Below are 144,179 nucleotides of genomic sequence, written 5' to 3' on the forward strand. Positions count from 1 at the left end.
AACAATTTGAAATTTAATGTCCAAGTGGCAAAATTAATATGCCTTATTCTTGGCAGATGGAGGTCTGCATGACAGGAGCGATGGCATGGTAGCTAAATTTGCAGATGACACAAAGATAGGTAGGAAAGTATGTTGTGAAGAGGACATAAGGAGGTTGTAGACCGATATAGATAGGTTGAATGAGTGGGGAAAAATCTGGCAGATGGAGTATATGTGGAAAAATGTGAAGTTGTTCATTTTGGCAGGAAGAATAAAAAAGTAGTGTATTTCTTAAATGGGGAACTACTGCAGAATTCTGAGCTGCGGAGGGATCTAGGTGTTTTAGGGCACAAGTCACAAAAAGTTAGCATGCAGGTACAGCAAGTATTAAAGTAAGCTAATGGAATGCTATCCTTTATTACGAGAGGATTTGAAAATGAAAGTAAGGATGTTATGCTTCAGTTATACAGGGCATTGGTGAAACCACATCTCAAATGTGTTGGAGGCGGTTCAGAGGAGGTTTACTAGATTGATACCTGGAATGAGTGGGTTGTCTTATGAGGAAAGGTTGGACAGACTGGGCCTGTTTTCACTGGAGTTTAGAAGAGTGAGGGGAGACTTGATCAAAGTATTTAAGATCCTGAACGGTCTTGACAAGGTGGGTGTGGAAATGATGTTTCCTCTTGTGGGTAAGTCCAGAACAAGGGGGCACTGTTTTAAAGTTAGGGGTCACCCTTTTAGGACAGAGACAAGGAGAATTTTTTTTCTCTGAGGGTTGTGCGACATTGGAATTATCTGCCTCAGAAGGTGGTGGAAGCAATAAATGGGTCATTGAATATTTTTAAGGTGATGGTAGATAGATTCTTGTTAGGCATGGGAATCAAAGATTATTGGAGGTAGATGGGAGTGTGGAATTCGAGACACAAACAGATCAGCCATGATCTTATTGAATGGCAGAGCAGGCTTGATGGGCCAAATGGCCTACTTCTGCTCCTAACTCATATGGCTGTATGGTCGTATAGTATTAACCAATGTTCTTGTGTCATATAGAACAAAGAACAAAGAAAATTACTGCACAGGAACAGGCCCTTCGGCCCTCCAAGCCTGCGCCGATCCAGATCCTCTATCTAAACATGTCGCCTATTTTCTAAGGGTCTGTATCTCTTTGCTTCCTGCCCATTCACGTATCTGTCTAGATACATCTTAAAAGACGCTATCGTGCCCGCGTCTACCACCTCCGCTGGCAACGCGCTCCGGGCACCCACCACCCTCTGTGTAAAGAGCTTTCCACGCATATCCCCCCTAAACCTTTCCCCTCTCACTTTGAACTCGTGACCCCTAGTATTTGAATCCCCCACTCTGGGAAAAAGCTTCTTGCTATCCACCCTGTCTATACCTTTCATGATTTTGTACACCTCAATCAGGTCCCCCCTCAACCTTCGTCTTTCTAATGAAAATAATCCTAATCTACTCAACCTCTCTTCATAGCTAGCGCCCTCCATACCAGGCAACATCCTGGTGAACCTCCTCTGCACCCTCTCCAAAGCATCCACATCCTTTTGGTAATGTGGCGACCAGAACTGCATGCAGTATTCCAAATGTGGCCGAACCAAAGTCTTATACAACTGTAACATGACCTGCCAACTCTTGTACTCAGTACCCCGTCCGATGAAGGAAAGCATGCCGTATGCCTTCTTGACCACTCTATTGACCTGCGTTGCCATCTTCAGGGAACAATGGACCTGAACACCCAAATCTCTCTGTCCATCAATTTTCCCCAGGACTTTTCCATTTACTGTATAGTTCACTCTTGAATTGGATCTTCCAAAATGCATCACCTCGCATTTGCCCTGATTGAACTCCATCTGCCATTTCTTTGCCCAACTCTCCAATCTATCTATATTCTGCTGTATTCTCTGACAGTCCCCTTCACTATCTGCTACTCCACCGATCTTAGTGTCGTCTGCAAACTTGCTAATCAGACCACCTATACTTTCCTCCAAATCATTTATGTATATCACAAACAACAGTGGTCCCAGCACGGATCCCTGTGGAACACCACTGGTCACACGTCTCCATTTTGAGAAACTCCTTTCCACTACTACTCTCTGTCTCCTGTTGCCCAGCCAGTTCTTTATCCATCTTGCTAGTACACCCTGGATCCCATGCGACTTCACTTTCTCCATCAGCCTACCATGGGGAACAATATATATATAACAATAAACAATTGCAGTAGTAAATATTTTACATTTAATTCTCAGCATATGGGTGTTACTAGAAAGGCTGGCATTTATAGTGCATCTCTAGTTGACCTTGAGAAGATGGTAAGCCTTCTTCTTGAACCACTGCAGTTCATGTACTGCAGGTGCTGCTACAAAGCTGGTAAATAGGAAGTTCCAAGATTTTGACCCAGCAATGATGAAGGTACAGCGATTAATGTTGAAGACAGAATGGTGCATGACTTGGAGATGATGGTGTTCCCATGCAAATGCTGGCCTTGTCTTCCCAGGTGATGGAGGTCTCAGGTTTGTGAGGCATTGCTGAAAAATCCTTAGTGAGTTGCTGCAGTATATTCTGTTGATAGTACAGACTGCAGCCACAGTGCACCAATGGTGGAGGGAGTGAATCTTGAGGTGGTAGATGGGGTGCTGATCAAGCGGATGCTTTATACTGGATGGTGTGGAGCTTCTCGAGTGTTGTTGGAGCTGCACCCACCCAGTAAAGTGGAAAGTATTCCATCACACTCTGGACTTGTGCCTTGTAGATGGTGGAAAGGCTTTGGTGAGGTCAGAGGTGAACCATTCACTGCAGAAGACCTAACCTCTGTCCTTTTCTATTAGTAACAGTATTTATGTGGCTAGTCCCATTAGTTTCTGGTCAATCATGAGCCCTAGGATGTTGGTGGGAAAACTGATAATGCTAATGCCATCAAATGTCAAGGGAATATAGTTCGGCTCTATCTTATTGGAAGAGGTCATTGTTTGGCATTTGTTTGTTTTTATTCATTCATGGGATGTGGGCGTCGCTGGCCAGGCCAGCATTTATTGCCCATCTCTAATTGCCCTTGAGAAGGTGGTGGTGAGCTGCCTTCTTGAACCGCTGCAGTCCATGTGGGGTAGGTACACCCACAGTGCTGTTAGGAAGGGAGTTCCAGGATTTTGACCCCGGCGACAGTGAAGGAACGACGATATAGTTCCAAGCCAGGATGGTGTCCCCGTGCATCTGCTGCCCTTGTCCTTCTAGTTGGAAGAGATCACGGTTTTGGAAGGTGCTGTCTAAGGAGCCTTGGTGCGTTGCTGCAGTGCATCTTGTAGATGGTACACACTGCTGCCACTGTGTGTCGGTGGGGGAGAGAGTGAATGTTGGTGGATGGTGTGCCAATCAAGCAGGCTGCTTTGTCCTGGATGGTGTCAAGTTTCTTGAGTGTTGTTGGAGCTGCACCCATCCAGGCAAGTGGAAAGTATTCCATCACAACCTGACTTGTGCCTTGTAGATGGTGGACAGTCTTTGGGGAGTCAGGAGGTGAGTTACCTGCCTCAGGATTCCTAGCCTCTGACCAGCTCTTGTAGCCATGTTAATTATGTGGCTACTCCAGTTCAGTTTCTGGTCAATGGTAGCCCCTAGGATGTTGACAGTGGGGGATTCAGCAATGGTAATGTCATTGAATGTTAAGGGGAGATGGTTAGATTCTCTCTTGTTGGAGATGGTCATTGCTTGGCACTTATGTGGCGCGAATGTTACTTGCCACTTATCAGCCCAAGCCTGGATATTCTCCAGGTCTTGCTGCATTTCAACATGGACTGCTTCAGTATCTGAGGAGCTGTGAATGATGCTGAACATTGTGCAATCATCAGCAAACATCCCCACTTCTAACCTTATGATTGAAGGAAGGTCATTGATGAAGCAGCTGAAGATGGTTGGGCCGAGGACACTACCCTGATGGACTCCTGCAGTGATATCCTGGAGCTGAGATGATTGACCTCCAATAACTACAACCATCTTCCTTTGCGCTAGGTATGACTCCAACCAGCGGAGAGTTATCCTCCGATTCCCACTGACCTCAGTTTTGCTACGGCTCCTTGATGCCATACTCGGTCAAATGCTGCCTTGATGTCAAGGGCAGTCACTCTCACCTCACCTCTTGAGTTCAGATCTTTTGTCTATGTTTGAACCAAGGCTGTAATGAAGTCAGGAGCTGAGTTGCCCTGGTGGAACCCAAATTGAGTGTCACTAAGCAAGTGTCGCTTGATGGCACTGTTGATGACACCTTCCATCACTTTATTGATGATTGAGAGTAGGCTGATGGGGCGGTAATTGGCTGGGTTGGACTTGTCCTGCTTTTGTGTACAGGACATACCTGGGCAATTTTCCACATTGCAGGGTAGATGCCAGTGTTGTAGCTGTACTTCCTCTGCTGGAACAGCTTGGCTAGGGGCACGGCAGATTCTGGAGCACAGGTCTTCAGTACTATTGCCGGAATATTGTCAGGACCCATAGCCTTTGCAGTATCTAGTGCCTTCAGTCGTTTCTTGATATCACGCGGAGTGAATCAAATTGGCTGAAGTCTGGCATCTGTAATGCTGGGGACTTCAAGAGGAGGCTGAGATGGATCATCAACTCGGCACTTCTGGCTGAAGATTGTTGCAAATGTTTCAACCTTATCTTTCGCACTGATGTGCTGGGCTCTCCCATCATTGAGGATGGGGATATTTGTGGAGCCATCTCCTCCAGTTAGTTAATTGTCGACCACCATTCACGGCTGGATGTGGCAGGACTGCAGAGGTTAGATCTGATCCGTTGGTTATGGGATCACTTAGCTCTGTCTATCGCATGCTGCTAACGCAGTTTGGCATGCAGATAGTCCTGTGTTGTAGCTTCACCGGGTTGACACCTCATTTTGAGGTATGCCTGGTGCTGCTCCTGGCATGCCCTCCTGCACTCTTCATTGAACCAGGGTTGGTCTCCTGGCTTGATGGTAATGATAGAGTGTGGGATATGCCAGGCCATGAGGTTACAGATTATGGTTGAGTACAATTCTGCTGCTGATGGCCCACAGCGCCTCATGGATGCCCAGTTTGCATTGCTAGATCTGCTTCAAATCCATCCCATTTAGCACGGTGGTAGTGCCACACAACACGATGGAGGGTATCCACAATGTGAAGGTGGGACTTCATCTCCACAAGGACTGTGCGGTGTTCACTCCTACCAATACTATCATGGACAGATGCATCTGTGGCAGGCAGATGGATGAGGACGAGGTCAAGTATGTTTTTTCTTCTTGTTGGTTCCCTCACCACCTGCCGCAGACCCAGTCTCGCAGCTATGTCCTTTAGGACTCGGCCAGCAGTGGTACTACTGAGCCGCTCCTGGTGATGAACATTGAATTCCCCCACGCAGAGTACATTCTGTGCCCTTGATACCCTCAGTGCTTCCTCCAAGTGCTGTTCAACATGGAGGAGTACCGACTCATCAGCTGAAGGAGGGTGGTCGGTGGTAAACAGCAGGAGGTTTCCTTGTCCATGTTTGACCTGATGCCATGAGACTTCATGGGGTCCGGAGTCGATGTTGAGGACTCCCAGGGCAACTGCCCCCTGACTGTAAACCACTTTGCCGCCACCTCTGTTGGGTCTGTCCTGCTGGTGGGGCAGGACATACCCGGGGATGGTGATGGCAGTATCCGGGACATTGTCTGTCAGGTATGATTCCGTGAGTATGACAATGTCAGGCTGTTGCTTGACTAGTCTGTGGAACAGCTCTCCCAACTTTGACACAAGTCCCCAGATATTAGTATGGAGGTCTTTGCAGGGTGGACAGGGCTGGGTTTGCCATTGTCATTTCCAGTGCCTAGGTCGATGCCGGGTGATCCATCCGGTTTCATTCCTTTTTATTGACTTCGTAGCATTTAGATACAACTTAGTGGCTTGCTAGGCCATTTCAGGGGGCACGTAAGAGTCAACCACATTGCTGTGCTTCTGGAGTCACATGTAGGCCAGACCAGGTAAGGATAGCCAATTTCCTTCCCTAAAGGGCATTAGTGAAACAGATGGGTTTTTACAACAATTGAGACTAGTTTCATGGCCATCATTAGACTAGCTTTTTAAGTCCAGATTTATTACTTGAATTCAAATTGCACCTTCTGCTGTGGTGGGATTTGAACCCATGTCTCCAGAGTAATACCCTGGGTCTCTGGGTTACTAGTCCAGTGACAATATCACTACACCACCGCCACCATGGCAAAAACATTATTTGTCACTTATCAGTCCAATCTTTCATTTTGTCCTTGTCTTTCTGAATGTGGGCATCGACTGCTTCATCATCTGAGGAGTTGTGATTGGAGCTGAAAATTGAGCAATCATCAGTAAACATCCTCACTTCCGATCTTATGATGGACGGAAGATAGTTGAAGATATTTGGGCCTCGGGTGCTGCCCATAGGAATTCCTGCAGCAATGTCCTGGAGCTGAAGTGATTGGCTTTTGACAAGTACAACCATTCTCCTTTGTGCCAGGTATGACTAGATTCACAAGAGTTTTATCCCTGATCTTTATTGACTTGAAAGGGAGGAAGTATTCGCTGTTGTAGCGGGCTTAAAAGTGGATAAATCCCCAGGTCCAGATGAGATGTATCCCAGGCTGTTATGTGAGGCAAGGGAGGAGATTGCAGGTGCTCTGACACAAATTTTCAAATCCTCCTTGGCCACAGGAGAGGTATCAGAGGACTGGAGGACAGCGAATGTGGTACCATTATTCAAGAAGGGTAGCAGGGATAAACCAGGTAATTACAGGCCGGTGAGTCTAACATCAGTGGTAGGGAAAATATTGGAAAAAATTCTGAGGGACAGGATTAATCTCCACTTGGAGCTACAGGGATTAATCAGGGATAGTCAGCATGGCTTTGTCAGGGGGAGATCGTGTCTAACTAACTTGATTGAATTTTTCGACGAGGTGACTAGGTGTGTAGTTTAGCTTTAGTTTAGAGATACAGCACTGAAACAGGCCCTTCGGCCCACCGAGTCTGTGCCGACCATCAACCAGCGATATATACTAATCCTACACTAATCCCATATTCCTACCACATCCCCACCTGTATTTCCCTACCACCTACCTATACTAGGGGCAATTGCTAATGGCCAATTTGCCTACCAACCTGCAAGTCTTTTGGCTTGTGGGAGAAAACCGGAGCACCCGGAGAAAACCCACGCAGACACAGGGAGAACTTGCAAACTCCACATAGGCAGTACCCAGAATTGAACCCGGGTCGCTGGAGCTGTGAGACTGCGGTGCTAACCACTGCGCCACTGTGCCGCCCAATGAGGGTAAAGCAGTTGATGTAGTCTACATGGACTTCAGTAAGGCTTTTGATAAGGTCTCACATGGGAGATTGGTTAAGAAGGTAAGAGCCCATGGGATCCAGGACAATTTGGCAAATTGGATCCAAAATTGGCTTTGTGGCAGGAGGCAGAAACTAATGGTCGAGGGCTGTTTTTACGAGTGGAAGCCTGTGACCAGTGGTGTACCGCAGGGATCAGTGCTGGGACCCTTGCTGTTGTAGTGTACATTAATGATTTAGATGTGAACATTGGAGGTATGATCAGTAAGTTCGCAGATGACACGAAAATTGGTGGTGTCGTAAACAGTGAGGAGGAAAGCCTTAGATTACAGGACGATATAGATGGGCTGGTAAGATGGGCGGAGCAGTGGCAAATGGAATTTAATCCTGAGAAGTGTGAGGTGATGCATTTTGGGAGAACTAACAAGGCAAGGGAATATACAATGGATGATAGGACCCTAGGAAGTACAGAGGGTCAGAGGGACCTTGGTATACTTGTCCATAGATCACTGAAAGCAGCAGCATAGGTAGATAAGGTGGTTAGGCAGGCATATGGGATACTTGCCTTTATGAGCCGAGGCATAGAATATAAGAGCAGGGAGGTTGTGATGCAGCTGTATAAACTGTTAATTAGGCCACAGCTGGAGGACTGTGTACAGTTCTGGGCACCACACAATAGGAAGGATGAGATTGCACTGGAGAGGGTGCAGAGGAGATTCACCAGGATGTTACCAGGGCTGGAGCATTTCAGCTATGAAGAGAGACTGAAAAGGCTAGGGTTGTTTTCCTTAGAGCAGAGAAGGCTGAGGAGAGATATGATTGAGGTATACAAAATTACGAGGGGTATTTATAGGTTAGATAGGAAGAAACTTTTTCCCTTAGCGGAGGGGTCAATAACCAGGCGGCCTAGATTTAAGGTCAGGTGCAGGAGGTTTCGAGGGGATTTGAGGAAAATCTTTTTCACCCAGAAGGTGGTTGGAATCTGGAACACACTGCCTGAAGAGGTCGTAGAGGCAGGAACCCTCACAACATTTAAGAAGTATTTAGATGAGCACTTGAAACGCCATAGCATACAAGGCTACGGGCCAAGTGCTCGAAAATGGTATTAGAATAGTTAGGTGCTTGATGGCCAGCATAGACACGATGAGCTGAAGGGCCTGTTTCTGTGCTGTATAACTCTATGACTTCAGTTTTAATTGGGTTCCTTGGTGCCACATTCGACTGTATGCTGCCTTGACGTTCATCATTCTCATATCACCTCTGAAATTCAGCTTTGAGTCCATGTGTGAAGCAGGGCTGCAATGAAGTCTGGATGACTGGTCCTTGCCAAACCCAAATTGATCATTAGTGAGAAGATTATTGGTCATTTCATAGCACTTTTTACAACTCCTTCCATCACTTTGCAGATGATTGGGACTAGGCTGACAGAGCGGCGCAGTGGTTAGCACCACAGCTCCAGCGATCCGGGTTCAGTTCTGGGTACCGCCTGTCCAGAGTTTTCCAGTTCTCCCTGTGACTGCATGGGTTTCCGTCGGGTGCCCTGGTTTCCTCCCACAGCCAAAGATTTGCATATTGATATGTAAATTAGTCATTGTAAAATTACCCCTAGTGTAGGTAGGTGGTCGGAGAATTGAGGGGAGGTGGGGATGTGGTAGGGAATATGGGATTAATATAGGATTAGTAGGGCCTGTTTCAGTGCAGTATGATTCTATGATGGTATTTGGTCAGGTTGGATTTGTCCTACTTTTTGTGGACAGGACATACCCATACAATGTTCTAAATGGTTAGGTTGATGAAAAGTTTTAGTTGTACTGGAACAGCTTGACTAGAGGTGCAGCTAGTTCTGGAGAACAGGTCTTCAGCACTACAGCTGGGGTGTAATAGTTGGCTTGTAACTGCCATCTTTGAATGCCATTCACTTAATCAAGATTGATTGATTTGGAGGATCAAATCACTAGCTGAGTAGAGATCCACTATTAATTATCTAATCAGAACAAAAAGTAACTTGAACCTGAAATGGATATAGTTGAAGTCAGCAATTCACCATTGACTGTTGATGCCTTTCAGAGTCTGAGATCTTGGCAGTATGAAACTACAAAAAGGCACTTATTGAGCATGAAATGTTTTGAAACAATCACAAGAAGCACGCAGGATAAAACAATTAAATATCATTAACTGCCCCAGCTTTTGTATTATCACAGTCAAATGGGAGGACTAGAGGAGCAGAAAGAAACAGAAGTGACTGTGCTCCATGGTGTAGAAGTAAAGATTGCCAAGGGAAATCTGAGGTCAAAGTTGAAAGGGCTAAAAGCACAAAAAAGCCAAGAGTGAAGTGAAAAGAGAGCACAGTGTTGCAGAACTAGTCCAATCAACAAAGCAAATAAAACAGTGAACAGTATAGTCAAAACAGTCAAATACGAGTCACAGGATGTCATAATGAATCTGTGGAGTCCTATGGTCAGACCATACTGTCATGCAGGCCCCCACCTGCCAAGAATGAGGCACACATTATTTCACCACATGAACATTAAAACTTAAAATTGTTGCTCAGAAGAAAAGAGGGCCTATCACAAGGAATTGCCAAGCCCCTGACTGGAAAGACAGTTGCATGCTAGCAAACAGTGTTGGAACAAAGGACCCAGTCCCTGCTTCTTCAATACACAGAAGACCTGGTCAGGCCAGTTTAATCACATGACTAACTGGCTTTTTTTAAAACTTGCCACAGAGTGTTTCAAGGCAGAAAGCTCTTGGCTCCTGGACCGAAAAGACCTCTCTCCTGTTTGCTCTCATCTTGCTCTCACCAGCTTCAGAAACCATTGAAGATATATGAACTCCAAGAGAAAAAAAGTCTCCTACAGTGAACAAGGTTTCAGAAGAATACTGGGCCCCAATGAAAATCAAGACTACCTACACTCATGGACAACAGCGAGGTCGAAACATAGTAAAAAAAAAACCCTCTTCAGAGAAGACCTCAAACCTCTCTATTTTATTTTTCTTCTGCTCTTTTCTATCCCTATTTGCATGTGTGTATCGCGTATGTATGCTAGCGTGGGGTGCGGTGTGTATCTGTAGGCATTAAACGAATTAGAGTTTAAGTTTAACATTTAATAATTTTCACTTTTCTTCTTTAAACCTGAGAAAACCTGGTTGTGCTCATTTCTTTGCCTGATAATTGGAAAGTGGTGAACAAGGATTCACCAAGGGGGAGCTCAAAACATGGTGTGTTTAAAAATTAAACCCTGTTACAATAAGACCAGGTGAAGACAGTAAAAGAACCCTAGACACCTTTCTCACCTGGTCGTAACAATACCTTGAATCCTGTGTCCAATTCTAGTCACAGAGACGTGCAGGAGACATTCAAAGGAGTGGAGACAGTGTGGCGAAGAGCCATCGGACTGATCCCGATCACTGGTGGACAGAGGTTTGAGGAAAAACTAGAGGGACGGGCTTTTCACATAAGAAAGGACGTAGCTGAGATGTAAGATAGTCAAAAGTGTGGAAATAGTAAATTACTTTAAACTAAAGCATGGGAACAAATCAAGGGTCAATAGCACAAAATGACAACAGACAGATTTAGGGTCGATTTCAGGAAGTTTTTCAAACAAAGAGGAATCGACATCTGGAATGGCCATCTGGGTAGAATAGTGGGGACAGAAGCTTAAAAACATTTAAGAAACAGTTAAATACTGAAGCCTGGGTTTCCAAGGTCTTTCAGACTGGAGGAAATATAATCAGCTACATGACCTTTCTTATCCGTAGCTCATTGAACCTTACGCATAAAAGCATGGCCTGTCCCTGTGCTGTACATTTGTTGCTTTTTGAGTGTATTCCAGCTGACTTTTCTTTATGAGGGATGTTAGTTTATAAACAGTGAGTAATGATGAGATAATGAAAGCATCTTGGAGGAAACATTGAGCTTTGGAGTGTCAGGGAGGACAATTAACATTGATGCGTACACTCATTAACCCAAAGTGCTGCAGCAACCTTGTCAATTCCAATCTGTGCTTACAATATTTTAGATTTTCATACAATTGCTCAGCCCTTCACCAATGAAACAAACAAATTGGTCACAAAAATCAGCAAACATAGCCAGATGTCAAAAAGAAGTTACTTTTGAAATCATTTGTTGTAACTCTTTGAAAGGAAGCTCCCAACGAAGCAAAGGAAGATATAGGGAGAGAGTGGGGTGGTGGGATTAGTTTTTGCCTGCTCTAGCAAAGAGCTGGCATGGATATGACAGGCTAATTGGCCGTCTTTGGTGCTGTGAACCTTTATGGTTTAATGGTGTGGTGGAACTTCCATGCAGTCCATAAGTTTCCAGGTTCAATCTGGATTGTGCTGAGTTAGCTGATATTACATGAGGCAGGAACTGCCTTACTACAGTGAGCTTCTGTTCCCTTGGTGAGGGTGGAGGAAGACAAGTTATCCAAGGTTCCTGCTTCCTGCTCCTTACCGCTGACCAGTGACCCCTGCTAGAAAGTGAGTTTGCCAGGTATCAGATGAGAACATGACCAAACTGAGCATCAGAATTTTTTGACCATTGTTGCAACAGAAAGGATTTGGGGGGAAAATAGGGTTTAAGGCAAAATAGGCAAGTTTAAGAAAAGGGAGTGAGGTGAGAGGTGCTGAAAATTCCAGTGAGCTTGAGTCCCAAAGATCTGTAAATATGAACGATTTGTTAAGACTGTCTCAGTAATCAATAAGTACCTCACTGTGTTCTAGGTCCCTGTTTCCAGACACTCAGTGGGGGCTGTCTGGTGTGGGTCCATCTCCCAGGTTATGAACAGAGAAAGATTAAAAAATAGAGACACAGAGCCAGTCTGTTTTTTTGTAAAACAAAAATTTGCAAGGATAGCCAGGTTAGAATGCAGTTATGGTACCAAACCTCAAGATGGATGTATTGGCTTTGGAAGGGGCACAGCTCAGATTCACCAGAATGATATTGGAGCTAAAAGAGTTATATTTTGAGAACAGGTTGCATAACCATGGCCTGTATTCTTTTGAGTTTAGGACATTGAAGGATTATCGAATGGAGGTGTTTAGATGATTAAGAAATTCAATAACATAGATACAGAAGAGCTATTTCCTCCACAGAGGAATTCAAATCAAGAGGGAAAAATTGTAAGATTCCAGCTAGGAGTGAAATCAGGAAGCACCTTTCACACGAAGTCTAGTGAAAATTTGGAGCACTCTTCCCCCAACAGTCCGTGGATAGTGGGTCAAGTTACAAAACTGAGATAGATTTTTGTTGGATGAGGGTATCAAAGGATATGAAACAAAAGCAGATAAATGGAGTTTACAGAGGTACAGATCAAACATGATCTAATTAAATAATAGAACAGACTCAAGGGACTGAATGGCCTATTTTTCCTATATTCCTATGCACAACAGCAGATAAAAATGTTTTTCTTTAAGTCAAGTAAGACAATCAATCTAGTGGGGAAGTATAGCATGTTCTTTATTTTGTACTATTATGTGAAGCCAAGTTGGATTGAATTAAGTGATGCTGAGCTGTTGCTTGATATGCTCACTTGTTGACTGAGACATGAAGCAATTGAATGATTCATGTCTGGCATCATTTTACTCTGTGTATTTTCTGCTCACCTGTGAAAAGATTGAAGAAGTATAAGTGAGAAATGTGAAAGACACAATGCCAAGTTTGTATGTCATGGGGAAGAATTGTTACTTCCCTTCAGTTACATTACTGTTTTGGACAATGGAAACTGCAATGCTACTGAGCCTGAGAGAGTATCTGTATACAGACCAGAATTGGTAATACTGAAACAAAAACAAAATACTGCGGATGCTGGAAATCTGAAATAAAAACAAGAAATGCTGGAACCACTCAGCAGGTCTGGCAGCATCTGTGGAAAGAGAAGCAGAGTTAACATTTCGGGTCAGTGACCCTTCATCAGAACTCCGATATTATTGGTAATGCTGAACTGGGGTGCCCTTTAGGGCCAAATAGTTTGTCGACACTTTGCTGTTGAGGCTTATAGGTGGAGAATGACTAGTCAGGTTGCACTTCCCTGAAACCTTGGCATAAATCAGCCCCTTCAGAAGAAGAGGGAAAATAAACTGAAAAGGGAAGAAATGTGAAAGGCATTCTGATAGTCACACTCATTACTTTGCATGTGCAGTTTTCTGCTCACTATCAAGGATTTTGCTTTTTGGTGTTTTTAGTCTAACTGGAACATGTACCCAGGGGACTAGAGTTAGTACATCAATTATTACAACAATGCACTTATACAGGGGTCATTTTCTTCAGTTTCAGCTCCAGGACACACAGGGCTAGAAGAAGGGCTTTGTTTAAATACACATTTATTTTAGAAGTTAATACCACTCTAGGAGTTCTTTAAATTTATCCCAGAATGTGCCCCAAGCCTTCTCATGCAAGTAGGGTCTTTATTTATATCTTAGTATAATTGCTTAAATTTTTAAGGGGTGCATATTTGTTAGTGTAACATACCTTGTAGGATGCTTTATCCTATTTCTTAACAGAGAAAGGTGTGACAATACAATATGCAGCAACTTGCTAAGGCTTCTTCAGCAGCACCTCCCAAACTGCAATCTCCACCACCTAGAAGGATAATGGTAGCAGGCGCAGGGGAACACCAGCACCTGCAAGTTCCCCTCCAAGTCAAACACCAGTCTGGCTTGGCTGCTCCTTCATCATCACAAGGCAAAGTCCTGGAACTCCCCACCTAACAGCACTGTGGGTGTGCCTTCGCCAGACAGACTGCAGTGGTTCAAGAAGAAGGTGTACCACCACCTTCTCAAGGACAGCTAAGGATGGACGATAAATGCTGGCCTTGCTAGCTACACCAATTCCTGAGAAGAATAAAAAATATGATGGTATCATTGTGCTTCAGGTCTAACCAGCTATCCCATTTTGCTTCCCCCCTGTCATTGATGGTGTCAGTCCCCATTTCAGGACCTCACCCAAGTCCATTTTCTGATGCCTCGAGTAAGCATCATGTTCATTATTGAACCGTGAAAGTTTCACAGTGAATCCCTTCACCCATATCCACAAAAACATCCAGCAAAGGGGAACTGCATAATCAGCTTTTCAGATGTCAGCATCCAGTCGGATATTTCACATACTCTGAGGTGCCGAGGTCCGATTGTAACAGTCGGCTGTGAAACTGACAGTGATGTTTTTAAAATAACTGACCACCCATCTGCTAAGCATCCCACTGTGCAACTTCGTAAGAGAGAGACAGGGGGTAGAGACAGAAAGGGGGGAAACAGAGAGAGGGAGAAATGGAAACAGAGAGAGGGAGAAATGGGAACAGAGAGGAGAGAGAGTGAGGGAGACAGAGAGAGAGAGGGGGGACAGAGAGAAAGAACGACAGAGAGAGAGCAAAAGGGGGAGAAAGGGGGAAACAGAGACAGAGTGGGGACAGAAAGACAGGGGGTTGGGGGAACGGGGAACAGTGAGCAGGGAACACTGAGCAGGGAGCACTGAATGGAGAGTGGAGAACACGGAGCGGGGAACACAGGAGACACGGGGGTGGAGGGGAGTGGAGAGACAGAGAGAGGGAGAGAAGGAGACGGAGGGAGGGGTGAGAGGGAGACCGAGAGACAGACAGACAGAGAGGGGGAGAGAGAGAGACAGAGACAGAGGGGGAGGGGTGGGGAGAGAATCAAGAGTCATTTACTTACGGCACAGAAGGAAGCCATTCTATCCATCAGAGCTATGCAGTCAGGCTTGATCCCCATAGCCCTACAAGTCTATTTCTGTCAGGTGGCCATCCAACTTCCTCTTGAAGTCATTGATCATCTCCGCTTCCACCACTTTGTGGACAGCGAGCTCCAGATCATTACCACCCGCTCCGTAAAAAAGTGCTTCCTCATATTTCCCTTGCATCTTTTGCACAATACTTTCAATCTGTGTCCCCTAGTCCTAGAGGGGAGGTTGATGGGGGGCAGGGGAAGAGAGAACGAGACACACACACACACACACACACAGAGTGCAGGGAGAGGGGGGAGAGAGATCAAGGTGTCTTCTGACAGATGATCATCTATCCAGAATACTCTGCATTGCTACATCAAGTGTGTGGGCAAAGATTGACTACTTATACAAGCAGAAAAATGCCAGGTATGACACCAAATCAGTTTTCAGTATAGTGACGAGAAAGTAAGTCGATAGGTTAGTCTTCTCATTTAAAGCTTCTTCACAAAAATACATATTTGTTGTTGTTTTTATTAGTAAGATAATTTTTTAGTGCCTTTATCTTTCAAAATTTGCTTACCTTACCAGCTCCCGGGCCAAGTAAAAATCATAATGCAACCGTCCGCCTGACAAGGTTGGACAACCCTGATGTAGAGCCACTTGTAGAGAGGTACATAATACCTCTGACTTATTAAGAAAATAATATACAGAGTGTTTCTAGTTCATATTATACCATTGTTTGTGTAAGACAACTTACATTGAAGGCTTTACTGCCCCCAACTATTCCACACATCTGCATGTTCGTGCCAAGTTCATGGTACCATGGATGGCTCTGCTGCACATCAGGGGGGGAAAAGACTGGGAGAGCCATAGTGATAGGAGATTCAATTGTAAAGGAAACAGACAGGCGTTTCTGTGGCCGCAAACGAGACTCCAGGATGGTATGTTGACTCCCTGGTGCTAGGGTCAAGGATGTTTCAGAGTGGCTGCAGGGCATTCTGAAGGGGGAGGGTGAACAGCCAGTGGTTGTAGTACATGTTGGTACCAATGACATAGGTAGAAAAAGGAATGAGGTCCTGCAAGATGAATTTAAGGAGCTGGGGCTAAATTAAAAAGCAGGATCTCAAAGGTAATAATCTCAGGATTACTTCCTGTGCCAGGTGTTAATGAGTATAGGAAGAGGAGAATAGACCAGATGAATGCATGGCTGGAGAAATGGTGCAGGAAGGAGGGATTTAGATTCCTGGGACATCGGGACCAGTTCTGAGGAAGGTAGGACTTGTACAAGTGGGACAGGTTACACCCAGGCAGGACCAGAACCGATGTCCTCGCGGGGGAATTTTGCTAGTGCTGATAGGAAGGATTTAAACTAGAATGGTAGGGGATGGGAACCTGAGCAGGGAGACTGAGGAGGAGGAAACAAGAATAGAAATGAAAGGCAGGAAACAAAAAGGCAAAAGTGGAAGGCATAGAAATCAAGAGCAAAAACAAATTGGGCCATAGTGCGAAATAATGCTAAGATAACTAAGAATGTTAAAAAGACATTGCTAAAGGCATTGTGTCTCAATGCGCAGAGTATTCACAATAAGGTAGGCAATTAACCATGCAAATAGATGTAAATGGTTACAATATTGTTGCGATTACGGAGACATGGCTGCAGGGTGAGGAAGGATACGAACTGAACATCCAAGGGTATTCAATATTTAGGAAGAACAAGCAAGAAGGGAAAGGAGGTGGAACAGTGTTTTTAGTAAAAGAAGAAATCAATACAATAGTGAGGAAGGATATTAGCTCAGAGAATCCTGATGTGGAATCTGTATGGATGGAGCTAAGAAACAACAAGGGGCAGAAAACATTGGTGGGGGCTGTATATAGACCCCCAAACAGCAGTGGTGATGTAGAGGATGACGTTAAACAGGAAATTGGAGACACATGCAATAAGGATGCAACTGCAGTTATGGGTGACTTTAATCTACATATAGATTGGGCAAACCAAATTAGCAATAATACTTTATTTTATTTAGAGATACAGCACTGAAACAGGCCCTTCGGCCCACCGAGTCTGTGCTGACCATCAACCACCCATTTATACTAATCCTACACTAATCCCATATTCCTACCACATCCCCACCTGTCCCTATATTCCCCTACCACCTACCTATACTAGGGGCAATTTATAATGGAAAATTTACCTATCAACCTGCAAGTCTTTGGCTGCGGGAGGAAACCGAAGTACCCAGCGAAAACCCACGCAGACACAGGGAGAGCTTGCAAACTCCGCACAGGCAGCACCCAGAATTGAACCCGGGTCGCTGGAGCTGTGAGGCTGCGGTGCTAACCACTGCACCACTGTGCCGCCCATTAATACTATAGAGGAGGAATTCCTGGAGTGCGTACGTGATGGTTTTTTGGACCAATACATTGAGAACCAACTAGAGAACAGGCCATCCTAGACTGGGTATTGTGTAATGAGAAAGGATTAGTTAACAATCTTGTTGTACGAGGTCCCTTGGGGAAGCGAGACCATAACATGATAGAATTCTTCATTAAGATGGAGAGTGAGAGAGTTGATTCCGAAACTAAGATCATGAATCGAAATAAAGGAAACTATGAAGGTATGAGGCGCGAGTTGGCTATGATAGATTGGGGATTAAAGGGTTGACAGTGGCAATGGCTAGCATTTAAAGAGCGCATGGATGAATTACAACAATTGTTCATTCCTGTCTGGCGCAAAAATAAAACAGGAAGGGTGGCTCAACCGTGGCTTACAAAAGAAATTAGGGATAGTATTAGATCCAAGGAGGAGAAATATAAAATGGCCAGAACAAGCAGCAAATCTGAGAATTGGGAGCAGTTTAGAATTCATCGAAGGAGGATAAAGAGATTGATTAAGAAGGGGAAAATAGAATGGGAGTAAGCTTGCAGAGAACGTAAAAACTGACTGCAAAAGCTTCCATAGATATGCAAAGAGAAAAAGATTTGTGAAGACAAATGTGAGCCCCTTACAGTCAGAAATAGGGGAATTTATAATGGGGAACAAAGAAATGGCAGACAAATTAAATACATACTTTGGTTCTGTCTTCACAAAGGAGAACACAAATTACCTCCCAGAAATGTTGGGGAGCATAGGGTCTAATGAGAAGGAGGAACTTAGTATGAAATTAGTATTAGTAGGGAAATGGTGTTAGGGAAATTGATGGGATTGAAGGCCAATAAATCCCCAGGGCCTGATAATCTACATCCCAGAGTACTCAAGGAAGTGGCCCTAGAAATAATAGATGCATTGCTGGTCATTTTTCAAAATTCTATAGACTCTGGAACAGTTCCAACAGATTGGAGGGTTGCTAATGTAACCCCACTATTTAAAAAAGGAGGTAGAGAGAAAATCGGGAATTATAGACCGGTTAGCCTGACATCAGTAGTGGGGAAAATGCGAGGTTCCATTATAAAAGATGTAATAGCAGAGCACCTGGAAAACAATGACAGGATCGGACAAAGTCAACATGGATTTACGAAATGAAAATCATGCTTGACAAATCTACTGGAGTCTTTTGAGGATATGACTCGTAGAATAGATAAGGGAGAACCAGTGGATGTGGTGTATTTGGATTTTCAGAAGGCTTTCGATAAGGTATAAGAGATTAGTGTGCAAAATTAAAACATATGGGCTTAGGGGTAAAGTACTGACATGGATTGAGAACTGGTTGGCAGACAGGAAACAAAGAGTAGGGATAAACGGGTCTTTTTCCAAGTGGCAGGCAGTGACGAGTGGGGTACCGCAGGGATCAGTGCTCGGACCCCAGCTATTCACAATATATATTAATGATATAGGTGAGGGAATTAAATGTAATATATCCAAGTTTGCAGATGACACAAAGCTGGGTGGGTGTGTGAGCTGTGAGGAGGATGCAGAGACGCTCCAGTGTGATTTGGGCAGATTGAGTGAGTGGGCAAATACATGGCAGAGGCAGTATAATGTGGGTAAATGTGAGGTTATCTACTCTTCCACAAACAGCAATTGATGCTGAGACACTTGTTAATTTTTAAATCTGAGTTTGATAGATTTTTGTTAACTAAAGGTATTAAGGGACAAAGATAGGTACATGGAGTGAGATCACACATCAGCCATGAGCTCCTTGAATGACAGAACAGGGTTGAGGGGCCAAATGGCCTCCTCCTCTTCCTCTGTCCAACGACAAATATCCTGCGATCACGCTCTGTGTCTTGGTCTCTGTCTCCCTCTTTGTCTCTCTTTCTGTCTGTCTGTCTGTCTCTCTCTCTCTCCTCTCATCTGTGGAAATCCACACCCATCAGTCAGCCATTTTAGGTTCATTTTCAGTGGCCATTTTATGTTCCCACAACACTGGGACATTTATCGCTGTCTATCCCAAACCATCTCTCTTTGTAGTCTATTTGTGTTCTCCTCACAGCTTATTGTCCCACCGAACCTAGTATCTCTCTCCTTTGCTCCGTCTCACTCACGCACTCTCCCCCCTCTCTCTCCCCCCCCATTTCTCTCTCCCCCCATTTCTCTCTCCCCCCATTTCTCTCTCCCCCCACCCCCTGCAATCTCTCTTTAAGTGTCCTGTTATCACATCCTTTATTATAGATTCGAGCATTTTCCTATTGACTGATGTTAGACGAACAGGTCTTTAGTTCCCCATTTTCTCTTTCTTTCCTTTTGTAAATAGTGGAGTTACATTTGCTACCTTCTAATCTGCCTCTCTCACTCTGCCTCTCTCACACTGCCTCTGTCCCTCCCTATCTGTCTTTCCCACCCCCTCTCTCTCTCTATCTCTCCCTCTCTCTCTTTTTCTCTCTCTCGCTCGATCTCTACCTCTCTCTCTCTACCTCTGTCCACGTCTCAATTTGTGCCTCCCTCACACCATCTCTCCCTCTCTCTGTCTCTCTCTAGCTCTCTGTCTGCCTCTCTATGTCTGCCTCTCTGTGTCTCCTTCTCTCTCTATGCCTCTCTCACTCTCTATCTGTCTCTCCCCCAGCACTCTCTCTCTGTCTCTCCCTCTCTCTCTTTCTCAACCTCTGTCCATGTCTCAATTTGTGCCTCCCTCACACCATCGCTCCCTCTCTCTCTGTCTCTCTCTAGCTCTCTGTCTGCCTCTCTCTCCCTCCCTCTGCCTCCCTCTCTCTGCCTCCCTCTCTCTGCCTCCCTCTCTCTGCCTCTCTCTCTCTGCCTCTCTCTCTCCGTCTTTCCCTCTATCTCTTTCGCTGCCTCTGTCCACGTCTCAGTTTGTGTCTCCCCCACACCATCTCTCCCTCCCTCTCTCTCTGTCTCTCTCTGTCTCTCTCTGCCTCTCTCTCTCTGCATCTCTCTCTCTCTCTGCCTCGCTCTCTCTGACTCTCCCTCTCTATCTCTCCCTCTCTCTCTTTCACTGCCTCTGTCCACGTCTGAGTTTGTGTCGACTCCACACCATCTCTCCCTCCCTCTCTCTCTCTCTTTCTCCCTCTCTCCCTCCCTCTCTGTCTCTATCTCAGAGTTACAGCTCAGATGATTAACCTCTTTATCCATGTGTTATGAACACGGGACTTTGTCTCTCTCCCATTTTCTAGGATGTTGCCAGGACTGGAGAATTGTAGCTATGAAGATAGGCAGGGGTTGCTGTCCTTGGAACAGAGAAGGCCCTCTCCAACTATCTCTGTCTCTGCCACTCTCTCTGTCTTTCTCTCTGTCCCTTCATCTGTCTTTCCCTCTCTGTCACTCCTCCTCTCTCCTTCGATCTCTGTCTCGCTCTCTCTGTCCCTCCATCTTTACTTCCCTCCCTGTCACTACATCTCTCTCCTTCTCTCTCTGTCTCTCACTTTGTCCCTCCATCTGGCTTTCCCTTCCTAACACTCCCTCTCTCTCCTTCTCTCTCTGTCTCTGCCACTCTTTCTGTCTCTCTCTCTCTGTCCCTCCATCTGTCTTTCCCTCTCTGTCTCTCCGTCTCACTCCTTCTATCTCTGTCACTCCCGCTCTCTCTCTGTCTCTCTCTCTGTCCCTCCATCTGTCTTTCCTTCTCTGTCTCTCCCTCTCTCTCCTTCTATCTCTGCCTCTCCATCTGCCTTTCCCTCTCTGTCTCTCCCTCTCTCTCCTTCTCTCTCTGTCTCTCTCTCTGTCTCTCTCTCTGTCCCTCCATCTGTCTTTCCCTCCCTGTCACTCTATCTCTCTCCTTCTCTCTCTGTCTCTCACTCTGTCCCTCCATTTGTCTTTTCCTCCCTGTCATTGCCTCTCTCTCCTTCTCTCTCTCTCTGTCCCTCGATCTGTCTTTCCCTCCCTCCCTGACACTCCCTCTCACTCCTTCTCTCTCTGCTATCACTGACACTAGGAGAGCGACAGAGGGAGGGAGGGTTAGATATGACGGCATAGAGAGGGCTGTAGTGAGGGACAAATGTGGAGAGAGAGAGATTGTTGAGGTGGATGAAGAGGATAATGTAAGATATATTAATTTGATGAAATCCTTCACTGCTGTGTACACAAACATATAAGAGATAGGTATGGAGAGAAAACAAACATCGGGAGAGGGAGGAATGCAGATGAAGTTGGGTCCAGGCAGACACTTTTGATGATCCAGAAAGAATAGCCTCCATTTTAAATATTCTGTTAGCTATTCCACTGTGGTAGCCATCACACCCTCGTGACATTGTTTGTGGAAATTTCATGCTGGCTTATTGGTTAATTTTTAAACCTGTGATTGATAGATTCTTGTTAACCAAATGTATTAAGAGATAAGGGGCAAAGGTGGGATATATGGTGTAAGTTTGATCACAGATCAGCCATGATCTCATTGAATGCCAGGACGGAGGTGTGGGGTTAAATTGCATCCTCCTCTTCCAATATCCCCTGTTAAATATCCTTCTTTCTCTGTCAGTCACCCTGTCAGTCTATGTCTCTCTGTTTCTCTTTTTCTGTCTCTCACTCTGTCTGTTTCGGACAGTGTAGAGTGAGATTCACTCTGTGTCCACCCCATGATGTTCCTGTCCTGGGAGTGTTGGACGGGACAGTGTAGAAGGAGCATTACTCTGTATCTAATCCATGCTGTACCTGTCTGGGGAATGTTGATGGGAGAGTGGAAACAGAGAGGTCTGGGACCAGGGTCCTCATGGGGAGGACTTAATGGTGCCTCCTAATTGACCAGTTAGCAATATTGGTGCTCCAGGGATGAAAGGGACATTGGCTGAGTGGATACGACATTGGCTGAGAGAGTGGACAATGGTTGTTTCAGACTGGAGGGAGGTATACAGTGGAGGTTTATATTAGGACCACTGATCTTTTTGATATATACTAATGACTTGGACTTGTGTTTACAGGGCATAACTTCAATGTTTGCCAATGTTTGTGTCATCTGCAATGTAATAAACAGGGAAGGGACTAGTAGCAGACTTCAGGAGGATAGAGGCAGTCTGGTGAAATGGAACACACAAGAACAAATGAATTAGGAGCAGGAGTAGGCCATTCGGCCCCTCGAGCCTGCTCTGCCATTCAATGGCTGATCTAATTGTGAACTCAACTCCACTTTCCTGTCTGTGTCCCATAACCCTTGACTCACTAATTGATAAAAAATCTATCGAACTCAGCCTTGAATATATTCAATGATCCAGCCTCCACTGCTCTCTGGGGAAGAGAATTCCACAGACTGACCCCCCTCTGAGAGAAAAACATTTCTCCTCATCTCAGTCTTAAATGGGAGAGCCCTCATTTTAAACTGTGTCCCCTCGTTCTAGACTCCCCGACAAGGGGAAACATCCTCTCAGCATCCACCCTGTCCAGTCCCCCTCAGGACCTGAGATGTTTCAATAAGATCACCTCTCATTCTTCTAAACTCCAGTCTGTGTAGGGGCCCCAACAACCCCACTGCCTTGTGGGCGTCTCGGGAGAGACCAAGGCTAAGGGAGTAAACCCTAACAGAAAATCCGGAGCGGAACCCCGTAGGCGGTCATGTGTCACCTTTGGCATGTTTCCGGCAGTTCCTGCAGCCATACTGGTGCCAAACGTCGTGTCCTGCACTCCTTTGGACCCCACCAGAATGGCCGAGAGGGGGGTTTTGACGACTGGGCAACTCTCAACCTCCATAAATTTGCCCAGGCATGCGCCATGGAGAGGTCACTCCATAATCACTGACCACCTCCAGGCGCGTATCCATTGTCTCTCGAGATAAGGAGGCCCAAAAGAAGAAGAACAAAAACAGAAAGGCAGATTATTATCTGAATGGTGATAGATTGGGAAAGGGGGAGGTGCAGTGAGACCTGGGTGTCCTTGTGCACCAGTTGCAGAAGGTAAGCATGCAGGTGCAGCAGGCAGTTAAGAAAGCAAATGGTATGTTGGCCTTCATAGCGAGAGGATTTGAGTACATAGAAACATAGAAAATAGGAGCAGGAGTAGGCCATTCGGCCATTCGAGCCTGCTCCGCCATTCATTATGATCATGGCTGATCATCCAACTCAGTAATCTGTTCCCGCTTTCGCCCATACCCTTTGATCCCTTTAGACCCAAGTGCTATATCTAACTCCTTCTCGAAAACATACAATGTTTTGGCCTCAACTGCTTTCTGTGGTAGCGAATTCCACAGGCTCATCACTCTCTGGGTGAAGAAATTTCTCTTCATCTCAGTCCTGAAAGGTTTAGCTCACATCCTTCGACTATGACCCCTGGTTCTGGACCCACCCACCATCGGGTACAGCAGCAAGGATGTCTTGCTGCAATTATACAAGGCCTTGGTGAGACCACATCTGGAGTATTGTGTGCAGTTTTGGTCTCCTTATGAGGAAGGATGTCCTTGCTATGGAGGGAGTGCAGCAAAGGTTCACTAGACTGATTCCTGGGATGGCAGGACTAACGTATGAAGAGAGATTGGGTCGATTAGGCTTGTATTCGCTAGAGTTTAGAAGAATGAGGGGGATCTCACAGTAACCTACAAAATTCTAACAGGACTGGACAGACTAGATGCAGGAAGGATATTCCCGATGGCGGGGGAGTCCAGGACCTGGGGTCACAGTCTAAGGATAAGGGGTAAGCCATTTAGGACTGGGATGAGGAGGGATTTCTTCACCCAGAGAGTGGTGAACCTATGGAATTCACTATCACAGAAAGCAGTTGAGGCCAAATCATTAAATATATTCAAGAAACAGTTAGATATAGTTCTTAGTGCTAATGGGATCAAGGGATACGGGGAGAAAGCAGGAACAGGTTACTGAGTTTGGATGATCAATCATGATCGTATTGAATGGCAGTGCATGCGCGAAGGGCCGAATGGCCTACTCTTGCTCCTATTTTTCTATGTTTCAATATGCATGAACACATGCACACCCACACCCACACAGACAATCACACTCAGTCCCCATATATACATAACCCACACATACACGCCCTCACACACCCACAATCTCACACACACACACACACAACCCCCACATCTGTGCACACCTACCCCCACACACCCACATCCCCACCCACCCTCTCACACCCACACGTAAATACACACATCCCCACTCACACCCTGACTCACACATATACCTGTCCTCACGCACAAACATATTAGTACAAAACACATGCAGGCCTACAAATCAAACACGTTTCCTGGTGGCACCTGACCTTTCTGCTGAATCATACATGGGGTTGAATGGTGGAGTAGGTATGGGGGGGGAGGTGTGCGGGAAAGAAAGAAGTTGTATTTATTTAGTGCCTTTGGCAATCTCAGGATATCCCAAAGTACTTTTCAGCCAATGAAGTACTTTTGAAGTATAGTTACTATAGTAATGTAGGAAATAAATTTGTGCACAGCAAGGTCCCAGAAACAACAATGTGTCACTGACCAGGCCATCTGATTTTTTTTTTCAGTAATGTTGGTTGAGGAATAAATATTGGCCAAGATACCTGGCAGAGCTCCTCTGCTGTTCTGTGAAATAGTGTTGTGGAATCTTTTTTATCCATCTGAGAGGGCAAATGGAGCCTCAGCTCAACATCTCACTTGAAAGACGACTCGTCTAACACCAAAGTTTGAGTTATACGCCATGCAGCACCAAGCTTAAGTGCTGTAAGACCATATTCACTAGAGAGGCTCACACCCCTTCGGTCCCCAATCAGGTTATGAAGTGCCTCATGAATAATAACTTGTTTTTATATGATGCCTGTAACATGAAAAAAGTCTCAATTTTTTTTAAGGTGGCGAGAGGTAAAATAGATAAACGAACAAGGAGATAAGGGGTGGCTGAAGGATTGGTCAAATAGATGGATTTTGAGGTTGCTGAGTGGAGAGGGGAAATAGAGAGAGAGTTCCAAAGTGTGGGGCTGAAGAAACTGAAGGCTTTGCCATCAATTGTAGGGTGAAGAGAAGATGGAAGATACAAAAAGATAGAATCGGAAGACTAGAAGGACTTATAAAGCTTGAAGTGATTGGTGAAATAGGGTGGAACAAGGCCATGGAGAGTTTTGAAGGCAATGCGATGGATTTTAAATTCAACATATTGGGGTCACAGTGTGGGACTGGGGGGAGTGGGATGGGGAGAGTGAGTCGCGGAGAGTGGTCTGGGGAGATTGGGATTGAGGAGTGTGGAACTGGGGAGAGTGGGACTGAGGGTGCAGGTCTGGGGCGAGTGGGACTGGGACAAGTGGCTGGGGCAAGTGGGACAGGAGATAGTGGGACTCGTGGGAATAGGACTGGGGCGAGTGGGACTGGGAGAGTGGTGTTAAATTTCAGAAAGGTTGTTGTGGAAAGATGACGCTGGAGCCTATTTTTTTTTACTCAGTTTCATATTTATTGTACAGAGTGAAAAGGATTTCATACAAGTAGCTCCTCACTCAAAACCTCTACCATTCTCAGTAAGTGTCTCCTGATAAAGTGATCAAGTAATACCCCAATTAACACCCTCCACCTGCATACAGTTAATCAATTGATACACAATTAATTGATTTCCTTCTTTCTTTTATAATAAATTTAGATTAACATGTTCAAACAACATTTCAGAATAAATTCCATATTATGTACAAAGTATTAAAATGCTCAAAAAATTTCAGAATAATTTTTTTAAAATCCATATTGAGTACAAAGTATTACATTGTGAGATGTCCCTCCTCTAGCACCCCTAACAATGTCTTTGTATGAGCATTTCTTTTTGCGAAACAATTGGAAATCTGATGACTTGCATCAATCTATTTAAGTTTGAAGATTTCCTTTCTCTCCAGCATTTGTTTCAATCCAGCAAGGTCAATACGTAGTTTTTTCTCACTTATACTTTCTGTAGAGCGTACATTGACCCACAAAGAATGATTATCAATGAGTATCCTATCTTCAGTCTCTCACCTAAAATATTTGACAAATACAATCCCATATCCACTGTCTCCACGAGACAAAGTGTTTCCACAGCTAAAGTGCTTTTAATGACCCTTTTTATTTTCTTAGTTTCCCAAGATAAAGGACAACATTTCAAATTTTCACCTATCAGAAATATTATGAAACCAGCTGCACTCGAATACCCTCAGCGAGATTAGCATGTGTAGCGTTGCTAAAAATTACTCTCTTCATGTTCTTTGAGTCACCTAAGGATGGGAACTTCAGTCTACATTTCTCCAGATTTAACTTTTTTAATGTTTTATTTACCCTTAAAGCATTTTCAACTTTCGGATGTTTCATCATCGTACTTAACTCCAGCACATCAAAACTAGCATCAGGTCTAGTCTGAGAGCACTACCAGTTTACTTAACCAATCAAGCTTTGCAATTGCTTAGTCTCTTCTTTAGACTTATCATCGTCCTACTGTGAACACCTAGCACGATTAAGATAGGAGCAACACTCCATAAATAGGATTGTTGATTTAAAGTTATTCCAGACTTACTCTGCTTAATATCTAAACCAATGTATTTAAAGGCCCCACAAACCTGACTCCCAATCTTAAATTCTGCCCTAATCTTATTATTAACATATTTCTCAGAATCCATTTGTGTGACAAGGCTGGCTGTCCCTGATCTGGTACCTCAGAATAAACTCCAAACTCTCTCCAACTCTCTAATTCCTTAATTTTTGTTTCACTTATTAATTTATCCTCAGGTTTATTGGTGGCTACGAAAACTTCATGGACATGAGGACTTCTGCTTCTAGTTCTATTCCGAGACTGTTGTCCAGCCTTCGTTTCATTATGTAATGTATTCAAACTCCGGCCTCTATGAGCACTTTGAAGTCTTTGGAACTACTGCTATAAGATCTTCCTTTCACATTATCAGAGCTCCTTTCTCCAATACGTGATCGATTCCTTTGCACAAGAGTCACTTCCAGACCCACTATTAGAATGGCACTGCACTTTCTTACCCTCCACTCTTTCTCCCGTTCTGCCAGTCCACGGACCTTGCTTTTTGGCCATCATCTTGAACATTTAACCAATATTTAAACTTGACAGTAGATTTTCCTGCATGCCCCAAAATTGTTGCATTCCTCCACTTATTAGACCTCTCTGGAATATATGTCACCTGAGTACCTACTCGGGGCAATTGGTCTTTGGATGTGAGAGCTCTTTCCTAAGCATCATGATCCCTCACATTACTATCCAACACTTGATTTACCATATTCTGTTCCTCAGGACTGGGCGAGAAGGACTGGGGGGAGTGGGACTGGGGCGAGTGGGACTGGGGCGAGTGGAACTGGGGGGGGGGGTGTGAGACTGGGTGAGTGGGACTGGGGCGAATGGGACTGGGGCGAGTGGGACAGTGGGGAGTGGGACTGGGGCGAGTGGGACTGGGGCGAGTGGGACTGGGGTGAGTGGGACTGGGGAGAGTGGGGCTGGGGAGAGTGGGACTGGGGGGTATAGGACTGGGGGGGTGTGGGACTGGGATGAGGGCGAGTAGGACTGGGGCGAGTGGAACTGGGCGAGTGGGACTGGGGGGAGTGGGACTGGTGCAAGTGGGACTGGGGGGAGTGGGACATAGAAGCATAGGAAATAAGAGCCGAAGTAGGCCATTCATCCCTTCAATCTTGCTCTGCCATTCATTATGATCATGGCTGATCATCCAACTCAGCAGCTTGTTTCCACTTTCGCCCCATACCCTTTGATCCCTTTAGACCCAAGGGCTATATCTAGGGCGGCACAGTGGCGCAGTGGTTAGCACTGCAGCCTCACAGCTCCAGGGACCCGGGTTCGATTCTGGGTACTGCCTGTGTGGAGTTTGCAAGTTCTCCCTGTGTCTGCGTGGGTTTTCTCCGGGTGCTCCGGTTTCCTCCCACAAGCCAAAAGACTTGCAGGTTGGTAGGTAAATTGACCATTATAAATTGTCACTAGTATAGGTAGGTGGTAGGGAAATATAGGGACAGGTGGGGATGTTTGGTAGGAATATGGGATTAGTGTAGGATTAGTATAAATGGGTGGTTGATGGTCGGCACAGATTCGGTGGGCCGAAGGGCCTGTTTCAGTGCTGTATCTCTAATCTAATCTAACTCCTTCTTGAAAACATACAATGTTTTGGCCTCAACTGTTTTCTGTGGTAACGAATTCCACAGGCTCCCCACTCTCTGGGTGAAGAAATTTCTCCTCATCTCAGTCCTGAAAGGTTTACCCTGTATCCTTAGACTATGACCCCTGGTTCTGGACTCCCCCACCATCGGGAACATCCTTCCTGCATCTACCCTGTCAAGTCCTGTTAGAATTTTATAGGTTTCTGTGAGATTCCCCCTCACTCTTCTGAACTCCAGCGAATATAATCCTAACCGACTCAATCTCTCCTCATACTTCAGTCCCACCATCCCAGGAATCAGTCTGGTAAACCTCCACTGCACCCCCTCGATAGCAAGAACATCCTTCCTCAGATAAGGAGACCAAAACTGCACACAATATTCCAGGTGTGGCCTCACCAAGGCCCTGTATAATTGCAGCAAGACATCCCTGCTCCTGTACTCGAATCCTCTCGCTATGAAGGCCAACATACCATTTGCCCTTTTTACTGCCTGTTGCACCTGCATGCTTACCTTCAGCGACTGGTGTACGAGAACACCCAGGTCTCGCTGTATATTCCCCTCTCTCAGTTTATAGCCGTTCAGATAATAATCTGTCTTCCTGTTTTTGCTACCAAAGTGGATAACCTCACATTTATCCACATTATACTGCATCTGCCATGCATTAGTCCACTCAACTTGTCCAAATCACCCTGAAGCCTCTCCGCATCCTCCTCACAACTCACCCTCCCACCCAGTTTTGTGTCATCTGCAAAATTGGAGATATTACATTTAGTTCCCTCATCTAAATCATTAATGTATATTGTGAATAGCTGGGGTCCTAGCACCGATCCCTGCAGTAACCCACTAGTCACTGCCTGCCATTTGTCCCTACTCTTTGTTTCTTGACCACCAACCAATTTTCTATCCATCGCAATACATTACCCCAAGTCCCATGTGATTTAATTTTACATGCTAATCTCTTATGTGGGACTTTGTCGAAAGCCTTCTGAAAGTCCAAATAAACCACATCCACTGGCTCCCCTTCATCAACTGTACTCATTACATCCTCGAAGAATTCTAGTAGATTTGTCAAGCATGATTTCCCTTTCGTAAATCCATGCTGACTCTGCCCAATTCTACCACTGTTCTCTAAGTGCTCTGCTATAAAATCTTTGATAATGGACCCTTGAATTTTCCCCACTACCGACGTCAGGCTGACTGGTCTATAATTCCCTTCTTTCTCTCTGCCTCCCTTTTGAAATAGTGGGGTTACATTAGCTACCCTCCAGTCTGTAGGAACTGTTCCAGAGTCTATAGAATCTTGGAAGATGATCACCAATGCATCCATTATTTCTAGGGCCACTTCCTTAAGTACTCTGGGATGCAGACCATCAGGCCCTGGGGATTTATCGGCCTTCAATTCCATCAATTTCCCCAACACCATTTCTCTACTAAGTTCCGAAGAAGGGTCACTGACCTGAAACGTTAACTCTGCTTCTCTTTCCACAGATGCTGCCAGACCTGCTGAGTGATTCCAGCATTTCTTGTTTTTGTCTCTACTATTACTGATTTCTTTCAGTTCCTCTCTCTCACTAAGCCCTGTGTTCCCCAACATTTCTGGTATGATATTTGTGTCCTCCTTTGTGAAGACAGAACCAAAGTATGCATTTAGTTGATCAGCCATTTCTTTATTCCCCATAATAAATTCCCATGTTTCTGACTGTAAGGGACCTACATTTGTCTTCACCAATCTTTTTCTCTTCACATACCTATAGAAACTTTTACAGTCAGTTTTTATGTTCCCTGCAAGCTTGCTCTCGTACTCTATTTTCCCCTTCTTAATCAATCCCTTGGTCCTCCTTTGCTGAATTCTAAACTGCTCCCAATCCTCTGTTGTTTTTCCTGGCAAATTTGTATGCCTCTTCCTTGGATCTAATACTATCTCTAATTTCCCTTGTAAGCCATGGTTTGGCTACCTTTCCCGTTTTACTTTTGCACCAGACAAGGGTAAACAATTGTTGCAGTTCATCCATGTGCTCTTTAAATGTTTGCCATTGCCTATCCACCGTCATCCCTTTAAGTAACGTTTCCCAATCCGTCATGGCCAACTCACGCCTCATACCTTCCTAGTTTCCTTTCCGAAGATTCAGGACCCTTGTCTCAGAATCAATTACATTACTCACCATCTTGATGAAGAATTCTATCATATTATGGTCGCTCGTCCCCAAGAGGTCTCTCACCACTAGATTGTCAATTACTCCTCTCTCATTACACAATACCCAGTCTAGGATGGCCTGTTCTCTAGTTGGTTCCTCAAGGTATTGGTCCAGAAAACCATCCCGTATACACTCCAAGAATTCAGCTTCTATGGTATTGTGACTAATTTGATTTGCCCAATCTATATGCAGATGAAAGTCACCCATAATTACAGATGTTCCTTTATCGCATACATCTCTAATTTCCTGTTTAATGCCATTCCCAGCATCACCACTACAGTTTGGGGGTCTATATACAACCCCCACTAACATTTTCTGCCCCTTAGAGTTTCTCAGCTCTACCCATACAGATTCCACATCGTCAGAGCTAATATCTTTCCTCACTATTGCATCAATTGTGTGGGACTGAGGCGAGTGGGACTGGGGCGAGTGGGACTGGGGCGAATGGGACTGGAGAGAGTGGAAGTGAGGTGAGGGGACTAGGGTGAGTGGGAGTGAGAGGCTGAGGGACTGGGCAGAGTGAGACTTGGGGGAGTGGGACTGGCGAGAGTGGGACTGGGGAGAGTGGAATGGGGGGGGAGTGGCACTGGGGAGAGTGAAAGTGAGGGGAGTGTGGGACTGGGGAGTGTGGGACTGGGGGGAGTGGGACTGGGGAGTGTGGGACTGGGGCGAGTGGGTCTGGGGGAATATGGGACTGGGGCCAGTGGGACCGGGAGAGCAGGGCTCGGGAGAGTGGGACTGGGGCGAGTGGGACTGGAGGAATGTGCAACTGGGGAGTTTGGGACTGGGCAGTGTGGGATGGGGAATGTGGGACTAGGGAGTTTGGGACTGGGCAGTGTGGGATGGGGAATGTTGGACTGGGGAGTTTGGGACAGGGTAGGTGTGAAGACAGGATTTGTGAATCTGATCAGTTTCAACTCAGTCATTCAGGCACTTGGAATTCCCACAGTTTGAGCCTGTGCTAACCCAAACCCACTTCTGATTGGTCACCCTTTTCTCATAGAGTCATTTACGACACACTCCCAGCATTTTTGTTATTTCAGATTTGCAAAATCCCAACAGCAGTTTCACTGTCGAATTTGCCTGCCTGGTCTGGATAAGCTGCTTCTCCACCCAATCCCTCTCTCTGCCGCCACCCACGCCCCTACAACTCCCCAATCCCAAGCAAGGTTGCATGATTGAAAGCGTTGTGGAAGTGTTAACTGTTGCATGGGCAGGGGAGCAGAAATATCTAGCATCAGTTGGCTTCGCTAATGGCGTAGAGATGGAGCAGGACAGCAACTCAGAACAAGGTGAATTTAGTTCGATAATGCTCCTGTGAAGTGCCTTGGGATGTTTTACTACATTCAAGTTGCCATATGAATGCAAGATGCTGCTGCTGTTGTTGTGTTGGGAAAGTACAAAAAGTGCAAAGGGAGAAAATGGCGAGAAAACAAAGTCCAAAGGGAAATACTTGAACATCTGATAAAGAGCAATGTGAATAACATAAAACAGAAGAGTGCTCATCAGCAATGAAAAGATTATCTGATTCCCCTATATGTTGGCCCACAGCTTCATACCTTAAATGATCACTGTAGGCAAAGTGCCTATCAGCAGTATAAGCAGATAAACTTGCATTTTCGCACAGCAACACGTCTTGTGACCTTATCTGGCTCCCTCTTCACATCCAATCTCTGGCAGGTAAATAAAAGAATGCTACATTTTGTGTCCTATGACAACCTCCGTTGAAGATAAGCTTCTTTGAATTTGGAAAGCAAAGCAAGAATGTTCAAAATAAATACGCAGATCAGCAGGATCATGCATACAAGGCACTGCTGATAGCCCTGTGTGCACAGTACAGGAACCACTGTCAGTCCCAGCCCTATCATATTGTCCTATTTTGGTATCAGATCAGAAAGGGAAAGAAGAAAACTGGGTAGGCTGGTCCATTAGTGAACCTCCTAAAATGACACTCTCTCCAAACAATTCTGTGTCTCATAAAGAAAAATCTCTTGGTCTTATTGGCTTCAACATTCTTCATTTCTTCTCCTGCTAGTGTCAGCCTTGGCTCAGTGGTAGTACCCTTGTTTAAAGCTTGAAGGTTCTGGGTTCAAGCCCCACTCCAGACACTTGAGCACATAGCCTAGGCCTGCACTTCAGTACAGTCCAGTGAAGAAGTGCTGCATGTCAGAGATACTGTCTCTCGTGTAAGATGTTAAACTGCGGTCTCATCTGTCCTCTCAGGTAAGCATGATGGATTCTGTAGCACTATTTGAAGAACATTTATCTCTTAATCAATCTCACCAAACCAGATTGATCATTTGTCTAGGATCATAGAAGTCGGCCATTCAACCTCTTGTGCCAGTTCCTCTATTCGGTTAGATAATGGCTGATCTGTATCTTAAAGAATGGAGTGAAACAGGGTTGTGTCCTAGCCCCCACCCTGTTTGGCATCTTCTTCTCCGTGCCCCTGACTTTCACCTTCCCTACAGCTATGGAAGGAGTTTACTTACACACTAGGTCAGATGGCAAGGTCTACATCTATCAAGGCTGAAAGTGAAGACAAAAACACATCATGTCCTGATCAGAGAACTCCTCTACACTGATGATGCTGCACTAGTTGCTCACACAGGAACTCAGCTACAACGACTCATGGACTGTCTCTCCCATACCTGTAACTTGTTCTCCTTGACTATAAGCATCAAGAAAACCATGGTCATGTCCCTGATCACACTAAATAACATGGCATTGGAAGGGGTTAGCAAGGGACCATGGTGACAGGCAATCTGCCCCTTGATGCAGAGCTCGATATGCACATAGGGGGAGCAACTACCACCTTCGGCCGATGGAAAAATGCGCATAGGATAACACCAAGTTGACCCTTAGGACCAGGCTGATGGTTTATCAGGTCTGTGCTCGCAGCACCTTACTGTATGGCTGTGAAACATGAGTGACTTACAGCTACCAGGAAAAGAAGCTCAATACTTTCCATCTTCACTATCTGTGATGCATCATGGGTACATCCTGGCAGTCCTCTCAAAGACAGTTGGCACTAATCAAACAGTGGCGGCTTTGGTGGATTGGACACATCTGCAAGATGGAAGACAGTCACATACCCAAGGACATTCTGTGTTGTGAGGTAGCCAGGGTCAGACGATCAGTGGGACACCCAAAGTTCCACTTCAAGGATGCTTGTACGTATGAAACGAAGGCCCTAAATGTCAACTATTGCACCTGGGAGTCACTAACTGGCGAATCATGGATATGGCGACATATCCTGTCGACTGGTGTGCACTACCACGATGACCAGTGGCTACAGCAGTTTGGCAACAGGTGCCAACATCAAAAACAACAACTCACAGCATCACTTGGTAGCTTCATGTGCAGCACTTGTGGCAGAACGTGCCTTTCAAGGATTGGCCTTCACAGCCATCAGCAAAGGTGCACTAAGAGAAGACACTACACTTAAATGGATTGTTTGCTATGTGTTCATCATCTTTCATAGATGGAAGGGTGCCAACGCACACGCAGATCTGTATATTGTCATGGAAGTGTTTTGTTTTGTTGTTTAAAAAACTAAAGGAGGTCTGTGAGCCTTTAAGACTGAGAGTTTATTGACCCTCTGGGAACAGTGTGTGCGAGCTGCAAGCCTGTTTCCTAGGCAACAACAAGAGAGAGAGGTCATATGCCATATTGTATCAGTTTGACTGTGTGTAAAGACTCGCTAGAACCGGTTTGATCTGGTCGACCAGTGAAGCGTGTTTTCCTTGAAGGATTTGTCTCTCTCTCAGCAGAAAACCTATATTGGTCTACAGGCTGTGTTTCAACTAAAGAGAAAAAGATCCTGAAAGGAATCTTTGCATTGGTGGATGTAGCAAATTCCTTTTTACTTCCAGTCTCTAAGAAGTCTCTGCCTCAGGAGTGACTTCCTGTTGCCTTTTGTATTTCTGGGAATTCTGGAAACTCAATAAAGTTTCTACTGATAGACTGCTAATTCAAAATCTAAATAGATCTGTAGCTGTACTCCTGGTTGAAAGATCTATGTGAAGCCTACTGCAGCCAAACTGCTCTGAACGCCTATCCATTACAGACTGTTCATCAAACTCACTCAGAGACTTTGAGTGGCATCTGACTATTCAACTCTGGGATGCCTCACTGATCCAGGAAAGTAATCAACCAGGACTTACAACTCAGTTGTTTTATTATTCCTAAGAAACAGCTCTAATTTAAAACGGCACAGTGGCACAGTGGTTAGCACCGCAGCCTCACAGCTCCAGCGACCCGGGTTCAATTCTGGGTACTGCCTATGTGGAGTTTGCAAGTTCTCCCTGTGTCTGTGTGGGTTTTCCCCGGGTGCTCCAGTTTCCTCCCACAGCCAAAAGACTTGCAGGTGATAGGTAAATTGGCCATTGTAAATTGCCCCTCGTGTAGGTAGGTGATAGGGAATATGGGATTACTGTAGAGTTAGTATAAATGGGTGGTTGTTGTTCGGCACAGACTCGGTGGGCCGAAGGGCCTGTTTCAGTGCTGTATCTCTAAATAAAATAAATAAATAAACCTTTGAATGTACGTGTGTGTGCATGAGGGTTTGGAGGAATAAGAAGTTATAAAGTCTTATCAGACATAGATTTATCTCAGATGTAGTTTATTAATAAATAGTTAATTTGTTGTTGTTTAAAGATACCTGGTTTGGTGTGTTTTATTCTGGGGGTTAATAAAGTGATTTAATTTGGCTAATTTTCCAGTAGGTGGGAAACTTTAATAATATGCTGTGACCTGTGGAGTAATGGGACTGAATTGACAGTGCATTACTCCCGCCTCGGTTGTAACAAAATGAAGACTATCAGCCTGCCTTGCTTCTGTACTCCTTAATATCCTTATTAGAAAAAAGTCTATCAATCTCAGTTTTGAAATTTTCAATGGGCTCCCAGTCTCAATAACTTTTTGGGGGAGTGTATTCCAAATTTCTATTACACTTTGTTTGATGAAGTGCTTTCTAACATCCCTTGGATGGCCTAGCTTTAATTTTAAGCTTATGCTAACTTGTTCTGAGCTCCCCCACCAGAGCAAATAATTTCTCTATATCTACCCTATTAACTCCTTTGATTGTCTTAGTCACCTCAGTTAGTTCACCCCTTAATCCTCTATATTCAGGGAAATATAAGCCTAGTCAATATAACCTGTCTTTGTAATTTAAACCTTTTAGCCCTGGTATCATTCTGCTGAATCTGCGCTAACATCTGCTCCAAGGCCAATATCTTTCCTAATACATGGTGTCCTAAACAGAATGCAGTACTCCAGGTGGGGCATAATCAGAGCTCTGTATAGGTGTAACATAGCTTCACCTCTTTGAATTCTAACCCCTTGAGGTAAAGGCCAACATTCCATTAGCCTTGCCGGGGGTGGGGGGGGTGGACACTAGTAGTCACATCCTGCTAATTGAAGTACTACTACCATTATTCCTACTCTCTGTCTCCTACCTCCTAACCAATTCCTTATCCAAGCAATAGGTTGCCTCTGATTCCACAAGAATGAGGATTTGGAGAACAATACACTGAGACCTAGGAAGGCAGAAAAGCTTGGAGCTGGTGAGTATCCTGGCAACTTGAGAGTGACTGTGGATGAGGATCAGACTGATGGGATTGTGAGAGTTAGTCAGTGCCAAATACTTTGTCCCTGTCCTTCTCTTCTGATTTTTTTTCATCAAGAGGGAGAAGAAGAAGCTAGAGGGCATCAGACAAGCAGTAAGGTCATGAAGAGACATAACTGGAGTTTTTTTTTACAGGAAGGCTGGCTGAGCTCCTGCAGCAGGTAAAGATGAAGCAATACAAACCTACAGCTGACGCCATGGGCTGTACTCTGCTCCATGCTCCCACCTATCACCGCTGCCACCGAATTACTTTATCCCCACCTCGACCAGGACTCCTGCTGACTGTTCCTTCCTCACCATTGCATGCAAACAGCTGCTAGAGGATGGGCCCAGGTCCCCAGCAGAATTCCCCCCTGTCTGTCCATGTTACGGCTGTTTTTGCTCCCGCCATGGGGTTGTGTTGCCAGTCCTTCTGAATATTCCCGCAGGCTTTGGATGAATGAATTATATTGGTTCAAATGGCTTTCCTCATGGTCTTGTGAACTCATCTCAATAGGCATGACAATTGATGTTGTGTGATAGTGCCCTTTATACAGGGAAAATTCAACCCGGTTTCTTGCTCCTATTTCTGATTCAGTATCCCCTTATTTGAATTGCATATGCATGTGTGTGTGTATATGTGTGTGTGTACACCAGGGAGGTTGAACAAGCTGGGACTCTATTTTTCTTGAAAACAGAAGAGTGAGAGGTGACTTGATTGAGGTCTTTAAACTTAATAATGTCTCCCTGGTAGATGTAGAGAAGATGTTTCTACTTGTGGGGAGTCCAAAATTAGGGGCAATAGTATAAGATTTCCACCAATAAATCCAATAAGAAACTCAGAAGAAGCTTCTTTCGTCAGAGAGTGGTAAGCATGTGAAATGTGCTACCACAGAGTGGCTGAGTGAATAGCATAGATGCATTTATGAGGAAGCTATATAAATACATGAGGGAGAAAGGAATAGAAGGATATGTTAATAGGGTTAGATGAAGAGAGGTGGGAAGAGGCTCATGTGGAGCTTAAACACTGGCATAGACCTGTTGGGCCAAATGGCCTGTCTTAGTGCTAGATTAGATTAGATTAGATTAGAGATACAGCACTGAAACAGGCCCTTCGGCCCACCGAGTCTGTGCCGAACATCAACCACCCATTTATACTAATCCTACACTAATCCCATATTCCTACCAAACGTCCCCACCTGTCCCTATATTTCCCTACCACCTACCTATACTAGTGACAATTTATAATGGCCAATTTACCTATCAACCTGCAAGTCTTTTGGCTTGTGGGAGGAAACCGGAGCACCCGGAGAAAACCCACGCAGACACAGGGAGAACTTGCAAACTCCACACAGGCAGTACCCGGAATCGAACCCGGGTCCCTGGAGCTGTGAGGCTGCGGTGCTAACCACTGTGCCACTGTGCCGCCCAAATTAAATTAAATTAAATTCCATGTAATTATATGTAATACTATGGGCTGAATTTTACAGCCCCCCCCCCCCCGCTAACGTCGGGGGTCGCAGTGGGGGCGGCCGGAAAATGCCTCCGGCAGAGGCACACCACGGGCTTCAACACCGGGAAGGCCTGGCCCGATATTGCCTGCAGCAGCGAGGCCTTGTGGCTGCACCCCCACTGCTCAGTGATGGGAACTCCATTTCAATATTTAAACTTAAAACTACTATCATTGGTTTAGGCGGTGGTGGGAAGGGGTAAAGATTAAAGTTTAGGAATTTGTGGGGGGAGGCCAGATGGGCAGGGGGAGAGAGCAAGTAATTACATGGCTATTGGGGGGGGGGGGAAGGCGGTCCCCTCCACATCATCGGGGGGTGGGGGGGCAGTCTGCCCCGCCATTTAAATGAGCCGTGCGAGTGTGGTCCACCGTTGTTTACGTCCGCTGCCGCAACATAAATTTCAGCTTTGTGTGTGTGCATGTGTATAGATGCTGAGCAATAAAAAGATTGGGCTCAGCTATAATGCTTGCCACTGTTTACTCTCACGCAAGAAGAAAGATCAATCTCTCAGCGGAACCCTGCACTAGCAAGAAACAGCGCCTTCAGGAGACAAGAGGAGCATATTGAACTTTTCTTTCTGTGAAATGCATATTGTTTCACTCAGTTGTTTGATGATGTTATCCTCTCACTGCAGAGCAGTGATTTTTCTGGATGCTATGCCAGAGGGGGCTGGACAATTCCCTGTAGCAGACAGTTGTGTGTTTTGGCAGTTTGAAATGGAGACAGAGTTTTTAACCACAAAGATATTTTCTGGAACAGCCGCTCCAAGCCACCTCAAAGTATTTTCTGCTCATCATACTTTCAGTGTTTAGATATTTGCAATCAGCTCCCAAGATGTGGTTTAGTTGGCAGTAGATTGGAGTGTCACACCACAGTGATGTAGGCTTTAGGGTGTGGTCTCTGTTGATGATTTTGACCTGAAGAGGCACAGGATACAACAGGTATTTCAAAAGAGCTATACTTGTCTCAGAAAATAAATAGGAAGTTACAAACTGCCAGGGTGCACCTCATACTTCAATCTTCTTTTCCTCTTACATTATTTGCAGTGAGAGTATCAGGTTCCAAGTGCACATCAGGACAAAGGTGGCAAAGGTGATGATGTTCAGACCCACAAGCGAAACAGAAACAGCTCAGTGTTCAGCTGCACACCTCTTCCAATGTTCCAATGATGAGCAGCAAATACCTCAAGGTGTTTTTCAGTGGTTATCCCATAAAACATGAGGTGAAAGAAAGGGAGGAACTTAAAACAATTACAATCACCAGCGAAAGGGTACTGAGAAAACTATTAGAACTAAAAGCTTACAAGTCCCCAGGACCTGATGACCTGCATCCTAGGATCTTAAAAGAAGTGGCTGCTGAGATAGTAGATGCATTGGTTGTAATTTTCCAAAATTCCCTACATTCTGGAAAGGTCCTTTCAGATTGGAAAATAAATAATGTAACTCCTCTATTTAAAAAAGGAGGGAGACAGAAAACAGGGAACTGCAGGCCAGTTAGCCTAACATCTGTCACAGGGAAGTTGCTAGAATCCATTATTAAGGAGGTTATAGCAGGGCACTTAGAAAATCTTAATGCAATCAGGCAGTCAACAAGGTTTTGTGAATGGGATACCATGTTTGACTAATTTATTAGAGTTCTTTGATGAAGTAACAAGCAACTTGGATAAAGGGGAACCTGTAGATGTGGTGTACTTGGGTTTCCAAAGGCATTTGATAAGGTGCCACATCAAGGTTAGTAAACAAAATAAGAGCTCATGGTGTAGGTCGTAACATATTAGCATGGATAGAGGATTGGTTAGCTAACAGGAAGCAAAGACTAGGGATAAATAGGTCTTTTTCAGTTTGGCAAGCTGTAACTAGTAGAGTGCCACAGGGACCAATGCTAGGGCCTCAACTATTTATAATTTATATGTATGACTTGGATGAATGGACTGAATGTATGGTTGCTAAATTTACTGATGACACAAAGATAGGTAGGAGAGTAAGTTGTGAAGAGGACATAAGGAATCTGCAAAGGGATATAAGTAGGTTAAGTGAGTGGCCACAAATTTGGCAGATGGAGTATAATGTGGGAAAATATGAATTTGTCCACTTTGGCAGGAAGAATAGAAAAACAGTATATTAGTTAAACGGTGAGAGAATGAAGAATGTTATGTGTATAAGGGATCTGAGTGTCCTGGTGCATGAATCACAAATATGCAGGTACAGCAACTGATTAGGAAGGCAAATGGAATGTTGTTGTTTATTGCAAGGGGCATGGAATATTAAAGCAGGGAAATTTTGGCGACAGTTGTACAGGGCCTTAGTGAGACCACATCTGGAGTACAGTTTTGGTCTCCTTACTTAAGAAAGGATGTAATTGCATTAGAAACGGTACATAGAAGGTTCATGCAACTGATTCCAGGGATGAAGGGGTTATCTTATGAGGAAAGATTGCACAGGTTGGGCCAATATCCATTAGAGTTTAGAAGAACGAGAGGTGATCTTATTGAAACAAAGCAGATCTTAAGGGGACTTGACAGGCTGGATGCTGAGAGGATGTTTCCCCTTGGGAGAGATTAGAACTAGGGGACATAGTTTAAAAATAAGAGGTTTCCTGTTTAAGACGGAGATGAGGAGAATTTTTTTCTCTCAGAGGATCATTAGTCTGTGGAATTCTTTTCCCTACAGAGCAGTGGAGGCAGAGTCATTGAATATTTCTAAAGCTGTTGGATAGATTCTTGATTGAGAAGGGATCAAAGGGTATAGGGGTAGACAGGAAAGTAGAGTTGAGATCACAATCAGATCAACCATGATCTTATCAAATGGCAGAGCAGGCTTGAGGGGCCAAATGAATACTCCTGCTCCTAATTTCTATGTTTGTATGTAATGCCATTGTTTCCACTTCGAACTGCCAAAATGTGCTACCTTGATTCATTGATCTCTCTCTCCCGCACAGCAAGTGGCAAAATCCCTGCTCCCCAATGGGAAACTAACTTCATGAAATGACTGACCTCACCTCTCCCTCTCCCTATCTCTGTAACCACTTCCATCCAGGTAAGATGTTAGATAAGCAGTGGTTGACATTTAAGGTGATATTCCATAACACTCAACAAAGATATATGCCATTGAGAAAGAAAGACTCTACGAGAAGGATGTGCCATCCATGGCTAACTAAGGATGGTATCAAAGTAAAAGAAAAGGCATATAATTCTGTGAAAATTGCTGGTAAGATGAGGAGATTGTGGCATAGTGGTAATTTCACTGGACTAGTAATCCAGTGGCCCAGGCGAAATGGGTACAAATCCCACCATGGCAGCTGGTGGGATTTAACTTCAAATAATTAATTTTTAAAATCTGGAATTGAAAGCTAGCCTCAGTAATGGTGCCATGAAATTATCATCGATTGTTGTAAAAATCCATCTTGTTCACGAATGTCCTTTAGGGATGGAAATCTATCATCCTTACGTGGTCTGGCCTACATGTGACTCCAGACATACCACAATGTGGTTGACTCTTAACTGCCCTCTGAAATGGCCTAGCAAGCCACTCAGTTGTCAAGGGCAATTCGGGATGGGCAACAAATGCTCGCCTGCCAGGACTGCACACATCCCATGGAAGAAAATATATAAAATAATTGAGAACATTTTGAAAACCAGCAAATGCAGTGGTTGACATGGATTAAAAAAAGAGGGAGAAATTAGAATATGAGAATAAATGAGCAAGAAATATAAAAACAGACACTAAGAGCTTCGACAGCTATATAAAAAGGAAGAGAGTAACTAAAGTAAACGTTGGTCCCTGAGAGGATGAGACTTGAGGGATTAATAACGGGAACAAGGAAATCGCCAAGACTTTGGACAAGTGTTTTTAATGGGTCTTCACAGTAGAAGACACTAAAAGCATCCCAATAATAGTAGAAAGTCAAGGGGCAAAAGGGAGGGATGAACTTAAAACTATCACTATCACGAGAGAAAAAGTACTAGGAAATCTAATGGAACTAAAGGCTAACAAGTCCCTTGGATCTAATGACCTGCATCCTAGGGTCTTAAAAGAAATTGCTGTAGAGATAGTGGATGCATTGGTAGTAATATTCCAAAGTTCCCTTGTTTCTGGAACGGGTCCCAGCAGACTGGAAAACTACAAATGTAATACCCCTATTCAAGAAAGGAGGGAGAAAGCAGAAAACTATAGGCCAGTTAGCCTAACACCTGTCATTGGGAAAATGCTGGAATCCATCATTAAGGAAGTAGTAGCATTTAGAAAATCATAATGCAATCAAGCAGGGTCAACATGGTTTTATGAAATGGAAATGATGTTTGACAGATTTATTAGAGTTCTTTGAGAATGCAGCAAGCAGGGCAGATAAAGGGAAACCAGTAGATGTAGTTTTTTTTTTATTTTAGAGATACAGCACTGAAACAGGCCCTTCAGCCCACCGAGTCTGTGCCAACCAACAACCACCCATTTATACTAACCCTACAGTAATCCCATATTCCCTACCACCTACCTACACTAGGGGCAATTTACTATAGCCAATTTACCTATCACGCAAGTCTTTGGCTGTGGGAGGAAACAGGAGCACCCGGCGAAAACCCACACAGTCTTAGGGAGAACTTGCAAACTCCACACAGGCAGTACCCAGAATCAAACCCAGGTCCCTGGAGCTGTGAGGCTGTGGTGCTAACCACTGTACCACTGTGCCACCCTTGTGTTTGGATTTCCAAAAGACATTCGATAAGGTGCCACACAAAAGGTTACTACCCAAGAATAGAGCTCATGGTATTGGGAGTAATATACTAGCATGGATAAAGGATTGGGTAATTAATAGGAAACAGAGAGTCGGGATAAATGAGTCATTTTCAGGTTGGCAATCTGTAACTAGTGGGGTGCCACAGGGATCAGTGCCGGGACCTCAACTATTCACAATCTACATTAATGACTTGGATGAAGGGACTGAGTGTATTGTAGCCAAATATGCTGACAATACAAAGATAGGTAGGAAGGCAATTTGTGAGGAGGACACAAAGGTTTTTTTTTTATTTGTTTCATGGGATGTGGGCGTCGCTGGCCAGGCCAGCATTTATTGCCCATCCCTAATTGCCCATGAGAAGGTTTTGGTGAGCTGCCTGCTTGAACCGCTGCAGTCCATGTAGGGTAGGTACACCCACAGTGCTGTTAGTAAGGGAGTTCCAGTATTTTGACCCAGCGACAGTGAAGGAATGGCGACATAGTTCCAAGTCAGGATGGTGTGTGGCTTGGAGGGGAACTTGAAGGTGGGGTGTTCTCACACATCTGCTGCTCTTGTCCTTCTAGGTGGTAGAGGTCGTGGGTTTGGAAGGTGCTTCCTGAGTAGTCTTGGTGCATTGCTGCAGTGCATCTTGTAGATGGTACACACTGCTGCCACTGTGTGTTGGTAGTGGAGGGAATTAATGTTTGAGGATGGTGTGACAATCAAGCGGGCTGCTTTGTCCTGGATGGTGTCGAGCTTCTTGAGTGTTGTTGGAGCTGCACCCATCCAGGCAAGTGGAGAGTATTCTTCACACTGCTGACTTGTGCCTTGTAGATGGTGGACAGGCTTTGGGGAGTCATGAGGTGAGTTACTTGCCTCAGGATTCCTAGCCTCTGACCTGCTCTTGTAGCCACAGTATTTATATGGCTACTCCAGTTCAATTTCTGGTCAATGATAATCCCCAGATGTTGATAGTGGGGGTTTCAGCGATCGTAATGCCATTGAATGTCAAAGGGAGATGGTTAGATTCTCTCTTGTTGGAGATGGTCATTGCCTGGCACTTGTGTGGCACAAATGTTACTTGCCACTTATCAGCCCAAGCCTGGATATTGTCCAATTCTTGCTGCATTTCTACACAGGCTGCTTCAGTATCTGAGCAGTCACGAATGGTGCTGAACATTGTGCAATCATCAGCGAACAAATGGATAAACATAGGTTAAGTGAGTGGGCAAAAAAATGGCAGATAGAGTATAATGTGAGAAAATGTGAGGTTGTCCACTTTGATAGGAAGAATAGAAAAGCAAAATATTATTTGAATGGAGGGAAACTACAGAATGCCATGGTACCGAGTGATCTGGGTGTCCTCATATTTGAATCTCAAAAGTTTAGCATGCAGGTACAGCAAGTAATTAGGAAGGCAAATGGAATGTTAGCCTTTATTGCAAGGGGGATGGAGTATGAAAGTAGGGAAGTCTTGCTACACAACTGTGCAGGGTGTTGGTTAGATCGCACATGGAGTACTGTGTCCAGTTTTGGTCTCTATATTTAAGGAGGGATATACTTGCATTGGAGGCAGTTCAGAGAAAGTTCACTTGGTTGTTTCCTGGGATTCCTGGGATGAAGGGGTTGTCTTATGAGGAAAGGTTGAGTAAGTTGGGCCAGTACTCATTGGAGTTTAGAAGAATGAAAGGTGATCTTATTAAATCATATAAAATTCTGAGGGGGCTTGACAAAGTAGGTGCTGAGAAGCTGTTTCCTCTCATGGGGGAAGCGAGAACTGGGAACACAGTTTCAGATTAAGGGGTCTCCCATTTAAGATGGAAATGAGGAGGAATTTCTTCTCTCATGGCATACATCTGATCCATTTCTTATGTTCTTAGCCTTTCAAACCCCCAAGCTCTTTTCACTGCTGTCATTCCAGAATTGGGAGAGCTGTCCCACAGTCTAGTCAAGCAACAGCCTGACATAGTCATACACACAGGATCATATCTTACAGCTAATATCACAGACTCCTCCATCACCATCCCTTGGTATGTCCTGTTCTACCGGCAGGAAAGACTTACCAGAGTCGCCAGCACAGTGGTATACAGTTGGGAGGGAGTGGCCCTGGGAGTCCTCAACACTGACTTCAGACCCCATAAAGTCTCATACTATCACGTCAAACATGGGCAAGGAAACCTCCTGCTGCTTAGCACCTACTGTCGTCTCTCAGCTGATGAATCAGTACTCCTCCATGTTAAACAACACTTGGAAGAGGCACTGAGGGTAGCAAGGGCACAGAATGTACTCTGGGCAGGGGACTTCAATGCCCATCACTAAAATTGGCTCGGTAGCACCATTACTGACCAAGCTGACCACGTCCTGAAGGACATATCTGCAAGACTGGGCCTCTGGCAGGTGGTGAGAGAACCAACAAGAAGGAAAATCCTACTTGACCTCATCCTCACTAATCTACCTGTCACTCATGTATCTGTCCATTTCACTATTGTTAGGAGTGACCACTGCACAGTCCTTGTGTAGACAAAGTCCTGTCTTCACACTGAAGACACCTTCCATTGTGTTATGTAGCACCACCACCGTACTAAATCGGACAGATTCAGAACAGATCTAGGTGCTCAGAACTGGACATTGAGGAGGCTCTGTGGGCCATTAACAGCAGTATTGTATTCAACCACAGTCTATAAACTTATGGCCTGGCAATCCTTCACTCTACCATTACCATTAAGCCAGGGGATCAACCCTGATTCACTGAGGAGTGTAGAAGAGCATGTTAGTAGCAGCACCAGGTACAGATAAAAACGATGTGCCAAGCTGGGAAATCAACAACACAGGACGACATGCATGCTTAACAATGGAAGAAACATGATATAGGAAGAGCTAAAAGAACTCAGAACCATCGGATCAGATCAAAATTCTGAAGTCCTGCCACATCCAGTCATGAATGGTGGTGGACAATTAAACAATTACTGGGAGGTGGAGGTTGCATGAACATCCCCATCCTCAATGTTAACAGAGCCGAGCACATGAGTCCAAAAAGAAAGCTGAACCGTTTTCAATGATCCATCTCAGCCTCCTCTGGAGGACCCCACAAGCACAGAAGTCAGTCTTCAGCCAATTTGATTCACTCCACATGACTTCAAGAAATAGCTGAAGGCACTGGATACATCAAAGACGAAGGACCCTGACAATATCCTGGCTGTAGTACTGAAGACATGTGCTCCAGAACTAGCTGCAGCTCTAGCCAAGATATTCCAGTACAACTACAACACAGGGCGGCACAGTGGCGCAGTGGTTAGCACCGCAGCCTCACAGCTCCAGCGACCAGGGTTCAATTCTGGGTACTGCCTGTGTGGAGTTTGCAAGTTCTCCCTGTGTCTGCGTGGGTTTTCGCCAGGTGCTCTGGTTTCCTCCCACATCCAAAGACTTGCAGGTGACAGGTAAATTGGCTGTTGTAAATTGCCCCTAGTGTAGGGAATATGGGATTACTGTCGGGTTAGTATAAATGGGTGGTTGTTGGTCGGCAGACTCGGTGGGCCGAAGGGCCTGTTTCAGTGCTGTATCTCTAAACAGACAACTACCCTTCAAACAACAACAACAAGTACTTATATTTATATAGTGCCTTTAATGTAATAAAACTTCCCAAGGCGCTTCACAGGAGCATTATAAAACAAAGTATGACACCAAGCCACATAGGGAGATCAGATGACCAAAAGCTTAGTCAAAGAGGTAAGTTTTAAGGAGTGTCTTAAAGGAGGAAAGCAAGGTAAGAAGGTGACAAGGTATAGAGAGGGAATTCCAGAGCTTAGGGCCTAGGCAACTGAAAGTGCAACCACCAATGATGGAGCGATTAAAATCAGGGATGCTCAAGACGCCAAAATTTGAGGAGCCCAAATATCTCAAAGGGTTGTGGGTCTGGAGGAGATTACAGAGATAGGGAGGGGCAAGACCATCAAAGCATTTGAAAACAAGGATGAGAATTTTTAAATCAAGACATTGCTGACTGGGAGCCAATGTAGGTCAACAAGCCTATGGGTGATAACTTCACATCACTTGGTGTGAGTTAAGACTCAGGTAGCAGAGTTTTGGATGACCTCAAGTTTGCAGAGGATAGAATGTGGGAGACAGCCAGGAAAAATTCCCAGGGATGTCCTGTGCACAAAAAGCAAGACAAATTCAATCTAGTCAATAACTGCTCCATCAAGTTACTCTCAATCATCAGCAACGTGATGGAAAGTATTGCCAACAATGCTATCGATCAGCACAATAAGCTGATCATCGATGCTCAGGTTGGGTTCCACCAGAACCACTAGGCTTTAGACCTCAGTCTCATCATGGTCCAAACATGGACAAAACGTTGAATGCCAGAAGTGAGGTGAGAGTTACTGCACTTGCCATCAATGCAGTATTTGACTGAGTGTGACATCAAGCAGCCCAAGTAAAACTGAAATCAATGGGTATCGGGGAAAAACTCTCCACTGGGGATGGAGTTGTACCAAGTACAAAGGAAGATGGGTGTGGTTGCTGGAGGCCAATCACCTCAGCCCCAGGACATCACTGCATGAGTTCCTCAGGGTAGTGTCCTCGGCCCAACCATATTCAGCTGCTTCATCAATGGCCTTCTCTCCATCATAAGATCAGATAATGAAGCAGTCCATACCTGCATGTCACAGACATGGACAACAATTGGGCTTGGGCTGATAAGTGGCAAATAACATTCATGCCACACAAGTGCCAAGCAATGACCATTTCCAACAAGAGAGTGTCTAACCATCTCCGCTTGACATTCAATGGCATTACCATTATTGAACACTAGCCCCCCACCAACTACCCCCACCCTCCACAGTAGTGTTTGATTGATCTGATTTTGATTGTATTAGTCTATCCACTGTGTTTGATTGTTTAAGCCTAGTTGAAACTGAAATAAAAAGAGACAGAGACTGTTCTGAGAAGACATTGTACTGAGATCTTGTAAGAGCTAAGATATTTAGGGGGCGAAATTTACAGCCCCCCCTGATGATGAGGGTTGTGGCGATGGGGGGGTTGGGGGTCCGGAAAATGCCTCCTGCAGAGGCCCGCCACAGGCCTCGAAGCCGGGAAGGCCCGACCCCATATTGCTGGTGATGGCAAGGCCTTATGGCAGCTCCCCACCCCGCTGCTCAGCGACAGGACCAAAATTTAAATGTTAATTTAGTAAAATAAATGAATTAATTACTTACCCACTCCCGCCATCCGTTTCAGTGCCATATTCCAGGTAAGTGTTTTGGTGGGGTGAGGGCAGGATATTATTTCCATGGTTAATTGGGGCAGTGGGGGTGGGAGAGGGTCAGGATCAATTTATTTCATTGTTTAAAAGCACAGTATCTTTAAAAATTTAAATTGTAATGTAGGGCTCAAAGCCTTTTAAAAATAGCGTCAGCACCTGTGCAGTGGCGCCTGATGCCGTTGCCGGGGTAACTGCCCGCCCCCTGCATGTCATTGTTGGGGGGGGTGGGTAGGGTGTAGTTCGCCCCGGATATTTAAATGTGATCGATCCGCCATTTTTGAAGCTCGCCACTGAGAATGGCAGCAAGATTATAAATTCCAGCCCTTAAAGTGCTCGAAATAAACCAGTTGGTAATTTAATACAAGTGTGATATCTGCAGTGCTCTGAGATAAATCAGATATCTAATATATCCAGCAACCTGGCATAAACATAACACCAACGCCCTAGACCCGCTACCTTTACCACTTAGGTGAACAAGGGCAAAGACACATGGGATCACCACCACCTGCAAGTTCTCCTCCAAGCCACACACCATCCTGACTTGGAACTATATCGCCATTCCTACACTGTTGCTGGGTCAAAATCCTGGAACTCCCTTCCTAACAGCTCTGTGGGAGACTTTTCACCGCATGGACTGCATTGATTCAAGAAGACAGCTCAAGAGCAATTGGTGATGGGCAATAAAAGCTGGCCTTGCCAGTGATACACACATCCCTGTGAATAAATGAAATACATCATAGATTTTGAGTCTCCACACTAATGTAAAATACCCACTCTCTAGGGTTTTACATTGTGCCCTCACCAGCTTGTCATCTTCCCGTCCATTAAAATCAACATTATGGTCTTGGGTGGTGGTGTGTTAAAAATTTGTGGGATGCCAAACCAAATCATACCCTGGGATCTTTGACCTCCTCCTGAGAAGGCAGACCAAGCCTCAGTTTAACAACTCACCTGAGCGAGATCACTTATCTGAATGCTGCACTAGAATCTCAGCATGGATTTTTTGCTCAAGTTTCTGAAGCCGGGATTGAAGCCATGACCTCCTGACCCAGAAGTAAGCATGCTACAAGTGATAAAGCCCAACCAACCTGTATGGAACACACACTCATTAGAATGTGCAATGTTGCACACAGGTATGAGTCTCTTTCTGGGCATTGACCTTTTGGCTGGAGTTTTACACCTTCCCCAACCAAGGAGCAATCTGGTGGCAGGAGGGGGAATCGTAAAATTGATGGGAAGCGGGAGGGATGGGGGGCAGGGGAGGGTGCCATTCCTGATGCCTTCCTGCCCTGCTGCAATTTTACGAGGGGCGGCAGCAAGAAACGGCCCCAGGCCAATCAAGGCCCTTAAGTGGCCAACTAACTGCCATTTAAATGCCTTCTCCTGACACGCTGGTATTTTACCTGGCAGCCCCTCCTTGAAGGCTGGGGGGGCCCTCCTGATAGGGCACCTTCTGCCCTATGGAGGCCCCCCCTATGGCCCAACCACTCCCACTGCACTACATTCCCTTTCCCCTCCTCCCAACCGACCTCCCTTGCCTCGTCGGGGTCCGGCCGATTATCCCTGCCGAGACCCCAGACACCTTGTTTCCAGGGCTGGTGTCCCTCTTGCCACTGTGGCTGGGTGCAATTCCAGCAGTGGCCACCACTCCCGCTGGTGCTGCTGGGACTGAGAGCTGCCGGCCCGCTGATTGGCTGGCAGCTCTTAGAGGCGGGGCCTCCTGCCTCAGAGGGGTGGAATTCCTTCCTAAGGCCAATCAAGGGCCTGGGGCACATAAACTTCTGGCCTGTTCGCACACCCGGCGGAGGCGGGCTCGCCACTGACATTTTGGCCAGTGGTCAGAGCCTCCCGCCCAACATAAAATTTCAGCTTTTGTGTCTGGGATGCAGTTTCAAATGTAGCCCAAATTAATAGGATGAACATCTCCTCAGTCTGCCGTTTGGAAGGATCCTATATGACCTGAGGTCCATCAAGTTCTAAGCAAGCACAAACCTATCCCTAATTTACTTTTGACTGCCCACTCCTGACATGGAACTTCACCCCTTGGGAGGGTGTATCAGGCATTGACACCCTTAAGTTGGCAAAATCAAAGAGAGCTGTAAGATGTGGGATATGGAAAAATATTGCCTGGCCCAGTCAGACATGCTCTCCTGAGAGTGGGACTGAGGCACCTTCGAGTAAAGGGAGCTTTATATTGTATCTAACATGAAATACACCTGAGCTGGGAGTACTTGAAATCCTCAGCACTAATGTCCCTCAACTCGTAAGGGCCAACTTCTCAAGACTAAAACCTGAGGTAACAGGATGAATCTCAGTACCCCACCCCAGCCTCAGGCTGCCAATTAATAGCATAGCTGCATTCTGTGCATATCACATACCTACACAATGCAACTGACAACCCATTCTATTTACTATCAGCAAAATTCTTCTGAGATCGGTGTTCCGTCACTCGACAAGGAAATTCATATATTTTTGTCACCCCCGACAGGCATCAAACAGCGAGCACAATCTGTAAAATGATCCCCTGCTACAGAGAGCTCGTCCTTTCAGCAGGGAAAAGATGATAGACCCCAGGGGGAAGAGATTCTTTCAAACTGAACTGCTTCATTTCACTCTGATAAATGTGTGAACCATGAATAGACCTTATATCAAACTGACAGAACATGCCCTTGTGCAAAAAACCTATGTCTTGTACCTAAAAATTTGTCTCGTATTATTTTTAGAGTTAGAGAGTTTTTGTTCTCCAGTCACTGGTTTGACTGCAGTTTATCTTATTTTTACATAGTATTACACATTATTTACAGCGCTGGAACAGGCTATTCGGTCCAACTGGTCTTTGCTGGTGTTTATGCTCCACAGGAGTCATCACCCATCCCTCTTCATAGAACTCAGCATACCCTTCTATTCCTTTGACCCTCTTGTGTTTATTTAGCTTCCCCTTAAATGTATCTTTGCTATTTCCCTCAGCCACTCCATGTGGCAGCAAGTTCCACATTCTAACTGTTTTCTGGGTAAAGAAGTTCCTCCTGAATTCCTTATTGGATTTATTCTTAACTATCTTATTTTTAAAGGCCCTAGTTTTATTTTCCCCTTACAAGTAGAATCATCTTCTTTACATCTAACCTATCAAACCCTTTCGTAATTTTTCTATGAGGTTATCTCCCAGCCTTCTTTTTTCTAGAGAAAAGAAGACCAGTCTGTTTCTCCATTTGCCCATTCTTCCTCCTTGTTTCTTTCTAAATTTCCAAACACTCCCCTCACAACTTTGCTTGGCATCACTCGATCAGTGTAACTGGAACTGGCGACCCTTGCAGGATACTAAACATACAAGCAAAACAGACTCACCAAACCGTTCTTTTTATTATTCATTCTTGGGATGTGGATGTTGCTGGCAAGGCCAGCATTTATTTCCCCAAACTCTACTTGCTCTTGAGAAGATTGTGGTGAGCCTTCTTCTTGAACCTGTGTGGTGAAGGTTCTCCCACAGTGTTGTAAGGTAGGGAGTTCCCAGATTTTGACTAAGCAACAATGAAGAGGTGGTGATATATGTCCACGTGCTCGACTCAGGTCAAACTAGAACTATTCTGAAGACTGTTGGCTTTCCTGTCGCTGGTCTTCAATTTAGGACAAAACCTCCTCATTCAATATATGACAGTCTGTATGTTACTACGGAAAGATGTTTTTTTAAACTGGAAAATGATAACTGGTGGGGCTAAATTTGCTGCCCTTTGTAATCCAGGTGCACCTGTATCATAGGCACACAGCACAGGAAAAATAAACAATAACCAGAATTAGCAGCCAAGTCTCATTCCCTGTTATACTTTGTGAGCTATTTCCTCCCTGGCTTTGGATGGGGACTGGAATGAGCACCTCAAAGAGGTGTCCTTATTTAAATTTGATGCAGAGAAATGTGAAGTAATGCATTTTGGTAGGAAGAACGAGGAAAGGCAATATAAAATAAAGGATAAAATTCTAAAATGGGTTCAGGAGCCTAGGTACCTGGGGGGGCATACATGACAAATTATTGAAGGTGGCAGGGCAGGTTGAGAAAGTACTTATTAAGGCATACGGGATCCTGAGCTGTACGAATAGAAAGAAAGAATAACTTGCATTTATATAGTGCCTTTCATGACCACTGGATGTGTCAAAGCACTTTACAGCCAATAAAGCATTTTTGTTTGAAGTGTAGTCACTGTTGTAATGCAGAAAATATGGCAGCTAGTATGCACACAGCAAACTCCCACAAATAACATGTGATAGTGACCAGATAATCTGTTTTTGTGACATTTATTGAGGGATAAATTTTGGCCAGGACACCAGGGAAAACTCTCCTGCTCTTCTCCGAAATAGTGCCATGGGATCTTTTACATCCACCCGAGCAGCTGAGGCCTTGGTTTAATGTCTCATCGCAAAGATGACACTTCCAGCAGTGCAGTACTCCCTCAGAACTGCACTGGAGTGTCAGCCTTGATTTTTTTGTATTCAATCCCTGGAGCAGGACTTGAACCCAGAACCTACAGTGACATAGGAGGGAATTTTATGCTCTCCCCCACGGCTGTTTTGGAGGTGGGGAGAGCATAAAATCGGGTGGGATGGTGGCAGGGGATTCCCACCATCATACTGCCTCCACACAAAGTTTAGTCTGGGGCGGGTAGGCCTATGAATGGGCTTCCCGCTCTGCTGCCAATTGAGGCCCTTAACTGGGCAGTTAACCTCCAATTAAGGGCCACTTCCCACCGCAGCCACAATTAGCCAGGCAGCGGGCAGCACTGTTGTTGCAGAGTTGTTGCAAGACCTATGGTATTGTCCTTTATCAGCTGTGGCTCAGAGTTAACAGCCTCACCTCTGAGTTAGAAGGTTACGTGTTCAAGTTCCACTCCAGAGACTTGAGTCCAAAATCTAGGCTAGCATTCCATCACACGACTGCACTGCATCACTGTTGGAAATGTCATCTTTTGGATGCCCGCTTAGGTGGACAAAAATATTTCTATGACATTGTTCGAAGAAGAGAACGGAAATTATCTGTGTGTCCTGGCCAATATTTATCCCTCAACAAACACCTAAAAACAGATGATCTGGTCGTCATCATCATATCACTGCTTGTGGGACCTTATCGCATTTCCGACATATTTGTGGTGGCCATACTTCAAAACTACTTCATTGACTCTAAAGCACCTTGGATCATCTTGAGATTTTGCAAGGTTCTATAGAGATGCAAGTTCTTTATTTCTTTAGCTAAAGGTAGAGGAAGAGGACAAACAGAAGACCAGGGAAGTAGGCCAGGAGTTTTCTGACCTGTTGTAGGACAAGCATCAGACACACTGTAGGGTTGGCACAGCTTTATGGATTACAATGAAGGTCACCCATGGCCTTGATTTCAATGCCTAGGGGAATTTCCAGGTGAACACTCCTGGGGACATTGTTTACCATCTTTCGGATAGCCTATTTTTAATAATTATGGCTAAGTCATAAATATCCCAGATATTATAAGGGTCTGAGAATCTCTCTTCAATATGTATCTCTCCACTTAAAGAGACACAGCGAGGGGGTTCTTGTAGTTGTATACAGAATACTACGTGAGATGATTTATTAACTTTTATATATTTATTAAATAATTTAACATGCAATACACTTAAGTGTCTAAGTATATCACAATATCAAATATTACTAAGAGATGTAACAAACAATCTTATTTCTAACATAGAATCCAAAAATTTAACCCTGCTAATGTTACAGCAAAATATCTTAAAATAGCCATCAAAATGTAAAGCAACCTTTTACCCTAAATTTCCTGAGTAAGCCAAAGGGTGAGAAGTATTGTTGAGGAGTTCAAAGACTTCAAATTTTTGCTTCACAAACTTTCATGTTTATACTATTTCTAAGGTATCATCTGGCCTTTTAGCATATATGTGTTACCTTTCTGTGTGTGTTTTTCCTGCTGTTGAAATCCATATTTGGTAGTGTCATTAACTAACATCTCCACTTAATGTTTTGCTGGAATTCCCCTGCTCTTGAAGTTGTGAGCATTTATCTGGTCAAAATGTTTATAATTTTATTATTTTAATTTTTATAATTTATTTTACTTGACCTCTTGTTCCTGTAAGTACTATTCCATTTATTGTTTTATTATCTATAATTGTGTTTTAATGGTCGCTTGGAACAACCTTTTGAGCTGATCTGTCTACATCACCAACCAACACCACCAATTAATTAAATTTATGGCTACCTTTTACTGATGTCACACAGGATATTTCAATGTGTGTTTATCCTCCAATTCCTTGGCAACAGAAACACTGACATGGATTTTCCAACTTGTTTCTGGTTCACATTCCATTGTAACAGGGATCGTGAAAGACCTTGACATTTTTAACTCTATCTTCTTACAGAGGAATTTCAGTGAGTCTTGAAAACTGACCATTTGTTCAATCTCTAATTCAAAAAATATATTAACTATATCCAAATTCTACCTAATTAAGCCTATTATATCTATATTCCAACACAGCCCATGTCTCCATTTCAGTATATATCTTGACTTAGTAATGGCAAGCAACCCACACCACAAACAGGAAATGGAAATAGTGATATTCTAGGGGATAGCAACAATAGAATCACCAGATTCAGCATGATCTAGGACTCAGTAATATCAAGGATCAGGACCCAGGTACAGAAGGACTTACTTCAAAGAAATGAAAAAAAACTTCTTAAATAAATTGATTTGGGAGAGGGATAATTGCTCAACACGTCAGCAGAGAACAAGTGGAAATCCTTTCAAGGAACAAGGCCGAGCATACAGAATAAATACTTAACTAGAAACAACTGAACAAAATGCTTTAAAAATTAAATCGGCTATGAACTAAAAAAATGCTCTGTACAAATCATGCATGGAGAAAGGTTCCTGAGGATGAATATAGGAACAGGCAGAAAGTACATATGAAATAGCAGCAGGAGGAGGCCATATGGTCCCTTGAGCCTGCTCCAACATTTAATAAGAAAGCTCATGGTTGATCCTCGACCTGATCTCCCACTTTCCTGCCTGATCCCCATGTCCCTTGATTCCCTTAGAGTTCAAAAATGTATTGATCTCAGCCTTGAATAAACTCTAACTGAGCATCTACAGCCCTCTGGAGTAGAGAATTTCAAAGGTTCACAACCCTGAATGAAGAAATTTCTCATCATATCAGTCCGAAATGATTATCCCCTTATCCTAAGACTGCTTCCTAGTGCTAGGGCTGGATTTTGAGCAGGAGGTGGGGGTCCCGGTGTTGGGCCAAAAAGTCGGGAGGGGAGCCCCACCTCTGCACTTTTTCAGGCCCCCAGAACAATCCTCCAGTCTTTGGCCGTCAAAGTTGAAGGAGGTGGGAACCCCTTAAGCATTTAATAGGGACAGGGATCCCACCTCTATGTGCTGCCGGCCAATTACAAGGCCAGCAGCTCAAAATTATCGGCAGTGCCATCAGGAGCAGTGGCCACTGCCGGTACTGCAGTGGCCTTGGACCCAGGCTGAGTGTTGGAACCCTGTAAGATGCGGTGTCACGGGGGTTGGTCCAGAAGGCCCCAGCGAGGTGGGGGGGGGGGGGGGGGGTGGAGATTCAGTCCAGGGTGAGGGTGGTCCTGGGGGGTACAGTGGTTCCTGGGGCAGGGAGGTGCTCCATGGGCCACAAATTGCCCACAAAGGGACTCCCCCTTCAAGCCCACAGGGAGGGTGTCTAATTTTCCAAGATGTCCTCCCTGTGAGGCAGCAGGCATCAATAGGGCCTCAATTGGCCTCTGGGCGGGAAGATCGGGTTCGGCAATCCCAGCGTCGGATTGCGTGGCAGCCGCTGCCTTTCCCATTCTCCAGCCCCCCCCCCCCCCCACCCCCATACCAGGGAACCCGTCGTTGGAACGACAACAAGATCCAGCCCCTAGACTCTCCAGCCAGGCGAAACATTCTCTCAGCATCTAACAAAGCACATTAAAAGAGTGCTCCTCTGTTAGTAATATTTTAAGAGAGACCTTTAGTACACTGCCATTTAATAGCTATATCCCAATGATTAGATGTGGATTAATTAATTGAGGTTAATCTGGTAGTTGTTGACTAAACTTTGTTAAGACATTTGGAATGTCTTTGTGTCTATAGTGTTTTTCCTCTCTTGCAATGTTTCTGTGTGATATAGGACTAAGGCAGTTTGCGTGACGGGTATCACTTTCATTTTCAACCCAACTCTTCCTTGTTGTTCTAACTGGTCGTACGATACAACACAATGGGCCAAAGCAATTTGTTAAAAAGATTGGACAGGTATTTCCTCAGAGCTGGACCAGCTCCGCTGCCAAAATCTCACCAGAAGTGCAGTGGAAACTCCATTTACACGTCACTTTTCTTAGGTGATGGCATCTTGTGGTTTGGTGCAAAGGCAGGTAAATGGAGTTGAAGTATTTCCTCTAGTTGAAATTTGGAACAGATTCGAGAGGCTGAATGGCCTACTCCTCTTCTTGTGTTCCTATGCTGGAGAGCTGTTAGTTAAGCAAGACAATCCACCTAGTAGTGGAGTGGAGCACGTTCATTATTTTCTATTTCATGAAGACAAGTTGTACTGATTGAATTAAACGATTCTGAGAATAACTCTTTCTCTACATGCTCACTTAAGCAACTCAGTGACGTTAAGCAATTTAAAGATTCAGTTTCTCTGTTCAACCTCTGAAAAAGTAAAAAAAAACATCAATGATCTTCAGCACAAAAGATACAATAAAAAGTTCATATGTCAAGGAGATGCATTGCTACATCCCTAGGTTACATTATCATATTAGTCGATATTGGGCAGTGGGAATTGGCATGCCAATAGAATTGAAATCGATGGAAATTGGGTGGTTTCCATAGCAGCAGCCAATCACACACCAGTTTTACGAGTCGCAAGTTGAAAATCTACCGCAGTTTTACATGTTAACATTCCAAGGCTAAGCCGACAAATCATTGTAGTTCTGATTCTCTGACTTGCAGGATCACAAAATTAGTTCAGTTTGGAAGCACTTTCAAAGCTATTTGTCTCTTTAGGGGTTTTTCAGTTGCTAATTGTTGCAATATAATTTTGATGCTTAACAAAATAAAGGATGTGACTCCCCTGTGATTGAAACTTGTATTGGTAGAAAGCATGTTAGCACTTTTTTGTACCAATTATTCCCATATCAGATTACAAGTGAGTTGGTACAAAATAAAGCTGTCCCTGCACAGTCGACTAAACACTCCCAGATCAAGCAAGCTCCCTTTGTCCTGTTCCAACAAAGTGTGTTAGCCCCAGCCTACTGCGCCACTCTGACATTTTCATTTTCTGCACCAGCCATCCTTTTATGAGCTTCTTAACAAAGTGATCAACGGATAGATTACTTCAGCCAGTCAATTGATACCTAATCCCTTTTAATCAGGACTGCTGGTTTATAGCGATTGAATAATTCTAAAATTTGTTTTGTGACTTAGGATTGCTGGATTTTAACCAGTGTTTTGGGGATTGCATCTGTGATTTCATCCATACGTAATTAGGGCTGCTAGTTTATGGCAAGTCATTTTGGTTTTTATTACGTAGAATATTCTAGGATGTTCTGTGCAGACAATCTGTGATTCTGCCCACTTCCCTCCAAAACTGGTCCTGTTCCTTTTTATTGTCCTGTAGTCTGTTAAAATTTGATTCATTTTTAAAAATTCATTCTCAGGTTATGGGTGTTGTTGGCAAGGTCAGCATTTATTGCTCTGAGAATGGGATAGTCGGGCTTCTTTTTGAACCACTGTTAGCAATTTAATACAACTATGTGGTTTATTAGGGCACTTCAGAGAGCAGTTAACTACATTGATGAGGGACTAGAGTCACATATCGACCAGACTGGGTAAGAACAGCAGCTTTCCTTCTCTCTAAAGCATATTAGTAAACCAGCTGAGTTTTACAACATACCAGAAGTCACTTTTTTTTTTTCACTGATGGCCCTTTGTATTTCTTAATTCAGATTCTCAAACTGGTGGATTTGAACTCACATTCTCTGGGTGATTAGTCCAAGCCTCTGGATTACTACTCTGGTAACACAAGCACTACACTTCTACACCCCTGTGGCTGCTGTTGCCAGGAGCACACAGACACATCTCACGTGTTATAGAATAGCACCTGATCCAGGATTCCAACTTACACATAAACAGAGGAATGCATCTAACTATGAAAAGCACAACAAACTTCTCCCAGCCTGGTAACTTGGATTCAACTTCAAGCTTGTTTGTGTTTACTTGCACAGATGGCACAACAACAGGGTACAAGCAATGGCAGCTGGCAACCGGGGCAGTGTGTCTCTTTAAATGAACACGGCTGGTTGTTAGGAGTACGGAATGAATTACCACAATTGTTGTGGGGATCAACAAAGGTGTCGTGGATTTGCCACAGCCCGGTACCAATTTCCTATTTCAGGCATGTTCCCTCCTGCACAGTGGGCTGCCTGTGGGAGCTCGCACATGCTGTCCAGGCATTTAAAAAGTACTAATGCAGCTATTTAAAGGGTGCAGGAACCATTTAAAAGGATGTGTTCTGAAAAGAGAAGAAAGAAATGTGTTTGAGACTGCGTGCTGCTGCTGTGCAATGGAAGGTGTGAGACCCTGTCTGGTCACATTTATGGGTGGTGCTCTTGAGGTTTTGATGCAAACAGTGAGACAAAGGATGACTGCGCTGCTTGCCATTCAAGGGCACTCCTGAGAGAAGAGCCATCTGAAATGCTGGACGGGAAACAGCTGAATGGGTGATTGTTGCCTGCAATAGACAGAGGAAATGACTGCAAATGTAGAAAATGATGAAGCATAGAAACATAGGAACAGGAGTGGGCCATTCAGCCCCTCGAGCCTGCTCTGTTATTCAGTTAGATCATGACTGATCTATACTTCAATTCCATTTACATGCAATAGCTTCATTTCACTTGATACCCTTGCTTAATAAAAATCTAGCAATCTCATTCTTGAAAGCTACAATTGTCCCAGCATCCACAATCTTCTGGGGGAGAGAATTCAAGATTTCCACTATCTTTTATCTGAGAAAGTGCTGCCTGATTTCACTGCTAAATGGTCTAGCTCTAATTTTAAGACAGCCTCCTTGTTCTGAATTTGCCCATCAGAGGAAATATTTTTTCCATATCTGCTGTACCAAATAGTTCTCACATTTTATACATCGTGATCAGAGAGAGTCATACAGTTGCTGCAACACTGAAGGAGACCATTTGGCCCATCGAGTCCATGCCAGCTCTCTGTAGAGCCATCGAGTCAGTCCCATTCCCTCGCTCTATACTCAAAACCCTGTATGCTATTTCCCCTCAAGTGTCCATCCAACTCCCTTTTGAAATCATTGATGGTCTCTGCTTCCACCACCCTCGTAGGAGGCAAGTTCCAGGTCAATAGCACTCACTGCATAAAAATGTTCTTCCTTACATCCCCCGCCATCCCTTGCCCAAAACCTTCAATCTGTGTCCCCTATTCCTTCGATCATCAGCTAATGGTAATAGCTTTTCTTTGTCCAGCTTATCTAAACCAGTCATAATCTTGTACACCTTTATCAGATCTCCCCTCAATCTCCTTTGCTGCAAGGAGAACAACTCCAGCTTTTCCAATCTAACCTTGTAACTAAAATCCCTCATCCTTGGAACCATTCTGGTAAATCTCCTCTGCCCTGTCTCAAGGACCTTCACATTGCTCCTAAAGTGTGATGACCAGAATTGGATGCAATACTCTAGTTGTGGCCTAAGCAGAGCTTTATAAAGGTTCTGCATAACTTCCACGCTGCTGTACCCATTTATGAAGTGCAAGATCCCATATTTGCTAATTACTCTCTCAATATGTCCAGCTACCTTCAAAGATCAATGCACATGCACCCCAGGTCCCTCTGTCTCTCCACACTATTTAGAACAATACTATTAAGTCTATATTGCTTCTCCCTATCCCTTCTGCCAAAATACATCACCTCACACTTCCCTATCACTCCTTAATCTTTTATACTCAAGAAAATACAGATCTTTGTTGGAACAGGTGCATTTAGTAATTACTATTAACAGTGATACAAGTCTGCAAAAGCAACAACATTTTGCCTCTCTTCTCTCCCGGCAAAGCAACCTGTCCTCATTATTTAAGCAAAATACTGCAGAGGCTGGAAATCTGAAATAAAAACAAGAAATGCTGGAAATACTCAGCAGGTCTGGCAGCATCTGTGGAGAGAGAAGCAGAGTTCTGAAGAAGGGTCACTGACCTGAAACGTTAACTCTGCTTCTCTCTCCAGCATTTCTTGTTTTTATGCCTTCATTATTTGACCATTTAAACTCCAGTATCATTTTGATGAATCTGCGTTGTACCCTCCAAGGCTAATATATCAAACTGAACAAAAAAGTTGAAATATCAAAAAGTTAATCTCAAAAAACTTAACAGACCCTTAATGACTAACACCCACTCTGAAGGTATAGGGAAAAACTGATGCATTGGAGGAGGAAAGAAGTCATATTGCTCCATGATGATCCTGATGACTGGGCCACGGGAAGGTGGAGTTGTGGTTCTTCTCATCCTGGAAAAGAAAGTTGGGAACATTAGATAAGACCCAGTAGCTTTATGGGGACAGGAGATAGAGAGGCAAAGTGTTGATGCAGTTTCAGACGTGTATCGTTGTTAATGGTTATTACTAAATGCAGCTTGGTCCAAAGATACAATTGTCTTTTGAGCTTTGTTTGAAAGAAGTCGATTACCTTTGCCTTCCAGTGCCTACATGTGTCTTCATAACATCAATGACCATCCAGAAGAAAAAAGGCAAATTTCATCTGAAAATTAGTGATTTCAATTGGACAGCATGTTTTTTTTCCCTTCAAATGTATAACATAATTGGCTCAAATGAGCATGGTTAGGGTAAGGATTCAGCACTCAACATCGTTACAATGCTTCACTCGAAGAAGACAGTTTACCCTATCCTGGAAATATTGAGAGAGCTATGCGAAAGAGTGATCTTCAGCCAAGATTCAATTGCAACGCCATGCTTGTCATTCCTTTTTTGCTCCTTCAGTTTATGGGCTTCTTAAATCCAAGATTGGTATTACCTAACCACTAATTCTCGATTGATCTCACTTCTGCTCTACCTGTTCCATCTTGGTGATGTCGTTCACTGGGCCTTGCCCTTCACCTAGGGTCCTCAATTTTGTATTTTAAACGCTTTAATAGTAATGGAATTTTTTGCAGAAATGCTCCCATTCAGCTTTGCTGTAATTGAGTTTGGAGTTAGTGATTCAAAGCTTCAATAAAGAAGGGGCTGGACTGTTTAACATTATAATATGACACACAAGATGTTGCTGAACTGAATGTGTTTAAAAAAGAAAGCTCTCAGAGCTATAAGGGTTACCCTGTCAAAAAGTGTCAACAACTCCCATTATAATTACTATTATTTCCTTCTACAACTTGGACACAAAGCTTAAAACCACAGATGCTGAGGAAAAATTTAGAAGACGATTTGCTTTATGGTATTAAAATGCATTTCCTTAAATAGAAGTGATAGGGCTAAGAAGCTTAGAATATTCTGAAAAGAATGCACCCTCGGGGACATAATGTGCTATCAGTGGAATTAGGATTAGTTTCATATTTACTAAGTCCGTCTGTACTTACGTCAAGTGTATTAGAGCCTTTGGGGCAATTGTTACAGTTCAGAGCGAAGCACTTAAGCTGAATTAAAGGTGACAGGAAGCCGACTTAAAAATTGGAAAAATTTGCGCATCGGTTTGAAGTCATTCTTGACTTAAACCTTCGAAGCCATGTGTTCCTCGCAGTATGAGATACGGAAACTATACTACTTAATCACACAGAGAGGAAAAAAGGGTCTGAGTGTAAAGAAGATGGTGTCAGCTCGGATTGAATGATGAAGCGAGACCTTCAAAAATACCCAGTGGTTTTGCAATCCGCTGACAACGCAACTATAGCCAGTTTTGAAGATTTTTTTTTCTTTTTCTCCTTACCCCCTTGATTCTGCTTCAAGTACAATGGGATTGGATGAATGCCTTTCAGCAAAAGCAATTAAAAGATCTTAGACATGGAAAATTCTCCTGCTCCTTTCCCAAGTGTCTGAATACTCGCCCACGCTCCTTCCCAGCATTTAAGAAATTGGGAAAGTGTTTTCCCCGAGCACTTGCTAGGGAAAGGGGAGTCACAGTCACACCCGCATTTATAGTCTGGCTTATGTCATTGTTTGATGCTATCTGTTTTCTCTTAAGAAAATGATGTCCTTTTTTTTTACCTTTGTGATGTAGTTTCTGGCAGTTGCACCTGTGAATCAGCCCGTGCACACAGACCGAGGGCTGAAATAGTCTGAATTAATGGAATTGACCTGAAATTTATAAGTGGGTCACTGAGAATGTTGGCTTGTAAAGTTACAAGTTTGTACGCATATATTCTGAATTCCCATTGATTCTGTGTTAAAACTGGAATGGTTCATAAGCACCCACACCTAGAAATTCTGCTCATTGGCAATGTCAGAAGGACGTTTACCATATCTGTGTGACAAAGGTATTAAAGCATTCATTTTAATTGGTCTAACATAAAATAGTAAGAGAGCAAGGTCACATCAACACATGCCAGCCCAGGTAGGAAGCATCGGCAAACTCTTCAATCATGGAGTGGATCACAGTTAAGGTTATCAATTCTGGTTGGATGGATTCCAGGAGGTTTCATCACATGAATTCCTGCCCCCATGCTCCTTCCATTGGTCAATTGGTGGATCCGACCTCATGGTGCACCGTCTTTATGCCAATCGGAAAGCAAGGGGTGGAATTTTACCGGCCTCGTAGCTGTGGGCTTGTAGGAGGGGGTGCAAGTAAGATGTTGGGGGAACATGTTGGATCAGAGCCACACCGTCTTCCTGCCACTAGGCAAATTTCTTGTAGGCAGTCGGGCAGAGAGACCATAATCACGCATAATGGCGGTGACCAGGCAATTGAAGCTGTTAAGCAGCCAATTGTCTGCAATTTTGAGGTGCATTTTAAATTTTACTGGGATGCACTGGTGCCATGGAGCATCCACGGCTCACCTGCTGAGAGGAGGCAAGAGCTCAACGGCAGGTGAGTGGTGGCTGGAGGTGAAAGACATTGAATACAGCTGCATCGGAAACCAGGCAGGCTGAGATTCATTCCAACAAGGGAGTGAAAAGTTGGAGGAAGTGCACAGTAGGAGCCCATATCTGAGAACACTTATTGGAACAGTCTGTCCCAGGTCAACTTCAACTAGTGCAGGCAGCACTTGGGGATTGAAAGGCTTTAAGCCTTGAGGGCCGCAATTCTCAATGGGTGGTATGCACTGAGAGTTTGACTCCTCCAGGGAGGAGGAGAGTGGCAATGAGCAACAGATTCAACCACGTAGAAAGGGGCTGGCAACAGCCAGAGGAACAACAGCCTCATGAGGGTGCAAGGGGGCTCGAACGAGAAGGGCGCATAGGGCCAAGAGTGCCAGCGAATGTTCGCAGAAGGCACTGCCAGGTTGAAAAGGTTTACAGACATAGGCTCTGCTTCATGGTGATGTTGGAGCAGCAGAGTCTCTGAAGACTATGTCTGTCCAGACAGGTGATAGCGGACTTCTTCAGAATGCTGGAGGGGAAATTGAGGCCAATGGGATGTGGCGGCCACCCATTGCCTATGGCAGTGAAGGTGACCGTGGCGCTCAACTTTTACGCCTCAGGATCATTCCAGGGATTGTCAGGAGACATCTGTGGGATATTGCAGTCAGCGGCCCATCGCAACATTCAGCAGGTGACAGATGCCATGTACCAGAGGGCAGGACAGTACATCAGGTTCCGCACTGATTAGGCTAGTCAAGCTGAGAGGGCAAAAGGTTTCGGGACCATCACTGGATTCCCTCAGGTGCCCAGGGGTAATTAACTGTATGCATGTGGCCATCAAGCAGCCAGGCCTTTGTTAGCAGGAAGGGGCTCCACTCACTGAAAGTTCAATTTATCTGTGACCACTGCAAAAGAAACCTGCAAGTTTGTGCACAATTCCTAGGAAGCTGCCATGACTCATTTATCCCAGGTGCCTCAGCTCTTCAGACCACCCAATTGCTTTCGTGGATGGATACTAAATGACAAGGGGTATGTACTGAAGACACGGCTGTTTAATCAACACAGAGGCAGAGGACACCTACAACCACTGCCATGTGACTACCAGGGTGACCATTGAACAGGCCATTGCCCTTCTGAAAATGAGATTCAGATGCCTGGGGTGAGGTGGGGGTTGGAGGTAGGGGAGGGATGGGGAGGAGGGGGCGGTGGCATGCAATGCACCCCATCAAGGGTTTTATATACCATAGTTGTATGCTGCGCTTTGCACAACCTGGCACTCCAGAGCAAAGTAGCATTAGAGAATAATGAACACATTGAGCAGACTGCCTCCTCTAAGGAGGAGGAGGAAGAGTAGGATAGGGGTCGAGACCAGGCAGCCAATAGAAATGTACCTGCAGGACCAATGTCATCGGGCATTCACATGCGTGCCGGGGGACAGGCAACTTATTCACAAGCACATGTTTCTCTTGAGATACCATTAAATGCCCCTGGAAACAATTCATTTTTATCCCTGAAATAGCCTTGGTGGCCTTCATTAAACACACTTACCATCTCACTGGCCTCACCATTATAGTATCTAAGGGATATATTCACCATTGTCCTCGCTCTGTGCACACCTTTTCATTCCCTCCATTTCATGTGCTCATCACCTGGTGATGGTCCACTGGTGCAGAAATGAACAGGATCTGTTAAAGGATGCAATACAAGAACTTTAAAGCCGAACAAAGATCTGAGGCTTTGGCATTCAGCAAATAAATATCACCTAGTGAGATACCAAGTGTTACTAGGTGGATTTACACAAATGTTTCCAGGTGCTCCTACGTTGTGCTCTCCCAGCACCTATAGTTGACGTGGAGGCAGTCTGCTGCCTTTTCTACACTGGTGCATGAGATAGCTGCAGCAGATGGCCTCTTGGTGCCCAATCCCTACAGGGACCCGGCACATGCAGGGCTGCTTCTGTCATCGGGGCTTTATGCAGTATTTGTGTCACCTTCAAAGGGGCCGAGGATCCACTGTCAACACAAGGAGCACCTTGAGAAGAACCCCTGTAGGCACAAGACAGCTGCTCCTTGCTGCTTTCGAGACCCCCTCGGCCCTTCTCTGCTTGCCTGGAGTGGTTAAACACTTGGCACTGGGTCCATATATCTCGGGGCTATCTCACCTATCCACCGCTCAACACAGGCCAGACTGTGGAGGTCAGCGTGGACCTCCTGCATCCTGCATCCACTGGGTGGCCTGCTGCGTGTGGCTCTGCACAAGTGTCACCACTCTCTCAATGCGGGAGGCTATGTGCTCACATGGCATGGATGGACTCCTCCATCGTATGCGCATGGAAGCAAACAGCCTCTGAAAACTCTGACAGATTTCCACACATTTCATGCTGCTGCTCCAGCATCTGCCACTTTACTGATGACTCCTGATGCTCACCATTTTCGTGAAGCTGAGCATCACTGGGCTCTCCCTCAGTCCTGCAATGAGGAGTGGCCGTAGCTGTCACTGCCTCTGTCTCTGTTACTTGCCTGTATACGTCTGTGACAAGTTCACCAGCTGGTGCCACCCTTTTTAATCATGCACAGTGCCCACCAACACGAGTATCTGCGATAGTGGAGGGAGTGCTGGACTGATGGGATGCTATCTCCTCAGATGGCGGTTCCTCTTCTGAGGTACGTTTGGTCCCAGAGCCGTTGTCTGTCCCTCATCTGTTACGGTGCCTGCGGGAAAGACAAGAGTGATGTGAACAAATTGCACTTGAACTCAACCACTGCTGCATGTCCTTGATCTGGAGAGATACCGTAGTTAGTACTTGTTAGAAGGATTGATGCCCACATCCAACGCATTACTCTCCATGGGCTTCACACCCACCCCACCCTCAGCTACAGGCAGCCCTGCTGCAACCCATCCTATTTCCATTGCTCCTCCTCCATCAGGATTACTACAGCTATGAATGGCACACTCACCTCTATTTCTTCCACGTCCAGTATCATGCCACTGTGAGGTCTTGCTGCTAGCAACCATTCAGTCTTGGCAATGCAGCAATCAACTCTGATCGACCATTGGCCTCCTGTGTGAGCCTACTCTGTGTCTCACTGTGGAGTCTGGTATCTAGTCATGTCCAATGCATGAATTGGCCACCTGGATCACATCTCATGGGTGCCATTTATAACGTGCAGGAATGCGAGCTTGCTATTATGTATGCCTCTCACATTGACAGACGCTACCAGGTCATTGAAAAGCTTGCGGCACTGTATCCTGCAGCTGCTGACTTCCTCGGCCACCTCCATCCAGGTCACCTTAGTAAGTCTTGCTGGCCTCCTCCTCTCATCAACTGGGAAGAGCACCTCTCTCCATTCCCTCGCCGCCTGCAGGAGCATCTCCAATGAGGTGTCATTAAACCTTTGTGCTACCCTTCCTCTGACACCTGCCATTCCTGCTCAGCTTCCTTTGTTCAGCATCCCTTCCAATGCCCTCTATGTGTACAGCCTTTAGGAAGACTGCTGACTTCCCTTTAAATAGAGTGCCTGCCTTTGACCTGCTGGCACTTCCTCCTGCCCACCATTCATTATTGGCTGGCTTCCCCACCAGTTGGACATTAATTGACTGCAGATGGCAAAAACCACAAAGATATCCTGCCACCACCCCTGCCCCACCCCGTGCAGCTGCAGGACCCATATTGAACCCCAATGTTGGGACTTCCTCTTTTTGTGAAATTCAGCACTTTGTTACCTAACTGGACGATTCTTGACTAGCAAATAGCCTCATTTCCCAAATAAAAACAAGAAATGCTGGAACCACTCCGCAGGTCTGGCAGCATCTGTGGAAAGAGAAGCAAAGTTAACGTTTCGGGTCAGTGACCCTTCATCGGAACTGACAAATATTAGAAAAGTCACAGGTTATAAGCAATTGAGGTGGGGGTGGGGCAAGAGATAACAAAGGAGGTCTAGATTGGACCAGGCCACACAGCTGACCAAAAGGTCACGGAGCAAAGGCAAACAATATGTTAATGGTGTGTTGAAAGACAAAGCATTAGAACAGATTAGCTGTTAATACACTGAATATTGAACAGCAGCAAGTGCAAACCTGAAAAAAAAAGTGGGTAAGGAAACTGAACAAACTAAGATGAAATGAACTAAATGCAAAAAAAAAGATTGTAAAAAATGTAAAAAAAAATGTAAAAAAAAAAAGGAAGAAAAAATAACTAAAAATGAAAGTAAAATGGGGGGCTGTCATGCTCTGAAATTATTGAACTCAATATTCAGTCCGGCAGGCTGTAGTGTGCCTAATCGATAGATGAGATGCTGTTCCTCGAGCTTGCGTTGATGTTCACTGGAACACTGCAGCAATCCCAGGACAGAGATGTGAGCATGAGAGCAGGGGGGAGTGTTGAAATGTCAAGCAACCGGAAGCTCAGGTCCTGCTTGCGGACTGAGCAGAGATGTTCTGCAAAGCGGTCACCCAGTCTGCGCTTGGTCTCCCCAATGTAGAGGATACCACACTGTGAGCAGCGAATTCAGCAGACTACATTGAAAGAAGTACAAGTAAATCGCTGCTTCAACTGAAAGGAGTGTATTGGGGCCTGGGATAGTGAGGAGAGAGGAGGTAAATGGGCAGGTATTACACCTCCTGCGATTGCAGAGGAAGGTGCCCTGGGACGGGGACGAGGTGGTGGGGGTAATGGAGGAGTGGACCAGGGTGTCGCGGAGGGAACGATCCCTTCGGAATGCTGACAGGGGAAGGGAGGGGAAGATGCGACTGGTAGTGGCATCACGCTGGAGGAGGCAGAAATGGCGGAGGATGATCCTTTGGATATGGAGGCTGGTGGGGTGAAAAGTGAGGACAAGGGGAACCCTGTCATGGTTCTGGGAGGGAGGGGAAGGGGTGAGGGTAGAGGTGCGGGGAATGGGCCGGACACGGTTGAGGGCCCTGTCAACCACAGTGGGGGGAAATCCTCGGTTGAGGAAAAAGGAGGTCATATCAGAAGCACCGTCATGGAAGGTAGCATCATCAGAGCAGATGCGTCGGAGACAGAGAAACTGGGAGAATGGAATGGAGTCCTTACAGGAGGTAGGGTGTGAAGAAGTGTAGTCGAGGTAGCTGTGGGAGTCAGTGGGCTTATAATGGATATTAATAGACAACCTAACCGCAGAGATGGAGACAGAGAAGTCGAGGAAGGGAAGGGAAGTGTCAGAGATGGACCATGTAAAGGTGAGAGAAGGGTGGAAATTGGAAGCAAAGTTGATAAAGTTTTCCAGTTCGGGGCGGGAGCAGGAAACGGCACCAATACGGTCATCGATGTACCGGAAAAAGAGTTGGGGGAGGGGGCCTGAGTAGGACTGGAACAAAGAATGCTCGACATATCCCACAAAAAGACAAGCATAACTAGGACCCATGCGGGTACCCATAGCAACACCTTTTACTTGAAGGAAGTGCATGGAGTTGAAGGAGAAGTTGTTCAATGTGAGAACAAGTTCAGCCAGGCGGAGAAGGGTGGTGGTGGATGGGGACTGGTTGGGCCTCTGTTCCAGGAAGAAGCGGAGAGCCCTCAAGCCATCCTGGTGGGGGATGGAGGTGTAGAGCGATTGGACGTCCATAGTGAAGAGGAGGCGGTTGGGACCAGGAAACTGGAAATTGTCAAAATGACATTTCCCAATATTTTTTATAACAAACAAAAGAGTGCACTAAAAGAAAATGAAAACAAAAAATCTCTTTAATGTCTCAATTTTTTTTTCTCCCTAGCTGCCGGCAGCAGTGTCCTGGAGATTAATTTTCAAATCCTGGAGGGTGGCAACCTGACTCACAGCTGAGTCCATTCCTCAACTTGCAATGCACACATGTTCACTATCCAGGAGGAAGCACTGCATCGCAGTAACGAGCAGGCATCCTGGTGGATTTATTTGCCCTCTCTGACCCAGAAACATCATACAGCAGAGGTTAGTGGGATGGTGGGGGTGTGGAGGGTTGGCAGGAGGTACAGCAGGGGGATGGTGGTGGGGTAATATGGGCAAGTGCAACACTGACAACAAGGATCCTGGCTGGGATCATCTAATTGAACACAGACCAGCAATCAAATCTGGCCTCTTCTACTCTGTGTGGGTCAGCAGTGCATCATGTTAAGCATTAAGTCACCCAACCACCATGGAGACGACGCCTTCATCACTTACTCAAAATTTTGTCCTCACACCAAGCGCTTATGCATTGGACCCCTTTCACTAATGCAGCAAGTACTCTCCTTTCCAAAGCACATTCCATTCCTCCACAGCAGACATCTAGGGCAAAGGTCACAGCTGTAAGGATTAGTTAACAATATAAAGTACTTGATTTCCTGGAGGCAATCAAGAACAGAGATTAAGCTATTGAATTCTTCATTTCACACAATACAATCAAGAGGTTCACAAGTTCATTCAAAGCCACGAGTCAAGAAATCTTTGCTTGGACCCAAGAATGAAGGTCAAGTGAAAATATCAATTTGATTTGGAATGATGTTAAGTGTTATAATTATTGTCTTGTGTGCTCGGGATGGCCAAATGGACTAGAATCGTCTTTTCGAGTTCTATACATTCCTGAGTTGCTAGCGCTTGATCAGATATGCTCTAGATGTTGCACTATTGGCTGAAGCATTTTGCTTAACAACAACAACTCTGAACAGCGACAGAGAGTGAGAGCACAGTGAGACCGGTGGCAAGGATAAGAGCGCAATGGCCTTTAAGAGTGATGTCCCTTTAAGTATTTAGTATGCTAATGAGCTAGGGCCAGGGTCATGTGACTACAAACCTGAGTCACTTTGCAACTGTAACACCCAGAGTAAGGTTCTGTAAATAGTTAGCTCTGTACTGTATATAATAGTCTAGCTGCTGTTAATAAACCTGTTCAAGATCTTCAGCAATCTGAACTGCATGCATCTCAATTACGTTGCATCAGACAACTTAAAAGAACTCATTATATGGTGGCAGTTGTGGTGAGAAAACAAAGTCTAAGCTTGAAGACCACAGGTAAAACAGCTTTGAAAACCACCATTCCTACAGCCACTTGGGATAAGACAACAGTGAAGGAGAGTGAGAGCATGGGGAGGCCAGCGGCAGGACCAAGAGAGCAGCAACAGAAAATGAGAGAGCACAGCGAGACCGGTGGCAGGGATAAGAGTGCAGCAGCAGAGAATGGGAGCACAGTGAGACCAGCAACAGGGATAAGAAAGCAGGGACAGAATGAGAACACAGCAGGGCAGGTGGGCAGGATAAAAGGAGCAGTGGAAGAGAGCGAGAACACAGTGAGAGAGGCGGGCAGGATAAGGGAGCAGTGACAGTGAGAACAGTGAGACAGGCGGGCAGGATAAGGGAGCAGTGACAGTGAAAACACAGTGAGACAGGCAGACAGAATAAAGGAGCTCTGGGGAGGGGTCCAAGTGAAGCAAACGGGTTCCAAAAAAAAAAAAATTTTGACATCACAGGAAAGCAGTTAAGTGATTGGTTCGTGAGTATTTCCCTTTTTCCTCCCGAAACTAGGGCATTCGTACAAATTTTGAGCTGGGAAGCTTAAAATTGTAATCGAGGGAATGATGACAGTAAATGCATTAATAAGGGTATTAGCACAAATCAGGTCAACAGGCATTAATTAAAATTAAATAAGACATTAAATAGCAAAAGCGTAAATAGGATTTTTTGATCATGGATGGGCAGCTGCAACCTGTTGCTTACAATTCCTGTGCTATCTGAAAACTTCAGGACACTTCATGTGTCTTGGGTGACCAGGTACGTAGGAAGTATCTCCAGCTGCTTCAGATTGAGCCTAGGATTTCCAAGCTTGATGGGCAGCTGGAGTTACTGTGGAGCATGAGGAAGCAAGAGAGTTTCCTGGATCGTACTTTCCAGGAGGTGGTCACCCCATAGGCAATGAGAGTTCAGGATACTAGGAGGTTGGCCATCCAGAAGACTAGGAAGAGGCAGGAGGTGCAGGATTCTTCTGGGTGTGTGCCACACCCAAACCTGTACTCAGCATTGGAGACTGTTGGGAATGACGATACCCTGAAGGAGTGCAGTCCAGACCATGGCACCAATGGGAAAGGGACTGTACAGGAGGGAGCAGCAAAGTGCAGATATGCAGAAGTTATAAGTGATTCCATAGTCTGGGGGACAGACAGGCATTTTTGTAATCATCATGAGTGCCACATGATGTGCAGTCTCCCTGGTGCCAGGTTAAAGGAAATCACAGAGAGGGTGCAGGATATTCTGCAGGGTGAAGGGAGTGAGCCAGAAGTTGTGGTACACATTGGTACCAACGACAAAGCAAGGGCAGGTGTTGAGGTCCTATAGTCTGATTTTCAGGAGCAAAGGAGGAAGTTAAAGGATAGGACCTCAAAAGGTAGTAATCTCTGGATTACTCCCAGTGCCATGCACTAGCCAGAGTAGAAATAGGAAGAAGGGAGGATCAATGCATAGTCCAGGAGGGAGGGCTTCAGATTACTGGCGCATTGGGACCAGTTCTGGGGCAGAAGGCAGCTAATCAAAAGGGATGGGTTGCACCTCAACAGTCCTGGGACCAAATGTTCTCATGGGGAGGTTCACTGGTGTGGTTGGGGAGGGTTTAAACTAAATTGGCAGAGGGATGAGGTAGAACAGCAAGATTGGAAGAGGGCTAATTTCAGTGCAAGAAAGGATCTAACCAGGATAAAATGGAACCAAAGACTGACAGGCAAAACTGTGATGGAACAATGGATTATCTTTAAAGGAAGAGATGCTTCAGGTACAGGCTTGGTATATTCCAACAAGGGCAAAAGGTAAGGGCACCAAAAACAAGGCTCCTTGGACGACGAAGGAGATAGAGATGATGAAACCAAAAAAAAAAGAGTGTATGATGCATGTCAGGTGGATTCTTCAAGTAAAAACTAGGCTAAATACAATAGGCTGAATTTTGTGCTCACTCCCAGTGTCAGGCTTTTTGGAGCCCTCCCCCAGGGTTAAAAGAAATGGGAGCTTTATTAAACACATCTTACTGCCATGATTTAAATCTTCCAAACCTGTACACGAGGCGTGCACACGTGTTACATCACCTCCTGATGAGGTAGAGAGCACGATTAGCAGATTTAACCCAGTAGCAACCCAACGTCCAGTATGCCACATTATACCTGGAAATCACTGCTCAGGAGGGTGGTGGAAGCAGAGGCAATCAATTATTTCAAAAGGAAATTGGATGGGCACTTGAATGAAATAAACTTGCAGAGCTATGGGGATTGAGTGGGGGAGTGGGACTAACTGGATTGTTCTGCAGAGAGCAGATATGGACTGGATGGCCTACCATCTATGCTGTAAATAAATGTGCCTTTATTTGGAACCATTAATGTATAAAATGTCCCAAGGCAGATCACAGGATTTCAAGAAACAACTGAAAGCACTGGATACAGCAAAGGCTCTGAGAACACTCCAGCTGTAGTACTGAAAATTTGTGCTGCAGAACTTGCCGTGCCCCTAACCTTGCTGTTCCAGTACAGCTACAACACTTACAACTACCCGGCAATGTGGAAAATTGCCCAGGTACGTCCTGTCCATGAAAAGCAGGACAAATCCAATCCGGTCAATTACTGCCCCATCAGTCTACTCTCACTCGCACCCACACTTTTTACGATTTTCTTCTCCCTGCTGCTTTCACATGCGTTCAAGTCCTCTGAAGAAGGAATTTTCCTCCACACAAGATCAGGGGGCAGGTTGTTCAACCTTGCCCATCTAAGAGCGAAGTCCAAAGTACGGAAAGTCCTCATCAGGGAACTCCTCTTTGCTGATGATGCTGCTTTAACATCTCACACTGAGACTCTGCAGACACTCTTCATCGACAGGTTTGCGGCTGCCTGCAACGAATTTGGCCTAACCATCAGCCCCAAGAAAACGAACATCATGGAACAGGACGTCAGAAATGCTCCATCCATCAATATTGGCGACCACGCTCTGGAAGTGGTTCAAGAGTTCACCTACCTAGGCTCAACTATCACCAGTAACCTGTCTCTAGATGCAGAAATCAAAAAGCGCATGGGAAAGGCTTCCACTGCTATGTCCAGGCTGGCCAAGAGAGTGTGGGAAAATGGCGCACTGACACGGAACACAAAAGTCCAACTGTATCAAGCCTGTGTCCTCAGTACCTTGCTCTATGGCAGCGAGGCCTGGACAATGTATGTCAGCCAAGAGCGACGTCTCAATTCATTCCATCTTCGCTGCCTCTGGAGAATCCTTGGCATCAGGTGGCAGGACCGTATCTCCAACACAGAAGTCCTCGAAGCAGCCAACATCCCCAGCATATACAACCTACTGAGCCAGCGACGCTTGAGATGGCTTGGCCATGTGAGCTGCATGAAAGATGGCAGGATCCCCAAGGACACATTGTACAGCGAGCTCGCCACTGGTATCAGACCTACCGGCCGTCCATGTCTTTGCTTTAAAGACGTCTGCAAACACGATGAAGTCCTGTGACATTGATCACATGTCATGGGAGTCAGTTGCCAAGAGATCGCCAGAGCTGGCGGACAGCCATAAAGGCAGGGCTAAAGAGTGGCGAGTTGAAGGGACTTAGCAATTGGCAGGAAAAAAGACAGAAGCTCAATGCAAGAGCCAACTGTGTAACAGCCTCGGCAACCAATTTTATCTGTAGCACCTGTGGAAGAGTCTGTCGCTCTTGAATTGGCCTTTATAGCCACTCCAGGCGCTTACCCATTGTCTCTCGAGACAAGGAGGCCAAAGAAAAAAAAATACCATCAACCTTCAACAGCACCAGCCATTAGCATACTGTATATTCCCCCCCACTTTTTTTAACAAAAAAAATTGTTTTAAGAATTATAGTGATCTTAACACAAAAATTCCCGTGGTCTACCAATTCATCAAAACACAAGATGGCCCTCTTCGAAGACATCCAGCAATTTCTGTGAAGAGGCACTTTTCGTAAAACAATCCGACCACTGATGACTCACGTTGACCCATTTTATTGTGAAAATTTCATTTTATTCCAACATTTCTTTAATACTCGTGAGATCAATCCTCAACCTCTTTTCCGTGACACTTTGTCGAATGGACATTGTCTCAGAAAGAATGGTTATCTATATAATATGCTGTAGGTAAATCTTTCTCTGATTGCCCCTTATATAAAAGAGTTCCTTTAAAATACTCGATAAATACATACTCATACCTATCGCTTTTAAAAAAAAATTCATTCATGGGATGTGGGCATCACTGGCCAGGACAGCAATTATTGCCCATCTCTAATTGCCCTTGAGAAGGTGGTGGTGAGCCACCTTCTTTAACCACTGCAGTCCATGTGGGGTACGTACACCAACAGTGCTGTTAGGAAGGGAGTTCCATGATTTTGACCCAACAGTGAAGGAACGGCGGTATAGTTCCAAATCAGGATGGTGTGTGACTTGGAGGGGAACTTGCAGGTGGTGATGTTCCCATGCATCTGCTGCTCTTGTCCTTCGAGGTGGTAGACGTCACGGGTTTTGAAGGTGCTGTCTAAGGAGCCTTGGTGCATTGCTGCAGGGCATCTTGTAGATGGTACACACTGCTGCCACTGTACATCGGTGGTGGAAAAAGTAAAGTTTTGTGGATGGGTGCCAATCAAGTGGGCTGCTTTGTCCTGGATGGTGTTGAGCTTCGAGTGTTGTTGGAGCTGCACCCATCCAGGCAAGTGGAGAGTATTCTATTGTTCAGGTTTTGCTGCATTTCTACACAGATTGCTTCAGTATCTGAGGAGTCACGAATGGTGCTGAAAATTGTGCAATCATCAGCGAACATCCCCACTTCTGACCTTATGATTGAAGGAAGGTCATTGATGAAGCAGCTGAAGATGGTTGGGCCAAGGACACTACCCTGAGGAACTCCTGCTGTGATGTCCTGGAGCTCAGATGATTGACCAACAACCACAACCATCTTCCTTTGCGCTAGGTATGACTCCAACCAGCAGAGAGTTTTCCTCGATTCTCATTGTCTCCAGTTTTGCTGGGGCTCCTTGATGCCATACTCTGTCAAATGCTGCCTTGATGTCAAGGGCAGTCACTCTCACTTCACCTCTTGAGTTCAGCTCTTTTGTCCATGTTGGAACCAAGGCTGTAATGAGGTCGAGAGGTGAGTGGTCTTGTCGAAACCCAAACTGAGCATTTATCAGTGCAAGTGTCTCAGCAGCTAAGGTGCTTTGAACTATCCTCTTTATTTTCTTCAATTCCCAGGCTAATGGACAACATTTAGAATTTCTTCCCACCAAAAATATAATGAATCCTGCTGTGTTCAAATGACCATTGGGAAGATTAGCATGCAAGGCTTCACAAAAATCAGAATTGTTACAGTGCAGAAAGAGGCCATTTGGCCCATCATGTCCACACTGGGTCTCTGGAAGAGAAATTCCCTCTGTTCCATTCCCCTGCCTTCTCCTCATAACCCTGAACATTCTTCCTTTTCATATAACTGTCTACTTCCCTTTTGAATGCTTCAATTGAACCTGCCTCCACCACTGTCAGACAGCACATTCCAGGCCTTAACCACTCACCGTGAAAAAGTTTTTCCTCATGTCACTTTTGGTTCTCTTACCAAATACTTTAAATCTGTGCCCTCTTGTTCTTGATCCTCACGAGTGGGAACAGTTTCTCTCTATCTACTGTCCAGACCCTCATGATTTGAATACCTCTATCAAATCACCTCTCAACCTTCTCTTCTCCAAGGAAAACAGTCCTAACTTCTCCAATCTATCTTCATAATTGAAATTCCTCATCCCTGGAACCGTTCATGAATTTCTTCTGTACTCTCTCCAATGCCCTCGTCTTTCCTCAAGTGCGGCGCCCAGAATTGGACGCAATACTCCAGCTGAGGCCGAACTACTGTCTTATACAAGTTTGACATAACTTCCTTGCTCTTGTACTCTATGCCTCCATTAATAAAGCCCAGGATACTGTATGCTTTATTAACTGCTCTCAACCTGTCCTGCCACCTTTAATGCACATATACACCATGGTCCCTCTGCTCCTCCACCCCATTAGGATTGTGCCCTTTATTCTATATTGTCTCTCCATGTTCTTCCTACCAAAATGAAACACCTCATTTCTCTGCATTGAACTTCATCTGCTACCTGTCTGCCCAGTTCACTAACTTGTCTACGTCCTTTTGAAGTTCTACACTATCCGCTTCACAATTCACAATGCTTCCAAGTTTCATATCAGCTGCAAACTTTGAAATTGTGCCCTGTACACCAAAGTAGAGGTCATTAATATATATCAATAGCAAGGTTCCTAACACTGATCCCTGGGGAACTCCACTACAAACCTTCCTCCAGCCAAAAAACATTCATTAACCACTACTGTTTTGTGTCACTAAGTCAGTTTTGTATCTATGCTGCTACCATCCCTTTTATTCCATGAGCTGCAAGTTTGTTCACAAGTCTGTTGTGTGGCATTGTATCAAATGCCTTTTGAAAGTCCATTTACACCACATCAACCTCCTGAAAAAACTCCTGACAAAACTCGAGCCAGTTAGTTCAACATTATTTTCCCTTATGGAATCCATGCTGGCTTTCTTTAAAACACATTTGGCCATGTGACTATTGATTTTACCCCAAATTATTTATTTAATTTCTAGAATTTTTCCCACCACCGAAGTTAAACTGACTGGCCTGTGGTTGCTAGGCTTATCTTTACACTTTTTTTTTGAAGGGTGTAACTTTTGCAATTCTCCTGTCCTCTGGCACCACTCCAGAGTCTAAGACTGGAAAATTATGGCCAGCACCTCTGCGATTTCCACCCTCACTTCCCTCAGTATCCTTGGATGCATCTCATCCAGCCCTGGTCTTTTATCCACTTTAAGTTCAGACAGACTATCTAATACTTCCTCGTTACCAATTTCAAACCCCTCTGGTGTCTGACTTAACTCCTCCTTTGTCAATGTCTGGGTTGCATCTTCTTCCTTGGTAAAGACAGATGCAAAGTATTCATTTAATATCTCAGCTACGCCCCTCTGCCTCCATGTGTAAATCCCCTTTGTGGTCTCTAATTGGCCCCACTCCCTTTTACTATTTATATGCCTATAGAAAATTTTGGGATTTTCTTTAATGCTAGCTGCCAGTCTCTTCTCGTGCTCTGTCTTTGCTTCTCTGGTTTACTTTTTCACTTCCCCTCTGGACCTTCTATATTCAGTCTGGTTCTCAATAGTATTTTCTACCTGCCATCTGTCATAATCACACTTTCTTCTTTATCTTAATCTCTACCTCTTGTCATCCAGGGAGCTCTGGATTTGTTTGCTCTACTTTTCCCCTTTGAGGGAACAAACCATGACTGTGCCTGAACTATCTTTTTGAAGGTAGCCCATTGTTCATCTACCAGTTTTCCTGCCAGCTTTTGACTCCAATTTATTTGCCCCAGCTCCATTCTTACCCCATTGAAGTTGGCCTTCTCCCAGTTAATTATTCTTACCCTGGATTGCTCTTTGTCCTTTTCAATAGTCAGCCTAAACCTTATAATACAATGATCACTATCCGCTAAATGCTCTCCTACTGATACTTGATCCACTTGGCCCAACTCATTCCCAAGAACAAGGTCTAGCAGTGCCTCCGTTCTTGTTGGACTAGCAACATACTATTGTAGAAAATTTTCCTGAACACTCTAGGAACTCTTGCCTTTCACTGTCCAATGACTAATTTCATTTCTTCTGGGTCACCCAAGGCTGGAAACTTGAATGTACATTTGTCTAAGTGCAATCTTTTCAATGTCTTATTTGCTTTCAGCATTTCCCCAACAGTAGCATGTTTCAGCATGGTGCTCAATTCTATTACATCATAAGCATCCGGCCTAGTTTGTGTGCACAACCAGTTTAATTGGCCCATTAAGCTCCTTAACTGGTCTGCTTCTTCCTTGGTTGCAGAGTCTTCCTTGCGAGAAGATCTGGCCCAATGTCTTGGGATCCTATTAATATTCTCTAGGCAAGACTGTTGATTTAGGGTTACTCCCAACTTAGTCTACCTAACGTAGACTAACGTAGTTGATAGTAGACTGAAGGGTAGGTAGTTAGTTTGATATTAGAGTAGGTTAAATGTTCGGCACCACATCATGGGCTGAAGGGCCTGTACTGTGCTGTACTGTTCTATGTTCTAAGTCCAATTTTAAATTCCTTTATAAAAACTTTATCTGCCACAAATTTCTCAAATGCCGCTGATCCTCCCCACAGAAAATCTACGTGTATCAAGAAAATGCCTGCTAGTATTTCTTAATGCTACCAATAAAACATTGCTGGATCTGCTTTTAGTTGAATGCAACCAGCTTTTCGTAGGACAGACCCAACTGATCATCCAGGGTGTGGTATTTATCATTTAGCCCTAAACACTTGTTTAGCTTCCATAATTTCCCTTTTTCTCCAGCTTCTTTTGGTGGCTTTAAAAATACTTTTGAAATTTCTCCCATTGCAAAAATGCTGCTTTGATGTCAATAAACTTACATTCCCATGAGTGTGTCACTAAAAGGGCTAGGAAAATCCTCAAACTCACTTTTCCTGCTGTTGGGGAGTCTACTCTAACTTCTTGGTCACCTAGTCATTCCTCAAGTCCCCAAGCTACAAGTCTGGCCTTAGCTTTATACGTACCATTGAGAAGTACTTTCTCTGTACGTATCCATCTATGGGATAATGCTGGTTGTCCACTCTTAAGGTGTATATGCCAAACTCTTTCCAACTGTCAAGCTCTGTTTTGCATCCTTTACCAACTTACAATCCAACTTGTTAGTAGCCACTAGAACATCTCTATCATAAAGGCTCCTACTTCTTGTGGTGCTCCTCGCCTGCTCTTTGGTTCTCGCTCTTGTTAAGCCATGTCCCCTACGAGATTTCCCATCTCTTTCTGGACTGCTACTACTCGACCTGTCCTTCCTATGGCCTGACTACCTCTCAAGTTCATGACCTTTGCCTTGGACTACGATCATCTTCCGGCCCACTGTTTGAAATTATGTTTTCTGACCTTACACAGTTTTACTTCCTTTGCCAGTCCATGGGTCTGATATCTTGTTCCTTGTCTTGCACAGCCAATGTTTGTATTTCCCTGTGGCCTTTCCTGCCCTTCCTATCATGGTGGCTTCCCTCCATTCACGAGTCCCAATTTTCCATAGTTGACCTTTGGGATGAATGGCCTGATCTGGATCTTCACTACCGCTTTGTTCATTCTTGCTTAGCCTGTTATTTGCCACAACTTGTTGCTCGCAAAGGTCTGAAAAACTTGCATACGAGGTACATGGTGCATCAATGTCCATCATTTGTTCAGATTCTGTCAATGCGTAATCAGTACCGATAAACTGCGAGGAATGTACTCTAAAAGGTTTGGTTGCCATGTTGCAAAATTACTATTTTGCCATCAGTGCCTATAGACTTTTTCTGGGCCTCTCCATTGTTTTAGCCCTTCTCTTTCATAAGACACCATGTCCCCGCTATTAAAATTCTTTTCTGATGGCCTGATCAGATACCTCAAAGCTCTGATTTTTTTTCCTGAAACCTCTGCCGTAATAAATGCTTTTCTCCCTGCATGCATGACATTCAAATGTTCTGCAAAAATGGAACTAATTGTAGTCCTCTCTAAAGATAGGGATGATCCCACATTACCATAGGTATTTTCGGGTTCCTGCCATAAGCTAATTGATAGGGGCTGAAGCCCCCACCATCTGACGTGTGTTTTGCGCATGTACTGCCCTCACCAGAGCAGTTGTCGATTTGCAATTTGTTTGGTCAGCTAAAATTTTTCAGAGCATTTGTCAATCACACGGGATTTCTGGCAAACCCCATTACTAAATAAAAAAAGACTTTCTACTGCCGTGTGCAGTGCTACACTATTCATATTTTCACACCTAATCATTGGCAAATTCTCCTCCATTGTCAGTTAGAAATCTAGCCAGTGCTTCCAGCTCTATTCCAATCCACCTTTCCATTATCCTGTCCACTATTAATTTATAGTGAAGACACAAACGTACTATTGACAGACTGAATCTAGTTTCTATATCTACAAAATGACAAGTGTTTGTCTTAATCCCATACCTTGAAGTCCATCGCTACAGGTCATGATGGTGTCTTTTTTTTTAAACAAGCACATTTTTCGCTGATATCCGATAAGTTTAGTATGGTCATCGATTACCCCTGCATCTTTTAACAGAATCTTCAACCTATGACAAGCTGGATGGGCAAACTGTTGCTGTAGTTTTGAAATAATCTGCCTTTCTCCTTCAAATCCCTACCCCTGGATGCTATTAATACCTCTAACATCCTGCTTCGAGATGTTGGGACATTATTACATTCTTTTAGCAAGACATAACTCTAAACTGCTAATCTACAGGTTTCCCTTATGTTCCATATCCAATTTCATCTGAGCTTTCTTCATAGGCAGCTTAATAAAAGGTATTTCACTAGATACTACATCTGTACTAATAGTGGTTTATCCCTGCTATTTTACACAGAATTACCACTCTTTTTGATGATCGCAACACATTGTCATCCCCAAACCTGAAACAGGTAGAACTGTCATTCTTTGACCTTACTTCAGTCTTCCTTACTTACTTCACATACCATGGACATACACCCACAATTGGTCAAATCTGCGACCAGGTCACTCAGTACTGGAGCTTCTCATGAAGAGTCCAATTCCTTCCAATCAACTGGAATAATCATCCTCACCTTCCACATCATGTGTCATCTCAAAAACCCTGTTATTCCTTCTTGGACAATTCAGCACATAATACTTCAAATCATATCTGAAACTTGTGTTGACCACCCCTTGGTTATTCCTGGGGTTCATCCTTCTGCCATAATTGCCCAATTTCTGCCACCTGTTATAGCTGCCAAAAGTGTCCCTCTCCTCAATCTTTGTGGCTCTCCTTTCATACTTACATCTAGGCCCCACATTGGAACAGCCTCAAAATGCTGCTAGCATTGTAACCTCTTTGGTTACCATCTTTGGTGTCACCACTGAAGAGCTCATCCATGCCATGAAAGCAGCCAGTAAATGAATGTTTGACCAATTTTTTTTAATGCTTCAGACATCTAATCAAAAAGCATATCTCCTTCCTTGAATCTAACTCTAGTCAAGACTAAGAGCTGATCCATGTTTGATATCCTAGCATGATCCAACAATTTGAAGGCAAGTACTGATTTAGGAATTTCCAATTAGAAATCACATATCCTACACATAGTCAGTTAAACTCCATGATATATTCTTCTAATGAAAGAACCATCTACTTTTATAAATTTATTAAAGTCCAACCACACCTCATAGGCACTCAATAAGTCATCTTTCATATAAGAAAGATTGTCCAAACCTTCCTCATTGTCTAGATGAGCCTCTAGCACCATAAAAACTTTACACCTGATTTTGCTCCTGGTGGGAAGTGAAAGTGCAAGGGTTATTCCTTGCTTCCTCTTTGGTAAAGGTATAACCCGTGTCCATAGATCAACTTCATTCTTCCACTGATCGCAAGGATCAGTTTCACAAAACAGCAGTGGAAAATCATATCCCAACATCTTACACCTGGTTTCAGTTATCTTTCTTCAGGGGGCAGCACAGTGGCGCAGTGGTTAGCACCGCAGCCTCACAGCTCCAGAGACCCAGGTTCAATTCTGGGTACTGCCTGTGCAGAGTTTGCAAGTTCGCCCTGTGACCACGTGGGTTTTCGCCGGGTGCTCCGGTTTCCTCCCACCACCAAAGACTTGCAGGTGATAGGTAAATTGGCCATTGTAAATGGTCCCCTAGTGTAAGTAGGTGGTAGGGAATATGGGATTACTGTAGGGTTAGTATAAATGGGTGGTTGTTGGTCGGCACAGACTCAGTGGGCCGAAGGGCCTGTTTCAGTGCTGTATCTCTAAATAAAAATAAATAAATAAAAACACAAAGAAAGTATTAACTCTAATTACCCATCTGAAAATAAATCTTGGTCACTAATCTTCACTCATATACAGCCATCCTCTGCTACCAATGTTAGAGAAACTTCCAAGCCTGGTTGTGAAAAATACAGAGATACTTTGGTGGAGACTGTTCATTGCTTGCCACAAAACTTACTTTTCAACTCTTCACAATCTCTAGCCAGTGCTGGCTGGCTCTTCTTTATATATACATCTGAGTACAATTAACTAAGCAACACCCAACATCTGTTCATCCTATTACCTTCAAATACTAGATATTTAACATCCATCAACAGAACTTATTAGATACTAACAATGGGGGTCAATCATCTCAGTCTCAGGACATTGCTGCAGGAGTTCCTCAGGGTAGTATCCTAGGCCCAACCATCTTCAGCTGCTTCATCAATGACATTCCCTCCATCATAAGGTCAGAAGTAGGAATGTTCTCACAGTGTTCAGTATCATTCACCACTCCTCAGATACTAAAGCAGTCTGTGTCCACATGCAGCAAGACCTGGACAACATTCAGGCTTGGGCTGCTAAGCAGCAAGTAACATTTGCACCACACAAGTGATAGACAATGACCATCTCCAACAAAAGAGACTCAAACCATCTCCCCTTGACATTCAATGGCATTACTAGCTTTGAATCCCCTACTATCAACAGCCTGGAGGTTACAATTGACCAGAAACATAACTGGACCAGCCATATAAATACTGTGGCTACAAGAGCAGATCAGAGGCTGGGAATTCTGTGACGAGTAACCCACCTCCTGATTCCCCAGAGCCAGTCCACTATCTACAAGGCACAAGTTAGAAGTGTGATGGAATACTCTCCACTGCCTGAACGAGTGCATCTCCAACAACACTCAAGAAGCTCGACACCATCCAAGACAAAGCAGCCTGCTTGATTGACACCCCATCCACCACCTTAAACATTCACTCCTCCCACTATGGGCGCATCGTGGCTGCAATGAGTACCATCTACAAGATGCACTGCAGCAACTCACCAAGCCTCCTTCAACACAACCTCCCAAATCCATGACATCTACCATCTAGAAGGACAAGGGCAGCAGATGGATGGGAACACCACCACCTGCAAGTTTCCCTCCAAGTCACACACCTTTCCCTCCAAGTCACACACCATCCTGATTTGGAAATATATCACCATTCCTTCATTGTTGCTGGTTCAAAATCCTGGAATTCCCTCCCTAACAGCACTAGTGAGTGTACCTGCACCAGATGCAGTGGTTCAAGGAGGTGGCTCACCACCACCTTCTCAAGGGCAATTAGGGGTGGACAACAAATACCGGCCTTGCCAGTGATGCTCACAAACTCTGACTGAATGAGAAAAGGAGTATTATCAAACAAAATTGTTGCCAACCTACATAAGTAGATGTTAGGACAAGTGAGAAAAAGCTGAGTGAAAGAGGTCGTTTTTAAGAATTGTCTTAACAGAGGAGAGATGGAGAGATCTCAGGACATGGGGAGGCAGAAAGGTTACTGGAGGGAATTCTAGAGCTGAGACATTTGAAGGCACGGCTGTCAATGGTCAGGCAAAGCAAGTGAGGGATGCACAACAGGCCAGAGTCAAAAGAACACCGAGCCATTTGCAGCCTGTTTCACTTTCATCTGTGGTCTTTAGCATATCTGTGCTTCGGGACTGCGACTTGTTGCCAGAGCTGGGATTCAGCGCTGTTGCTTTGTGCAGTGTGGGAATGCAAGAGGTTTCAGATTAGAGGCCAACCCAACATCTGCAAGGCATCTGGAAGAGTTCTGTTCAAATCTTAGGACTTATAGTTTCATGGAATTATTGGTGAATTTACTCCCTTCCTTTCCAACTGCCAATGTGGTGTGTTTGAAATCAGGAGCTCAATGTCTGGTGAGCTCAGGTTCTGCAGTATTAGGGCATTTCTGAGAGCAAACTGTTTGTTATTGTGTCCCCAGACAAAAGGTTAGTGAAAAATATTGGCTGTAAGGAGGCCTTTTGAGGCAGGGGTTCAAGTTCACCCTCAAGAAAAATGCCAATGTGTGGCCTCAGGAGTCTTGTATCTGGATGAAGAGCTGATGCCCATTCACCACCCCTCACCTTAAGGCTGGGCAGTGCTGTTGTTAGGGAAACCTTTCAGGCCATACCGATGTACTTTAGGGATGGGAGATCAGGGCAGACAATAATGGCTTTTCAGTTGAAACATTTCTGCTTTGTGAAGCACCACTCCCTGTTAAGAGGCTACATAAGCCATTTGTTTTTGGCAGGTTCTTACTGGTGACATGTTAATAAGAATAAATTATCTGTCCGATGGCAAGTGTTATTATCCCACATGTATAATCTCTCCCCTGGGGAGGTTGCTGAGAGTCTTCTGATTTCTGTTATTGTTGCACTAAGGTGAGATGCTATGTATGGGGGGATGGGCACTCACATCCTAATTTCCAACAATGAAAGCTGATGGAGAAGCATCCTCAACTGTGTATTGCTGACTGACCTTAACCTTTAAATGATGGGATATTTTCACAGAGAGTCATTGACCCCTGGAATAAGTTGCCAGCTTCTCCTGATTCACTGCAAAATTCTAACTGGACCTAGGCAAGTTCCTGTGATTATCTCTGGAACTAGAAGGTAGGTGGCTCATTAGGGGTTGTATCAACCAGAGCTTTCTTGATCAACTTTGGGGGTCAGAGAGGAAATTCCCTCAGTTTGTTTTGCTAAATTAGCCTACTTTTTTCTCCCTTTGGCTTTTTGCCTCTATCTCCCAGAAAGTTGTGTGCACTAGACTGTGATGCAGATCATGGTGAGTAGCTGTTACAACAAGTCAGAATTGGGCAGATCTGCATTTATATAGCGCCTTTCACAATCTCAGGGCGTCTCAAAGTACTTTACGACCAATTCAGCACTTTTTTGAAGTGACATCACTGTCTTAATGTAGGAAACACAGTAGATAATTTGTACATAGCAAACTCTCAAAAACAGCAATGCAATAATGATCAGACTCTCTGCCTTAGTGATAATGGTTGGGGGATAAATATTGGGTAGGGCACTGGGGAGAACACGCTTCCCTTCCTTGAAATAGTGCCATGGATTCTTTTACGTCGACATAGGAGAGCAGACGGGCTTTGGTTTAACATCTTATCCAAAAGGTAGCACCTCTGACAATGCAGCACACACTCAGTACTGCACTGGAATGTTGATCGAGATGTTCATATAAGAGCTGGGACATGTAAGGTCATTTAATGTTGGTTTCTTAATTTCATGGGCAGGGAGAGAATAGCAAGTTTTTTTTTCTTATTTTCTTAACTTGTGCCCTAGTGGTTCTGGCTCTTGCTTTGATAAAGGATCTGTGGATGCCAGACACCCCTTATTACCTTAAGCAAGTTGTTCCATGTGGTGGGTAAAATGGCTGCTGCCAAAAGCCTTTATTGACATATCATGACATCAGAGGTCACATGTGTATGGCAAGCCAACGTGTACAAAAGTATTTATCCAAAGATCCCCCTTTTCATAAAAAAAAGTCTGTTCTTCTTTGTCCTTTCAAATTTGCCTCTCCCGACACACGTTTCACACATAGGGCAGTATTAACGGAGGTGATCAGGGTCTCACCCCTGCACTGCCTCTTTTTGGGAAGGCCCGCCACATTACATGCCAATTGGGCACTTAACTGGGCAGCAGCAGGCCTTCCCTGGGATTAAGGACCCTGGGGATGGAAGTCCCATCCATTGCCAACTGCTGGCCAATCAGAGGCGGCAGCTCTTTTATTCAGCAGTGCCACTGGGGAGGTAGTGGCTGCTGCTGGTAATGCACCCACCCGAGCCCAAAGATCGTCGATGGACCCAGGCCACAGGTGAGAGATGGCGGGAGGAGCTTCGCAGGGTGGGGTCACGGGGAAGGGGGGGAAGGGGGTGTAGGGGGTCAGCGGCAAATGAAGAGGGGGGTGGCTCTCAGTGGCCACCCACCCCACCACCTTCCCGAAGTGGGGTCCCTCGATCAGGCACTGAGTGCCTGTGAATGAGGGACCTCCCCCACCCCGGGAGCCAGCAAGCAACCCGCACAGGTTTATTCATTATGCCCCCGCGTGGCGACAGGCCTACTCAGTGCTGGGCTAATACTGGTGCTGTGGGAAGAGGCACTTAATTGGTCAATAATTGGCCACTTAAGGGCCTCAATTTGTTGCAGGTTGGGAAGACAGTCCATGGGCATTCCCTCCATGGACTTGATTAGGGTGGAGGAGGGAAGGTGGTAGAGTCCCCACCCGCCACCATCCTGCCCGATTAAATGCTCTCCTTGCCTTCAAACTCACCATGGGGAGAGAGTATAAAATACCGCCCATAATCTTTAAAGCCTTTAGGTCATTTTATGGTACGCGTGCGAGTTGTTGGCTGTTTGACTGGTGTATGCTGGTTCCATGGGTGGTGTTATCGGTGTTCCTTATTTGGGGAATGTTGTCAGTGTGGTGAGTGTTGCTGCTGTGGTGATTGTCGTTGCTCATCTGTTGCACTGGTTGGAGTATAGTTGACCTCTGGGACTGATGGTCGTTCAGTTCCTTGTTCAGTTGACGAACTCAGATCGGTTTCATCAGCCAGCTGTGAAGGAGCAACTTCTCCAGCTGAATGTAGATAACTTTGGACCTCAACACACTCTCAAATTTCCAGGTTTTTTCACTGCTACCATGCTGCTAATCAAGTTTATAGATGTTGTCACTTTCTTGATTACGCCCATCTTTTCAAGCTTGCTTTTCTTCTCTCTAGCAAAACACTTGCATGCAAAGTTGCTCAGCTTCTTGCAGTTACAGCACTCCTTTCCCCACACTGGACATGCTTCCTTTTCCTTCTTGTGCCCTCCACAGTATTTACATCCAGTACTCTGGCCTTGTTGTTTCTGCTGGCTCTTCTAAAAGTTGTCTTTCCTTTTCATCATTGACTTGTGCTTGGAAGACTTGGACTGCCTCTCAACATAGTGCACAGCCTCATCGGTTCTCCCTTCAGTACTCTTCAGCTGTTGATTAACTACCTGCTTCTGTCAGTAGCTTTCTTGAGAGTAAGCTTCCCTTCTCTCAGCAGACATGCTCTCACAGTGGGATCTCTTCTTCCTAAGACAATCCTGTCTCTGATGAGATCATCCTGCAGTTGCCCAAACTCACAAGACTCAGCTAGACATCTCAGTACAATCACATACTGATCAATAGTCTCCCTCTCTTCTTAAGCTCTAGTGTTAAACACATAGCACTCATAAATGAGTTTTCAAGTGGGTTTTCAAGACCTCCAAAATCTCCCCAGTCTGGCTTTTCTTCTCCTTAGTGAGATCTAGGGTGCAAAACAGTGCGTAACACTCCTTGCCCATTAATGATAACAGAGTTGCTACTCTTATCTGTTCAGGTTTCTTGTCCAACTCTGTAGCAATTTCATAATCTGCCACTGAGACTGGAAGGATTGCCAATTCCCTCTCAAATCTCCCTTCATGTACATCAGAGCAGGTACTGGAAAATTTGAAGCCATAATGACTTACCCAGTTCGATGACCTGTGCAAATTTGCAGATAGGAGTTGTTTTGAACTCTGATGCTGTGCACATCTTCTGTTTGTCTTACAGCTATCAAAATCCCCTCACATCCTGGCTACTCACTTCTGACACCATGTTCCATGTGGTGTATAAAATGGCTTCTGCCAAAAGCCTTTATTTACATATCATGACATCAAAGGTCACATGTGCACAGCAAGCCAAAGTGTACAGAAATATTTATCCAAACACACGTGACCATTTTCAAGAAAGAGCCCACTGAATGTCAACAGGCTGTTCAACCGTGGGGGGTGGAGGTGCAGAGCATGCACCCCTGCTTGATCCTCCCCTCACTGGAGTTTCTGGATAGTGTATAGGATTGGGAATGCTGGCTAAATTTGCAGGAGAACTAAAGGAACTGTAGCACACCAACCGTTGCATTCACTGGCTCAATGCAGACCAAAGATAGAACCAGGAGGCCTTTTGCACAGCTCAATTCTAAAGAGGCAAACCATTTCCTTACTAAACTGTCAAGTATGGTCTAAAATCCAATGATTTTTGTACAACTGATTGAAGTACACATACAAAGCAGAAAGGGAATTCAGAGGAACATCATAGCTCAAGGTAAAAGAACCCAGAGGAGCTGATCAAATCCAAACCTATGGGATCTTTCTTCTCCGACTCCAGGTTTTGCTCACTAAATTTTAAATGAAAACACCTCCAGGTCAGGAAGATCCCAGATTAGATCCCTGGTCAGTCCTGACTGAGCTGATCCCAGCCACAGCAGCAAAAGAAGATGCTAAAATTGGCCATGGCCTTGGGAGAGGGAAGAATGTTCAGCCAGGGTTAAGTTCCTGATTGTTACCCAGTGACCTGTGCTGGAACCTGTGTATGTGCAGAAGGTCAAATGAGAACAGCACCATGCCAGTTCAACCATCCACACTACATTGTCTGGACTTGCACGTGACAAATGAGCACTTCGGCGAGGTGCAGTAGGGCAGTTAATGCAATACCTCAGGATGTGTTAGTGCCCTAGGGAACTCTATCCAAACAGGAGAACTAGACTGCAGTTTATCTTCAAGTCCTTCATCAATGACCTTCCCTCTATCATAAGTGGGGATGTTCGCTGATGATTGCAGAGTGTTCAGTTCCATTCACACTCCTCAGATAATGAAGCAGTCCATGCTCACATGCAGCAAGACCTGAACAATAGCTAGGCCTGGGCTGATAAATGGCAAGTAACATTCAGGACACATAAGTGTAAGCCATCTCCCACAATAGAGCGTCTGACCACCTCTCTTGACATTACCATCGCCAAATTGTCCACCATCAACATCTTGGGGGCCATTATTGACCAGACACTCGACTGGACCATCCACATAAATGGCATGACTACTAGAGGAGGTCAGAGGCTGGGTATTCTGTGGTGAATGGCTCACCTTCTGCTTCCCAAAAGTCTCTTCACCACCTACAAGTTAGAAGTCTGTATTGCAATGGAATAACCTCCACTTGCCTGGATAGATGTGGCTACAATAACAGCCAAGAAGGTCACTGCCATCCAGGACAAAGCTAACCACTTGATCGGCAGCCTATCCACCACCTTTAACGTCTACACTATTCATCACCACACACGGTGGCTACTGTGTGTACTATTTACAGGATGCTCTGCAGCATCTCACTAAGGCTTCTTTGACAGCACCTCTCAAACCCATGACCTAGCAGAACACGGGGAACAGGTGCATGAGAACTCCAACACCTGCAAGTTCCCCTCCAAGTCATACATCATCCTGACTTGGAACTATATCGCCGTTCCTTCACTGTCGCTGGGTCAAAATCCTGACCTAACAACATCCTGGGAGTACTTTTCCCTCACGAACTCTAGCAGTTTAAAGCAGTGGCCCACCGCCACCTGCACAAGTGCAACGAGGGATGGGCAATAAATTATGGCCCTGCTATTGATGCCCGGATCCCAAAAAAACAGCAACAGAGGACAGAAATCAAGATAGAGAGATGGAAATGAGGGTAGATATATTGAAGTATATAGTAATGGAGCTAGATAGAAAAAGGTACATAGGAACATAGGAGCAGGAGTAGGCCATTCAGCCCATCGAGCCTGCTCTGCCATTCAATATGATCATGGCTGATCTTCCACTTCAATGCCTTTTTCCCACACTATCCCCATATCCGCTTATATCATTTGTATTTAGAAATCTGTCAGTCTCTGCTTTAAATATACTCAATGACTGAGCTTCCACAGCCCTCTGGGGTAGAGAATTCCAAAGATTCACAACCCCGAGTAAAGACATTTCTCCTCATCTCTGTCCTTGGTGGCTCCCCCTTATTTTGAAATTGTGTCCCCTGGTTCTAGACTCCCCAACCAGGAGCAGAGAGGTAGAAAGACAGATAGAGATAGAAAGATAGATAGAATTCAGAAAGTGAGAAGACAGGGTAAATGGGAGTACAATCTATACAAATTTTAAATTGTATTTAAGTGTTTTTATAAAATTTTTGTGGAACTGTAACAATGAGGTTTGTTTGAGAGTCACAGTAAGAGATATTCCTTTCCTAGTTTCTGTTGAAAATCTGGTGGTTAAAATTGAAAGGGAAAACACAGATGGTTCTTTCTGTCTTACAGGTTACCTTCTTTAAGCCTGCTTTCATGAGGCCTATACTTTGACTGTGGAGCCAGGCGATAGTCAATTAAGTAACGAAGAGTGGAAAACACATGAATGGATTTTAAACCCTAGTGGGTTAGAACATTTAATCTCTGATACCTGGGTTAGAAGCCAACCCTGAGGGATGAGATGGAAGCCTTTACTCTTTGCCAGCTGTAATGGTCCTAAATGGGGTGAGTATGGGAGGAGTCTCAACCTAGTTCCATGCAGCTATGACATCAATGTTTAAACCCACCCACAGACGAGCACTTTTCTTTCATTCACTCTCTGGATGTGGGTGTCACTGGCAATCTCATTCACAAGCTTGACTATATCACAAGATATAACTGATATATGTTAGAGAGTGCTCCTTTCAGAAGCTTCTGTATTATTTATTCCCAGAATATAGACAGTGCTGACAAGGTGGACTTAGTAGCCACCTCTGGTTGCTCGGTGAAGGCTTTCTTTTTGGACCACTTCAGACCTTGTGGTGTTGAGGTTTCCACAATGAGATCAGGTCAGGAATTCCTGGATTTTGACTCAATGACAATGAATATGTCCAGGCCAGGATGGTGCATGACTTGAAGGGGAAATTGGAAGCAATAGCATGCCCATGACTTTGCTGCTCTTGTTCTTCTTAGTGGTTGACATCACAGGGCTGGGAGTCAATGTAAGCTTGAAAGTGTGGTTGCATTTCATCCCAGATAGTGAGGTAAGCCTTACATCAGTGGTGGGAAAGTTATTGGAAAGGATTCTGAGAGATAGGACTTATACGCATTTGGAAAGGCATGGTCTGATTTGGGATAGTCAGCATGGCTTTGTGCGTGGGAAATTACGAATTTGATTGAGTTTTTCGAGGAGGTGACCAAGAGGATTGACGAAGGCAGGGCGAAGGACGTTGTCTACATGGACTTTAGCAAGGCCTTTGACAAGGTCCCGCATGGTAGGCTGGTCCAGAAGGTTCGAACACATGGGATCCAGGGTGAGTTAGCAAATTGGATACAAAATTGGCTTGGTGATGGGAGGCAGAGGGTGGTAGTGGAGGGTTGTTTTTCCGATTGGAGGCCGGTGACCAGTGGTGTGCCACAGAGATCAGTGCTGGGCCTTCTGTTTGTCATATATATTAATGACTTGGACGTGAATGTAGGGGGCATGATTAGAAGTTTGCAGATGACACCAAAATTGATGGTATAGTGGACAGTGAAGAAGGTTGTCTAAGGTTACAACAGGATATAGATCAACTGGGAAAGTGGGCAAGGGATTGGCAAATGGAATTTAACACAGACAAGTGTGAAGTGATGCATTTTGGGAAGTTAAACCAGGGCTGGACAGACAGTGAATGGCAGGGCCCTGGGGAGTGTTGTTCAACAGAGAGACCTTGGGGTGCAAGTACATAGTTCCCTGAAAGTGGCAACACAGGTAGACAGGGTGGTGAAGAAGGCGTATGGCATGCTTGCCTTCATCGGCCGAGGCATTGAGTACAAGAGTTGGGACATCATGTTACAGTTGTACATAATGTTGGTTAGGCCGCATTTGGAGTACTGTGTGCAGTTCTGGTCGCCGCACTACAGGAAAGATGTGATGAAGCTAGAGAGGGTACAGAAAAGATTCACAAGGATGTTGCCTGGTTTGGAGGGCTTGAGTTATAAAGAGAGATTGGATAGGCTGGGTCTGTTTTCCCTGGGGTGAAGGAGGCTGAGAGGGGACATGATAGAGGTACATAAAATAATGAGAGGTATAGATAGGGTAGATAGCCAGAGTCTGTTTCCCATGGTAGGGGTGACTAAAATTAGAGGGCATAGATTTAAGGTGAGAGGGAGGAGGTTTAAAGGGGATCAAAGGGGTAAATTTTTCACACAAAGAATTGTGGGTATCTGGAATGAGCTGCCTGAGGAGGTGGTGGAGGCAGGAACAGTAGTGACATTTAAGAGGCATCTGGACAGGTACTTGAATGAGCAAGGCATAGAGGGATATGGAATTAATGCAGGCAGGTGGGATTAGTATAGATAGGCATTATGGTCAGCATGGGTGCGGCGGGCCAAAGGGCTGTACGACTCTATGACTCTAAGAATTGCTCAGGACGCTATTTGTAGCAACATCCTGAACATGCATTAAGAATAACAAACTAATGAAATGCTCACAAAAGCAGTTACCAAGTTGCAACAAGTAACAGATGGAGAAATTCCACCAGGCTCACTGCTGATCAGATGCTAAATGCATCCAAGTAGGCTGACCTCGTACTATAGTGAAAGGTCAACCCATTTTCCGAGTGACCCTTACATGAGGCACTGGTAGCTCTGGGCGGTCATGGTGTCGGACGTTAGAGTGCCAAGTACTTATCTGCCTATGAACACCACCATGTTTTCCTCTTTGGAGATCAAAGTCTACATGGTGAAGTAGGCCATTGGAAATCCAGTTTAAATGGGGAGACTTGCATGAGGGTGGCTTTAGATGGAGATGGCCAGACAAAATTTTCCCAGCTCTTGTTCTGAATGGACATTATAAGGGCCATTTTTACTTGGTGCAATAATGTAAAATAGACTACTGTTCAGCTATTGTCTGTCTTACACGAGCACACAAATTCAGAATGACCCCCTATGTGTCTGAAGTTTTACTAGGGCACTCCAGTCACATTACAGTGAGGCCTCCACTCCTGCCCCACTTGCACAATTCCTGTAAATGCACAGGGTGCCAGGGTGCTAGGCACTGGCCAACCGTATTATGGCATCCTGCACACCCACCAAGGAAACATTGGCGGCCTTGGGCCTCGATGCAACACAGGGAATTATCTGGAACAAGAGGGCTTAATGTGGACACTGAGGAACAAAACGGAGCAGAAAATATGTTGTTTTTTAATACTGAGATCCCTCTACTCATCAAATTTTTAAAAACCCACGGTCAGTCAAAGCAATAATGTGACTGCTCCTGCTTTTGCTCTCAATGGCTCTCTATATAAAGCTCAAGCTCATTGATAGCCTAATTGCCATTCCTCAGATGTGAGCACCTCTACCCTCACATCTCTCTCCTTCGTTACCTTTCTTGTCCCTCCTCTCTATTTTGTTGGTGTTATTGCAAGGAACATTCCTCTGAATTTTCCTCATTAATTCCTCCTTAATTCCCAATGTACCATCCACTCTTCCTCCTCTCTGCATCCTCACCATCCTGATTTCAAGTACACCTTCAACTCTTTCCTAAGACCCTACAATTCTGAAAATCCTTACAGGCCTCAGTGTTTCTTATAAGAGGAGGGGGAAAAAACTGGGAAAATGCAAGAAGTCTGGCATAAAACCATCTATTCTATGAAAGCTAAAAATACACCAGATCAGACATAGGGAAAGAACAGGCAAATATTTATGGGCAATTTTACATCAGAACTGAAAACTAAAAGGAAAGTAGGCCATTAAATAGGTTGGTGAGGAAGGAATAAATAATGCTCCATTCAGAGACAGAGAGAGTTAATGGTTAAATGACCTGCAAACTGCTGATTGGAAATTAAAAGATCATCTCAATGAAAGATGGAAAGACATTAAAAGAACAGAGCATGTGAATACCTTAGATGGTGAAAAGACATGACAGACAAGGAAAAAGAAAGGAAATGTGAGACATTGACAAAATTATTCCTTCCTTCCTCTAACCTACACACATTGTCCAAGCTTAATTTCTTCCCTTACATCTGCTTCTGACTTACTATTTTAAATTTTTTTATTCATTCATGGGATGTGGGCATCGCTGACAAGGCCAGCATTTATTGTCCATTCCTAATTGCCCTTGAAAAGGTGATGGTGAGCAGCCTTCTTGAATCGCTGCAGTCCGTCTGATGAAGGTACTCCTGCAGTGCTGTTAGCAAGGAAGTCCTAGGATTTTGACCCACCGGCAATGAAGGAACAGCGATATATTTTCAAGTCACGATGGTGTGTGACTTGGAGGTGATGTTCCTATGCGCCTGCTACCCTTGTTCTTCTAGGTGGTAGAGGTTGCGGATTTGGAAGGTACTGCCAAAGGAGCCTTGATGCATCGCTGCAGTGCATCTTGTAGATGGTACACACTGCTGCCACTGTATGCCGGTGTTGGAGGGAGTAAATGTTTAAGTTGGTGGATGGGCTGCTAATCAAGCGGGCTGCTTTGTCCTGGATGGTGTCAAGCTTCTTGACTGTTGTTGGAGCTGCACCCATCCAGGCAAGTGGAGAGTATTCCATCACACTCCTGACTTGTGCCTTGTAGATGGTGGACATGCTTTGGGGAGTCAGGAGGTGAGTTACCAGCCATAGAATTCCCAGCCTCTGACCTGCTGTTGTAGCCACAATATCGATATAGCTGGTCCAGTTCAGTTTCTGGACAATGGTAACCCCCAGAATGTTAGGGGTGGTGTTTAAACTTGCTTTAGTTGGAGAAGGTCATTGCCTGACACTTGTGTGGCGCGAATGTTAATTTTGCTTTGGGCCTCGGCGAACCTTTCCAAGTCAAAATATATTCCCACTCCTTTGAACTAGATTCCAATCACTATTAGGATTCTCTTGAATATTATATAAGAACGTGCTTCAGGGATAAAGCATTATATGTTTCCGACAATACTGCTATAAACAGCAAGGTCAACAAACTGCTTATCCCCACACCCCAAGCCCCTTCACAATGTAGTATCCTTGTAATGTATTATCAAGTATCTGACATTCTATTATTTCTCAATGTATTTTGGTAAGAGACCAGGGTCTCTAAAGGCTTCTGATGAAGTTGGAAAGGACAAACGTTTCTCAGGAATTTCAGTGCTTACACTGAGCGAGACTGCGAGTGTCAGTTGAGTCCATAAACGAAAGGCTGAAGCTTAATTCCAATCAGACCCTTTTTCAACCTACATCTTAAGACAAGACAGCCCTGTGGTCACCATCCTACCTGCGGCCTCCCCCACATGCAACACCGCCCCCCCACCCCCCGCACCCCACTCCCAAAAAATAAAATGTATGTTCTGGGAATTTGTTATGCAACCCATTTATGAAAGAGGAAATTCTATTAAATTCCTGAAAATGGTACATTACAGTGTTGCCTAAGGAACAGCCTTTTGAATCAGCTTTTCGTTGATTCAAATAGCTTCCATTATAACTCGATTATAGCATGTTTTTATGAAACAGATGGGTTCTTTCCTTCAACAATTAGGTGCAGGTGCACCACAGTGGCAGAACTACAGAATTAGAGGCTACTTTTGTGCATATTGTTGAAATTTTACCTGCCTGCATAATTCATTTTATGTCAGCTATATAGCAATAAGCTATAATTCACCATGTGCATTAACCTAACGTTTACAATTGCGAGACTTGCTCACTGTGCATGCTGTTTATACTGTGAAATTAATAGAAATTGGAAGGTCATCCCATAAAATGTGTACTCTGGAAACTCACAAGGACGGTCAGCATTGATGGTTGAAGAAATCAGACTCTCAGGCTAAACTACTAAGGGCGTTAGCGATATCTTGCATTTCATTGTAGAGCGTCAGTATATTAAAATGGTAGATGGCGAGGGCACTATAGTGACTACCAATACAATGACAGCCATCAATGACACTCTATATAAAGCACAAATCCATTGAATGCTGCTGCCATTGGGAGCTCATCCCACAGGTGAGAAGAGGATACAAGAATAAAATTGTCAGCTGATTGATGAGAGTTCTTCCACATCTACCCTCGCATCTCTCTCCTGCATAACCTTTCTTGACCCTTCCTTATTTCATTAATATTACTAGAGTCAATGTGCCTCTCATATTTCTTCATTTACTTCTCCTAAACTCTCAATATACCATCCTTACACACACTTCTGCTTCTCTGTATCCTCACTCTCTTGATTTCAAATAAAAGGGAAAGAAAGACTGGCTCATATTTATATAATATTTCATGAGCCCAGGACGTCTGAAAGCACTTTACAGCCAATTCAGTTGCTTTGAAGCTGTAATTTAGAAAACTCAGCACTCAATTTGCACACAGCAAGCTCCCATAATCAGCAATGACCATATGAGCTGTTGATTGAGGGAAAATTATTAACCAGGACACCTCCCCTGCTCTTCAAAATAGTGCCATAGGATCATTTACATCCACCTGCGAGGGCAGATAGGACCTCAGTTTAACAAGTCGTTCAACTGTGGAGAAGTTCCTCAATACTGCCCAGGGAGTGCCAGCTGAGAACTTGTGCTTAAGTCTCAGGAGTAGGGTTTGAATCCACAATCTCCTGACTCAAAGGCAAGTGAGCTACTCACTGAGGTAAGCGTAACATCCTGAAGGGAGCTTACATGCAGGGGAGCAAAATCTGGATGTTCAGTGTCCTGAGATTGTTCTAGTCATGGTGTTGATCACTTTATCAGAAAGCAAGAGCAATAGAATCTCTAACTCTTCAATAGCTGAAAGGAAGAAAATGATGCATGATTGCTGACCTTGAAGATGAGGGAAGAACTATTAATGCAATGGGTAGGAGGGGAAGGAAGGAAGGAAGGAGGCACCAATGATAGCCTGCTAACCAGCTCAAGTGACTGTCAATGGTGAGCCTTCAGCTGAGCTTCCTCTCGTCTATTTCCTCTACACACCTCCTTGCTACTGTGCCACATTGCTCATAAACATCCTCTTAATTGGAACAAGACAGACTAAGAAATATACTTTTAAAATTGGATTGGAAAGGTAATTTAAATATGTGTTTTTTAAACTCAAGCTGCCAATAATGCCCTGGAATTCCCTCTGTAAACCTCTCCGTCTCTCCACCCCTCTCTTCTTTAAAATGCTCCTTAAAATCTGCCTCTTCGACCACGTTTTCAGCCACCTGTCCTAATATCTCCTTTGTCTATGTGTCAGTTTTCTTGTTTGCTAACACTCCTGTGAAGCATCTTAGGATATATTATTTTATTTAGAACATTAAGTTGCTCCATAAATTCAAGTTGTTGTAAAAAGGAACAGCAATATATTTAAAAATGTTTCACAAAATCACAATCACAGAATCGTTACAGTGCAGAAGGAGGCCATTCGGCCCATCGTGTCCACACCGGCTCTCTGAAAGAGCAACTCCCTCAGTTCCATTCCCCTGCTTTCTCCCCATAACCCTGCACATTCTTCCTTTTCATATAACTGTCTAATTCCCTTTTGAATTTCTGTTACGACCAGGTGAGAAAGTTGTCCAGGGGGTCTTTTGCTATCTTCACCTGGTCTTATTGTAACAGGGTTTTAAATTTTGAACACACCATTTTTTTAGCCCCCCCCCCCCCCCACCCCCACTTTGGTGAATCTTTGTTTGCAGCTTTCCAATTATAAGGCAAAGAAACCAACACACCAGGTTTTCCCAGGTTTAAAGGAGAAAGATGCAATTTATTAAACCTTAAATTTAAACTTAAACTCAAATATGGTTCACACCTATGGATATATAACGCACTCACGCTAGCACCTTCATGTGATATACACATGCAGATAGGGACAGAACAGAGAAGAGGAAAATATCTTATAGAGGGGTTTGAGACAATATCAGAAGAGTCTCTTGTTTACTGTGCTTCGAGCTCACTTGATTGTAGGTAGTCTGGCTGTTCATCAGGGCCCAGTGTTCCTTTTAACTCGCTGTGTGAAAAAGTTTTTCCTCGTGTCACTTTTGCTTCTTTTACCAAATACATTAAGTCTGTGCCTTCTTGTTCTCAATCCTTTCATGAATGGGAACTGTTTCTATCTGTCTACTCTGTCCAGACCCTTCATGATTTTGAATACCTCTGTCAAATCACCTCTCAGTCTTCTCTTCTTCAAGGAAAACAGTCCTAACTTCTCCAATCTATCTTCATAACTGAAATTCCTCATCCCTGGAACCATTCTTGTGAATCTTTTCTGTACTCTCTCCAATGCCCTCATGTCTTTCCTCAAGTGTGGCGCCCAGAATTAGCCACAATACTCCAGCTGGGGCTTGTATTAGACACTAGTTTCCCATCTAAGAATCATCAATCTCTGGAATAGATTACCAGAGGATATAATGAGTATGGATTCACTAAAGGTCTCCAAAAAGAAAGCTGGGAAAGTTACTGAAAGAAATCTTTGGGTAACATTTCCACCCGGGCTCCACTGGATTGCCAAAGTCCCTAATTCTCCAAGCCTTCAAAACTGTGCAACTACCGACCTATCTCTTTCTCTTGGGTGTCAGCTATGGCTCAGTTGGTAGCACTCTCACCTCAGAGCTAAAAGGCTCAAATCCTATGCAGGGACTTGAGCACAAAACCCTAGCTGACACTCCTGTACTGCGTTGTCGGAGGTGCCGTCTTTCAGATGAAACGTTAAACTGAGGCCTGTCTACTTTCTAAGGTGGATATAAATGATCCCGTGGCACTATATTGAAGAAAAACAGGGGAGTTATCAATATTTATCCCTCAATCAATATCACATCTGGTCATTGTCACATTGTTCATTGTGGGAGCTTGCTGTGCAAAAATTGGCAGCTTTTCCTACATTACAATAGTGACTACACTTTTAAAAAGAATTGTCCGTAAAGCGCTTTGGGAAATCCTGAGGTTGAGAAAGGCCTATATAAATGTAAGTCTTTTTTTTTTCTTTTTTCCTCTTACAAACCTCAGACTTTTAAAACCCCAAGCTTGGTGTCATCTAATCACTACTTCCTGATGCATCTCATCTTCTCTTTTACTGTTGGCAGGGTTCTGTGCTGTGAGCCTTGGGTCCCTTAATTATCCCAATAACCTCCAATTCCATTCAATACCAGGGCATTTATCCAGCTGTACTCGTGCAGGGAGAGCACAATGAGACAAATGCTTCTGGCTGAAGTTGATATTCTGTGTGACAATAGCCTTGATGATTATTTTCATCATCTCCCTTATTTTAATGTTGTTTTTCACACACCACATAATTATGGCCATGGGGCATTGAATTAAATATGCTTCCTTTTTAAACACGCCCTTAAAAGCAGGTAGAATATGATTTAAAATCAAACACTGGTAATAATAATAATTACACCTTTGGTGTTTCATGAGGCACATCTTTATAGTCCTTGCAGATGAAAGAGAAGGAAAAAATCCTCATTTAGCCAAATTATCTTCACCATATTAGTCATCGAGATAGAGAATACTTGAGAGCAAATACTGAGATGGCCACAGCCATTAGCCCTTCTGAAAGTGAGGAACTGAAAGATTAAAAGATTGTGCTTACATATAGTTTAATTTAATCAAAGAAAGGATGTAAAAAGTGTTCCTGCATATTCAATCTGGAGGCTCTGATATGCCATGCATTAATAACAGTCTGCTTTCCTCAATTAAGCACACAGGCCGAAATTTCTTTCTGGTTTATAATTTCTCTATATCTTAAATAGGTCCAGGAACAAATTTTCTGCTGGAGAACTGACTGAAGTAAAACAATGAATCTCCTGCTCTCTTGTGGATAGCTTGGGAATTTCATCCTCCAAGGTGAAACCAACAGAACCTGCTGCCTAGTAACACTGTGGCAACAAACAAGCCTCCCTACACATTATTCTCCATAATTATTAATGTCACAGGATGAGATGGGTTCACAGGCCTCTGAGCTTATGATATTCTGCCCAGAGATGTCCCCGACAATCCTTCTATCAGCTTAAAAAAAAGGAACTTGCATTTACGCCTCAGGAGGTCCCAAAACACTTCACGGTCAATGAAGTACTTTTGAAGTGCTGTCACTGTTGTTTATCAGGCAACAATTTGTGCACAGCAAGGTCCCTCAAACAGCAGTAAGTGACCAATTCATCAGTTTTTGGTGGCTTCGTTGAGGGACAAATGTTGGGTAGGACACTGAGAGAACTCTTCTACCCTTCGAATAGTGTTGTGGGTCACTGGAACAGGTAGATGGGACCTTGACTCAACATCTCATTGCAAACTGTGGCCCTTTTGACTGTCCGGTACTGCCTTATTACTGCATCCTTCAAGTTCTGCGACCCTACCCACAACGAGTCTTCAGAGAGCACTCCTCATACCCCAACTTCACTGAGGAGCAGTGTTTCAGACGCTTCCACTTCCTCAAGCAGGCTATCACTGAGCTGTGGCACTTGCTCCAGCTACAACTGAAATCTCAAACCAGGGCATGTTCTGCACTGCCTGTGTTTGGCAAGGATGCCGTGGAGTGCAGTATTTACACAGTTGGTTTCTTCCAGGCTGTAGCAGGTGACATCAGTGACATCTTACAGTTTTTTGTGCATTGCTGGATCAGAGAGGCACTGAAGCTGAGGGGAAACACCTACATCTCTTTCCCTATGGGTAGAGCAAAGCAGGATGAGAGAGCAATAGGTTTCAACTGCATGGCAGACTTCCTTAGGGTGAAAGATGCTAAAGACTGCATCCGCATTGCCATGCGAACTCCCCCTTCACGATCCTTCCAGCTGCCTCAATAGAAAGGGATTCCATTCACTGAATGTCCAACTTGTTTGCGATCACAAGCAACACATTATATAGCTCTGTGCCCAGCATCTTGGCAGCAGTCATTATTCAATGATTCTGCACCAGTTTGCTGTGTGGCCTTTATTTCAACCAGACCGTAAGGTCACAAGTGGGCTACTGGGTGATAAGGGGTATAACCTCCCGCCATGTGTCATCACTTCTGCCAGGAATCCAGACATAGCTGTGGAGCTGAACTCCAACAGGAGCCATGCCACCACCAGAAATAAAATTACACAGACCAGCGGCGTGCTCAAGCAACGTTTTCACTGCCTGGGCCATGTTTGCTGCATAACTTTGTGATACTGGGGAACCTGCGCTCACCACTACATAGACAGTAAGAGTGGAAGAGGAGGAGAGGAGCAGGAGGAAGATGTTATGGACAGGTGCTAAGGGGTCTGGGTGGCTCCCACTGTTCATCTCCCAACTGACCACAATCATGTTTTCTTTAAAATGACGGGTTAGCCCCTGAGTACTTTAGGGTCAAATAATCGACAAATGCCAGGTTTTCTTGTAGATTTAAAACAGAAGATTAACTATTTATTAAACAATTTTCATTTCACAAAATGTTTGCAACACCACTCACGCACACATTCACTCTCACATGCACTCTCAAGAGAAGATAGATAGAAAGTAAAGGGTAAGAATTCAAGGTGTGGTGGGTGTTTGTGTTTTATGGTAAACCTGTTGAATCTTTTCAGTAGGACAGTCTCTTTTAAAGGTGTAGGCTTGGGTGTTTGTAGTCTTGAACTTGTTGAGGTGTTGCAGTTTCTGGTGGTTAAGATTTCAGACTGAAGGTGTCGGTCACTTTCAGTTCTCTGCTGCACCAAGTTAAAGTGTAGAAGTAGCAACAAGGCTTCTTCTTTGTTACAAGCTCCAATAATTTCTTGTTTAAAGCTCTGTCCAGTGGTTAACAACTGTTAGGGGGTCCAAAATCGACTGATTCTTGATTTTTGTTATTCCTAATTTCCACCCATACTAATTCTCCTTCATGATCTTCTGAGGCCATATCCTTTCTCATTAATGTCCTTATGTCATCCTTTACTATCAGGGCTACCCCTCCTCTTTTGCCATGTCTGTTTTTCTGAAATATTGTTTACCCTGGAATAATTATTTCCCAACCTTGATCACAATGTCACCATGTCTCTGTAATGGCAATTAGATTTAAATCATTTACCTCTATTTGTGCCAGTAGTTCATCTATCTTATTGCAGATGCTTCACGCATTCAGATAAAGAAAATTTCATTTCATTTTTTTTACTTCTATTCCCTGCAAGGACCTTAAACTCTCTGTTCCTTCCTGCCCATTCTGCTTATCTTTACCCAAGACACTGTACTGTTCTGATGCTTCAACCTTTCTCTTTGGATTTCTAAATCTCTCTCCACCCGAACTCTCCCCCCACTCTGTTAGTTCACAACCTCTAGCCTTATTTGCTGGCGCATTCTTAAGTTTATATGCTCTGTCCCTTTCTGCCACACCCTGATTATCATTATCCTTATTGCTATCTTGCTCTCTTGCCTTCTCCTCTCTCTTTATCTTCTCACATCTTCCCTCACTGGATGCCTCGCCTCCACTATTTAGCTTAAATGCTCTCTACCGCCCTAGTTATACACTGGTCCCAGCACGGTTCCGGTGAAGACGGTCCCAATGGTACAGCTCCCTCTTTTCCCAGTACTGGTGCCAGTACCTCAGGAATCGAAACCCATTTCTCCCACACCAATCTTTGAGCTATGCATTTAACTCTCTAATCTTATTTACCCGACTCCAATTTGCTTGTGGCTCAGGTAATAACCCAGAGATTTTAATCTTGAGTTTCTGCTTTCTAATTTAGTCCCTAGCTGCTCATACTCCCTATGCAGAACCTCTTTCCTAGTCCTATCTATGTCATTGGTACCCACATGGAACACAACAACTGGATCCTCCCTCTCCCACTGCAAGTTCCTCTCCAGCCCTGAGCAGATGTCCCAAATGCTGGCACCAGGCTGGCAACACAGCCATCTGGACTCTCGTTCTTGGCTGCACAGAACTGTGCCTATCTACTGACTATACTGTCCCCGACTACCACTACATTCTTATTTGCTCCCTGCCCCCGCTGGAATGGCTTCCTGTACCATGGTGCCATGGTCAGTTTGCTCATCCATCCTGCTGCCCTTGCACTATTCCATACAAGCTGAAAGAACCACAAACTTGTTGGACAATTGCAAGGACTGAGGCTTCTCCACTTCTGCCTTCTCGATCCCCTTACCTGCCTTACTTGCAGTCACACCCTCATTTCCTTGACCACTGACCAAATCAGAAGACACTATCCTAAAGGGTGTGACTGCCTTCTGGAACAAAGTGTCCAGGTAACCGACCTGATGCATCGCAGTGTATGTAGCTCAGCCTCCAGTTCATTGACTCTGAGCCGACGCTCCTCGAGCCGCAGATTTGTTTGGCATGGATCACTCTGGCATCTACCAGCTCCCACATACTGCATCCACAACACAACACCTGCTCTGCCATCTTTGTGATGTATTAATTTTTAAAATTAATTTATAATTAGTAAGCCCACGACTAATAAACTTTACTACAGTTGGTAAAGCTTACTACTACTAATAATAACTTACCAATAAATTACCTGAGTCTCAGAAGATTCTTATTATTATTCCAATTAATGTTATATGAACCCCAATTACAATTCTTCAGTTTAGATAAGAGAAAATGTTCACCAACCAACCAATCACTTACCTTCTATGCTGGAATGGCATACATCAATTTCTCTTTCCCCCTATGCATTGAATTCCCACATGAACCAAATTCCTACATTCACACTCTGACTACTTCTCACTCAGATGAAGTCTCTACTCCGTGCGCCCCTTACTCCCAATGAATTATTGAGGGAGTGCTGTTCTGTAGGAGATGCCCTCTTTTGGGTGAGACATTAAACTTAGGCCCTGTCTACCCTCCCAGGTGAACGTAAATGATGCCATAACACTTTGAACCAGAGCAGGGGAGTTATCCTGGTGTCGTAGCCCATATTTATCCTTCAAACAACATCAAAAAAGAACAGAGTATCTGGTCATTTATCTGATTGCTGTTTGTGGGATCTTGCTGTGTGCAAATTGGCTGCCATGTTTCCTACATTGAAACAGTGACAATGCTGCAAAATGTAATTAATTGGCTGTAAAGTGCTTTGGAAATTCCTGAGGTTGTTAAAGGCGCTATATAAATGCAAGTTCTTTCTTCTGTCTTTATTGCTGCTCTCTCCAGATGATCTATGTTTCCAGCACAAGCAGTACCGGTAAAATGAATGGGAAAAGGGGCTGATTTTCCATGAAATGTAAAGTGCTCCCAGAGACAGGTTCCTAGCATTGTTGCTCTCAACAGCATTAAATATTACTGTAGTTGTCTCTGTCACTCATCGTTCCTCAGCTAAAACAAGAGCTGAGTATCCAATTGCCAGTCCTTTGCTGATGCCAATTGAATTGGTCAGTGTGTAATCACTATGTTTGAGGAACCCCAGGATTCAGGTGATGCCAGAATCCATTTCCACTTGCAGCTTGCGATGTTGTCAGAACCACCCGATTCTATAGCTGCTTTGTAATTTAATTCTTTCAGGTCTGGGAGAATATGCCTTAAATTATGATCAATTAAGGAAAGAATGAATAAAAGCAGCAAATGCTGGAAATACTCAGCAGATCTGGCAGCATTTGTGGAGAGAGATACAGAGTTAATATTTCAGGTCACTGCCCTTTTATCAAATCTGAAAAAAGGTAGAGATATAACAGCTTTTCAGCAAGTTCAGAAGAAAAAATAAACTTATATTTTTATCACACTGTTCACACCCTTCGAACATGTTGAAGTTTCACAGCCAATGAAGTACTTTTGAAGTGTAGTCACTGTTGTATGTAGGGAAACACAACAGGCAAGTTCCCACAAATAACAATGAGATCAATGTCCAGTTAATTTGTTTTAATGATGCTAGTTGAGGGATAAAAGGTGGCCATGATAACAAGAGAACGTAACTATCATTCAAATAGTGCTCGGAAATCTTTTACAGTCACTTGAGATGTGAAGATGAGGCATCAGTTTAGGAACATAGGAACAGGAGTTGGCCACTCACTTCCTCAATCCTGCTTTGCCATTCAATTAGATCATGGCTGATCTGTACCTCAACCCTATTGCACAGTCATAGTTCCATTTCCCTTGATACCCTTACCTGATAAATAACTATTGTTACGAGTGCTTCCATTATTTTGGTAAATTTTGAAGATTTGTGCTTTAAAACTGAAAAGATTCCATCGATGCTGGAACTTTGTGTGTGTGTTATTTAAGGGAGGTCACCAGAAGATTTTTTAACTGAGCTTGAAAATGAACTATTACTGGAAGGCACCTGTCTGCAGATAATTACCCAGTAGGGATTGTTTTTTGATTTGGGGAAAGATGTTTGCAGAGAAGTGGCAGGTCAAGATTTATAGGGGTCAGGAGGCTTGTCTCTTGTGACATTGTTTATGGTTTTGTTTTGGACAGTGAGTTGGGATATGGACAATGGTTTTAAAAAGATAGTTGGAGAAAACGTGCCAAGAAGAACAAACCACTCCAACTCAGTCTGTTCCAGCAGTTTGGAAAAAGCGTTCCAGTTTTCCATCTCTCGAGGAGCAGAAAAGCAAGTGTAAGAAGCAGTGGGAAACTGTGGCTGCATTCCTCCTCTAAGGCCTGTGTCTGAAATCTCTGTTGCTGCATTTCCTGGAAGCCTACCCAAACAGATCTTCAACGTCACCTGAAAAGAACTGTTCTAGGAAGATCCCAGTGACAGGCATCTATACGCATTTGGGACACCAAACCAAAACAAAGGACATCTTTCCACATCTTTTTTTTCTTCAAGAATTAGCAAGTATTTAACCCAACTGTTTCTTTTGTCTTTTTTTTATAATACATCTCTAAACTGCAAATCCCTTTATTTTTCCAGTTAACCAGTGTAAGTGTAAGTGTGTGTGTGTGTGTGTGTGTGTGTGTGTGAGGGGCTAAGGTAAAAAGGGAACTTTAATATTTCAATCTGTGTGTATATGCTTTACTTCATTACTGGCTAAGGTTTGTTTTATAATAAACTGATAATTTTGTTGTTTATTAAAGAAACCTGGTTGGTGTTTCATTCTGGGATAAAAATAGAGTCTATGATTGACCATATCGGTAAGTGGGATAAAATTTAAATATATGTTGTGACTGTGGAGAAGTGGAACTAGAATAAACAGTGCACTCCTTCTGTCTCAGTCGTCACACTATCAACCTCAGTTTTAAAAGCTTCAATTAACCCAGCCCATCAACAGCCCTTTGGGAGAAAGAGTTCCATGATTTCCAGTATACCTAGTGTGAAAAAGTGCTTCCTGATTTCGCTTGTCAATGGCCTGGCTCTAATTTTAAGATTGTGTCTCCTACTTCTGAATTCCCCCAACAGACGAAATAGTTTCTCTTTATTCAGCCTATTGAGTCCTTTTATCATTTTAATCACCTCAGTTAGGTCACCTTCAATCTTTTATACTCAAAGGAATACAAGCCAAGTTTGTGCATCATTTAACACCTTATCTGAAAGGCGACACATCCAACAGCACAGCACTCTCTCAGTACTACAGTGAAGTATCAGTCTAGATTAAGTAAAAAGTACTGGAGTGGGGCTTAAACCTTAAGACTCAGAGGTCAAAGTGCTATCACTGAGCCAGAGCTGATACTTTGTTTGTAATGAAGTTTCTAGGGGGTTTAATTGGATTAGTCCCGATAAAGGGCATAGGGATCACGATGAAAAATTAACCTGCCTGCTGACTACACTGCATACAGGACCCAAAATTCCTGCTGCTTGCTCATTTCCATGATTTCTGCAGTGCAGCTGACACTCCCCACATAATATTCATTGGCTGCATGCATTGCAGGAGAAGGAATATTGTTTATGCCTAGCACAACTTAAAGCTAGCCTGCAACTTTAAAAGGGGAGGTGCATTGTGGCTGCTGGTTGTGCTGAGACCTTTCTGAATATTGTGCAGTGGAAGAATCAGCAATGGCTGATCATGCGAAGGGAATGCACACCAAGGTTTTTGGATGCATTGGAGGTCTTGGCGGAAAAGGTGGAAAGGTGAAGTGATGTCCTGTATCCTCAGGGGGTCTGAAGGGCCTCGAGACATGTGCTCAGAAAGCAGTGGGAAGAGATAGCAGGAAAAATTTTGCATCAGCTGTCAAGGACAGTGTGTGCATCTTCAAATGCCATATCCAACAAACTGCAACACTAGTCACATCCACTGCTCAATTTGCTACACTCCCATCACTCACCTACCAGCAATCTCTATCAGTCAGGACTTACACCTAACATACATCTGCTTCATCTCACCTTCACACACATATCTCACAGCTTGCACACACTGGAAGCTATTCAACCATGACAGCTACATCACCCAAACATATTGCATGACACACACTGACAAACTTCCCTCTTACTTACGGGAAAAGGCGATGCACAACCGGATGCAGCAGGAAATAAATGGTGGGGGTTAGGGGGTATGCCTGCATGCTCAAACCTCCATGGAGGAGACGGTGCTGCACATTATGGAAGAGGCATTGCTGAGGCCGAGGCCACAAGCAGGGCTGAATTCATTGAAGATGAGGGCATCCACTTACTCAATGCTGCTCCTCTCATCGCACTTCTCCCTCATTCCACAATCTATTCTGATTTACAAGCTACAGATGGTATAAGCACACATTTCTAACTTTCTCCTCTCCTGTCATCACAACCCAACCTTGTCCTTTGTTCATTTCAGATACTCAAAAACTGGAAGCTGCCCAGACAGTGGTGGAAGAGCAAAAGGTGAAGAGATACCATCACTGAATTTCACAGCCATAGCTACCAGCACAGACACTGATACCACAGGTAATTTAGAGGATAGGATAGAGGCTGAATGCGCATGTGGTGAGACACTGGGCACAAGTGCGCTGGAGTCAGGCCTGGGGGAAGGTTTAGTACAGATGCCAGCTCACCAGAAGGTGAGACCGCACATAGTTCTGTTGCAGAGGACTCAGGCAAGGACTTTGATGGACCAGGCGACAGAAAAATGCTGATGGGTATACACAACAAAATGCTTGGTGCACTGGAAAATCTGGTAGAAAACCTGTGTTCAATGTCAAGGAACATGGAGGAGTCAAGCACCAACTTGGCCCAGGGCTTTGCGCAGAGCTTGAGCCCATCCTTTCCTACATGAAATAGGTGGCGACCCTCCATCAACACACCTGTGGAGTCAACCATGATGCAGTGTCTGAAGGCAATGCCTCAGCTTCCATTACAGCACAAGCAGTATCCACCCAATGTCTGAATGCTGCCAACACAAGCTCAGACTTCTGCCATGCAATCTCAGCTTGCTGGCATGGAAGCTTAGACTGCTGCCAACATAGCTCTGGATACCAGTGTTCCAGGATATCACAGCACTCCCAGCAGTCTGTTCTTTAACACAGTACTAGGATTGCTGATGTATTGCCCCGAGAGATGGCAGTGACTCCATGGAGTACAAACCTGCCGTCATCTCTCAGGATGACTGCATTTGTGCTCGCATCCCTGCTACACTGCCAATACCCATGCTGTTGTCTGTCAGCCAGCCATCCCAGACCATTGCATCACAGGCCACAATGGTACACTGTACAGTCAGGCCTTCTAGGCCCAGAGCTGCTTGAGGTCGCCTTCCAAGACTATCTGCAGTCTCCTCCACTGAAAGTCAACAGACTTGCTGCAACCATGCGGCACCACAGGGGAAGCAACTCGTAGGAGTTCTCGGACAGGTAAAGGTCCACAGAAGACAGGCACTAAGGGAATGTACAAAGATGATTAGTTTAATTTTGTATGCAATATTGCAAGATTTCATTTATAAATTTGGATTGGAATTTTGTTTTGGTTTTTATTCTTGTGGGAAAGATGTGATTGTCAGTGACAGAAGAATGGTAAGGAATGTGGGACTGTTGGTGAATGAGGAATTGAGGTTCTGTTTTCTGATGTCACTCTTGAATTAGTTCTTCACATACAACCCGGGCAACAGGCGAGATCTTGCTTGCAGCCTCCCTTCCTCTTCCGTCTCCTCCTTTTCCACCTCCTCTTCCTCCCTCTCCTCCTCCTGCCTCTTTGAGCAGCTTGTCCTGCTCTGCCTGGTCTCTGCTCATTCTCCCAGTCATGCTCAATGCCAAGAGGAAGCAGTGCTAGGCCATCCATGTCTGGAAGCAACTGGTTTGTGCACAAGCCTTTAAGTGACCAAAAAAGTACTTCAGCACCAGGCAGACCACTCCAAGTAGATTACTGAAACTTTAAATGTGTATGGAAAAGCACCCAAAACACACAGAATTACAGCAACAACCATAAGAAATAATCGGGTAGCTATCCTGTAAGTAGTTGATGATCCCTTTAAATAGCGTTGGTGGGGGGATCCTTCATGCCATCGAACACATGTTCAACTGTTCAGAGGGCATAGGCTGGAGCACGGAACTCCAAAATAGCAGTGCTGGCCTCAAATCAGCTTTATATGCTGCTGATGTTGTGATGTGCTTGCTCTGTATACTGCTGGTTGTCGCTAGGTGCACTCACAAAAACCCCTTTACGAAGATGTCGTCTGATGCACTTACTATTGGAAATGTGAGCCTGTGTCGTGACGTCATTTTTGTAGATTAAGAGGCCTCGTAGAACCCAGAAAACGGCTACAGAGCCAATTTCACCCCTTCCGACTTCTACCTTTCCACATGCTGTGTAAACCTCAATTTGTGCTCAAAGTCTCCTGTTCTCTCTCACAGTTGGAAATGTGTGTAAAGATTTATTTTGCAGCGTTTGGGTAATTTTATGACTAGCAATTGGAATTAAGGCGGAAGTCTATATGCAAGACCACTAATGACATGCTATTGTACAGATGGGTGTAAAGTAAAGGTGGGCATATGTGTTGAAGTGAAAGTGGAAAGACATGGCAGGGGTTTAAAAACGAAGGCTCCACTGATGTGGTAAGGTGATGAATTATTGGTTGTTGAAACCATCCAGCTTCAAAGATGAATCTTTGGCACCAAAATTGGCCTCGGAAGAAATTACAAAAATGTTAAATGTTACCTCTAAGATTAAACAGATGTAGAAGAAGCAAGATAAAACGTGGATCAGTGATAGAAAACATGCCAACGAGAAGCTGAAGAAAGAGTCCTAACTACAGAGGAATGACTAAGATAATGGGAGCAACATTACTCTCTTCATCCAAGTAGGTTTTAATGGATTGGATGGAGAAAACCTGGTTGGTTAGTTTCCAAAACACCTGCAGCTACGGCAACATTCCAAGAAATTGTAGTCCCACTGCTTTCAACCTGGATCCACACTTTGGTCTAGAATGTTCTGCACCCGGAAAAGCTTTTGTTAGAAAGAGGAAGAAGCTACATCCTAGATGAGACAATGTGCCCAACCTCTGACATCATATACTAACTGACTTTCTTGAGAACACATAAAAGTCATCTTGTAAACATAGAGGGGAAAAGATTTCACTGGTGTGGTTTTATTCTCTCAACTTTGCTCTCTTGCTCTGACTTCAACCTTACCATATAGAATTATACAGAATGTAAAGCACAGAAACAGGCCATTTGGCCCAATTGGTCTGTGCCAGTATTTATGCTGTGGCTTGGAGGGGACCTTGCAGGTGGTGGTGTCCCCACGCATCTGCTGCCCTTGTCTTTCTAGGTGGTAGAGATCACGGGTTTGGAAGGCACCATCGAAGGAACCTTGGTGCGTTGCTGCAGTGCATCTAGTAGATGGTACACACTGCTGCCTCTGCGCGTCATTGGTGGAGGGAGTGAATGTTTGTGGATGGGGTGCCATTCAAGCGGGCTGCTTTGTTCTGGATGGTGTCGAGCTTCTTGAGTGTTGCTGGAGCTGCACCCATCCAGACAAGTGGAGAGTATTCCATCACACTCCTGACTTGTGCCTTGTAGATGGTGGACAGGCTTTGGGGAGACAGGAGGTGAGTTTCTCACCGCAGGATTCCTAGCCTCTGACCTGCTCTTGTAGCCATGGTGTTTATATGGCTACTCCAGTTCAGTTTCTGGTAAATGGTAACCCCTAGGATGTTGATAGTGGGGGATTTAGCGATCGTAATGCCATTGAATGTCAAGGGGAGATGGTTAGAATCTCTCTTTTTGGAGATTGCCTGGCATTTGTGTGGCGCGAATGTTACTTACCACTTAGCAACCCAAGCCTGGATATTGTCCAGGTCTTGCTGCTGTTCTACACAGGTTGCTTCAGTTTCTGAGGAGTCGCGAATGGTGCTGAACATTGTGCAATCATCAGCGAGCATCCCCACTTCTGACCTTATGATTGAAGGAAGGTCATTGATGAAGCAGCTGAAGATGGTTGGGCCGAGGACACTACCCTGAGGAACTCCTGCAGTGATGTCATGGAGCTGAGATGATTGACCTCCAACAACCACAACCATCTTCCTTTGCGCTGGGTATGACTCCAACCAGCGGAGATTCTTCCCCCTGATTCCCATTGATTCCAGTTTTGCTGGACCTCCTTGATGCCATACTCGGTAACATGCTGCCTTGATGTCAAGGGCAGTCACTCTCACCTCACTTCTTGAGTTCAGCTCTTTTGTCCATGTTTGAACCAAGGCTGTGATGAGGTCTGGAGCTGAGTGGCTCTGACGGAACCCAAACTGAGCGTCAGTGAGCAGGTTATTGCTAAGCAAGTGCCGCTTGATAGCACCGTCAACGACACCTTCCATCGCTTTACTTATGATTGAGAGTAGACTTTCTTTGGCCTCCTTATCTTGAGAGACAATGGATAAGCGCCTGGAGGTGGTCAGTGGTTTGTGAAGCTGCGCCTGGAGTGGCGAGAAAGGCCATTTCTAGAGTGACAGACTCTTCCACAGATGCTGCAGAGAAATTTGTTTGTCGGGGCTGTTACACAGTTGGCTCTCCCCTTGCGCCTCTGTCTTTTTTCCTGCCAACTACTAAGTCTCTTCGACTCACCACACTTTAGCCCCGCCTTTATGGCTGCCCGCCAGCTCTGGCGGACGCTGGCAACTGACTCCCACGACTTGTGATCAATGTCACAGGATTTCATGTTGCGTTTGCAGATGTCTTTAAAGCGGAGACATGGACGGCCGGTGGGTCTGATACCAGTGGCGAGCTCGCTGTACAATGTGTCTTTGGGGATCCTGCCATCTTCCATGCGGCTCACATGGCCAAGCCATCTCAAGCGCCGCTGACTCAGTAGTGTGTATAAGCTGGGGATGTTGGCCACCTCGAGGACATCTGTGTTGGAGATACGTTCCTGCCACCTGATGCCAAGTATTCTCCAGAGGCAGTGAAGATGGAATGAATTGAGACGTCGCTCTTGGCTGACATACGTTGTCCAGACCTCGCTGCCATAGAGCAAGGTACTGAGGACACAGGCCTGATACACTCGGACTTTTATGTTCCGTGTCAGTGCGCCATTTTCCCACACTCTCTTGGCCAGTCTGGACAGAGCAGTGGAAGCCTTTCCCATGCGCTTGTTGATTTCTGCATCGAGAGACAGGTTACTGGTGATAGTTGAGCCTCGGTAGGTGAACTCTTGAACCACTTACAGAGCGTGGTCACCAATATTGATGGATGGAGCATTTCTGACGTCCTGCCCCATGATGTTCATTTTCTTGAGGCTGATGGTTAGGCCAAATTCATTGCAGGCAGCTGCAAACCTGTCAATGAGACTCTGCAGGCACTCTTCAGTGTGAGTAGACTGATGAGGCAGTAATTGGCCGGGTTGGACTTGTCCTGCTTTTAGTTTACAAGACATACCTGGGCAATTTTCCACATTGCCAGGATTGAAGGAAGGTAATGCCATTGAATGTGAAGGGGAGATGGTTAGATTTTCTCTATCGTGTTATAGCTGTACTGGAACAGCTTGGCTAGAGGCGCGGCAAGTTCTGGAGCACAGATCTTCAGTACTATTGCCAGAATGTTGTCAGGGTCCATAGCCTTTGCTGTATCCAGGACCTTCAGTCGTTTCTTGATATCACGAGAAGTGAATCGAATTGGCTAAAGACTGGCATATGTGATGCTGGGGACTTCAGGAGGAGGCCGAGATGGATCATTCACTCTGCACTTCTGGCTGAAGATCGTTGCAAATGCTTCAGCCTTATCTTTTGCACTGATGTGCTGGGTGCCCCCATCATTGAGGATGGGGATAGTTGTGGAGCCACATTCTCCAGTTAGTTGTTTAATTGTCCACCACCATTCACGACTGGATGTGGCAGTACTGCAGAGCTTAGATCTGATCCGTTGGTTATGGGATCGCTTAGCACTGTCTATTACATGCTGCTTACACTGTTTGGCATGCAAGTAGTCCTGGGTTGTAGCTTCACCAGGCTGACACCTCATTTTTAGGTATGCCTGGTGCTGTTTCTGGCATGCCCTCCTACACTCTTCATCAAACCAGTGTTGGTCCCCCAACTTGATGGTAATGGTAGAGTGGGGGATATGCTGGGCCATGAGGATACAGATTGTGGTTGAGTACAATTCTGCTGCTACTGATGGCGCTCAGCACCTCATGGATGTCCAGTTTTAGATTGCTAGATCTGTTCAAAATCTATCCCATTTAGCATGGTGGTAGTGCCACACGACATGATGGAGGGTATGCTCAACTATCATGGACAGATGCATCTGCGGCAGGCAGATTGGTGACCACGAGGTCAAGTATATTTTCCCTCTTGTTGGTTCGCTCACCACCTGCTGCAGACCCAGTCTAGCAGCTAGGTCCTTTAGGATTTGGCCAGCTCAGTCAGTAGTGGTGCTACTCAGCTACTCTTGGTGATGGACATTGAAGTCTCCCACCCAGAGTATATTCTACGCCCTTGCCACCCTCAGTGCTTCTTCTAAGTGGTGTTCAACGTGGAAGAGTACTGATTCATTTGTATGGCCTACTACTGTTCCCATGTAATTGGAGTGGGATCCCTTTGCCTCAATTTTTAAGGTGTCAAGAAGATCAGTCCTCACACAAAATTTTGCCTCAAAATCCTTAAGAATATTTTGCTCCCGTAGAATCAGGAATTCTATGCCGAGTGTACTAGGTCTACCTGCCTAGCTGTATGGGTCTCTGAATTCATCACCCTGGTAACTGCCTTCCTGTTATAGTCAGTGGCTACTTTTAGAGTTCAATGTACCTGAACTGCTGAGCTATGAAAGATTCTTGTTTTTTAGGACACTGAAGTTAAAGCAATTTGACAATTAGCCTGTAGAATCTTAAAAGTCTAATGTCTCAGTAAATGTGGGAAAAATGATATGGGACCTTGTGTCTGCCACTTGCAGTTTTAATGGATCGCAATCAGATTGCTTGAACACATTGAACAACAATTGGAAATTGCATCCTTGAATGTTATTTACCAGGAGAATTGCATACATTATATTCCTGTCTTGCCATACTTCCTGTAAACAAATTATTGTCTATGAGAAACAATATTTCTCAATTAATTTTGTTTCAAAGGGAGTTAACTCAATATGCCAATTCAACTACACCCTTGAGGCATCTTTGAAGTGTGGTAAATCCAATCTGTGAATGCCGCAGGCAGTTTTCAGTTCAATATTATAAACAGACCTGCACCAATTCTCCAACTCATGACAATCAGGGCCGAATGTTTCATATTTGGAGAGTTTAGCAGGCCAAAATGAATTACTCACTGGCACACTGAGCAGCAACACCCCTTGGTGTAGAGGAAGTCGATCAAACTGAGGAATTGTTTTCAACTCAATGGCACCATACCCACTGGACCAATGCTGGGTAGGTCTCCAGCTTGTGTTCCATATTGTGAACCTGCATACAACACAGGCTAATTCTACAGCCAGGTAAATGGATGCGCACTTTTGCAAACTGACTGTCACCATTTCTGTTTTAAGTTAAAGGAGCTTACGAGAAGAATCAAGGTTCCTAGTTTGGTGCACCAGCAAAGGTTGAAGATTGGAGGACAAAACAAGGGAACTCGAAAAATGATGCTGAATTTGGGTTTCGCCAGGGCCACTCAGCTTCAGACCTCATTGCAGCCTTGGTCCAAACATGGACAAAAGAGCTGAATTCCAGAGGTGAGCTGAGAGTGATTGCCCTTGACATCAAAGCAGTATTCGACCAAGTATGGCATCAAGGAGTTCGAGCAAAACTGGAGTAAATGGGAATCAGGTGCAAAACTCTTCACTGGTTGGAGTCATGCTCAGCGTAGGGAGGTGATGGTGTAGTGGTATCCTCACTGGACTAGTAACCTTGAGAGCCAGGGTGTTGCGCTGGGAACATGGATTCAAATCCCACCATAGCTGAAGGTGGGATTTAAATTCAATTCATAAAAATCTGGACTTAAAAAGTTAGCCTACTGATGGACATAAACCATTGTCAGTTGTTGTAAAAACCCATCTGCTGTCCTTACCTGGTCTGGCCTATATGTGACCCCAGATTTTACAGACAATGTCCCAGACACTGCTATCAACATCCCTATATATGTCCTGTCCCACCAGCAGGTGGCACAGTAGTACAGTTGGGAGGGGATTGCCCTGGGAGTCCTTAACATTGAACTCCAGACCCCATGAAGTTTCATGGCATCAAGGCCAACATAGGCAAGGAAACCTCCTGCTGATTACTACCCTGTTCAGCCCATAGACACTGTTCAATTAGATCCTACCTTACCTCAGCTTCATTTACCTGACTTTGTTCCATATCCCTAATACTCTTAACTAACAAAAACACATTGATTTCAGTCTTGACATTTTCAGTTGGTCCAGCATCCAAACATTTTGAGAGAGGGAGTTCCAGGTTTCCAAAACCCTTTGTGTGAAAAAGTGCTTCCTGTTTGCACTCCTAAATAGCACTGCTCCAATTTTAAGATTGTGCCTCCTTGTTCTGGATTCATCACCAGAGAAAATAAAGTCTCTATATCTATCCAATTGAATCCTTTTAGCATTTTAAACAACTCTGTTTGGTCACACTTTAACTTTCACAACTCAAGGGAATAAAAGCAAAGTTTAAGCAACTTGTCTTCACAATTTAACCCTTTCAGTTCTGGTATCATTCTGCTGAAACAGCGCTGTACCCACACCAAGGCCAATATATTTTCCCTGAGGGAAACCCAGCAACTAAACCCAGGTGACGATTGGCAGATCCACCTATCAGCTGGATCCAGCATGCCTGCATGGACAACCCCTGATTGGAAATCTGACCCACTTGACCCTTTGATCTCCCCCCCCAACCTTCCTCACAAGGCCTCTGACCTCCCCCCTTAGGCCTCTGCTCCCTTCTCCAGGTCTCCGACCTCACTTCCAGACCCTCTACCTTCCTCCCAGGCCTCTGATCCTCTCTCAGGTCTCTGAACTCCCGAGGCCTCTGATTCCCCTTCCAGGCCTCCAACAACTCCCCTCCAGGCCGCCAACCTCCCCAAGTCCTCCGATTCCCCTCGTAGCCTTCGATTCTTACTCTCGCTGATCTCCCCCACACTGAGGCCTCTGACTTCCCATTGAGACCTTCCACTTTTCCCCACCCCCGCTACCCCACACCTGGTATTGGCCCTCCCACGCTGGGATTGCACCCACCCCCCGGGTATGAACCTACCTTGCCTTCTCTGGACTGCTACCCCTGCAACTGGAAACCAAGTCTGTCAGTCAGGCCAGGTTCCATATGGGAAACCTGTCAATGACGTCACATATGCACCGTGAAGTTGAAGTGGGAGCCTCGACTTCCCGATTCCCCATGCAGTACAGACTATTCCCCCCACCTGCCCCCATAGGGTCAGGTAAGTTAAAATCCCACCCAAAGAGTGGGAGACGTCCAAAGAGGGGAATGTGGGAGAGAAAACAAAGACAAGAAACAAAGTATAAAACAGATGAAGAAAACACAGTAATGAAGCTTGGTTGTACTTGCATTCTTTCAAACAACCACTGACATGAATGTGCACAAACGTTCTAAAACATGGAGATGTATAATAAGTAAGGAAACTGGCAACATCTAAAAGACTGTCTGCAGTTGTTACTGCACCACCCATTCTCAACCTGCACATTACAGAAACCGCAGTGTTACAATTCAGCTCTTGGAGCCATTTCCCAACACCTATTTATTAACGCTGTTGAATAATTAAGGAAGAAAAGGACCAGCACGCCACAAAGTCTCAAGTAGTGTCTCCGACTCTGCTTGAAGACTCAGACAAAGTTACGTGCTAATCTGACACCATCTACACCACTTAATAAATCATCAGTGGAGCCTTGAAGGCATTTCTGTTCGTTTGTGTTTTCCCACACTGACTTTCATTATTTTGATATCTGCCTATATGAATTTTCTAGTATTAATATGTAGTTGTGGAAACTTTTATGGGTTCTTTAGTCGAAATAAAAAGGCTGATTTCCCTTACTTTAAATCTGTCAGCACTGGCAACCAGCAGACTCTCTGAGGCCAAAGTAGGATGAAGAGGAAGTTTATGTCCAGGTCCCATTGGAAATCCTTAATTCAGTTTTAAGTGGGTCCATTCACTGTTTTGTCTCTCGTATAATTGCTGATCAATTGGTGTTGCTATCCTTTGAAAAGCTCAGGTTTGTATAATTTAGATCATAAGACCGGAGTTATCCTAAGATGGTCCTTTGCTATGAGGAGCGAGCCTAATAGACGAGCCAACCCATCCACATACATTCACTCCCTCCACCACCAACGCACAGTGGTAGCAGTGTGTACCATCTACAAGATGCACTGCAGCAATGCACCAAGGCTCCTTAGACAGCACCTTCCAAACCCGCGACCTCTACCAACTAGAAGGACAAGGGCAGCAAATGCATGGGAACACCAGCACCTGCAAGTTCCCCTCCAAGTCACACACCATCCTGACTTGGAACTATATCGCCGTTCCTTCACTGTCGCTGGGTCAAAATCCTGGAACTCCCTTCCTAACAGCACTGTGGGTGTACCTACCCCAAATGGACTGCAGCGGTTCAAGAAGGCACTTTCTCACAGGCAATTAGGGATGGGCAATAAATGCTGGCTTAGCCAGCGACAGTCACATCCCATGATTGAATAAAAACCCCTTGTCAGTCTTGCACTGCCCCACTGTTGGGCGTGATAGCGTTATTTGTAAATGACCAGGATCTCATCACCACTGTCATCTGGCGATTGGTGCATTACATTCTTTTGGGCCTCCTTATCTCGAGAGACAATGGATACGCGCCTGGAGGTGGTCAGTGGTTTGTGAAGCAGCGCCTGGAGTGGCTATAAAGGCCAATTCTGGAGTGACAGGCTCTTCCACAGGTGCTGCAGAGAAATTTGTTTGTTGGGGCTGTTGCACAGTTGGCTCTCCCCTTGCGCCTCTGTCTTTTTTCCTGCCAACTACTAAGTCTCTTCGACTCGCCACAATTTAGCCCTGTCTTTATGGCTGCCCGCCAGCTCTGGCGAATGCTGGCAACTGACTCCCACGACTTGTGATCAATGTCACACGATTTCATGTCGCGTTTGCAGACGGATCCCCAAAAAGAGATGAACATACACTGAAAGGTGTTTATTGCTTTTGTCTATTACTTCTTTATCTTATCAGTCTGTTTTCCTTTCAACTTGTTTTCCGGCTCATTGATTTACTCGCCCTGCCCTCACAGCACCACACACGAAGACTGTCTGCCCAGCAGGACTGACAGTTTCTCGCTCTCTGATGCTCTCTGTTGACATCATGTCTGGTCCATACCAAACTGCACACAAGCAAATAGTTTCTGGATGTATCATTGAGCTCTAAATGGCAGTCTTTCTGCTGGTGTGGATTTAGTTAGCAGTGGGTGGTTGAGACAATACAGGGAAGAAGGTGATCTTTGCCAACAAAAATATTTTTCAGTGAGTGATTAAAAAACAAAGGTGTGGATGCTATGGATGTGAAAGAAAGGAACTTGCATTTATATAGTGCCTTTCACAGCTTCAGAAGGTCCAAAAAGCCCACCTGCTTTTGGTTGAGCTCAACCCCACCTTCCCAAAATAACCCTCAATCACCTCCCCCCATGCACACCGCCTCCCCCCCTCCCCCCACCCCACCTTCCTCCAGAAACATAAGTTGTCTCTTGGATTGATTTGCTTTCATGGATTTCACTTGATAATAAATTGCAAATCTCCCATTTACCCTAAACTAGCTCTGTTTGAATTGCCTAACTTCCTCCTTTACAATTGCATTCCCTTAGATTTTTAACCATTTCTCTGCATAAATGATATATTTGTACAGCCCTTAGCAAGCTCCTTCGTAATTCCTCCTATATCTGCATTTCTAAAAAAATTCAAATAATTAGAACCCAAGTCTTCCCTAGACCATGTGCTGTACAAGGCCAAGGTGAGAAAAGAGTAATTGCCCTTGATATCAAGGCAGCTTTTGACTGAGTATAGCATCAAGGAGCCCAAGCTAAATTAAAGTCAATGGGAATCAGGGGAAAACTCTCCGCTGGTTAGAGTCATACCTAGCACAAAGGAAGATGGTTGTGGTTGTTGGAGGCCAATCATCTCAGCCCCAGAACATTGCTGCAGGAGTTCTTCAGGGTAGTGCCCTCGGCCCAACAAACTTCAGCTGCTTCATCAATGACATTCCCTCCATCATAAAGTCTGAAATGGGGATGTTCGCTGATGATTGTACAATGTTCAGTACCATTTACAACTCCTCAGATACTGAAGTAGTCCGTGTTCAAATGCAGCAAGACCTGGACAACGTTCAGGCTTGGGCTGATAAGTGGCAAGTAACATTCACACCACACAAGTGGCAGGCACTGACCGTCTCCAACTAGAAAGAATCTAATGATCTTTCCTTGACATTCAGCGGCATTACCATTGCCGAAACCCCACTATCAACATCCTGGGGGTTACCATTAACCAGAAACTGAACTGGACTAGCCACAAAAATACTGTGGCTACGAGAGCAGGTCAGAAGCTGGGAATTCTGTGGCAAGTAACTCACCTCCTGACTCCCCAAACCCTGTCTATCATCCACAAGGCACTAGTCAGGAGTGTGATGGAATTCCCTCCACTTGCCTGGATGAGTGCGGCTCCAACAACAATCAGGAAGCTCAACACCCTCCAGGACAAAGTAGCCCACATGATCAGCACCACATCCACTACCATAAACATTCACTCTCTCCACTGTTGACACATAGTGGCAGCAGTGAGTACCATATACAAGATGCACAGCAACAACTCACCACACCTCCTTCGAGAGCACCTTCCAAGCCTGCAACCTCTACCACCTAGAAGGACAAGGGCAGCAGATGCATGGGAACACCACCACCTGCAAGTTCCCCTCCAAATCACACACCATCCTCACTCAGAACTATATTGCCATTCCTTCACTGTCGCTGGGTCAAAATCCTGGAACACCCTCCCTCACAGTACTGTGGGTGGATCTGCACCAGATGGACTGCAGCGATTCAAGAAGCCAGCTCACCATTACCTTCTCATGGACAATTAGGGATGGGCAACAAATGCTGGCATTACCAGTGATGCTCACATCCCATGGAAATGAGTTTAAAAATACACCCATTGCTTGCATGTTTCTATAGTCATATCATAATCCATCGACATCTCAGCCTAGCTGATTTTTCAGATGAAGGTTATTATGACTGAGATGGAGGAGGAAATCAACTAAGGCAACTTGGAGGATAATGATGAATAATATGTACTAGTCTCCTGTACCCAGGAAAGAAACATAGGGAGAACACAACCTCTATTCTAGGATACTCCACAAACCTCACAATGATCATCCATGTAAGATACATGAAGAGGCACAAGGGTAATGAGTCCTTCTTTCAACCACTCTACAATCTCACCAAGAGCTGGCTGGAGGCAGGGAATGTCCCACAGACTCAACACATAGAATTTGTTAGCAGTTTTGTGCTTTCCACCTTGTCAGTACAATAATGTGACTTGCTTGGACCAAAAGGCTATAAGTATGATGGGCTCAGTTAGCTAAGACGGGTGTCTCTGTAGTCAGTATGCTGACTTCACTCGTATACCATTAGGCAACTCTACTCCCAACATGTTTCTAAAGGCCTCCCTCAAACAAAAGTGGGGTGTTCCCAATCTGGTTTATTCAAAAGAGACCTACCCACTAATAATTGTCTAAATTGATGTTAGTCAACTTAATTGATACCCTTTAAAGCTGTGATTAATAGCTTGCAAATAATGCAAAAGACATGTAATTAATGTAGGTTTTTGGATTACTGCAAGTGCTAAGACAACTTTTTTTCCCCACAAGCAGGGGACCAATTATTGACAGCAGAGGATAAAACAGACTGATTGCAAAAAAATCTAGATACAACCTTTTCATACTTTACTGCGTAGGAATGCCAATCAAGCCAGTCTGTACCCTACCACTTAGCTCAGTGGTAACACTTGGAGTCAGAAGATTGTGATTCAAACCCCCCACCCCTATTCCATAATCTAGGTTGACAATGTAGTTCTGAGGGAGTGCTGCACTGTTGAAGGTGCTGGATTTTGGATTACATGTTAAATCGATGTCCCACCTGCCCTTGTGCGTGGACAAAAAGGCCATGAAATTGGAGTGCTTGGTGCCACTGGTGCCGGGTTTAGGGAATCTCTGAAGAGAAATATGGTGGCTAGCTTCTGGCCACCTATGGCGCGGCCCGCACAGAGTTCCCCTACTGCACTAGCCCGGGCACTCCTTGCATTCACCAGTAGTATGCGGAGTGGGTGGATTCTGATGTCATTCAGCCTTTGAGGCTGATTTGATTCATGTTTTGCCAATTTGGGCTGTACAGTTCCAGTTAATGCCCTGTCCTATTCACTCAAAGATGAACATGTGTTCAGCTGTATGAGGGAGTTCCTCCCCACCAACCACCACTAGTGTTATTTAAAGGGATACCATCCAACTTCCAGGTGAGGTGCTTTTCACTGACTTTTGCTGGTGCAGAGGAAGTACTGTGTTGTTTTATTAGAGGAGTTTTGCTGATTCTTTATATTTTCAAGGGAGTGGTGCTGCCTCCTGACAGGGAGGTCAGTGGGGTTTTCTGCCCTGTCAAAGGAAAGACTGCTTCATATGATTATACGTGCGAACATACGAACTAGGAGCAGGAGTAGGCTATTCGGCCCCTTGAGCCTGCTCCGCCATTCTATAAGATCATGGCTAATCTGTTTGTGGACACAACTCCACTTTCCTGCCTACCCCCGATACCCTTTGACTCTTTTGTTTATCAAGAATCTGTCTACCTCTGCCTTAAAAACATTCAATGGCCCTGCCTCCATCGTTCTCCAGGGAAGAGAGTTCCACAGACTCACGACACTCTGAGAGAAAAAAATTCTCCTCATTAAGACAGAGAATAAGGGGAGAATAAGTACTTTTAAACTGTGCCCCCTAGTTTTAGTCTCTCCCACAAGGGGAAACATCCTTTCAACAGCCACCCTGTCAAGTCCCCTCAGGATCTTATATGATTCAATAAGATCACCTCTCATCCTTCTAAACTCCAGTGGTTACAGACCCACCCTGTCCAACCTTTCCTCATAAGATAACCCTCTCATCCCAGGAATCAGTTGAGTGAACCTTCTCTGAACTACTTCCAATGCAATTATATCTTTCTTAAGTAAGGAGACCAAAACTGTACAAAACACTCTAGATGTGGTCTCACCAATGCCCTGTACAACTGCAGCAAAACAGCTCTACTTTTATATTCCATTCCCCTTCAGTAATGGGGGCTGTAGTTCCTAATCCTCTTGGGGTGCAGCATGATATGGAGCACAGGCAACAGATAGGAGAAGCTGTGCACAGAGGAAGGAGGGGGAGGGCTCTCAATAGAAGGCCCTCTCTATCAAAGGTCTTCAGGAAGCACATCTTCTACCTCCACCTCAGCCAGCAGCAGTGTCTGAGATGCCTGCATTTCAACAAGGAGGTGATGACTGAACTGTGCTACCAACCTGATCTGTGACCACACAGTGGAGCAAAGTCGGCTCTTCCAGTGGCTGTCAGGATCACTGTCGCCCTAAATTTCTACACCAGTAGGTGCTTCCCGGCATGTGCCAGCGAATGAACATCTCACAGTTCACTGTCCATCTCTACATCAGGGGGGTGCCACAGGCCCTGTACAGAAGGAGTGGGGACTTCATTGTCTTCTTACTGACTAGAGACAAGCAAGAGAATAAAATCCATGGATTTGTCAGGCTGGCAGGATTCCCAATGGTGCAGAGGGCAATCGACTGCATACACCTGGCTCTGGGGACCCCACATGCTAATAGCGAGATATTCCACTGCTGCAAAGGCTACCATTCTATCAACATCCAGATGGTGTGCCACCATGACCAGAAGATCCTCTCAGTGAGTGCCTGCTATCCTGGCAGCCATAACTGCCTTCTTTAGGCCATCGCGAAGAAGCAGAAGTTGGCTGCTAGGTGAAATGGGATAGTTACCATACACCTGGCTAATGATCCTCTCAGCCACCAGTGATGACACCATGGCTATAATGAGAACAAGCAGCAACAAGGAACACTGAGGAGCAAACCATTGCAACAGTTCAACTGCTGGACTGCCCAGGGGTCGCCCTCCAGTATTTACCAGAGGGTATGTTGAAATTTCTGGTGGTCTGCTGTGTCCTCCACAACCTGGCTCACACTAGGCATTCGGAGGCCACTTTGGGAGTGGGGGAACAAGGAGGATGAGAAGGAGGAGGAGGAGGAGGAGGCATCTGGGAACCCTTCACTCCAGATGGACCTTCTGTGAGCGGATACAGAGACTCCAGTTCCCCTAAGATGCCAACATTACAGTTGCTCCACAATTCCCACCTTTAAATCCATCTGCTGCTTACTACACTGATCCTAAAATATAAGCCACCAACAAAAACTCAATCCGTAAGCAACTTTGTCCAACAAAACTTCCAATAATACATACAAAATTATTGACCCGGTGCATCCCCTTCATGCCTGTCTGGCAGGTGCCTTTGCCTGTCCTGGTTTTTCTGTGCAGTTCTAGGCTGTAGCATGGCAGGTGGAAGGCTACTGACTTTCAGTGGGGAAACTGCAGATGGCCTTTCAGGATAACCTCGAGCAGCTTTGGACTGCACAACCTCGGCTTGGGCAGCAGCATTCTGGACTGGCTGGCTGACAGGTAACAGTGGTGGAATGGTGGGACAGTGGCAGTGGTGAGACCTTGAGTGCTGTCAACCTGAGAGAGAACAGCAGGTTCATGCACCGTGAAGCCACTGCCACTCCCCTGAGGCAGTGCCTCAGCAATCCTACTAATTTGTTGGAGGACAGATTTCTCAACTACTGTAAGAGCCTGCAAACCCCTTTGAGCTCTGGTATCCAAAGCCATGATAGCAGCAATTTGAGCCTGCAAGGCAGCAAGCTGGGCTCGCATGACCGCAGTCAGAGCTTCCACTGCAGTGCTGAGATGTTGGCAGGTCTCCGCCTGTGCTGCAGTGGAAACTGAGACATCGGCCACCAGATGCTGCATCACGGCTGGATGCGAAAGTGCTGTCATGCAGTTGGCCACCACTTCTGCACCAGGCTCTGCGTGAAGCTCCATGCCACGTTAGAACCAATCTCCTCCATGCTCCTTGACAGTGACAATAGGCTGTTTGGCAAGTTTGCCAATGCACCACCTATCTCGGTGTGCATGACCATCATTGTTCTCCTGTAGGCTGCCCCATCGAAGTTCTCATCTGCGTCCTCTGCAGCAGAACTCATCTGTGACCTTCCCTCAGGTGAGCTGGCACATGTACTAACCTTTCCCCCTGACCTGGCTGCAGCTCACTTGTGCCCGGTAACTCACCATGTGCAGATCCCAACTCTAAGTTATGTGCAGTGCCAATATTTGAGTGTTATATCAAATGAGGGTGCTTCTTCATCAGAGGTCAGGTGTGGCCATCGCCCTTCCTTATGAGGCTGCAATGGCTGGTCAGGTGGCAGTTCTTGCGTATCTAAAAGCATAAATGCAGAAAGGGAGCTTTGGGGTGAGGGAAGTGGATGGGGTGGGATGGTCACACCATGTGCAGCTTGCACGTCACACCACGTAGCAAGATGAGAGTGAGCTGGAATTTGAGAAGAGGAATAAGGCAGGAACATAGGAGCAGGAGTAGGCCATTCAGCCCATCAAGCCTGCTTCGCCATTCCATTAGATCATGGCTGATCATCTATCTCAACGCCACTTTCCCACCCTATCCCCAAATCCCTTGAGACCAAAGTCCCTTTGGACATCAACACTTCCCAGCCTCTCACCATTTAAGAAATACTCTGTCTTTTTTTTCTACTAAAGTAGATAACTTCACACTTAGTCACATTATATTCCATCTTCCATGTTCTTGCCCATTCACTTGGCCTGTCCAGGTCCCCTTGAAGTTTCCTTCCATCTTCCTCACAACTTACATTCCCTCTTAATTTTGTGTCATCGGCAAATTTGGAAATATTACATTCAGGCCCCACATCCAAATCATTTATATAGATTGTGAACAGTTGTGGTCCCAGCACTGATCCTTGTGATACCCCACTAGTAACAGCCTGTCATCCTGAGAATGACCCATTTATTCCTACTCTCTGCTTTCTGTCTGCTAACCAATTCTCAATCTATTGCAATATATTACCCCAGTCCCACGTGCTCTAATCTTGTTTACCAACCTCTTGTATGGGACCTTATCAAAAGCTTTCTGAAAATCCAAATACACCACATCCACTGGTTCTCCTTTATCTAGACTACAAGCAACATCTTCAAAAAACTCCAACAAGTTTGTCAAACATGATTTCCCTTTCATTACTCCATGTTGACTTTGCTCAATTATATTTTTTAAGTGTCCAGTTATAACATCCTTTATAATAGGTTGTAACATTTTACCTACTACTGATGTCAAACTAACAGGTCTGTAGTTCCCCATTTTCTCTCTTCCTCTTTTCTTAAATACTGGGGTTACATTTACTACTTTCCAGTCTGCAGGAACTTTTCCAGAATCTATAGAATTTTGAAAGATAACCACCAATGCATCCATTATTTCTATAGCCATCTCCTTCAACACTCTAGGATGTAGCTCATTTGGTCCAGGGGATTTATCAACCATCAACCCACTGAATTTTTCAAGTACACCCTCTTTATTAAGACTAATTTATTTCAGTTCCTTATTTTCACAAGTCCCTTGATTCCCTAGTATTTCTTGGAGATTTTCTGTATCTTCCTCTATGAAGACAGACACAAAGTAATTGTTTTGTTTCTCCGCCATTTCCCCATTCTCCATTATAAATTTCCCTGTCTCTGCCTGTAATGAACCCACATTTGTCCTTGTTAATCTTTTCCTTTTCACATACCTAAAGAAGCTTTTGCAGTCTGCCTTTATGTTTCTAGCTAGCTTGCATTCACATTCTCGTTTCCCTTTCTTTATCAGTTTCTTCGTCATCCTTTGTTGGATTCTAAATTGCTCCCAATCCTCGGGCTTACCACTTTTTGTGGAAACCTTAAAAGCCACTTCCTTTGATCTAATGAAATTGTTAACTTTTTTGTCAGCCATGGTTGATTCATCTTTCCTGTTGGATTTTTGTGTCTTAGAGGAATGTATACTTGTTGTAGATCATATAATACTTCTTTAAATACTAGCATTGCCTGTCCACTGTCAAATCTTTTAGTGTATTTTCCCAATCCACCATAGCTAACTTGCCCCTCATACCTTCATATTTCCTTTGTTCAGATTTAAGACTCTAGTTTCAGAATGAACTATATCACTTTCAAACTTAATGCCAAATTCTATCATATTATGGTCACTCTTTCCCAAAGGCTCCTTTACAACAAGGTTATTAATTAGCCCTTGCTCATTACATAATACTAAATCTAAAATAGCCCAATCCCTAGTTGGTTCTTCAAAGTACTCCTCTAGAAACACACTCCGGGAATTTACCCTCCACAGCATTACTACTGATTAGGTTTACCCAGTCTATATGTAAATTAAAATCACCCATTATTACTATATCACCCATGTGGCATGCATCTCTAATTTCCTGATTTATACCATGCCCAACATTACCACTACTGTTTGGTGGCCTATAAACAACTCCCACCAATGTTTGCTGCCCCTTACTGTTTCTTAGCTACATCCAAACTGATTCTACATCTTGATCCTTCGATCAAAGATCCTCTCTCACTAATAAACTGATCTCATCCCTTATTAACAGGGCTACCACCTCCTTTTCCCTTTTGCCTATCCTTCCTAAATGACAAATATCCTTGAATACTTAGTTCCCAGTCTTGGTCACCCTGTAACCACATATCTGTAATACCAATTAGATCATACCCATTTACCTCCATTTGTGCCTTTAAGTCATCTACCTACCATCATCCTGAATGTTTTTAATGAGACAGGATGCAGCAGCCTCTGTCACACCCAACCCAATGATGCAGAACACCATCTTCTTCGCGGGGCTCAAAGGATGCAGGTGTCTGTCCCCTTCCAGTTCCGCTCGGCCCCCTCCTGCTGTGGGTCACCTTGTCCTGCAAGAGAGAGGGAAGAATGTCAGTGAGTGTGTTGCAATGATTTTGGGTGGCATTGCTCCCACTGCTAAATAGCTGGGTATATTTGGAGGCAGTGAGAGAGGTGGGTGTGAGGCTGGCAGCATTGGTACATTTGTGAGGATGAGGTGAAATATCTGACTGTTAGGCATGAGTCCTGATTGCTAGAGTTTGCTGATGGGAGAGTGATGGGGGTGTGATGCATTCAGCAGTGTGTGAGATTGGTGGCGCAGTAGGTAAGGGATGTCATGTGAAGATGCAGTCACTGACCTTGACTACCCGTGTTAGGTCATTGAACTCCTTGTGGCACAGCTGCCAGGTCCTCAGAAATTGTCAGACTCCAGAAATTGATCTCCCTGGCCACCTGCTCCCATTCCCTTCTCAGAGTGTGCCTTGAGGGACTTCTAAATGCCTGTGGAATGGTGCATTCTACTCCTTTCCACGTCCTGCACTAATGCCTCCACCATTACACCCAAAAACCTGGGAGCCCTCTCTTTTGCCTGTTGCTCCATTTTCTGTGCCTTTGCTTCTCTCCAAGTCTTTCATAGACAGTCTGCAGCAACTTCTATACGATGAGTGCGACTCCCCTTTCAGAGGGCTGGCTGCCTTTAAGATGTGCAGGATAGCTGAGACACGTACTAACCATGCACGCTGTTGGGCTGTGCACTGAAATCATTGAAATGAGGAGCTCGTACAAAGTTTGCGTGCTGCCTGCATAAACAGGACTGGGTGCAGAGTGATCATACTTCGTGACCATCATGCCAAAGAACATCCTGATCATTCATTATTCTACAGAAAACCATTTGAATCCTCAGTTAGACCCCAGCCTGTAACTTCTTCGTAACAGTCAATATTATTCTATATATAAACCAACAAAACTACGCTTAGTTTTATTCCAACCTGTAACTCACATCCAAGTATGTGTTATTCTATATATAAACCACTTAAACTTCTCAATTAGAATTCAGCCTGCAACTCACTCCCAGGTATCCATTAATTTATATAAAATTCACCTGAACTCCTCAATTAGATTCCATAATGTGACTCCACTCTCTTCTCACTCTGAAAGATTTCCACTGTGCGCTGGGTATAGGCAGCTTTATAAAGTTCAGAAAGTCTGTGCCCCATTTCTATGTATTGCTAAATGCGTTTTAAGATGTGTTTAATACATGAACATGAACATGTGGAAGAGCCTGTCACTCCAGAATTGGCCTTTATAGCCACTCCAGGCGCTGCTTCACAAACCACTGACCACCTCCAGGCGCGTATCCATTGTCTCTCGAGATAAGCAGGCCCAAAAAGAAAAGAAAAAGAAAAAAAGAATACATGAACATGAGATAAAGCCCTCACTTGTTACATCGAGAATTCTGCATGAGTTGAAAGCATCTCAGTTAGTAGAGCTGCAGAATCATCAATGTTCCAAACCCCCAACTGGGACCTTTCTCAGCTGCAGTAACACTTTAAAAGGTAGGTGTGGTGAGTTTGCTTACATGTTTCATTTCTGGTAACTACATTCCTGAGGCTCCCTTGATTGACAGGTGGAGGTGACAGACTGTCTGTCGGTTCCTTGTCTCTGTCGCAGTGGATTTGATTGTTCTTTGAAGCCCTTGTTGTGTTATCTCCCCACTGTCACAGCTCTCCTTTGTAGTTGCCTCTTTTGTGTGGGAGACTTTGATCGCCATTCTTTTCTGTGCAGGTTCCCTTTTCTTTGTTTCACGAATCCACGTTGTGTTCATTCACTCAATTGACATGACTTTACATGTTTTACATCTAAGTATGTACTGAGCATTTGGTTTTCTTTTGGGTAAATGTGCCAACTTTTTATAAAACCCGAGGCCAGGATCGAGTGAATCATTTTGACGTTTTAAACAATCCTTTACAAGTGCCACTAATAATAAGGTTTATATATCTGCTCCCAGCACAAAGCCTCACACGATGGAATTGTAAGTTGAATCAGCACTAAATTGTTGTACCTCACTCAGACTTGCAATCCCGTCTAGTGAGGAGCATGCCGGTAGTCTAGCCTCTCTGCCCTATGGAGAAATACATAGTGGTTACAGCACAGAAACAGGCCATTCTGCTCAACCAGCCTTTGTCGACATTTACTCTCCGCAGGAGCAAATCACTCGAATCACATTTACCCATCTGTTTCGTATTCCATAAACCACTCATTCCCTTATCCAACCCAAGCTTGAATGTTGAATATAGTTTCAGCCTCAACCACAAATCCTGGAAGTGAATTCCACAGACTCACAATTCTCTGTGTCAGGAAATTTCTCTTGCCTTTTCTATTTTAGAGCTGAAACTGGAGAAGAGGCCAATCTCAATCCTTGCTGGATTGTTATCTTAGGAAGAATCCTTCAGTATTTATATAAATAAGGCTGCAATGGCTCTGTGGTGCATGAACCTGCTGTTCTCTCTCATAGGTTGACAGCACTCATGGTCACACCACTGCTACTGTCCCACCACTCCACCAGTGCCCTAACTGGTGATATAGTGACATTCATTGTATTATGTAACTATCCTCCACTCACTGCATTTTGCTGAAGAAATAAACTTGCCGTACTCAGGAGACTCTACAGGAGACTCTATTTGCTGAGTTTTAGTCATGTGTTTGGATACTCTGTGAATGACCAACACACCTCCAACTCTGGCTGGCAGAGTGATGTCAATATTTACTCTGTTTCATTTACAGAGTCTACTGAGTTTGGCAGGATTATTTCTCCAGCAAAATGCAGTGAGTGGTGGATAGTCACATGCAAATTATGTGTAAAATCAATCCCAGTCACTTACAGCAGTGCAGTCTCCAGGCATGATTGACAGGGGAATTTCCCTATCATCTCCATTCTGCTCAGGACCTGTTGTGTCACTGTATGTGCCTAAATCAAAACCACAAGTCCCGCCTCTGCCTCCAACTCATTGGCTGATGCAGTTGTGTTAATACTCATTCTGATAAATAAACAGAAAAAAATGATGCAAATATTCAAATAAAAAGAGAAAAATGCACAGCAGCCCCGCCAGCATCTGCAATGAAAAATAGCAAGTTATTGTATTAAGTGTGAACTTAAGAAGTAAGAAGAAAAAACTAAAAAGTGAGCCCCAAATAGAACGAAACAAAGTGGAGGGAAAGGAAAAGACTTCAACAGGTATAAGTTATGGTTTACAAAAAAGGCAAACAATCTGTTTTTAACAGGTGCAAAGAGGTGTAAAACTGGTAGTTGATAGACCAAGATCATCTGCACAAATCATAGCGTTTCCTAAAAGGACAAGGGGACGTCAAAGAGGTTTAACACGTTAGTCAAAAGGCAAGCAGTATAAAAGAGCAAAGACATGGGAATGATAATAATAAAACAGAAAATGCTAAAGATACACAGGAGGTACACCACCGTTCAGGAGGACAACAGATAGGTCTGTGGCCCAATCACTGACCATAGGAATATAGAAAGATAGGAACAGGAGTAGGCCATTCAGGCCCTCGAGCCTGTCCCACAATTCAATGAGATCATGGCTGATTCGCGGCCTAACTCCATACACCTGCCTTTGGCCCATATCCCTTAATATCTTTGCTGAAAAAAAATCTATCCCAGATTTAAAATTAACAACTGTTCTAGCTTCAACTGCTGTTTGTGGGAGAGAGTTCCAAACCTCTACCATCCTTTGCGTGAAGAAGTGCTTCCTAACATCTCTCCTGAACGGTATGGTCCTAATTTTTAGACTATGCCCCCTAGTTTTAGAATGTCCAACCAGTGGAAATAGTTTATCTTTATCAAGCCTGTCTTTTCCTGTTAATATCTTGAAGACTTTAATCAGATCACCCCTTAACCTTCTAAATTCGAGCGAAAACAGGCCTAATTTGTATAATCTCTCCTCGTAACTTAACCCCCGTATTCCAGGTTTCATTCTTGTAAACCTACTTTGCGCTCCCTCCAAGGCCAATATATCCTTCCTAAGGTGTGGTGCCCAGAACTGCTCACATACTCCAAGTGGGGTCCAACCAGGGTTTTGTACAGCTGCAGCATAACCTCCGTGTCTTTATACTCCAATCCTCTAGATATAAAGGCTAGCATTCCATTAGCCTTTTTGATTATTTTCTGCACTTGCTCGTGGCATTTTAAAGATCTATGCACCTGAATCCCCAAGTCTCTTTGGACATCCACTGTACTTAACCTCTTCCCATTTAGAAATTACCCTGCTCTATCCATTTTTGGTCCAAAATGGATAATCTCACACTTGCCCACATTGAAATCCATCTGCCACAGTTTTGCCCACTCACCTTGTCTGTCGATATCTCTTTGCAATTTTATGCTACCATCTAGACTGTCTACAATGCTGCCTAACTTTGTATCATCAGCAAATTTGGATATATGACTTACTATGCCATCATCCAAGTCGTTAATGACTAATGTGAATAATTGAGGCTCCAACACAGATCCCTGTGGGACACCACTAATTACATCCTGCCAATCGGAGTACTTACCCATTATCCCCACTCTCTGTCGCCTACCACTCAACCAACTTCCTAACCATGTCACTAATTTGCCCTCAACTCCATGGGCTTCTACCTTAGTTAACAGTCTCTTATGTGGGACTTTACCAAATGCCTTCTGGAAGTCCATATAAATAACATCCATAGACATTCCCCTGTCCAGTACCTTAGTCACCTCTTCAAAAAATTCAATGCGATTTGTCAGGTCATGAATCCATGCTGGCTGTCCCTGATTAACTGAAATTTTTCTTGGTGTTCAGTCACCCGATCCTTGATTATAGACTCCAGCAACTTGCCCACCACAGATGTCACGCTAACTGGTCTGTAATTTCCTTGGTTCCCCCTTCCACCCTTCTTAAAAAGTGGAGTGACATGTGCAACTTTCCAATCCAGAGGGACCACTCCTGAATCTAGGGAACTCTGAAAGACTAGTTAGGGCATCTACAATGTGCTCGCCTACTTCCTTTAACACCCTCGGATGGAAACTGTCAGGTCCTGGGGATTTCTCCCTCTTCAGTTCCATTAATTTTCTTGTTACTGATGTTTTACTTACGTTAATTGTATTAAGTCCCTGTCCCCTATTGGCTTTTAATTTTTTTGGGACTTCCAGCACGTTATCCTCCTTTTCAACTGTAAATACTGAGGCAAAGTAATTGTTCAATCTGCCTGCCATTTCCCCATTATCAATGACAATATCTCCAGTTTCAGCTTTTAGTGGGCCTACATTGCTCTTGACCACCCGTTTTCCCTTTATGTAACTATAACATTTCTTCTTATTGATTTTGATGTCCCTTGCAAGTTTCCTTTCATAATCTCTTTTAGTAGCTCTTATAAGCTGCTTTGTGACCCTTTGCTGGTCTTTGTATTGATCCCATTCGGCTGGATCTGTGCTGCGTTTTGCATTTTTGTAAGCCCTTTCTTTTTGTTTTATGCTATCCCTAATCTCTTTAGTTGTCCATGGCTGTTTTTTCTGTGAAGTGGAGCTTTTTCCTCTCAGGGGTATATACTTGCTCTGTATTTCATTAAATGTTTCTTGAAATATTCTCCACTGTTCTTCAGTCGTTTGACCCATTAATAGATCTACCCAGTTTACCATGGACAGTCTCTGTCTCATCCCAGTAAAGCCAGCCTTACCCAAGTCTAAAATTCTAGTAGCTGATCCGTGCTTTTCACTTTCAAACCCTACCTTGAATTCGATCTTGTTGTGATCACTATTTGATAAATGTTCACGCACAGTTAGGCTACTAATTAAATTTGGCTCATTACTCATAACTAAATCTAATATTGCCTGTCCCCTTGCTACATCTAGGGAACTAGAGGCTCCCCACTGTAGGAAACAATCCCAGACACATTCCAGAAATTCTGTACCTTTCTGACAGGTGCTAGTCTGCCTCTCCCGATCTATATGTAAGTTAAAATCCCCCATTAAAACTACTCTGCTTTTGTTACACACTTGCCTGATTTGTGCATTTATACAATCTAACACCTCAGAACTGCTACCAGGGGGTCTATACACAACAACAATTACAGGTTTAGATCCTTTTCTGTTCCTCAATTCCACCCATAAGGTCTCCACTGGATGCTTTCCCCTCATTATATCCTCCCTCACCAATGAGGTGATATTATTTCTAATCAGTAAGGCTACTCCACCCCCTCTGCCATTTTCCCCTGTCCCTCCTGTAAACTTTATAACCAGGTATATTTAGTTCCCCGTCCCGACCATCCTGCAGCCACATCTCCGCAATGGCCACCACATCATAATTTTCCATTTGAATTTGCGCCTGCAGTTCATCTAGTTTATTCCTTACACTCCATGCATTTGTATACAGAACTCTTATTTGGCCTATACTCCCTATCCTGTCCCTCAGCACCGATGCTTTATTCGCCTGTTTATTATTTCTCTCTTCTGGTTTCACCAGTATACTTCTTGCAGTTTGGTAACAATCAGCCTCACCACTAACCTGCACTCCTACCTTCTCCTTTAACTTCCTCTTTTTCCATGCCATCCCATGAGAATGTTGTTCTGACCAAGAATCAATGGCCACTTACCCTCTTCCTACCACCCCAGGCCGACGGACTGATCACATGTCTCCAACAACCCCTCCTCCGCTGCCAAGAAAGTGACAAGGTAACTATTCTATTCTTCATGCATAAACCTGGCCAGTGAGTGTCAGCAAGCTATTTGACCATGGAAGGGGGAATCTTCACAGACAGGTCCAATCCTATTTGATCCAACATGCACACACATGTACATTCCAATGGGGCAACTGGAGAGAAGCCAGGGCAGGACTTTCTAATAATGTCATTCTTATGGGTGGCTGCTGGCATTCTATTAAGACAACTTTGACAATTTAGTGCCAGGAGTGGAATCGTGTCCAATGTCTCCCTAATCGAGGGACAGGAGGCCAATTAAAACAATACCATGCCCCCTCACACCCCTCTCCCCACCAAGATCAAATCTGAGACATATCTTCTGCAAATCCCTGGGGGTATATTTTGACTCTCGGTAACCGACCGGCAGAATGTGCTAATGGATCATCTGTTCCAGTACGAACCTGCCCCCTGCCATTTTGAGGCATTGGCCTCATTTAAATTTGGCAGACAAGCTGCAAAGATGTCAAGCAGGTGTCCCCGATCCAGCACACTGGTTTGAAGCCGCAAGATTAGGCCAGGAGTATGGGGAGCCATCAGCAAATTAAATTGCAGTGGTGCGGGGATGTTGGGAGGATTGGAGGGTTGTGATCACAGAGGGTGAGGGACCCAGGTGTCAACAGCCTAGACTATTTTTTGTGGGCCCTAGAGGATCACTCCTTTGGAGTCCACAAAAAATGAAATATTTTGTCTCCATTGCCCATGGAACTGGTCCAAGTGGGCACGGCGCAAGCAGCAACCAGTTCCTACTGAAAATGGCAACCAGGATCCTATTTATGTCATAGGGCCACCTATGTTACTGACCCCATTTTGAGTCTGTTACCATCCTGATAATGTCAGAGAGTGAAAATTGCATGTCGCAAACTTGTTCTTTCCACAGACGGGGCACAACTAAGTAGCTATACCTTTAGTCGGCTACTTTAGGTGTAAACCATGAAAATCTGAAGTGTGTGTGTGAACATACAATTAATATTCCCTTTAATTCACATGTAATTCAAGCTGCCAGCAATAATAGATCTTGACATTTAGACAAAGGATTTACCTGGCAATGAGGGAGCAGCACTGAGGACCCACCTTTCCTCCAGGTCTGTGAAATTCAAACAGGACAAACTGATCAAGAAAGAAATGTCAGCACACAAAGAAACTCAGGTGTGGGGGCTTTCGAGGTCTTACAGCCAGAGAATGGGAGAGTATATTACCTGTGGACGCCTCAGCTGGACAACCTGCCTTTTTATGAACTCTACAGTTTCCCTTTAATCTTCCAATATAAAATGCTGCATTAATAAGTCACTGATTGGTACGACCAGGTGAGAAGGCACCATGTTTTTAGCTCCCCCTCAGTGAATCCTTGTTCACCACTTCCCAATTGTAAGGCAAATAAATCAGACAGGTTTTCTGAGATTTAAACAAGAAAGGTGGAAATTGATTACTCTTAAACTTTAATTTGGTTAACGAATACGAGTACACGATGCGACCACGCTAGCATGCATACGCGATAAACACACATGCAGATAGAGACTGAAAAAATAGAAGGAATAAAGGGGAAAAGTTTGAGGCAATATATGGTAGTTACAGTCCTTTCAGTTTGATGTTGAGTCTTTGGTTGCCAGTAAGTCTTGCTATTTGTTGGGACCCAGTGCACGCTTTAACTTGTTTTGATGTAGGAATCTTTTCTCTCTTGAGGTTTACATGTCTTCAGTGGGTCCGGAGGTTTGTGAGGAAGCGAGAGAGAGCCAGCCAGGAGAGAGGCTGTCTTGTTTCAGGTTCAGTTACACTCTGCAGTCTGTGTCTTCAAACTGTCCTGTGTCGAATTCAAATGGCTGCGTTTGCTGACAACGCAATCACTAGGAGGCGCATATGCAGCCTGTTCCACTAAAACATCACAGTCTGCGACGTTCAGGCAGCTGCCAGGAATAAAGATGGCGCTGCTCAATTATTCACAGAAAAGCAACTTAAACCCATGGCAGCACACAATGGAAATGATGGGCGCTCAGAGGATGCATAAAGTCTCATCGGAAATACAGCACCTCTGACAGTGCTGCACATCCTCTGTAATTCTGTGAGGTTTCAGCGCCATTCCGTTCTCTGGCCGCTTGCTCCCCGCTTCCCTCCCGCACCATGCCGCCCGAAGAAGCAAGACGGGGTGGGGGAGGGGAAGCGGGAGCGAGTGGCTGGAGAGAGTGCGGGGGTGGGGGAAGCAGGGAGCGAGCACCCGGAGAGAATGGGGTGGGGGGGTGCGGGGCAAGTGGGAAGCAAGCGGCCCACAGTCAGTCGCCGGGGGCGGGGGGGGGGGGGGGAGCGGGTGGGGAGGAGGAGAGCATTTTCCTGCGCATGCACCAGTTAGTCCTGCCACGGCAAGACGTACCACTCCTCGGCCACTCCCCACGACCACCGCCACCAAGGACCCCGGCCACTCGCTCCCTGCTTCAGAACCCCAAACCCCCCCACCCCTCGCTCTCTCTGGCTGCTAGCTCCCCGCTTCCTCCCACCCTGCCCGCTCCTCGCCACTGGCGCCACCAAGGTCTCCAGCCGCTCGCTCCCCGCATCCCCCCACTCCCTCCAGCCACTGCCTCCAGGTTCAGAGACCCCCATCCGACCACTCCCTCCAGGTTCAGAACCCTCCATCCGACCACTCCCTCCAGGTTCAGAAGCCTCCCTCCAGGATCAGAGACCCCCATCCGACCACTCCCTCCAGGATCAGAGCCTCCCATCCGGCCACTCCCTCCAGGTTCAGAGTCCCCCATCCAGCCACTCCCTCCAGGATCAGAGCCCCCCATGCAGCCGCTCCCTCCAGGTTCAGAGTCCCCCATCCAGCCACTCTCTCCAGGATCAGAGCCCCCCATCCGGCCGCTCCCTCCAGGATCAGAGCCCCCCATCCGGCCACTCCCTCCAGGTTCAGAGTCCCCCATGCAGCCGCTCCCTCCAGGTTCAGAGTCCCCCATCCAGCCGCTCCCTCCAGGATCAGAGACCCCCATCCAGCCGCTCCCTCCAGGATCAGAGCCCCCCATCCGGCCACTCCCTCCAGGTTCAGAGTCCCCCATGCAGCCGCTCCCTCCACATTCAGAGTCCCCCATCCAACAACTCCCTAAAGGTTCAGAACCCTCCATCCGACCACTCCCTCCAGGATCAGAGCCTCCCATCCGGCCACTCCGTCCAGGTTCAGAACCCTCCATCCGACCACTCCCTCCAGGATCAGAGCCTCCCATCCGGCCACTCCCTCCAGGTTCAGAACCCTCCATCCAGCCACTCCCTCCACGTTCAGAACCCTCCATCTGGCCACTCCCTCCAGGTTCAGAGACTCCCATCCGGCCACTCCCTCCAGGTTCAGAGACTCCCATCCGGCCACTCCCTCCAGGTTCAGAGACTCCCATCCGACCACTCCCTCCAGGTTCAGAGACTCCCATCCAGCCACTCCCTCCAGGATCAGACTCCCGTCCGACCACTCCGTCCAGGATCAGAGTCCCCCATCCAGCCGCTCCCTACACATTCAGAATCCCCCATCCAGCTGCTCCCTCCACATTCAGAGTCCCCCATCCAGCTGCTCCCTCCACGTTTAGAGTCCCCCATCCAGCCGCTCCCTCCAGGATCAGAGCCCCCCATCCAGCCGCTCCCTCCAGGTTCAGAGCCCCCCATCCAGCCGCTCCCTCCAGGATCAGAGTCCCCCATCCGACCGCTCCCTCCACATTCAGAGCCCCCCATCCGGCCACTCCCTCCAGGTTCAGAGCCCCCCATCCGGCCACTCCCTCCAGGTTCAGAACCCTCCATCCGGCCACTCCCTCCAGGTTCAGAACCCTCCATCCGGCCACTCCCTCCAGGTTCAGAGACCCCCATCCGACCACTCCCTCCAGGTTCAGAGCCCTCCATTCGGCCACTCCCTCCAGGTTCAGAGCCCCCCATCCGGCCACTCCCTCCAGGTTCCAAGCCCCCCATCCGGCCACTCCCTCCAGGTTCAGAACCCTCCATCCGGCCACTCCCTCCTGGTTCAGAACCCTCCATCCAGCCACTCCCTCCAGGTTCAGAGCCCCCCATCCAGCTGCTCCCTCCAGGTTCAGAGTCCCCCATCCTGCCGCTCCCTCCAGGATCAGAGTCCCCCATCCAGCTGCTCCCTCCAGGATCTGAGCCCCCCATCCAGCCGCTCCCTCCAGCTTCAGAACCCTCCATCCGACCACTCCCTCCACATTCAGAGCCCCCCATCCAGCCGCTCCCTCCAGGATCAGAGTCCCCCATCCGACCGCTCCCTCCACATTCAGAGCCCCCCCTCCAGCCGCTCCCTCCACATTCAGAGCCCCCCATCCGTCCGCTCCCTCCAGGTTCAGAGTCCCCCATCCGGCCGCTCCTTCCCCTACTTCTCAACTGTACGTCAGGTATTCCAGGTGTCTGGTTCCTGCCTTTTGCATACATCTCTTCAGATAGTTCTGATTTTAACACCCTCCCCACCCCCCCCGCAAGGACCACAGTTGAAATATCTGAGGTACAGTTGCAAAGTAGGGAACAATATCAACAAAGTAACCTCAACAATTCCGTGTTTAATTATGGAGCAATTTTATTAAGTACATGAGGCATTCGAGGCATTGTTGTGCTTGGATACATGAGTTTTGTGTCACCAGCATTCCTGTGAAACTAACAGGCCGAGTCTCTGCTGTGCAGAACAGAAGAGATTGTTCCTGGACAGCCTTGTCGTGAATGAACATTTGGCTCTCTATTCCACTACTATATTGTCCATGTGAAGAAGGCAAAGTCACCAGAGTCTGGGCTGCAGATGATGCAACCCAATGTCCACTTCATCCATAAATGCAAGGTTCCTTTCCACATCGTGACAAGCTCTGCAGCATGAACTGGTTGCTCAGCACATCCTTTTGTCTTGTCCTGCACTGCCTCCGTTGCTTGAGTGCCGTCCTTAAATCTCAAGGATTGTTTTCTCGAGGGCATGTTTTACATGAAAAGAAATAAAGAACATCAGTGTCAGAGCTTCCCTCCCTCCAGTGAAATTACTGTGGAGCATGTTTTAAGTTCTGCACTAAAGGCATGTACTGATAACATTGCCAATGAAACACTTCGTACCCACCTCAGCTGTAGGAGTCAGGATGATGTTTTTTTTTATTGGCAAGCTCGTTTTATTTACAAAAATGGAGCATCACAAAAATTTGCTTCTCCCATGTGAAGACAGTAGAAAGTTGTTCAACAGTTGAGTACTTCCATTTCACTGCATTAGATTGCATTCCTGCTCCTTTTGTAATTTAGTCCAACTTGACGAAGCCGATGTTACTGCCCCTATCCTGTGGTGGTTCAAAGCTGCTCTCTGAGCCAACATGAATAATGTGAGGGTGCTGGAAAAAGAAGCACATTTCTTTTTGACTATGAGCAAAAAGCAGACCATTTTGCCCAGCTGTTCCATGCTCGTGGTTATGCTCCTCATGCGCCTTCCCATCGCTGTCATCTAATACTGCCTACCACTATCAGCATCTACTTCTATTTCTGGACTGGAGCACAGGTACTGCCCCCACACATCCCCAGATAATGGAAAGGGATTTGGTGCAGTGCACTGGCCTGGAAATGGGATGCATCTCAGAGCAAACAACAGCAGATCAACTTACCTTCAAGCAATTTCCTCTTTCCAATAAAAATGAAAAAAACTGAAATCTCCAAAATGACTATGACTGCAAGAAAACTCTCCTCTTTCCAATAAAGTGCCAGAAAATACAACGACCGCAATGAAACCTCTCCTCCTTCCACTTTCAGAAACTCGCGCCTCGGTTGATGCATGTGTAATACCCGATAGCGTTGCAGCACGCGTAAAGCTTATGCGTGGAGGCCGACCAGGTGGATTACACGATGACCTAGGCGTTACGCAATGACGTTTTCCATGCATGTGCCGACCAGTCCTGGCAAGGCGGAACGCCGTTCACGCGCAGGGAGCAGGAATCTGTTTGCGCATGTGCGCAGCTTGGCACAGTCTGATGACATCAGCAGGCTGCTGCGTTGTCAGGAATCACTTTGTATTTAAAAAGCCTGGACCAGCCGATTAGTCATATGACCAGCTGGTGTGTGGATTCTATCATCTCAGTAGACCCTGGAATGCAATCTTCCTTACACCTTCAATGTTTGGTGATCAAAATCCATTTGGGTTAATTGGACCAGGGATTAGTTCTTTGTCTCTCCAAGCACAATCTCTTAGTATGCAAATATCCTTCCAGCCAAGTGTCTGGTGCTGTCTTGTGAAGCAAGTCATTTCTTAACTCCAGCAACAGTTAAAAAATTAATGTTCATATTACAAAATCAATCTGCCTCATTCTTGGCAGGTGGGGGTCTTCATGACACTGATATTCAAACATAATCAGCCAAGCTCCACAATATTCATCTATTCTCATTTCTCCACTGAAGTGAGCCTTTAGCTTCATGGTAACATTCCTGCCTCTAAATGAGAAGATCTAGGGTTTCAACCCCACTCCAGAATGGCCCCGTGAGTGGAGACTCGGGCTCTAGCTATGGATTCTAGTTTGAGATCCAACGGGATATTTGTGTTCAGTAGGTTTGGGTGCCCCCCCTGCCCCTTTATTGTATGGGTTGTGGGAGCCCATAAAGCTCTTCTACCCTATATGACTAACCCTACTATTGGAAGATGGTTATAGCCATGGAAGGAGTGTTCATTTTGCAGCTTTCAGCCTGCAAAACCCTCCACTACTTCTCACTGTCCTCTTCAAGTGAACGTAATGAAGAAATGGCAACAACCATTACTCTTCAACCCTGGCCCTCCAAGCAACATCTGCAAACCCACTCCCTACTTGTAGGGCTTTCATGCCCTGAGAATATTTGGTCAGTTCATTGTGTGACTACAATGTACCCTCTAATATCCTCCCAACCAGATAGTTGTGCAGCTCCTTTTTGAGGGAGTTAGTTGTCTCACTACTTTTGACGGGAAATAACTGTTGAACAATCATGAAATCTTTCATTTTAATCATGCTTGATTATTAACAAGTAATGATTGTCGTCACCAGCCATTTAAGAGCACAGCTACCACTCCAAAGCTAAGGGACCTCAGACAACGTGCAACCAGGCCTCTGCCAATTCATTACTTGAACCAGCTGTTAGAAAGTGTGTGATAACATTCCAGCTGACTCTCCCACCAATCTCCCCATCCTCGCTCTAGAAGAGCAGCTTCCTTCACTCCCTCTACAATCAGTCTTTAAGTCTGCAATTGGCAGCTATCATACAAGTAGCCCGGAGGGACTAGCAGCACTATCATTGATGCCTTTTCCACAATCATTCCAATGTATTGTGCAAACATTAAAAATCAAGAAAGAGAGGGAGACAATAAGGATCACTCGTGAAGGAGTCACTTTGGGTGGCATTGACAAAAAGACACATCATTTGATGCTATTTGATGTTTAGACAGTGGTTTCACCTCATTCCATGAGTTTCACTCAGGGCCATGAATTGCTGCCAAGATTTATTCATCTTTAGCTGTTATAATTGTCAGTAGAGTGCTCACCTCCATCCACCATGACTGATATTTAGACAATTAATGAATACCTCTGTTGTAATTGTGCCTATTATCACTTTTCCCCTGTCAATATACAGGAACATACATTTATGCACACCTCATTGTGTCCCCAAGTCAGCCCAAAGGGCTTTGCAACCAATGAAATGCTGCTGAAATGCAATCATTGCTGTTATGTAAGTAAGCACAGAAGCCAATTAGCATACAGCAAAAGGCCACACGCAGCAAGGAATTTAATGTTTTTGGTGGATTTGGTTCAGGAGGAATGGTGGCTTGGACACCGAGAGAACTCTAGAGGGGCGGCACAGTGGCTCAGTGGTTAGCACCGCAGCCTCACAGCTCCAGGGACCCGGGTTCTATTCTGGGTACTGCCTGTGCGGAGTTTGCAAGTTCTCCTTGTGACCGCGTGGGTTTTCGCCGGGTGCTCTGGTTTCCTCCCACAGCCAAAGACTTGTAGGTTAACTGGCCATTGTAAATTGTCCCTAGTGTAGGTAGGTGATAGGGAATATAGGATTACTGCAGGGTTAATATAAATGGGCGGTTGTTGGTCGGCACAGACTTGGTGGGCGGAAGGGCCTGTTTCAGTGCTGTATCTCTAAATAAAAAAATAAAAAATACCTCCTTGTTCTTTGAATACCATTGTGGGATCTTTGGAATCCAACTGTGCAGGCAGATGGGGCTTATGTCCCTATGTCTCCTCTAAAAGAAATGTGAGTGATCCTAGTGAACTGAGCCCTGAACACTGGGGAGGTCCCAGATATGAGGGGAAAAGGTACCCAAGATTCTCATCAATGTCCAGTGGCCCCTATTGGGAAAGATATAAATCTGAATAATGGCTGCAGCTGAATTTAGATGTGATAACTCAAATTCCAATTAGTTATAGGTCAAAGTTTCCAGCCTAGCCCCACCAATCAAAATTGGCCTCCTGGGGCAAGATACTGGAGAGTGGTTGGTGTCCTCGAAGGAAATTAGGACCTTGGGAAAATTAATGAAAAAATGGTAATAATACAATACACAAAGCAATAATTGCCCATAGAAAGATACGGATTTGGGATACAATGTCTTAGCTCTGATATACCTTGAGGCCCTAAATAAGCAACATTTTGTTTCAATATAGCTAGGGTATAGAGACCTCATGGGTAGATCTTCAAAACAGCACTTGACTAGCACTGTCTGCTGTATCATCCACCATGATGAGATTGTAAAGCCCACAAGTGAGAATAAAAAGACATCCAGCTGAAATTCACCTGCTATAACTGGAACTGAGCTCCCAATAGGTCAACAGATCTGTGTGAACATACAGTGGAGCTGTTAGCTAGCTGAAGCTCCCATTGCACAATTTAATTATTTTATTTACATTTAATTCTCATCACGCACACAAAAGCAGCAGCTGTCAACAGTGTTATTACAACGACACCTTGTATTTATTTAAGGTGATAAAATGTTGCATGCACTTCATAGTAGCGTAATTAAGCAAAATTTGACATGGAGCCACATAAGGGCGGTACAGTGGCGCAGCGGTTAGCACCGCAGCCTCACAGCTCCAGGGACCCGGGTTCAATTCTGGGTACTGCCTGTGCGGAGTTTGCAAGTTCTCCCTGTGACCGCGTGGGTTTTCGCCGGGTGCCTCCCACTGCCAAAGACTTGCAGGTGATAGGTAAATTGACCATTGTAAATTGCCCCTAGTGTAGGTAGGTGGTAGGGAATATGGGATTACTGTAGGGTTAGTATTGATGGGTGGTTCTTGGTCGGCACAGACTCAAAGGGCCTGTTTCAGTGCTGTATCTCTAAATAAATAAAATAAAAAGGCAGTATTGGGGCAAATGGCCAAAAGCTTGGTTAAAGAGGTAGGTTTTAAGGAGTGTCTTAAAGGAGGAGAGAGAGGTAGAGACGCGGCAAGGTTTAGGGAGGGAACTGCAGAACCTAGGGCCTAAGATTTTATCCCAAAAAGTCAAAGGTGCGGAATCAATTGAAGACTGCCTGATTAAAAGAATATCTGTGCTCTAAGCTCAATGGTCAGACCAACATAAGTGATTCTCGACATCATGTCCAAAAGTGCCCATAAACCAAAATCTGGTGTCTGTAGAATAAGGAGGACATGACATTCAGCTTGTGGAATATGGCCCAACTACATTGATCCTGAGAAGTTTTGCATTATTCAGATTGCAATAAATAATAAAGGAGCTTGAACTGTCAGTTCTGAGTGATGGTATCTTCACCTGCCTAGTGTTTGTTGGCACTAGTGCAAGTATCATTTGTAATCTGTCACTATCATAAAGAGCCTGGGGTGTTCAAAGCTGTCATCGCAACCTTTCCAAAACACAGGAGGAAGCCAAAACTTCTGCTCTGTGATGAGACGGATTCAGGCGTTGTGACAACAGAGGGCCTGGAAATTGGGACAGAGCTCACTTCAGCTGCTTGGCAACTTCTTGATAGCTGCCGTGTTGAATACCAATGGAGCACAGAGATGGTTAATGTTTCTTTGACCTGCCTCTCCACCGCCACTGCATCATTTCGGAGATGTGACTGAGGAGGTAAATCTGGTGGCGGACAACATATGGACTGCACTATATCAAGGTACCATTCATAGCACTATTCCAAAAGGCTTGTCTTCCAGATGACTGACCTTGTAAGTGCTCAGAAGAGCAATGGGAACCTGCGTGGACAATGGGTTAGGTGCCCATGTAGTACCGTTCCCTTCATGGGCACATGGTCTCACCAGAATTTCTGCCCTTGGAGATTTTAGAAACTTGGAAAGGCCATTTGGACTCACAAGTCAATGCTTCCTTGAATGATGTCAACCCAGCCCTGCTACCTTCTCTGAAAATGCATTTAGTAGAGGAAGCCACAGGGATTAATGTTTTTAATTTATATCATATAACTCATGGTTGGCGGTGGCGTAGTGGTATTATCACAGGACTAGTAATCGAGAGACCCAGGGTATTTCTCTGGGGACATGGGTTCGAATCCCACCACAGCAGAAGGTGGAATTTGAATTTAATTAATAAATCTGGACTTAAAAAGCTAGTCTAATGATGGCCATGAAACCATTGTCAATTGTTGTAAAAACTCATCTGGTTCACTAATGTCCTTTAGGGAAGGAAATCTGCTGTCCTTACCTGGTCTGGCCGACATGTGACTGAAGACCCAGAGCAATCTGGTTAACTCTTACATGCCCTCTGAAATGGCCTAGCAAGTCACTCAGTTGTACCTAACTGCTAAAAAGTCAATAAAAAGGAATGAAACTGGACGGACCACCCGGCATCGACCTCGGCACTGGAAACGACAACGGCAAACCCAGCCCTGTCGACCCTGCAAAGTCCTCCTTACTAACATCTGGGGGCTTGTGCCAAAGTTGGGAGAGCTGTCCCACAGACTAGTCAAGCTAGAGCCTGACA

The sequence above is a fragment of the Heterodontus francisci genome, chromosome 11 (assembly GCF_036365525.1).
Source record: "Heterodontus francisci isolate sHetFra1 chromosome 11, sHetFra1.hap1, whole genome shotgun sequence".
NCBI classification, from domain to species: domain Eukaryota; kingdom Metazoa; phylum Chordata; class Chondrichthyes; order Heterodontiformes; family Heterodontidae; genus Heterodontus; species Heterodontus francisci.